Below are 113123 nucleotides of genomic sequence, written 5' to 3'. Positions count from 1 at the left end.
GCTGCGGGGATGCTGGGGGATCACCCGCCGTCGGCGGCCGGACACACAGGGCCCGGGGGACGACCCCTTTCCGGCACACCGGCAGGACCAGGACCCCAGGAGTCTTTTACAGGGCCCTAGTTTGCGAAAAAAGATCGGAGAGTCGGCGTGGTGAAAACTTTCTTACCGCAGACAAGACATTTTAATTTAGGGACAGAGGAGGGGGCAAGGAAGTGGGGAGCAATAAAACTAATATTAGGGGCTTGTAATTTCAATTCTAAAGGAGATTAATTATATTTAGATAATCATTTTAAATGAGCAGACATCTGTCCTAATGATAACGATGTTCTTTGAGCCAAAGTAACACATTACTCTCCAGCCTTCTGACTTTCCTCTACGTTCGCCATCTCCCAATTCACTGCAGCGTCCGGGACAGGGAGAACGCCCACCCCAAGGTGGCCACTTAACTGCTTATGCAAAGTTAGCCTTGCGCAAGGATGTTTGATCTCTCTGTTGGGGTGGTTTTTTATTTTGTTTAGTTTTAGTATAATGTGTGAATGTTAGCACAAAGCACAATGCTGTTATTTTTTTAAACACGGAATCTTTGTTGTCCCACTGTAAAAGCTCTCCTTTCAATTTCTGTAAACATATGTTTTGGTTACTTTGAGATCTTTTTTTGTCTTGCTCTTAAACAGCTTAGTGATTCTTAAAAGGTTATTTTTTAAACAAACGTTAATGTCAGCGTTGGAGTGATATCGTTACAGTAGGTTCTGCAAAGACAAGTTGAAGATTTCCAAACGTTATCTGTTCAGTGATTGGCAGACACAAGTTTTACCCTCCATTTGCCCTCTGTGTTTAATCTTCTTTAATCCCATCTAAATCCCTTTTAGCTGGCAGAAGCTACTGAGAATACAGCTTAAGTTTACAGTAATTGTGCACTTAGATAAAAAGAAAACTATAATAGGAGAGAAATTATAAGGGTATTTGTTTAATGCAGGTCTATAATTGAGTCTCTAAATCTCTTTCTTTAAATCAAAAGATAAGGTTTGTTTAGCCGTAGGAAAGTCACTAAATATTGTAACTTAATTGTAGAAAATTCCAAGTTCCTAATAGTTCTGCTAAATTAAGGATCATAGTTGTATTACATTTACTTGTGTTCTGCCTTGTTGCATGTATATACATATATATGGAAATATATATACAGTTGACCCTTGAACAATGCAGGGATTAGGGGTTGAACCTCCTCACGGTCAAAAATTCTAGTATAATTTTTGACTCACCAAAAACCTAATAGCCCGCTTCCCCCAGAAATCTTACTGATGACATAAACAGTTAATTAACACACATTTTGTATATGTATTATGTACTGTATTCTTCCAATAAAGTAAGCTAGACAAAAGAACATGTTATTAAGAAAATCAGAAAGAAAATACATTCACAGTACTGTATGGTATTGATCAGAAAAAAATCTGCATATAAGTGGACCTGTACAGTTCAAACCCATGTTGTTCAAGAGTCAACTGTAGAGATGGAAATATTCACATACATAAGAAGTCATGTTAATACATCTCTATTCGGCAGAATTTGTTTTCTGTAGATCAACAGAGAAGAATGAATGTAACCTGTAGAGACATATTATTGTGTGTGAACTGGGGACCCGTAGGCAGCCTATGTCTTCTTAACTTACATCTATTGCTTTTGACTAGTAATTAGGAGCTTGCTGTGGTACATCAGTTAAAGTAGTTGTTTATGTGCCATCAGTGAGTAGAAACATGGGAATAATGATTTAAATAAATAAATAAATAAACAAACAAACAAATAAAAAACTCTTCACCTTGATATCTGTGCCTCTTTACATGAGGCCATTGTCTTTATATTTTCAAGGAGGATTTCAAGGAAATGGTTGGCTTCTAACCCTGGAAAACGATCTGTTTTGTAATTAGTATGTCTCAAAAGAGGCCTCTCTAAGGTTTTTGTTTGGGAGCATAGTATAAACTTGTTTTTACTTAAAGGTTAGGTAGGGCTTAAACTGGACAGATTCTCTGAGAACCACAAATCAGACTTTTTAAAATCTATGTCATGTCCATTATCTTCATCACTCCACCCCTTAAATGATAGAAGCTGAGAAACGGCTGTGTCCCCTGTTCATTCTTCCCTGAATGTAAGTAGACCCTATGCTGTAGCCACCCTCACGTGATACAAATTGTGTTTCCAGCGTTTATTCGGAAAGTGGTTGGTTAGGCTTGGCAAAAAGTTTCTACAATTTCCACTCCAAAAATTGTTGGGTTTCCAGGCCAATGCAGAAAGTCATCAATGAGTGAAGATCTGTAGTGCTAATAATACTGGTGATGGTGGTGGTTGATGGTCTTAATAGTGGAAGATAAAGAGGCAATTAATTCCACTTTTCGAGGTTAAGTCACTGCAAGGAAAATTTTGACTATTGTTTCTTGGACCCTGTCACCTCTGCATTTCTTTTCGCACCTGGGCAGCCTCCCTCTTTCATTCCCTTCTCAAGCAATATGTCCTTTTCCAGAATTGCCTACATTACTTCCTGCCTATCAGGCCCTCAGCACTTGTCCTCAATTAGTATTAACATGAAAGAAAAGATGATGTTATTATCCCATTGAATTTCTGAATTAAGAAATTAGTTTTCATAAGGGGAGCTCTACTTAGACTCCCTTCCTCCTGTACTCCTACTTTCTTTCCCTCCACTGTTTCTGGCCTATTATTTTTCTAGTGTCCTTCTGGGTATAGAGCCAGATGCAGCTTCAGGGTCTAGTAGGGGTAAGGAGCACCATTTGCAATTTCCATTTGGTCAGTAGCATTTTGGTATTTTAGGGTAAGGAAATGGGTTAGGAATCTTAAAGTGGAGGTGAGGGTGGGCAGTTTTCATTGTGGGGCAGACTCTGCATGGTTTTGAAGGAAAAACGGGGGGGGGGTAGTTCCTTTAGCTGCATCAGTGATTGTAAAAGCCAGTAAGAATGAGTTCTTTAGAAGTTGGGGACTACCCTACAAAAAACAAGCAGCCTCAAACCTAATGCAAGTACTAGACTGACTCCATCATTGATTCTCTGATTGATTATAGATACATTATATTATAGATTACAATCCTACTGATACGACGAACACCGTGGCCTTGTGGACAAATATATTCTCTATATTGTTACTTAACCAGAAGGGATCAGTAAACCTATAGAGAGCACTTTTCCTTAAAAGGCCGGTGTATGTCACCTCAAGTAAGATAAGCTAGAAAAGATGTCAAACAATTTAACATGTTGATAACAAACTGCAAAATACTGATTTAATAAAATTCTAAATGATAAGAATAAATACATTTTAGTCTGTGTTTTGTTTAATCATAACACATAGTACAAAACAAACAACCCAGAGGTGCCCAGCTGGCTCAGTTGGAAGAGCATGCGACTCAAGAGTCATGGGGTTATGAGTTCAAGCCCCATGTTGGATGCAGAGATGACTTAAAAATAAAATCTTAAAAAAAAACAAACCCAAAAGATCTTTCAAAAATATTTCCTTATGCAGATAAAGGAAAAAAGTAAGAAAAGCAAATACATGTATGGGTCAGGAACCATGCAGAAGGGGTGATGACTTTCTTTCTATAAATGCCTTAATATATCGATTCCATGTACATGTATAATGTAAATACCACTTACAAAAAATTCTATTTCCAGGCAAATGGGGAATCATTTGCTGGCATCCGTTAAGACCATTTGTTCAGACTTAAGCTGAAAAAGAATACCTAAATAGATAAGGAATCTACTATTGTGATCTCTTTTTTAAGATCCTGGCCACAGTTAGCACAGCCTAAATTAATTCATACATGACTTTCAAGGGGGTATTATCTATATGAAGTAAAATAAATGATACCCTAATGCACCCCCACCCTGTTACTTAAAAGTCCCACAGGGCTCTTCCCACCTTTCCTATGGACAAATACATTCCCGTAATAGGAATAAACATAGTTTTATTGTCCTTCCCTGCACTTTTGTTTCTTCCTCCTGAAAGCCTGCTTTTGGAAGTCTTAGGTACTTTGATGACCACGTCATAACCTGTGGGTCCTAAATTTCTGCATAGAAGAGAAAAACAATTTCTATGATTTTATTTTGTGGAAATGAAACAGTACTACAGTGAAAGAAATCTTTGAATGAAGCATCAAATTATAAAAGGCATTTTAAAATAAACTATTTTAATGGTGCCAAGCATTTTGTTACCATCTGCAACTCAGCATAAAGCCTTGTAACAGAATGACAGAGATTTTTAAAAGCTATCTAAGAATGAAATGAGAAGCAGTTCCTTGAAACAGAACTAAGACGGAAGTGAGGAAACTACTGAATGTCCTAATGGGGTACACAGTAAAGCCAGCACTTTGTTCTGTTTTTCTTTAACTGCAGTAATAAAATCAGAACCTGCTGAAATCTGTACCCTTCTAATATATACAGATCCACAGTCCCTCATCTGTAGTTTCAAAATTCACAAAACTCTGAAAAATGAACATTTTAAAATAAATTTATACAACATTGCAATGTAACACGACCTGAATGATGTGATGCCAGTGTAGCCTTCATCTCTTTTACTTAGTGGACTTCTGTACAGTTTTCTGCAGCTATGTTAAGATGCTGCTTGGGAGAAACGGGCAGAAGACATGAACAGACATCTTTCCAAAGAAGACATCCAAATGGCCAACAGACACATGAAAAAGTGCTCAACATCGCTCGGCATCAGGGAAATCCAAATCAAAACCTCAATGAGATACCACCTCACACCAGTCACAATGGCTAAAATTAACAAGTCAGGAAACAACAGATGTTGGCGGGGATGCGGAGAAAGGGGAACCCTTCTACACTGTTGGTGGGAATGCAAGCTGGTGCAACCACTCTGGAAAACAGTATGGAGGTTCCTCAGAAAGTTGAAAATAGAGCTACCATATGACCCAGCAATTGCACTACTGGGTATTTACCCCAAAGATACAAATGTAGTGATCCAAAGGTGTATGTGTACCCCGATCTTTATAGCAGCAATGTCCAGAATATCCAAACTGTGGAAAGAGCCAAGATGTCCATCGACAGATGAATGGATAAAGAAGATGTGGTATATATACACAATGGAATGTTATGCAGCCATCAAAAGGAATGAGATCTTGCCATTTGCAACGACGTGGATGGAACTGGAGGGTATTATGCTGAGCAAAATAAGTCAATCAGAGAAAGATGTGTCATATGATCTCACTGACATGAGGAATTCTTAATCTCAGGAAACAAACTAAGGGTTGCTGGAGTGGTGGGGGGGTGGGAGGGATGGGGTGGCTGGGTGATAGACATTGGGGAGGGTATGTGCTATGGTGAGCGCTGTGAATCGTGCAAGACTGTTGAATCACAGATCTGTACCTCTGAAACAAGTAATACATTATATGTTAAAAAAAAAAAAAAGAAGATAGCAGGAAGGGAAAAATGAAGGGGGGGAAATCGGAGGGGCAGATGAACCATGAGAGACTATAGACTCTGAGAAACAAACTGAGGGTTCTAGAGGGGAGGGGGGTAGGGGGATGGGTTAGCCGGGTGATGGGTATTAAAGAGGGCACGTTCTACATGGAGCACTGGGTGTTATACGCAAACAAGGAATCATGGAACACTACATCAAAAACTAATGATGTAATGTATGGTGATTAACGTAACAAAATAAAATTTTTAAAAAATCTTTAAAATAAAAAAAAGATGCTGCTTGGGAGGTGTTACATAATGTATGCTATATCCACCATATTACTTTTCTAAAATGTACAGATTCCTGGATTCCAAACACATCTGGCCCAGGAGTTTCACATAAGGGATCATGGGCCAAATTAAATGTAATGCAAAAAGTGATTCAAAGAATGGATATAGTATAGTTGTCTGATTTTCCAATGTCTGATTTGGAATAATGCAGATTATATTCAGTATAAAAGGAATCCTACAAATCATTAAGCCAGTATTTACTGAATATAATGGGATAAATAGCACAGCCCCATGTAAATGAAGCAGTCATAAATGAATATTATCAGTCTGTTATATGTGAACCCCATTCCACATAGCACAAAGGACTTACTGACAAATGTTTAGCCCACCAGTATTTATAATTCTTCCCCGTGCTTAGGTTACCAGTAAATTTTTTGAAGAGATTCTTCAATGAGAATTTTTTATTCTTGTTGTTTGTTTGTTTGTTTGTTTATAGGGTGTTCATAGGAATGGAAGCACTGTTTCCTTGCCAGATTCCTTATCGCTATATCTCATGAACCTACCTAATCCTGGGGAAGAGCCTGCGTCTAATGATGGCAAACCTGTCACCGGTGTAGCAACAACAGTCTGAGGGGAAAAAAACAAAAATAAAGAAGCATTTAAGTTTATATTCAAAAAAGAAGTCATTTCAACCAGCAACTTCTGTTGCACTATTTTTCCAAGATGAACCGATACACAACCATGAAACAGTTGGGGGACGGCACTTACGGGAGTGTGCTGATGGGCAAGAGTAACGAATCTGGGGAGCTGGTGGCCATCAAAAGGTACGGTGTGCGACACTGCAAGGTTTGAAGCTCTGATCTTTCTTTTCCCTTTCTTTAGAAAGACGTTGAGTGTAGATTCTGCGCTTGTTTGGCTCATGGGGAATGCCATTCTGGAGAAACACTGCCAGAAAGGAGGTCTGCTTATCCCCACATACATTGTTTCCGTGTTTTCTGGCTTGTCCAGCTACATTGATACATCAAAAAATATAAGTGCTCTACTTTTTATGCATAACAAATTGGAGCCGAAACTGAAGGCCATGTTTGAAAATGTTTTAGAATTTAAAGTTGAGTGCAGAGTAGAATTTATTATTTCCTTAAAACAACGGACCTCAGAATCAGATGGTGCTCCTAATATCAAATTGAGTTCCAAATGGTATGTGCTATTCTCCTAAGCTTACCAGTGAAATAGAATTATTATTAACTTAATTATTTCTTCTGAATCTGCAGTGTTTGTTATCTATTACACATAAACAAATTACCCCAATGCTTAGTGATTTAAAACAAGAACAAAGATTTACGAATTCACCGTTTCCGGAGGTCAGGGATTTAGGAGTAACTCAGCTGGATAGCTCTGGCTGCAGGTGTCTCCGGAGGGGGCGGTCAGCAGAAGGCTGGCCCGGGACAGCAGCATCCCCCTTCGAAGGTGGCTCACTGGGTGGTGGGCTAGGGCTGCCGTAACAAAATACCACAGACTGGGTGGCCTAAACAGAGATTGCTTTCCTCACAGTTCTGGCAGGTGCGTCGTCAGAGATTAAGCTTTCAGCAGGGGTGGTTTCTTCTGCGGCCTCGCTCCATGGCTTGTAGACGGCTCTGTTCTCCTGGTGTCCTCACAGGATCTTCCCTCTGTGCACGTCTCCATCCTAATCTCTTCTTATAAGGACACTAGTAATATCGTATTAGGGACCACCCTAAAGACCTCATTGAACCTTAATTAATTCTTTAAAGTCTATCTCTAAATACAGTCACACTCAGATATTTACGATGTCAACATATGGATTGGGTGGGGGAAATTTAGCCGAGACTAGGATGCTATAACAAAGTGTAAGCCACAGACTGTGTGTGGCTTCAACAAGGGAAACTTACAGATTTACAATTCTGGAGGCTAGAAGTCCAAAATCAAGGTGTCAGCGGGGTGGGTTCCTTCTGAGGATCTATTCTAGGTCTGTCTCCTTGGCTTATGGACGCCATTTTTCTCCCCCTGTCTCTTCCACATGGTCTTCCCTCTGTGCCTATCTCTGTGTCCAAATTTCCCCTTTTTATAAGAACATCAGTTATATTGGATTAAGGATCACCCTAATGATTTCATTTTAACTTCACTGCCTCTGTAAAGACCCTACCTCCAAATAGGGTCACATCCTGAGGTACTGGGGGTTAAGACTTCAGCATATGAATTTGTGGGGGGGGGGCACAGTTTAGCCCACAACACAACACTCACGCACGTGGTTGACAAGTGGCCTGTTCACATGGGCCTCTACAGCGGGTTTCATGAGTCCTCTCATGACACGCAGTCGGCTTCCTCCAGAATGAGTCCTGGAGACCTATTACCACATCAACCAAATGATGACAATCTAAAATTTAAAATGCTTTAACAAATGCTCATCAAATGTTAAAAACTTTGAAAAGCATGATCCAAAGCATTACATGTATAAGGAAATAACTTTATAAAATATTGTCAACAGCCATTATTGTCAAATAAATGTACAATGTGCAATAACTGAAATGAAGTATTTACCGAATGGGCTTAGTAAAATTCAATATCACTCGTGACTGGAAGAAAAAAGCTCTTAGCAAATAGGAATAAAAAGAAACTTCCCTAACCTGATGAGACTTATATAATTCATCATCTTTATGCTGAAACATGAGAAGTACTGCTAGTAAAGCTGGTTTTCAGGCCAGACTGCCTGCTGTATCCCTACTAATTAAGGTTGCTTTGGTGATCCTAATTAATGCAATTAGAGGGAAAAAATGACGTATCAGTATTAGCCAAAATGAGATGAAATCATCCTTATTTAGAGATTAAATCATTTTATCACCTCATGCAATATTTCATTACACATAAATAAATTTATACATGTAACTATTTTTAGTATATGTGCTGCTGAAGCAAGCACTATATATATATATATATATATATATATATATATATACACATGTTTTTAAAGAACTGGAAAGATACACGTACAATTCATGAAAGCTATGGCTTCTGGGGAAGAGTAAAAAAATGAGAATGAGGTTAGGTCTGGTGGAATCATGTAAGGTTATTACCGTTGTTCTGTTTTATTTAACAAAATGCTCATTATTCCTTGTGGGTGGCAAAATCATGTGTTTGTTTTACTGTTCTATTTCATAAAATAAGGAATCAAGCCTCACCTGCATACATCTAAATAAAGCCTTCAAAGCATTGAAGGGTCCAAAACTATAAGAAGTCAAATAGATTGAAGGCTGAGAAGAGGCCATAAGTATATAATTTAGGAACGCTTTGGTGTATGAAATAAAAAAACCTAACCAAAAGTAATTTAAATAGGGGTTTCCTTTTCTCACATAATAAAAAGTCTTGAGGTAGGCAGCCCAAGGCCAATACCTTGTCCATGATGTTAACACAGACCTAAGTTCTTTCTTCAAAACATAGCTCCCTCACCCCTCTCCAGAAGACTTCTGGTTACTTCTCATTGGCCAGAAGTGTGTCACCTAGCACACCTGGCTATAAGGGAGGCCGGGAAAGTGAGTACTTAGCTGGGCGTTCGTATCCCTGTAGAAAAGCTGTGATAGTAAAGATGAAGAGAAGAGTGGCTTTGGACAGTCAACTCACAGTGTCTGCCACACTCAGTATCTACTGTGTGCTAGATAGTGTTCCTAAGTAAGGACACAGCAAAAATGAATGAGAGGGGGAGGAGTCATGGGGAAGGCTTGAAAAAAATGTAAATATTCATTCAGCGCATAATTGTGATGTTCCCACACTGGTGCTCAGGACAAAATGGGAATGAGACAGAGGAGTTACAATGTAGTGAGGAAGACCGACAAATTAGACAAGTTACAGTATAAAATATGGTAAGTCCTATGATGGGGGGATTAATGAGTCATAGGGGAGCACAGAGAAGTGATGCTGAAGAAGTATGCTGGAAGACTTCCCATAGAAAGCGAGATCTCAAGAATGAAAAGAGTATCAAGAAAAAGAGGAGGTGGGCACCTGGGTGGTTCAGTTGGTTGAGTGTCCAACTCTTGGTTTCAGCTCAGGTCATGATCTCAGGGTTGTGGGATTGAGCCCCAAGTCAGGCTCCATGCTCAGTGTGGAGTCTGCTTGAGATTCTCTCTCTCCCTCTGCCCCTACCCCTCAAATAAATAAATAAGATTTTTTTAAAATTAAAAAAATAAAAGGAAGGAGAAGAATGTTGTAAGCAGTAAGGATAATATGTATGAAGGCCTGGAGGTGAGAGAATGTGAAGGCTTTCCCAGGGCTGAGTAACTGAAAGAAGTGTAGGTGGCTGGAGTGTAGATTCTGCGTGGGGCAGAGGAGGGACATGAAGGTAACGGGTAAAGTCGTAGAGCCAGGGTAAAGAGTTTGTCTATCTTGACTAGAAGGTGATGAAGGATTTGAAGCATGGAGTTGTTGATGTGATCAAATATTGCTTCAGAATGGTCCCTTTAGCAAAAGAGTGGATACTTGATCAAAGGTGACCAGTCAGGAGACTGGGGCAGTCAGCTTGGTTAGAGGAGGTGGTGACCCGATCTCGAAAAATAGCATTGCATATGGACAAAAGTAGAAGGACTCAAGGGACATTTAAGAGATAGGCTCTACAGGAACTGGTGACTAGGCTTGGGGGGAAAGGAGTAAAGCATGTGCAAGAGTCCAGGCTAATTCCTGGGATTCTTAAATGCACAGTGGTGGTGCCATTGCCCATGACAGGGGAAATCTATTGTTAGTCTACAGATGCCAATTGAAGCTATATAGAAGGAAAAGAAAAGAGGTCTTCATAGGGAGCACTAAGGAATCCCAGCATATAAAGCATGGGCCCTGGAAGAGGTAGGTGTTCCTAGAGAAGCCTGAAAAAGAGCCACCAGAGAAGTAGGGAGAAAACCAGGAGAGGGTAGAAAATATCTGGGCCCCAGGGAAAAATAAAAAGAAGTGCTCAACTAGAAGACCACTAATAACTAATGACCGAAAAGCATCTAGGTTAGTTAGGAATGTTTCTTGCTGTAAGTGACAAATATGTAAATTAATAGCAAGTGATAGAACCAATGGCTTAAATAAGTAGATTATTTTTCTTCCCAATCAGGACATCTGGATTTTGATGATTCCAGTGAACTAATCTAGGCCTTTTCTATCTTCTTCATACTGAGCTGTTAGCATTTGTTTGCCCTCCAATGTGTCACTTAATGGCCACATTATGACTACTTCATTTCTAGGCATTACGTCTATGGTTCAGGGTGGGAAGAAGGGAGAATAATACCAGCAAACTCTTCTCTCAAATTCTAAGTAACATTGTTTGCCAGAAGCCCCCAAATGACTTCCCCTTACATCTTATTGGCTAGAAATGGATCACACGGTCTCCCTTATGTACAAGAGAGGCTGAGAGGGAAGAATCTACTCTTCCAGCTTCTATACTAGGAGGCAAAGGGGGGGAAGCTAGAAATGGCTTTCTGGTATCCAAACAGATATTGGTGTTCTTTGGATTCGGAGAACATGGCATAATTAGTGGCTGTGGTGAGAGGTGTTCTAGTGAAATAGAAGAGGAGATAAGCCAAATTGCAGTAGGGCAAGGAGTAGTAAAAAAGTGGGGTAGTGGAGGCATTGAACTTTGAATAGTCATGGAGTACATGTCACTTAGTTGCTAAAAAAGTCATAGAAGGCTTTCTTAGTACTCTCAGAATCTGCTCTCAGAATCCCAGAGTACATGGGATGAATACTAAAGTGGAGCTTCTGGCGGTGTGTACATGACTTTGTACAGAGTCTTCACGGATTCGTACAGAGAGCAGAGACTGAAGGATGGCAGGGCAGCAGTGGTAGAAGGTTGGGAGAGGGGGACATCAGAATATATAGGTGCTCTTGAGGGGGACAGTGGTTGGAAGGCTGACCATGGGATCCAAGCTGGAGGAGGCAGGCAAAGCCAAGTGTTGAATAAGTGGACGTATACAGTACATCCAATGGTAATGATGGTAAAAAAGAGAGGAAGATGTGGTTAGAGTGCGAAGTGTTAAAGGCTGAGATCTTAGAGGGTAGAACGACTCCTCATGAGAGCAAGGTGCTTATGAGTGACCATGGCATCATAGAAGGGAGCAGCTCTTTGGAGTGAAGAACTGTGTAGCCAGGCTACTGGCAGGATTATCAATATGAATGTTCACTCATCATTCCTAAAATTCTGGACAAGACATAATCCTAGGATGGTTTTTGACCTGCAAGAGTCATACAGAAGGCTATGCCATTTCTCTCAAGCCTGATGCAAAGCAATAAACTTGGCTTGAGGTATTAGACCCCTTATTCTCCATTCTCAGTGTATCCCCATTTGTTACCAGAACAACCTACATTCCATAATATCCAATCAGGACCATCATCTTATGCTTCGTGGCGTAAAACTTTAGGCACTGCAAATTCAGGCCACAAATATTGTAGGCATAACACTTTAAATCCATCTATGCTGGATTAAAAATTCTAAATAAATTCCATGTTGAATAATTCTCTGTAGCAGATGAAGAGCTGGCTATCTTTAATCTTCAAAGTGGGCAATAAGCATGTCCTCTTGAAGGGAATCAGATTATCTGGAAGAAGGTATTTTTCATTCTGAAAGCCTTTTAAGCAGAAGAACCAGGAGTCAGCCGTTGGGGATGGCTATTAGATTAGACAATTAAGAGTGATGTTTGAGGAGTGACGTGGAGAAGAGTCTGAGCACTAGCACAGTACGGAGATGGCCAGGAGAAACCAGGGTGTGGACGGAGATGGCCAGGAGAAACCAGGGTGTGGACGGAGATGGCCAGGAGAAACCAGGGTGTGGACGGAGATGGCCAGGAGAAACCAGGGTGTGGACGGAGATGGCCAGGAGAAACCAGGGTGTGGACGGAGATGGCCAGGAGAAACCAGGGTGTGGACGGAGATGGCCAGGAGAAACCAGGGTGTGGACGGAGATGGCCAGGAGAAACCAGGGTGTGGCATGGCAGCTGGTAGATGTCAGACAGAGTGGTATAATTTGAGATGTGAACATGGGAAGGAAGTCTGTACTTGGTTCAGTAAGCAAGAGGCAAGGCTTTTGAGCAGTCTTGAAATGCCATCGAACTGGCTAGGATGAGTTGGTGGATGAGTGGTTAGAAGCTGGGAGAACACTATAATGAACAAGATAAAAGGTACTTTTTTGAAAATTTCCTTTGGGAAATTTTAATTTAGATCAGTGGCAAGAAACCTGCCGTTAAAAAAAAAAAAAAAGCTGTAACACAATTCATTCTAGTGGATGGTAGTAAGATCCCCTTAACTCATTAAATTTAAAATATTTATTAAGCTTTCTGCTCTTTAAGAACTTGGAAGGCAATTCTATTTTGGAGGGTCTCCTGTTTGTGGGATAGTTCCTCATGAGCCCATCTGTGAGTACAGGAATTCATCTAGCTATTTACCGGGCGCCTGGGTGGCTCAGTCGTTATGCGTTTGCCTTCGGCTCAGGTCATGATCCCGGGGTCCTGGGATCGAGTCCCGCATCGGGCTTCCCGCTCCTCTCTCTCCCACCCCCCCTGCTTGTGTTCCCTCTCTCCCTGACAGTCTCTCTCTGTCAAATAAATAAATAAAATGTCAAAAAAAGAAAGAAAGAAATTCATCTAGTCATTTAGTAAATATTTACTGAGCACTTAGTGTATGCCAACAACTGATCTAGGCATGTGGGGGTGTCCTCAAGGAGCTTACATTTGAGGAGGGGGAGGACTGTATAGTATGTTAAAGGTGGTAAGTGCTATGGAGAAAAAGCAGAGCAAAAACAGTTACCTAGTAATAGTACTATCTTTTTCTTTAGATGACTAGCTGGGAATAGATAGGAAAATTAGCTCAGGGCACATTAATAATAAGGATCGGCCTGAAATGGTCTTTTATTTCCTTTGACCAGCCAGTTCTTTCTAGCTCTGTCTGGCTGGTTGGAACTTCTGTTTTTTCAGTCTTGCGGTTTTTCACCTGCTGGTACCTTCTGTCTTTCAGGTCTCAGCTGACATACGGCCTTATCGAAAAGGCCGGGCCATTAAATTTTTTAAGAGTCCCTTATCTAATCATGGTCCTTGTAACTAATTTTTCTGTTCCGTGTTCACTAGTCTAAAGCCTATTTCATGTTAGATGGGAGGCACCGTGGTAACCGTCGCTGCTTCTCATTCGTGCATTGCCCTGGCACATAGTAGGTGTTGAATAAATAAATAAATGAAAGAGAAAAAGGCAGGGAATCTAAAAGGAGGTGACTTTTCTTATCATTCCAACAAATTGGCTTAATTTCTTAAAATTAAATTAAGTTCTTCACATTGGTTGAAGAAAACAAGAATATCCAGTATTTACTGAGCACTGAACTAAGCAGTTTGCAATAGGGTTTTCATATGCAGTAATTTCTACTTTGTAACTACGGAATTTGAGGCACAGAATGGTCAATGGGGAACCTGTGCAAGGTCACACATCAGTGAGTCACTGAGTAAGGATTTGAATCCAGAAGGGCAGTTCCACAGCCCATATTCTTAACTACCATGGCATGCTGCCAGTTCTTTGCGCTGCCATTCCTTTACCCATTTCCTTACCCTTGTGTATTACACTCTTGTAGGGACTCTGAATAATTCCTCTAGGAATTAGTTTAATCAATAAAGATAACTTTAAGCTTCCTGAGAATCTTCTAAAACATCTCAATAGATTATACTACTAAATGAAAACAGTAGGGCATATACAGTCTTCATTTAAAAAAAAAAAAGATTTATTTACTCATTTGAGAGAGAGAGAGAGAGTGCGTGTACAGGAGTGGGGGAAAGGGGAAGAAGGAGAGGGAGAGAATTTCGAGCAGACTCCCGCTGAGCATGCAGCCTGAGGCGGGGCTAGATCCCACCATCCTGAGATCATGACCTGAGCAGAAATCACGAGTCAGACGCTTTACTGACTGAGCCACCCAGGTGCTCAAAGGGCCCTTATTTTCATAATTCAGCTTTGTAATTTCTATACTTGAAGAAGTATTTTTTAGAACATAAATCCTCTTTTTTCTTGACTCTCATTTTGCATGGTGACTAAAAATCTGTTCATAAAAAAATACAACCTGTATCTGTGGTGTTTATGGTGGAATTATTTTGTTACCTTTGTTACTTTTGGCATATTTATCTCTAATGGTAACATTGGGATGGAAAAGGAAAATAGAGAACAAAATGCAAGAAAGCAACCTTCTAAATGGGAGAAGATGTTTGCAAATAATATATCTGATGAGGGATTAATATCCAAAATATATAAAGAACTTACACAACTCAACACCAAAAAACCCCCCAAAATAACCCAAATAAAAAATGGATGAGGACCTGAATAGACATTTTTCCAAAGAAGAAATACAGATGGCCAACAGACACATGAAAAGATGTTCAGAGTCACTAATCATCAGGGAAATGCAAATCAAATACACAATGAGATATCACCTCACATTTGTCAGAATGACTAAAATCAAAAGCACAAGAAATAACGTGTTGGTGAAGATGTGGAGAAAAGGAAACCCTCGTGTACTGTTGGTGGGGATGTAAACTGGTACAACCATTATGGAAGACAGTATGGAGGTTCCTCAAAAAATAAAAACAGAACTGCCATATAATCTAGGAATTCCATTACTGGGTATTTACCCCCCCAAAACAAAAAAGCACTAATTTGATTAATTCAACAAGATATATACACCCCATGTTTACTGCAGCATTATTTACAATAACCAAGATATGAAAGTAACCTAAGTATCCACTGATAGATGAATGGATGAAGAAGATGTGGTGTGTGTATCTATATAAAGGAATATTACTCAGCTATAAAAAAAATGAAATCATGCCATTTGCAATGACATGTGTGGAGCTAGAGAGTATTATGCTAAGTGAAGTAAGTCAGAGAAAGAGAAATACCATATGATTTCACTCATGTGTGGAATTTAAGAAACAGAACAAACAGCAACAGGAAAAGGAGAGAGAGGCAAACCAAGAAACAGACTTAACTATAGAGAGCAAACTAATGGTCACCAGAGGGGAGGTGGGGGGGGATGGGTGAAACAAGTGACGGGGGATTAAGGAGTGCACTTTTTGTGATGAGCACCGGGTAATGTATGGAAATATCGAGCCACCGTATTGTACACCTGAAACTAATATTACACTCTATGTTAACTAACTGTAGTTTAAATAAAAACTAAAAAAAAAATAAAGAAGATTTGGTATATATACATAATGGAATATTACTCAGCTATAGAAAAAGAATGAAATCTTGCTATTTATGATAACATGCATGGGCCCAGAGAGTACTATGTTAAGTGAAACAAGTCAGAGAAGAACAAATACCATATGCTTTCATGTATATGTGGAATCGAAAAGAAAATGAAACAAATGAACAAAAAAACAGACTCACAAATATAGGGAACAAACTAGTGGTTGTGGGGTGGGAATGAGAGAAATAGGTGAAGGGGATTAAGAGGTGCAAACTTCCAGTTATAAAATAAATAAGTTACAGAGATGAAAAGTAGAGCAAAGGGAATATAGTTAACAATACTGTAATAATGTCAGATGGTGACTACAATTATCATGGTGAGCATTTCACAGTGTACACAATTGTTGAATCACTACCTTATATACCTAAAACTAATGTAACATTGTATGACAACAAACTTCAAAAATAAAAATTAAGAAAAAAATTTTTAAAAGAAAGCTATTTCTAAAGTTTGGTTGCTTCTGAATTTTTGTTAACCTGAATCACTTAACTTTATGTGCTTCTTGTTTAAAGCAGAGGTAATGATATAGAAGTTGTCAGATCGAATTATATCACTACGGTTGCTACAAAATTTGTGATTTTCTTCTCCTCTCCACCTTAGTGTTTCATATTTATCTGTTTAGTTCTAGAAAGAGGAAATTTGGAAGGGCACCCTTTTAGAAAAGCACAATTAAACTGATCAGGGAAATAAGAGAAGACACCCAGAAAGGAAGATTAATGATAACCCTTTCACCATTGCGTTTAAAGCAGAATTTCAGATATAACATAATCGTGAACCTGTACCAAACAGCCTTGAGATATACAGAAGGGAGGTGACTTCCTTTTAAGGAGGAGGGAGAGGTCACAGCTTACCCAAAGGGAATACTAGAGTAAGAAAGCCAACAGCTTAATTTGTGTTTCAAATCCTCTGTCCCTGTACACTAAACTTTTCTTGTTTGATTTCAGAATGAAGAGAAAGTTCTATTCCTGGGATGAATGTATGAACTTGAGAGAAGTTAAGGTAAAATCCTACATATGAAAACTCAAGGAGGCTTTCACTCTGCCTCACCCTCTCTCATTCCTGAGGACAGTAGCTAAAGGATTGTTCTTTCTTTGTGGGAAGCATTCCAAAGATAATTATATTTCTTTTTTTTTTTCTTTATCTTCCTAAGTAATTTCTCATTTCTCATCTGAATGTCAGTGGAGAACAGAAAAAAAACAATACCCTCATATGTGAATGTATACTCTCACTTTTAAAAGAACATTTTAATTCATGTTATCAAAGGAAAGGCAACTTTTAATTACTATTTCTTTCCATTTTATGCTATATGACTTGTATAAATTTTTGCATACCTTTGTATGGAATTTCACATAGTTAAGTCAGAAAAAACCTAGGCCTTCTGAATAGAATGAGGAAAAAAAGTAACAGATTGAAATGTTTGGTAGGTATTACTGACTTGGTTTATTTTTGTACTCACATTCATTACTTAAAACAATTACCGCTTATTTTAAATTGTGTTCTAAGATGTTCTTAGTCATGTAAAATATTATAGACATTAAGACTTAATTCATTCATGAATTCAGAAGAAATAGATTATTTAAGGTAATTATCATAGAGATTGATGAGATTTTGCCAACTTCTATAACCTTGCCTTAAGAATTTTAATGCTTATTTGTTGTTACAGTCTCTGAAGAAACTTAATCATGCCAATGTGATTAAACTAAAAGAAGTTATCAGAGAAAATGACCATCTCTATTTTATATTTGAATATATGAAAGAAAACCTCTATCAATTAATGAAAGACAGGTATGTCTTTATTTTATAAAAACTATAATGTTTTCCCTGTTATCTCCTCTATGAGTTCTTTGGATCCCTTTAATATGTCACACTTTTTGGTGAACAGATTTTTCACTCCAAGAGGTGGATCTAAATTAATTAGCTGTTACCTTTATAACCTTGAAGAAGAGCCAGCTATGACATAGTCACTATTTTTATGATGTAAACACACACACTATCTACCTATACTTTTTGAAACAAAATCTGTCTATAGTTTGGCTTATTCATTTGTTTTTTAAGTAGGCTCCACGCCCAGCACGGAGCCCAACATGGGGCTTGAAATCACGACCCTGAGACCAAGACCTGAGCTGAGATCAAGAGTCGGACCCTTAACCGACTGGGTTACCCAGGTGCCCCCAAAATCTTTCTAGAGTTTTAATACTAATAAAGCTGGCTTGAACAAATTTGGGATTACCTTCATTGCTCTCGCAAGCATTTTGTGAAAGGCTAATGGAAAAAGGGAGGAGGGACTGAAGCAGTTTTCATGAAAGAATCTAATAAATTTATTCATTAGAATGTTTAAGTGAATGATAAAACATAATGTGTTACCAAACCCAAAGAAATTCTCATTTTCATTTTTAAACCCATGAACAGAATCTCTAAAGAGGGAGAGCTTCAGTCATCTGCCTTGAGCTTGGGGAGGTTAATATTTTGGTGGTAGCTGTCAGTCACACGTGGGAGATTAATGTCCATTTTACCTGTTTTTAAAGTCAGAGCCGTTCAACAAAAGATTCTAAAGTACTTTAGAAATAGATTTCCCAGTGGAATGATGACTGCTCTCTCTGTATTTCTTTCATACACGTCCATGTACACACTCAAGGTAATCCTTAGGGATGGTGAGTGAATTTTTCTTTAATCGTATTTTTCCTTCTTTCAAAAAGTACTTATTGAATGCCTGTTAGGTTCCACAGGCTGATATCATTATAACATTAATAGCAGTTAAAATAAAAGTAAAGAAAATTACTGCCCCTCAAATCAGTGTTTATTTTTCCTAGAGTTCTTTCTAGCCCTTGGATCCAGCCCTGCCTGTTTTTATATAGTTGCAATTTTAATGGCGATCATTTTTTTTATTGATTCACTTACAAGCATTTTGTCATGCTGATATATAATCTTCACAGTTACTATAGTTAGTATGTTCTGTTAAATGACTACAGCATGCTTCACTTATCTCTTTAAACTACTTAAAAGAAATAACTATCAAGACAATTTTTGGTAATGATAGTTTATAATATTGATGGGATTATTTTGTAGCCATTAAAAGTGATAATTATGAAGATTATGAAAATGCCTATGAGTGGATAAAAAACAGAAATCAAAATTGTAATTATGTGACATTGATACCTAATATAAAAGTTATACATGTAAATGGATTAGGACTGGGTTAGAATACTGAAAAATCTGAATAGCTTCTTATTCAGGTGATGGGCAATCTTAAATTTTTGGCTTCTAATAATTGTGCTCTTTAAAATGTATGAAGGGATAAACCTATGCCTGATGTATTAAAATATAGGTGTTGAAGAAAAATTAAGTAAATATAAATATTTGAAATGTTATACTTTTATCTGATGTTATATATATATATATATATATATATGGCACCTGGCTGGCTCAGTCAGTAGAGTGTGTGACTCTTGATCTCAGGGCTGTGAGTTGGAGCCCTACATTGGATATAGAGATTACTTAAAAATAAAATCTTAAGAAAAAAATATATACATATATATAAATCTGTTATTGGAAGTGGTTAATGCAATAGCAAATGAACACTAAAAAGAATCGACTTTGGAATTTCATGATTCAATTCCGGACTTCTAAATTAAGTGGAAATAAAAATGATATTGCTTGAATATTATTCAATGTCAAAGGTTTAAATTTAACAATTAACAATTATACATGGTAAAGAGCTATCTGAGGTTAAGTGGTATTTTTACACTTTGTTTTTGGTAGCTTAACTTCCTGAACATTGTTTTGAGGATGAAGATTAATTTAAAAGTCTCTTTTATTCAAAACTTTTTTTCTATTTTAACTGAAGGCCAATATACATAAACCTTTGCTACAAAGCTATACCTGGACCTTTAATTTATAGCATTCTGTTTATAAAGTTAAATTGTTGGCTAAATATAGGATAAAAATATTTTGTTTCTTTTAAAATTTATTTTATAGTTTATGAAAATGAGTTATAAAAATATTTCAATAATATGTAATCAATACTATTTTCAAATTTGCTATAAGACCAGTGTTTATCTTTCTTCGTCTGTTGTGTGTTCTTAGCCCATTTGGTGGGATATTTTAAAACATTACATAAGCATATGATATAGTTAACAATATTCAAAAATAAGCCATTTTCTACATGTTGAGAACATTTTGAATAAACACCATAACCTAATCAATCATGCTGTAATAAAGATGTTAGAAAATGTTGAAATTATGATGAGCTTTCAAAGTTTAAAATGATTACTTATAAAACAGCATGGTTTCAGGGTCAAAGAATTAATTCAGAATCAAAAAATTAATGTGCTGGTCACATTAATTTGTGGCATGTTAGCAATTAATGTTTGTCTTAATTTAGTCCTTACTAGGATCTTACTTTAGACTTTACATAAATTCCACATAAAGCCGCTCTGTCTAGTAGAGTAGCTACTAGTCACATGTGACTCTTGAAGTCTTAAAAATGTGGCTAGTCTGGATTGAGATGTGCTTTAAATGTAAAATAAAAATACACACCAGACTTTGAAAACTTGGTGCAAAAAAGGAAATTCATTAATAATTTTTATATTGATCACGTGTTGAAATAATATCTGGTATATATTAAATAAAATATATTGTTAAAAATTAACTTCATGTGTTTCATTTGCTTCTTTAATGTGGCTACTAGAAAAAATTTAAATACATAAGTGGTACTCATTTGTGGCTCTTCCCATATTTCCATTGGACAATACCAGCAGACAATATAGAACTGAAGCAGTTATGCCCCTGAAACTCTTAAAGCCTACATGATACAGATTTGCACACTTGGCTTATCTGATGGTTATCAGTTTTCCAATTTACTTTGCTCCTCTCGGGACAGCTTAAAATTTAGCTGTTTGAATATTTGTGCAATATGTTCATTATTGGATTTGAGTTTTTACCAAATATCAAAACAGACAAAAATTCTAATTGTCACGTTTTCAATTTATAACCTTTAACAACTATAAAGCTATAAATCACAACTTCAGCCATTATCATGAAGCCAACAGGGGCTCCAAGGGAGGAGGAATATCTGCTGTCTTGTTTTGATTGGTTGGTTAACAGAATTACATGACTGTTTATTTGTTCCTGTCTTCACAGAAACAAGCTGTTCCCTGAGTCAGTCATCAGAAATATTATGTATCAAATATTGCAGGGGCTGGCATTTATCCATAAACATGGTAGGTTTAAATTTCCTTTCCCTGCCTCTTTAGGTTACTGTCAAGGTCATGGACAGGAATTATATATAAGCGGTTAGATAATGTTATATTGAATAACTACAAATTTGGAGTATGGGGCTACATACCCTGACATTTTCATTTTAAAAAACTTAGAATTTCTATAATTCTCTATAATGCAATTTCTGTAATCTATAACTGTCTTCCTCTATAGCAGAATTGACCATCAGCCTTTACTCTCAGTTATCATAAACCCATCCTACAACCTCATTCCCCGATTTTACCATGGAAATGAAAACAAAACAAACAAAATGCCCTTCTTTTGGAAAAGATCAGAATGCTTTGATCACATGACCATTTATTAACATTTAAATAGTTTAAAGCACCACTGCTATGGTATTTTATAGTTTTCTTAGTATTTACATTTAGTTTTTCTATTCTCTGAGTGAAATTAAATAAAGTGCTTATTCCTATTTTTATGAATTTCTTATTTATGTGATCTACACTTATAGTTTTTTATGTATCTATCCAAAATAACTTGTCCAAAAAGTTAACGTGATTATTATGAAAATTTTTGGCAAACATTTGTCTAGAATCCCCAGATGTTTAGATACTAAATTGGAAGAGTTTGTGCCAGACCACTGCTGCATTATGAACAGAGGCAGTTGGAAATCACCATCATTAGAGTCCCTTCATGTTTCATCCCATATTTTATATTTTCTCCTTTTCCCTTTAACTGTCATGGGAAATCATTTATTTTCTAAAAATGCTATTTATCGTTTATTCCATATAAGCATTGTCAGAACATTCCTGAGTCCCACTTTTTTTGTCCTTTAAAAGTCTAAAGGCTAATTAAGGAGGGCACGAGATGTGATGAGCACTGGGTGTTATATGCAACTGATGAATTACTGAACTCTACATCTGAAACTAATGATGTACTAGATGTTGGCTAACTGAATTTAAATTAAACAAAAAAGAAAAAGAAAGATGTTAAAAATAAAAAGTCTAAAGCCTATGATGATATAGTACAATGCATTGATGAAAGTCAGTCATTTATTAATTACATGGAAACAAAGGATATATGCTATTTTAATTGTTCATAATGGATTTCTGATCTTCAACCTGTTTTTAAACACTGGCCAGCATGGTAACTCATGATATTTGCCTGAGTTAATTTATGCTAGCAGAAACAAGTGTGGTGTGGAAAAATCAAAAGCATTATGAATTATTTGACTTTTGGAAACAGCTTTGTGATTTATTGATATTTTTTAGGCTAGTAATAAAACTGGTTTCGATTCCTTGGATATAGATGAACTACCAGCAACTTCAGAGCATAAGTGGTTGAAGGAAGAAGTTAGTTAAAAATTGCTGTTAAAAGTAAATAATACGAATAATGTACAGTTGGTTATACAACTGATGACAGTGATTTGGGACACCAGACTCCAAAAACAAGAGACATTTTTACAAAGGCTACACTATTCTTGCTATAGTGGATAAGATCTCAGATGGAATACTTTGCGTAAATATTTTTAAAATAGTAGCTGTCAAAAAAACAGGACTAATATTTTAGTTAAGATAGGACCAAGTTACCGATATATTTATATTAGTGAGAATGGGGAAAATCTCAACTGTACAAATATGCAATTGGTTTCATTCTGTACGATTTTATGGATTATGTCGCTTTACTCACCACCACATGTGCTCCTGTTCCTGTCTTCATGTTACGGAAGTGCAGTGTATTTCCCTTGAAAGTTCATGAAATGGATCTCAACAACTAGTCTGAGTATGAAGTGCCAGAGAAAGGGCGCCTGGGTGGCTCAGGTGGTTAAGCAACTGCCTTCCACTCAGGTCATGATCCTGGAGTCCCTGGATCAAGTCCCTGGATCAAGTCCCGCATCGGGGTCCCGGCTCAGCGGGGAGTCTGCTTCTCCCTCTGACCCTCCTCCCTCTCATGCTCTCTGTCTCTCATTCTCGATCTCTCTCTCTCAAATAAATAAATAAAATCTTAAAAAAAAATCAAAAGAAGTGCCAGATAAACTGAGTACAAAACTGTTGTAGATGTCGCAAACGTAGAGCCCACGCTGGTTAGAAGGAATCAAAAAGCTCAGGCTTAAAATTTGGCTTAAAAAGTTTAGGCTACAGCTACATGAAAATCCCCTCACAATGATCACCTACAACGGATGACCAGGCCCCTTCTGGATTCTCCCACCTTGCAAGGTCATTAGAACACAGGCCATCTGTCTACCAGCCAGTGAGTTTTAGATCCCCCTTGGAAATGTACGAAGAGGGCTTTCATGTTCTTCTTCTTGCTGGGTTTTCTGCCTCATTTTCATGGACCTGCCTCTCAGCTTCAGTAAACACTTATTTTACATACTGAATTGGTAAGTAACCATGATAATTATTGGGTTTTTCAATAAAGCAGCCACCAGGGGAGAACTGAGCTGTTAAATAAAATAATTGTAAATGAAAGAATTGGCTAAAATGTGTGGAGTTCCATTTTTGTTTAATGGACTTTTCAAATAAGTGACAAAAGCCTGATTATGCAGCTTTCCTCAAGCTTTCAGTAGGCTCCTCTTCGGCCCTCTACCTCCTCATTTACTACACAATAGTGACCATAATATCGCCTTAAAGTTGTGCAAATTCCTGGAGATAATCCTAATGCAGCAGTATCTAGCCCAAGTGCTTGAACTTCCTGGATGCACAAATAGAAATGTGTTAAGTGGGTATTTTTAATGACCTCATATACTGGGTGAACTTTCTTACCAATTATTTTGAAAGCAGGGTCCCTACCTGCATCACTTTTTAGACAAGAAATACAGATTTTTTTCCCCCTAAGTTCACATCCCTAATTACAACAGAGAGGATTGGTTATATTTTGTTGAGAAGTCAAATGTGTTTAAACATAACGCTCAATTACTGTTTTTCCTCTCTATGTTACCAAGGTTTTTTTCATAGGGATATGAAACCAGAAAACTTGCTTTGTATGGGTCCAGAACTTATAAAAATCGCTGATTTTGGACTTGCCAGAGAATTAAGATCACAGCCACCATATACTGATTATGTATCTACCAGATGGTGAGTAGTTTTATGCAACTCTGTAGAGGCACAAGTAGGTCTGTGTTGAAGTTTTACTACAGTGGGTCGTTACATAGCTTTCTGGAGTTTCCATTTTGAGTATTTAAAACAAAATATAGAACTGAATTTTGCATTCTGTGGAGAGAGAAGGATTGGGTCATGACTATTCTGAAGGAAAGGTGATTTCATTCATTCATTCATTCACTCATTAAACAAACATTTGTGGAAACCTACCATGTGCCAGATACTATTTCAGGCATGGGGAACACAGAAGTGAACGAAACAGAAAAACAATCTGTCTCCTGCCACTTACATGACATCCAAAATACAAATGAGCAAGATGTTTTTAACTGTTTTTACTAACAGAAAGACATACATGTGTTCATCAAAAGTCATGTAATAGTCCCAAACTGCAAACTACCCAAATGTCCATCACATGCAGCATAATATAGTCACCCAGTGGGATGCTTTACAGCAATGAGAACAAAAGTCTACAACTACACGCAACAGTATGATTGAGTCTCACAGACACAATGATGAGAGCAAAAGGCCAAACAGAAAAAAAGTACATATGGTATGATTCCATTTCTACAAAGTGCAAAGATAGAGAAAACTAATCTCTGCTGTTAGAAGTCAGGGTAGCCGTTACTTGAGTAGTGACTGCAAGAGTGCAGGAGAGGGGCCTCCTGGGATGCTGATAACACCCAGTTTCTTGATCTTGGCACTGGGTCAATGGGTGTATTCTATCTGTGACAATTCATCAAGCTGTCCTCTTACAATATGTGCATTTTTCTGCATGTGTATTACATTCCAATAAAAACAAGAATATTTGTATATCAGGTGATGATACATCATTATGGAGAAGAATAAAATATGGAAAGGGACAGGGAGTGGGGGGTGCTGGGGGAGGGAAAGGGCATGCTGCTATTTTAAATAGAGGGTCTCGCTGAGAAGGAGATGCCAAGGCAAGAAGGAGCTTTCAGGCAGAGAAAATGCTGAGTGTAGAGGCCTTGAGACAGGAAAGCCATGTGTGAATTCTGCAGAGAGCAGAATGAATCAGGAGGGCTGTAGTAGGATATGGGGCTGGAGAGTTAATGGAGGGCAAGATCTCAGGTCCTTACAGGTCATCATAAGGACTGTGGTGAACTGGGGAGCCCCTTATAGGTACTTGTAAGGACTGAGTGTGAACTGGGGAGCCCCTAGAGGATGTTGATTAGAGGTGCAATGTGATCTGCCAGATCTTAAAAGTATCACTCTCACTGCTATGTTAAAAATAGGTTTTAGAAAAGCAAGGGAAGAAGCAGGGAGACCAGGTAGGAGATTGTTACACAATAATTCTGGCAGGAAATGACAGTGACTTGGATCTGGCGGCCGTGGAGGTGGTATTTTTAAAGTAGAGCAACCATGATTTCCTGATGAATCAGATGTGGGGTATAAGATAAAGGAGTCAAAGATTCTAAGGGGGGTTTTGTTTTTTGTTTTGTTTTGTTTCTTGAGGAACTGGAAGGATGGTGTCAGCACTGAGATGGGGAATACTGGGGAGCTTTTGGGGGGAAGAAGCACAGTTCTGTTTTTGGTTGAGTATCTATTTTCAACTGGGTAAATTTAGATGCTATACTGAAATGGAATGCAATTAAGAAGACTTGTTTTCAACATCTAAACTTGGCAAGACATTCGAAACTATTAATTTTATCTCATAAAAATATCAAAACATAGTAACAAGTATTGGCAAGGACGCAGAGAAACTGGATCCATCATACATCTCTGGGGTGAATGTAAAATGGCACAAAAGAGTCAACAGTTCCTCTGGTTAAACATATAGTTACCATGGGATCTGGAATTCCATACCTTGGTATATGCGCCCCAGAGAAAGGAAAACACACATCCACACAAAAACTTATACATGAATGTTCAGAACAGCATTACTTACAATAGCCAAAAATTGGAAACAAGCGAAATGCCCATCCACTGATGAATGGATAACTAAAGTGTGCTATAGCCATAAAATGGAATATTATTTCGCAGTAAAAAGAATGAAGTACTGATAGGTGCTACAACTTGGATGAACCTAGAAAACATGTTAAGTGAAAGAAGCCAGTCCACAAGGACTGGACAGAATATGGTTCCACTGGTATGAAGTACACACAATAGGCAAATCTCTAGGGACAGAAAGTAGACTAGCACTGGGGATACAGGGATATTGGAGAGGTGTGAGGTTTCTTTTGGGGGCAATGAAAATGTTCAAAATTGATTGTGATAATGGATTACACACTCCACGAATATATTTAAAGCCCCTGAGTCATACACTTTTAAATGGATGAGTTGTATGTTATTTGAATTATATCTCAATAAACTTGTCAAAGAAAGGTACTCAGAAGCAAAAAGACAATACCGTGAAATAGTTGGGCTGATAAATCTACACATTTCAATGTGAAAAAAAAGTTAGAATTGAGAATATTTTCCACCAGGTACCTTTGCTCTCATAAATAGGGTATTTTGGGGGCGCCTGGGTGGCTCAGTCGTTAAGCGGCTGCCTTTGGCTCAGGTCATGATTCCAGGGTCCTGGGATCGAGCCCTGCATCGGGCTCCCTGCTCCGCGGGAAGCCTGCTTCTCACTCTCCCACTCCCCCTGCTTGTGTTCCCTCTCACTCTCTCTGTCAAATAAATAAAATCTTTAAAATAAATAAATAAATAGGGTATTTTTCTCCATTAAAGATATTGTCAGTTGGGGGAACTGAGTCCACTGAAGGAATCAGCACTTTCAATCTGATAAGTAAAAAGAAGAAAACCCCACTACTTAGGGATGGTTTGTTAATCTTTTGTTTTCTATCCTTCATATAAATATACCATGGATCTAATGCTTTGTAAAATTTTACAACTGTTCTCCTTCAGAATCTCTCTGCTTCTGTTCAGAGCACCCCCCCAACCCTGTCTTATAGTACTTATTTCCATATTTATTCATTTGAGTTCCTTACTTAGGCCACTTGGACACTTCATTTATATTTGTCTCCAACTCCACCAATCATTTGTCGTCAGGGAAAATGTGTTACATCCGATTGGGCCCCCAACACGCTGTGCAAATGTGGGACACACAGAAGGCACTTAATACTGGTTCCTTGATTGAAATGTATGACCAAACCCCGCTGCCTCTCCATCTTTCCAACTCCAACCAAAATGGCCTGTTTTGTTTTGTTTCTATTTTCATAGGTATCGTGCCCCTGAAGTTTTATTAAGATCTTCAGTTTATAGCTCTCCCATTGATGTGTGGGCTGTTGGGAGCATAATGGCTGAACTATATACATTAAGACCACTTTTCCCAGGGACAAGTGAGGTCGATGAAATCTTTAAGATTTGCCAAGTTTTAGGGACTCCCAAAAAAGTGAGTATTCTTGTCCTTAAGTTGTTATAACTTTTGATTATTTATAACTTTTACCTAGCTATCCGATATTTTTGTTTTCAAATAGGCTTACGCTTTAATGGTTATTTTTCTTATCCTTTTTTTTTTTAATTGGGTGGGATGAGAAGCCAGAATCCCCGCAAGACTGAAGAAAAAAGGGTTCTTGCCTTTAAGAACTTAAGGGAACATTCTCTATATTTAGAATTGTGTATATTTAACTTTGGGTTGACGACCGGCTGATGACCTCATAGCAATCCTTGCTTAGACTCTTTCCCACTTGCTCTGGGAATGTTCATTGGCATCAACTCTTGAATCCCATGTGTCCTGGGCCATTTCCTCTTAACCTTTCCTGTTTCCTTTTACATACCTCTGCCATGGATATTTGATTCCTTGAACTGAGTACTTCTCAATTAACTACCAGCCAGATCTTACTTTCTGATATGTACTTAATAAGTACATATAATTACATCCTAATTATGTTAGTATGTGCCTTGTAGTTAAAATTAGACAAGTAAGCATAGTTATTAAAGCTTCATGTAATTTGTTATTTCCTAGCTATGTGCAGTTTTTAACAGTGGATGCAATGTCTAACACAATGAGGGTCTTTGTAATGATCAGCTGCTTTGTATACACCATTTGTGCTTATTTATTCAAAGTCAGCTGGGTATCATCATCAAGATCCAAAAAACGGACAAGAGTTTAATATTCTTTCTATGCTATTTATAGCACTGAGTTGTATATGTGGTCTGGTATTTCATTCTGCTTATATGAATCAACACTAAAATTTTCACCATCAGTGACTTTTATATTATACCCATGTTTTAAAATTGATTACTAAATTGATTACATTTTCTTCTTGCTCTCCCGTCCCACCCACTTATATATCCCTTAAACAGAGTGACTGGCCAGAAGGGTACCAGCTTGCATCCTCTATGAACTTCCGTTTTCCCCAGTGTGTTCCTATAAACTTAAAAACTCTTATTCCCAATGCCAGTAATGAAGCTATTCAGCTTATGACTGAAATGTTGAATTGGGATCCAAAGAAGCGACCAACAGCAAGTCAGGTAAGATGAATCCCCCTGGTAGAGTGGTTTTCTCTTTTTTCTTTTTCTTTCTTTTTTTTTTCTTTTGAGATTTTACAATACTCCGGGAATACTTTCGTTTACAAAGCAAGTCTGTTCTCAACCAGGGTTTTACCAACCTGTAAGTAAGCCTCAAAGTGTGAGTCATCCAATATGTAATGAATTCATTTCTAGGTCTATAACATCCCTGGGAGGATTCAGAAAACCGCCACTCCAATGATTTTCTGTGTCTCGTGGTTCAAATGAGGTTGAGGCTGCAAGGAATTAATTTCTTTAATGATAAAAATTCAGGCATGTGACAGCTAATTAGGACGAAACTTGTCACTTGTAGTAAAAGGGCATCTCTTCAGTTGTGCAACATAGGAGACTTTCTATGCCTTCCTATGGTTTAGAGGTGGGTTCTTGTTCACTCTACGCAATGGCATCACGCCTCCACAGAACTGGAGTATTGTTCACTCTCCAGCTCCCACAAGAATCCAGCAGGTGGCACCCTCGCTCAGCTGCTTTGTGACCAGCCCTTAGACATCTACAGATACTCAGGTCATGATCCCAGGGTCCTGGGATTGAGCCCCGCATCGGGCTTCCTACTTGGCGGGAAGCCTGCTTCTCCCTTGTGTTCCCTCTCTCGCTGTGTCTCTCTCTCTCTCTGTCAAATAAATAAATAAATAAATAAATAAATAAATAAATAAATAAATAAAATATTTAAAAAAATAAGAGTCAACAGAGAACCCAACTTGCAGGAGCTGTAAGTTAGCCGCAGGTAAACATGGGATCACAAATTGGGGGGAGGGGACTGTCACTGGCACAATTAGTTAATTCTCGGGAAAAAAGTAAATTTAGGTTATTTCTTACCATACTTTTCAAGTAAATCACAGAAGGTTTAAAAAATAAGAAGGACGAACTAAACTATTGAGAACTAAAGAAAAGTACAGGTGAGTAATCTCAAGCTAAGAAATAGATGAGTATAAGGGTGTTATGCTGAGTGAAATAAGTCAATCAGAGAAAGACATGTATCATATGACCTCACTGATATGAGGAATTCTTAATCTCAGGAAACAAACTGAGGGTTGCTGGAGTGGTGGGGGGTGGGAGGGATGGGGTGGCTGGGTGATAGACATTGGGGAGGGTATGAGCTACGGTGAGCGCTGTGAATTGTGCAAGACTGTTGAATCACAGATCGGTACTTCTGAAACAAATAATGCAACATTTGTTAAGAAAAAAGAAAAAGAAGAAGCTAGCAGGAGGGGAAGAATGAAGGGGAGTAAGTCGGAGGGGGAGACGAACCATGAGAGACGATGGACTCTGAAAAACAAACTGAGGGTTCTAGAGGGGAGGGGGTGGGGGGATGGGTTAGCCTGGTGATGGGTATTAAAGAGGGCAAATTCTGCGTGGAGCACTGGGTGTTGTGCACAAACAATGAATCATGGAACACTACATCAAGAACTAATGATGTAATATATGGTGATTAACATAACAATAAAAAATTTAAAAAAAAGAAATAGATGAGTATAAAAGTAACAGAAGAAACCACAAAGGGAAAACTCAGATTTTTTTTTTTCATCATGATAAGTGCACTCCTCAGGCCCCATCACCTATTTCCCCCATATCCCCACCTATCTCACCTCTGGTAACCATCAGTTTGTTCTCTGTAGGGAAAACTCAGATTTGATCACAAAAAATTAAATTTTTTTCTCTTATAAAAATCTTTTTTTAAAGATTTTATTTATTATTTATTTAACAGAGAGACACAGCAAGAGAGGAAACACAAGCAGAGGGAGTGGGAGAGGGAGAAGCACGCTTCCCGCTGAGCAGGGAGCCTGATGTGGGGCTCGATCCCAGGACCCTGGGATCATGACCTGAGCCGAAGGCAGACGCTTAATGACTGAGCCACCCAGGCGCCCCTTCTCTTATAAAAATCTTAAGGTTGGAAGACAAACAGCAAGAATTCTTTTTAACAAATGAGACAGTATATTTTCTAATGTTTCTAAGTATTTAACTTTTGTAATAAAAATATAATAAAAGTCTTACATAAAGAAGAAAGATGGGCATGAGACATTTAAAAAAATCAGAAAAAGAAATTAAAATTACCAAAAAATATTTTTTTAATGTGCAGCCATTGTTCATTACGGTAACTGCAAAAACAACAACAACAACAACAAACCAACAAAAAACAGCTGAAAAGCTATTTCTCTAAGTAATGGAAAATAGTTTTGCAATGTAGTATATCAAGAACGTTGAAAACATTCATAAAGTTGGATAAAGATTTATGCCCACAGATGTTCAAAGCTAATTAAAAACTGCCCATTGGAGGTATAAATCTAATGTTCTAGGGAACATTTAAAGTATATAATCCTTAATATAGACTACTTTGCCCGCATTAAAAATGGAATTTTTAAAATAAAGTAACCATTTTGGAGAATTCTCAAGCCCAAATGCTAAGTTTAAAAGTAGGCTAGAATATTATACACACAATATGATTTTATTTAAATATGTATATATATATTACATGACTAGAAAGAAGTACAAAAAAGCAAAACATCAAAATGTGAGCAATAGTTTTCTCCTGGTGTTGGCACTGGGGATTATTTTGATTTCTTCCTGAGAACTTTCCATACATCCTTATTCTATGCAATGATCAAATATTCCCCGAATAAACACGAAAAAGCAAATTTCTTGTTCTTTTTTTTTTAAGATTTTATTTATTTATCTGAGAGAGCGAGAGAATGAGAGAGAGAGAGAGAGCATGAGAAGGGGGGAGGGTCAGAGGGAGAAGCAGACTCCCTGCCGAGCAGGGAGCCTGATGTGGGACTCGATCCTGGGAGTCCAGGATCATGACCTGAGCTGAAGGCAGTCGCTTAACCAACTGAGCCACCCAGGCGCCCAAAAGCAAATTCCTTCTTAAAGACTCACCTCTTCTTGAAGGATGGTAACTGATATCTTAAAAAGGAAGAATTGTTACAGATGAAGCCTTGAAATTGCAAATCACATTTATAAAGGTTCTACCTCCAAAATATAGTATATTTTTAATTTAGGAGTATTGACATACTAATTAATAGGACTTAATTAAGAAGTTGAGTGCTTTCTGTGCGTCAGGTAGAGATGTATTTAAATTGCCTGTATTTGTAGAGCTCCACTTAGCAATGTCAGTGTAATTAACACATACGTCGGTTGTGGTAGGGGACATCTCAGAATAAAGATTCTTTCTACCTCTGTTGAAATATACCTCCTTGCCCTTAACCTCTTTCTTGTCTCCTATTTCATCGTCCTGCTTTTTAGTGGAAGCTGGGAGACCGAGTTAGGGAGAGGTGAATTTATAGGATACAGGAGCCATGTACAGAGCTACTTCTGTCCCTCCAAAAACTGCCCTTGCGTACCTGAGAAGTTAACTGTGGGTCAGAGCTGTGCTCACACATCAGTGGGTACTGGCTTAGGGCAGGATGTGCAGGGCAATAGGGCTTGGCTACCTTAAGGTGCCCTCCCAACCTTCCCCCGCCATACATACAAACCGCAGAACTAGGAACTTTCCTCCGTAATCCACACATATGATTACTGGTAAAGGGATCAGCATCCACAGCTGAGTTGCACAGAAGGCTTCAGGCATTCTCTAGACCAATTTTCATCAACCTTGACACTTGTGACATTTGGATCAGATCGATCATTCTTTGTTGTGAAGACCATCCTGTTATTGTAGGATGTTTAGCAGCATCCCTGGCAACGTGCCTAGATGCCAGTCACACCTCCCACCCCCAGGTTGTGACAATAAAAATGATGTCTCCAGAGGGGACAGATTGCTCCCAGTGGAGAACCACTACTGTAGACTGTGTCACCCGTCAGTCATCAGGGCCCTCCCCTCTACCCCCCCACCTCCACGCAGCAGCAACTGATATAGTTGATATAGTTAACCAAGTTAACTAGTTAACCAGTTATAGTTAACTGATATAGTTAACCAGTGATAATGATAAAAATGATCAGTGATCATTTTTTATTATTTTTATATTTTCTTCCCATAAATACCTTCTCTTTGCTGGTATATTGCTATAACAAGCTCTAACACATATATATTTGTAATCTCCTTTCTTAGAATTTTTTTTACTGCTAATAGGTATGTAGCTATCCTTGGGCTAAGAGTAGCCCTGAATTTTATATGATGTTCAAGTTAATCATTTAAAATGAACTCCATAGAAGGTTTTCTTAACTCATTTCCTAATGGATGGACTCTAAACCATGATCAGTACCTAGCATTTTAGTTTGAATTAATCACATCAAGTTTAGCCAATGTTTATAAGCTAGGTTTTGTTTCCATACAGAATCTTTAAATACAACAGTTGCTTTGCCTGGACATTACACATGAGTTTTACATTCTTCCTATTATGTTGTACCTATTTTTTAAAAGAAATTTATGTCCTAAATCATTATTTCCTGGTTACCTTTTTGAAGGTACCACATAAGGGGAAAACTGGACGCTTTCTAAGTCTTTGAAGCTGATCTAGGCTAGTGCTGTATGCTGAGCCCACTGCTAGTCAGTCGTTTATGTGCAATAAATTTAGGCGCAACCATTTTAATAAGCATTTCTTATTTCCATGCTTTTGTAGGCATTGAAACACCCGTATTTTCAAGTTGGTCAAGTATTAGGCCCTTCCTCACATCATCTGGAATCGAAACAATCTTTAAATAAGCAGGTGCAACCACTAGAATCAAAGCCACCTTTAGGGGATCTAGAATCTAAGCCTCTGCTGGACATAAACGATCAGACGGTCAGACAGCCCCAGTCGAAAAACCGCCACCAGCCACTGCAGTCCATCCAGCCTCCACAGAACACGAGTGTCCAGCCAGCGCCAAAGCAGCTGCGTCAACAGAAAGAGCCACAAACACTGTTTCCAAGTATCGTCAGAAACATGCCAACCGTAAGTAGCCCATAACGGCACTTTAGATGCAATAGTTTGGCTCAGTTCGGATTTTATTCTCTAAGCGTTCCTAAAAACGTGGGGGAAGACATAAAAGATTATTTATGTTACAGTCCCTGCTTCCTTTGGCAGGAGCTTAGCAAGAGATAACCTAAAATTTTAATATGGGTTATAAAAAGAAAAACAGCCAAAATGAATGCAATAAAGTTTGGACGCTACATACTTTCTTTAACAGTTACTTAAATGCAAAAGAACTCAAAGAATTTAATAGAATCTGGGACTCAAGAGAGCTGATCCTAAATCTTAAGGATTTTAACAGTAATTTAATACTATTTTTAAATACTAATGAACATGAACAGAATGGGTTTTTTAAGTATCGGGCATAGTCTAAGACTTTCTCTTCCTACTTTTGTTCAGTTCGGGGAGCTTGTCAGGGGTCATATTAGCTGTCTCCTCAAGATGTATACTCCCAAATGCATTTGCATTGTGGGCATTTTAAGGACTGAGAGATCTCAACGAATACTGTCTAATTCCTTATCCATTCCTGCCATCCTTATATAAGCAAGCCCTGCTCCCAATAGCACTAATCCTATCATACCATACTATTAATTACCTGGTTCTTATGTGTATTGTTTATTATCTGGCTCTTCCTATAGAATGTAGGCTCCGTGAGGTCAGGGATGTTTGTCTGTTTATCAGTACAGGCCCTGAACCCAGAATGGTGCCTGGCACATGGTTGAATTCTCAGTTTATCTGTTGAACAAATGAATTAATAGTTCATACTATATCTAGGAGTCTATATCATCTAGGGGCATTTCTTTATTTTTTTATAAGATTTATTTATTTGAGAGAGAGAGAGAGAGAGCACATGAGCAGGAAGGGCAGAGGGAGAGAGAATCTCGGGTAGATTCCACGCTGAGTGTGGAGCCCAACACAGGCTCAATCCCACAACTGAGAGATCATTACCTGAACCCATACTGAGAGCTGGACACTTAACCAACTGCACCACCAAGGTGTCCCCTCTTTGGGACGTTTCTGACTATTCAGAAGTTCTTTCTTATACTGAGCTAAAATCTGGTTTTCTGTAGCTTTTTTTTTTTAAGATTTTATTTACTTATTTGAGAGAGAGAACATGCAAGCATGAGGGAGAGGAAGAGGGAGAAGCAGACTCCCCACTGAGCAGGGAGCCCAATGCGGGGCTCGATCCCAGAACCCTGAGATCATGACCTGAGCTGAAGGCAGACGCTTTACCCACTGAGCCACCCAAGTGCTCCTTCTGTAGCTTTTAATAAAAGTTAATCAATCACTCTTCAAGAAAGGCAGCCATTCAGATATTTGAAAAGAGCCCTTGTATTACCTGTCCTCTTCTCTAGGAGGAACACCCCCAGTTCCCTCGCACTCCACACATGACATCATTCACCAATGACTGAGTAATCCTTGGTTCCTGTGTAGGAAGGAGCCTTGAGTCCCCTGCTTCCCATTTAGAATGAGGCTGCCAGAACTAGAGGCAAACCACGGGCAGGGAGTATAAACCACGGTGAGTCACCTCCAACATTCCAGAACCATATGTGTTCTCATGTCACCAAAGATTACATTTTTGTTTTTTTGTTTTTTTCTTGGAAGGCACATCAAATGTTGACTCATACTGAGAGGAAAGAGAAGAAATGAATATTTATTGAGTATCTACTAAGTGCCATGTACTACGCTAAGGCCTTGTATGCATTCACTAAGTTAAAGTACCCAGTATCCTAGCGCTAAATTTTTAGATAGCTAATAGGTTCCAGAGATGGGATTAAACATTCTGTCAACTAAAATTCCTAAGTCTATTTTTTACAAGTGCTTTTGTTAAATCACATATTCTTTACTTCTTTCTTGTGCATTTGATCTCTAGGATTCAAAAAGTTGCAAGACCTTACTTTTACCTCTCCAGTTTCTAAATTATTTTTGTCTTGTCAGTTTAACCATTCTGCCTAGCATGTCACTAACTATGCATTGGTTTAGCTGTTCATTTGCTTTTTTTCTCCTGTACTTCATGATGAGCAGAATGGCAATGAGCCCTTGGGCAGGCCACTAGGACCTTCTTGTAGAATGACACTGATCCACTGAGAGTACTCTTGGTCAGACTATTGAACAATGTACTTCATCTGCTTGGGCTGCTATAACAAAATACCAGGGACTGGGTGGCTTTAAGCCAGAAATTTATACATCCCCTAGATGCTGGGGAGTCCAAGATCAGAGTGTTAGCCAATTTGATTCCTAGTGAGGGCCTTCTTCCTGGTTTGTAGAAAGTGCCTCCTCGCTTTGTCCTCACATGGCAGAGAGAGAAAGCAAGCTCTTTGGAGTCTCTTTCATGAGGGCACTAAGCCCATCATGAGGGTCTCATCCTCATGACCTCGTCTAATCTCTAGTTACCTCCCAAAGGCCCCTTGTCCAAATACCATCACATTAGACACAGGGTATAAATTTGGGAGGAGGGGCGTACAAATTTCAACATATAAATTTTGGGGGGAAATAAACATTGAGTCCATAACAGTATGGACCCACGTTTATTGTCCTTTCATCACTTCACTTCACTGATAGCATCAAAGACTCTGCCCCCTACTTTGTTGAAGGCCACAGAGACCACATGTATTCATTGTTTGTTTTTATAAAAAATGGTGGCCTATACGATCTACCCACATTTTTTTCCCTCGGTGCTCAAACTTTCCCTTTAATAACTGTTTCTAGAATCTTTGCCTTCATCCTATACCAACGTATTAAAGTGGAGTTTGCAAAAATCCACCTTCTACTTTATACACATTATTTATATTTGCCCTTTTCCCATCTTCTCAGACATAGAAGACTACTTGATATTACTGACATTGCTCAGCAGCATAGAGCATCAGCACCCTAAAAAAAAATTCAGCTGAAACTCAGCTAAATATAACCCTTGGTTAGCTCTACTTATCTGGGATCTTAGATTGTTTTATTCTCCTTGGTCTAGAGTTATTTGTCCCTGGCGAAGAAAACAGCAGTCTGACAGAGGTTGGCAAACACCATTTCTGCCATCAGCTGCCACGAAGGCCCCACGGGCTCCAAGCAATAGTATATCCATTCTTTAAACATCTTCTTGCCCCAAACATAGCTGCGTTTGCTTCCAAATTCCCTGGTTTTCAATTGCCTTTGGATTTTTCAGTTTATGTACCCCCAAACCGCCCCAGATCAATTTGAATAAAACCTCGGTCTGGTCCAGGCCAGGTCTTCTTCCTCATTCCTTATTTTTATCAACAGAGCCACCATCCTGACACAAGCAGGCTGAAACTTTCAAAGTCATCCCTGCCCTTCCTTGTCTGCATCCATTAGGATTACATTCTGTGACTTATGACGGAGACCTGACCACTGAGGTTCAAACAATAACAGGTTATTTTCTGACGTAACAAGAAGTCAGGTGGTGGGCCAAACCAGGGCTGGTACAGATTGTAGAAGGAACCAGACCGCTTCTGTCTTCCTGTCCTGCCATGCTTAGTGGGCGACTTTCATTCCTGTGGCCACAAGATGGCTGCCACGCCTCTGGGGTGGCTTCTGCGTTCTAGAAGAGGAAAGAGTGAAAGCCACTGGCATGCCAGGGGAGCCCAAAAATAGCTCTCCTGGAAGTCCCTCCAGTAAACTTACACCGACAACTCATTGGCTAGATCGTGTCACACGGCTCCATACAGCTGTGAAGGAGGCTGAGATTTCAGGTGTTTTAAGTAGGCATATTGCTGCACGGCACCAAGTCTATTAGTAAGGAAGACAGGAAGAATGGCTACTGAGTGGACACCTCGCAGTGTGTGCCACACTGTCCTCTGACCTCTGTTCAGGGAGATGCGAAGTCCAGGCCTTCTATTCCTTGTTAAGAGCAAATGTATTCTTTCGTGGGCATTTCAGTATAACTGCAAAGGCCTCCTATATGACGAGCCTGGCCTTCTAGAATGCTACCTTTATCTTCCCACTTTTTAGCTCAAAGACATCCGGTGTTCTTCACTGCCCACGGGAGAGCTGCAACTCGTTAGACAGACACTGAAGGCCTTCAAACTCCGGCACCAGTCTGTCTTTGCAACCCTGTCCTCCACTACTTCTAGTACCAACCATCTGCTTTGATAAGCTAGGTCTACCCTTTCTTGCTGGAACAAACTCTGGCACTCTTCTTTTTTTCTCTTTTCTTTTTTTTTTTTTTAAGTAGGCTCCATGCCCGGTGTGGAGCCCAACATGAGGCTCGAACTCACAACCCTGAGATCAAGACCTGAGCTGAGCTGAGAGTCAGACATTAACTGACTGAGCCATCCAGGCTCTTTTCTATTAAAAGTCATACTCTGTATATTTCCTCTTCCAAACTCTGGAACAACAACAATAATAGTAATAACAACTGTACCACCTAACCTTAGTAACTCCTGTTACATGTTAGGCCTTATCCTAAGGACTTTCAAGGTATTTTACTATTAAATTCAGAAACACTAATTAGAGAAATACTGCTTATCTCCATTTAAGGAAGAGGAAACCAAGGCTTTGAGAAGTTAATTCACTTGCCCAAAGAGACACAGTCACACATGACAGTTTTCCAAATTATATATCAGTGAGGTGTCAGTTCTGATCCTCACCCCAACCCAAATCCAGAGATCTTTCCTTCCTCTGAACTCCTATCATATTTTTAACATGTGCTACCTGTTTTTGATAGTACTTTTCAATGTGTATATATGTATCTTCTTAACTATATGGAAGGCTCCTTGAGAATGGGTACTGTTAGTATCCAACAGAATAGCTTGTGCATAAAAGGCATTCAGCAAACGATTAAGATGATGATGACAACTGATCTTCCACCACAGAAGCCAAATGGCACACTGGGTCATAAAAGTTCAAGGAGGCGTTGGGGTCAGACTGTGTTCAAGTCTGGAGATAGCTCGGAAGAGTTTGAGGACTGTGATCTTGGAGCCTCCCATTCCAAGAAGCCAAGCATGAGTGTATTCAAAGAAAAGAGGAAAAAAGATTCTCCATTTCGGTAAGACTTCACATTCCAGGAAAATATATTTTTATCATGCATGAACTTTATATTACTCATTATACATAAATGACTGAAGGTGTTAAAAGACAATAAGTAGCTTACTATTGTTTTCTTCCACACACCCCAGATCTCTACGCATACCTCTGGGAAGGTAAGGTTCTTGACTTCTCGCAGTAATGATTCTCAGTATTAATGGCTGAGTGTTGTGTGTGTGGGGGGGCGGTTCTTGTGAAGTTTTCAGTGTGCCCCACTGAATTATGATCACCATCATTCCCATTTGAAATCCACATGCCTATTTGAAGAAAAGCAAAGCACAATCTACAGAGGTAATGGTTTCCTCTGATGGTGTTCAGATTCACTAATTTGTTTGCTATTCTAAACTTTTTTGATCATTTCCTAAACTTTTTCTGGAAGTTTCGTATCTCCAGCAGTCCCTTTTCTTTCATAAGTTAAGTCATCATTAGTGCACTATTCAACTTTGAAGTGAGGGTGGGTTAAATCTTATGAACAAAAGCTTGCAAAAATATTGTCTTCCTTTTTTCTCTTTGGAACAAAAGAAGAGGGAGAAAAATATTGGCAGGAGGCAGGGAATTTTATCTAATAGCTGTCTGGCATTTACTTTGGGACACACATGTCTCTGAAGGTACATGGAAGATTCTGTTAGGAGGACTTAGGCTTGGATAATTCTTAGTCAATAGGTTTCCAGATCCTCAAGTTCCATAGGTACTCTTCCCTAAAGTACACAAACTTGAGAATAAACATGCTTAATCCCCCTCCCACTGTATGCCAGAAAGTCACACTCTCAGCATTTTCAAATCCGGAGTGGCATAAAGGCCTAACAACTTTTGAGATGCCAAACAAAGGGAGAAGTCAGAAGACTGCCACCTTCAGCTCAGAAGGCTTTGCTGTCCTATACATATTTCTCTTAGGGGAAAAAAAAAAAAAAACCCACATTAGAAATAGGGTATTTTAGCCTGTGCTGGAAAGCACAGGGATTCCGAACCACTAAAGCACCAGAGCCTAATGATGCTTATTCTTTTAAATGTACTAGAATGTTCTGTGAAACTGTGATTTTTTTTCAAAACCTATGGATATATGTTGTACATAATTTTTTGAAGATTCAGTGTTTATGGAATAAAGTGGTTAAAACTTTATCAAGTCATACCATGAAATACTCCAATTATTGTTAATCCTCATATTTCATCTTATCAATTATTTACTGTTTTCTATCTACTATTAAGAAACAAGAAATAAAATGATTTAATTTATGATAAAAAAATTATAGATGTTAACTTAAAGATATGTAGAGAGCTATGTAGTTGCTTTTTAAAAAAATAATTCTTTGTATCTGCATTGGTGTACTATGTAGATGACTTGAAACCTTTTTTTTTTAAACCCATTTCATCCTAATTCCAGCTGAATTTTATCATGTGTTTTTAGGTGGAAGAGATTTAAATCAAAGTCTATAGTTAAAATCAAGTTTGTAGTCCATATACTTAAATTCTGGCAAGGGAACAACTGGTAAATGTCTTTAATATCATTTATTCCTTTTCTCCTGAAATTCTTTAGAAAAACTGTATGACAATGAATTCTTAATGTTTATTTCTTCCATTTTTATTTTTTAGTATCTTTAAATGGCTTTATACAATGTAGACATATAATAATTATTATTATTAATATACTCCCATATATTAAGCACCTACCTAAATTTTAATTTATAATCTTCATACTTCAGTAAAAATAGCGTAGCAAAGAATACTGAGAGTCAGATAGGTTGGATAAACACGTTGCCTCAAGTCAGGTGAGGCCTAATTCAAAACCATCTAGATCTCTGCCTCTCTTCTGTACCACACTGTTTCTTAAGCAATAGGAGCCCAAATACTTGGTGAACTGAATGCACTCTGCTATTCTCTGCTCAGTTTTGCGGGCAGCCTAGGCTGCCTCGTAAAGAATACAACAGACCAAATACTAAAGTGTAAAACTTTCACTTGGATTGTCTTTTTTTTTTTTAGCAAGCAAAACAAAAGCAAGATATTTATACTTATACTTGTATGCATGACCGGTAGACAGTTACCAAATACCTAGATGGTATCAAGCAAAGGTATGAACAGGATGTAGTCTGTCTTCATCCCATCAAACGTACAGCAGTGGAAATAAGACCTTCAAGTCAGTATAACACAAGATCGGAGAGTATTAGGTTCTGCTAATAAAGGAGCTCTAAGGAGCTCAGAGTTCTGCTTATGGGCAGATCACTTTGAGGAGGAGAGCAAAGTCTTTTTGGAATGAGCCATTTTGAAAAGCGGTAGGATTTCGGCAGTTGGTAGGACTACAGTGGGCTGAGGGAGAGGGAAAGAAGCCAGAAATGGGTGGGGCTCTTTCTAACGAAAGGGTCCCACCTGTGTCGAGGACTACCCCAGAGCAGGTGGGGGTGGCAAGAAGTTCAAAGGGCCAACCAAGTCAGTGTTGGTCCCTGAGGGGGTCCCAGACAACCTTACTGGTCAGACATTACTTTCATAGGTGAATGTGGCTATGATCATCTTCCCTTTCACCGTGTCACCCTCCACTCTTACAAATCCACAACTGTAGCTGTGGCCGGAAAGCTAGAAACATTATACACAGGCAATTTGCTGCTCAGTTATAAAGCTTTCTGTCACATAATGTCTAGTATTAAAAATGATTGTGTGGATGGCCCAATATCTGTTGGGGGAGAAGCTGTCATTTAGCATCCCTATCAGCAAAAGGACTCTGATGGAAACCATTTAAGTGAGCTGACCCTGCCCTTGAAAAGATGAGCAGGGTTGGGTGAGAAAACAGTAGCTGTCATCTTCACATTTTTTCACATTGTAATGCCACCTTCTGTTGACTTTTAAGGCTTCCAGAATCCGTACCCTCAGGCTCCAACCACTCGGCAGCAGGGGAAAACAAGAGCTTACCTGCTGCTTTTTCCCTAAAATCTGATTCTGAACTGTCAACTGCCTCAACAGCCAAACAGTACTACTTGAAGCAATCAAGATACCTTCCAGGTAAGCAGAGAAAATAAAATGTTTGCTGCCAACTAGAGTAGAGGTCAGGCTCAAGTGCCTTGGCATCTTTGCAGGAAGGGCACCCTAAGACAAAAAGCATAATCACGGTGTTCTTTGCTGGCTCAGCCTGGTCAGTACTTGTTCCCAAGGACTTTTCTGAGTCTCCTGCTTCTGTGAAGTCTGCTCAAGAAATGCCTTGTCAAAAATCAAGATCAGAATAGGCTTCCAAAAAATACCACTCTCGCCCACCAAAGCTATGCCTGTAAGTAAGTACGAAATTTTGTTAAAATAATTCTGCACCCCCATTACACCGTTTCATAAAGCGTGAGATTTTACACTGTGTCCTAAATGATCTGGATTATGGTTTTGAAAGATCATGGTGGGTAGAGCATACCAGGCGCTCAAGAGGGGCACGGAGGCTGGTCGAGAGCCCACTGCCTATGTCTGGATAGAGAGGGTAATGGCTTGCTCCATCCAGAGTGGCGAATGTGGAGATAGAAATGGGTAAAATCTCAGTGTATTTCAATAGTGGGAAGATAGGACTTGCTGACAGATCAGCACGGATGATGGTAAAGAACAGAGGAATTAGTGTTGGCTTCTGGGTTTTTGACTTGGCGACGACTGGGGGGGATGGTGGTAATTTTAGCTGAGAAAGGGAAGATTAGGAGAGGGCAGGAGGTGTGGAAGTGGAGAAACGGGAGGTGAGGTTGGGATGCCTAGCAAACATCTGAGTTGATCCATCTAAGACGACTGATGGTAGGGAGTTTATGTTGTGCCTGTAGGCAGCATTTTCTCCTCAAAATCCACTTTAAAAAGTTTAAATTCAATGGGGTCTAAAAGGAAATCAATTTTTAAGTGACTGTGTATCTACACAGATATATGATTAGTCCAAAAAGAGGGAGAGATGAAGTTTTTCTTTTGTGGGCATGGTGGCCGTTTACAGCTTTCTGAACACAGTAAACAGGCCCCTGGGTTCACATGAGGAAGTATCCAGAAGCAGGCCGTGGTTTTTATCTCCCAGGAGCTTGTGTGGGAAGGAGGAATAAGGAAAACAAGAGGCAAGGTTGGAACTGGACTGTTAGCAAGAGATTGCTGCACAGCATTTTTCTGTATACCTTTTAGGCAACCATTTAAATTTCAGTTCTAGGTAATCCAGTAGAGACCCACTCCTACTGTCAATAATTGAAAGGAAAAAATGAAATTACTGAAGGGCTTTAGAAATGAACAGGAGAGAAAACAGGAAGCACAGCGGCTGTACAGGTTTAGCCACACATGTTGAAGAAGTTGAAATAACAGGGAGAAGGGAGAACAAAGCCAGGCTTTTGGACTGCACTTCTCTGCTGAGTAGTAAGAAGGAAGATACCGTCCTATCCAAGGTAGACTGACGAGATTGGCATGAAGTTATCCAGGAAGGAGCTAAAACTATAACCCTGAATATTTGGAGATCTGTGGATTCAGTGTTTGTTTTGTTTTAGCCTTTATAGAGGAGGAGACCCAGCTGGTCCTTAGTGGATGAGCAGCATGTCTCCGTGCAGATGGAAGGGCAAGACATTGTGGGCCCCGTGGACAGCATACACATTCATTTGTGGAGGCTGTTGATTCCTTTGTTTTATTCATTCACTCAGTAATACATTTAAGCACTTAATACGTGCCAGGTACTTAATGATCTAGGTATTGAGATACCTATGTAGCACTGAACAAGACACACAAGGTCCCTGCTCTCCAGGAGCTTCCGTTCTAGTGGAGAGAGAAAAGGCAAATTCACAGGTGGTGATGAGTGTTGTGGAAGCAGAGGGACGACCTGGAGTGTGGATGCGGGGGGTGGGGCACTCCCCGAAGCCCTCACCTCTGACCTGATACCAGAAGGACGAGGAGGAGGCAGTCAAGTGGAGAGCTGAGAGAAGAGGTTTTAGGCAGAGGGAATGACACTGGCTTGAGAAGTAGATCAACAGGCTGCAGATTTGGAGCTTAAAGGGTTTAGGGGAGAGAAACGAGAGGGGAGGAGGGGGGAAAGCCCGCAGGGTTCAGATGAGGCAGCACCTTGAGGGCAGGGGAAGGAATCTGGGGTTCTTTCCAGGTCTGACGGACGCCTTTGAAGGAAACTCAGAAGGTAAGTGACACATGACACATGCGTGAAAAAGACTCTGTAAAGGATGGATTGCAGCAGGGCAAGGCTAGACGCAGGGAGGCCAGCTGGAAGCGACTGGAGTCCTCCAGGGGAAAGATGATGACCTAGAGGGAGCTGGGCTCTTGAGAGACTTTGGAAGTGGACCTGCTGATATATGTTGGTAGAAGATAAGGGAAAAGCGAGTTGGGAGCTTGAATCCGAGCTGGATGGTGGTGCCGTGCTCTGAGATGAGGAAGACTGAGGAGGAACAGGATTGGGTGGGAAAGAGGTGGCAGTCCTGTGCGTGGGCTGTTGTATTTGAGATGCTTGTGAAACATGTCAGTGTGGAGAGGCCACGCGGGCGGAAGGAGGGAAGAGCCAGGAACGCTGAGGAGGAACCAGGGCCAAGGAGAGCAGATGTAGGAGTCCTCAGCGACTCCCAGACGGTATTTAAGTCCATGGATTGAATATGATCACTTCCAGAGAGATTGTGAGTGGGAACCATGGTAGCGGTAGATGAGGAGAAGCTAGAAAGAGGAAAGGAAGGAGCCAGGCAGATGAGGGGGAGACCAGGCACAGGTGGTTTCCAGAGGCCAAGAAGGGAGAGTTTACCTGAAAGAGTTTACTGCTGAGCAGTTATAAGAAGGGAGAGAAATGCCTGATAAAATTTGTCAGTGGAGAAGTCCCTGATGACCCTGGGAGTTCAGTTTCAGTCTGGAATGGTGAGGGCGAACTAGGCTGGAGTGGGTTGAAAAGTTAGCGACTGAACAGGCAGACTACTCTTAGGAGACGTGCTGTGAAGAGGAGCTCAGAAACAGAGCCATACTGGAGCTGGCTCAGGGAGCACGTCAGTGGTGGGAATTCTGGGTCTTTGGAGCTCATCCACATGTGGACAGGAATGATCGCTTACAGAGGGAGGGATTAGTCATGCAAGAGGGGAGGGGGATGCCTGAGGGACTGAAGTCCTTAGGAAGGTGAGGAGAGTTGGAATTAAAACGGTAAGAGATGGCGGCACTTTTGAGGAAAGCAGCAAAGACACTTCCCTTGTAATCTCGATCTAGATACCTGTAGGTTTGTAAATATTTGTGTTCATACTATGAGGGAGTTCTGATCTGACTGCAAAAGCAGGGATGTAGCAAAGTTCCCAGAACACAGATTCATGGGGGATACTTTTCCCTGTTAAAAAAAAAAAAAGGCAGCAAATTGATATTTTTTAATCTGTACAAGGGAGCCCTCTGGTGGTGGGAGAGGCAACTGTAAATTTTTGTTAGGCTAAATGGATCCAAGGTACCCTGTTTTCATATTTCTGCTCCCCAATGTGGTTTTCGGGGACATATTTTAGGGTATCTGAGACTGACGTGGTCATTTCCCTTTTAAGAGAGATCTAACAGATTCTGCAAATTACTCTGGGTCAGAAGCATGGCTATAATTGAAACTTAATAAACAGACTTGAAATTAGAATTGCATGAAATCTAAACTTGAGCCTTACTGTTCCCCTGTTGGCATTTTTTGTCTTGAGGATGCCCCTCTAGAGCTGGATGAGATTTGAAACTAGAATTGAGCTCAGTTCAGTCACCTGGACAAATATTTATTGAGCACCTATCATGAGCCGGCAACTACAGAGGGTAGAAACCATAGTAAGAAGTGATCCTTGACGTTTGTGACCCAAAGTTATTTTTATAATTGAGTATCTTTAGGAAGAAAAAAAAGAGAATAGTATCTTTGGGGGGCCCTCTTTTTTTTTTTTTACCATAAATCCAAGCATAGACGGTCTTATTAAACATCAACCTTTAGGATCATGGGAGCTCTAGAAATGTACCATACACTTTCAGGGCAGCATGACATTATACTACAAGAATTGGCAGATCTGTGACACTGGCCTTCAGGCAGAGAGACACAAGAGTCATAGTTATTGACCTGCTACTGACCGGCTGTATACCGGAGCAAGACTTTGAGATTCTGTTTTCTGTTACTTACAATGGGACTGCAGTCCTCTCCCAGCGCACCCTGTAAGCCTTAGGTACTTAAGTATTGCAAGGTAGTTGCAAGTACAGCGTGTGATGCAAGCACAAAGCATCTCTCGGAGGTGCCCTCTGGTCTCACACCCTGCTCCCGGCACCCCGACCCCAGAACGCACGGAGAGCGGCTCCCTCCACAGCACTTTTGAAACCCTGCTCCTTCTCGAGTCCCCTTTAATCACTTCTGTCCTTCCTTCCCCCACCCTGTGTCCTCAATGCCCCATGTCATTTCTACACTTGCCTTTCCTACCATGTTTTCTTTTTTTTTCTGTTTTGTTTTTTAAGATTTTATTTATTTGACAGAGAGAGAGAGACAGCGAGAGAGGGAACACAAGCAGGGGGAGTGGGCGAGGGAGAAGCAGGCTTCCCGCGGAGCAGGGAGCCCGATGCGGGGCTCGATCCCAGGACCCTGGGATCATGACCTGAGCTGAAGGCAGACACTTAACGACTGAGCCACCCAGGCGCCCCTCCTACTGTGTTTTAAATTTCTTCACAGGACACACACATCCCTACGTGATTGGACCCCTACTCCCCTCTCCAGCCTCCTTTTGTGCCAGTCCCTGTTCTTTCTCTGTCCGTGGACTGTCTCCCCGGGGCAGCCCTATCCCGGGGCCCTGGCCTACATGTGGCCTCTTCCAGGAACACACCTTCCACCCCCTCCCGACCCCTAATCAGATTCACAGTTCAGCTTAAAATTACTATTTTTTTAAAGAAAGAGTGGTGGAACTTTAAAAAAAAAAAAAACTTGCCTCTGTTATTTGCCTGCCCCTCAGCACCAGATTCTTTAAAACAGTTTACACAGCACTCATTACCTATTTATAATTTTTAATGTCTCCCTTCCCATTAGAGATTATAAGAGCCAAAAGAGTAGAAACTAGTCTGCTGTGGTCACCACTTTTTTGTCCAATGCCACCCACACTACCTGGCACGTGATAGGTGCTCAGTAAATATTTGCTAACTGATTTAATCTCCTCTGAGGCAAGGGATGATGGTATAGTCATTTCTACCTCTATCTATCACAGTGTTTGCTATATAGAAGGTGCCCAGTAAACACTTGTAAACTAACATGTAAATGACTTAACAGTCTAGATTGTGTCTATTTCCAAGAAATCTGGAATCTTTAAAAAGACAGAATTAAAGCAATATTTACTTTAAAAAAACTGTTTAGGGATATCACAAGGCTAACTGTATTAACAAAATAATTTAGGTACTCGAGAGCCCATTCTTTGTTGAACTACACTTATGAAAACAGTTCATTTAAGGTGATTTTTAGTTTGTCCCCCTACCTTGCCCTTTCTTTTGGGGGTAAGGGATTTTTTTTTTTTTTTTTTGGTGAAGATTTTTTCATATGAGTTATTCTTTAGTAAGTGCATCTTCTTTATTGTCAGGTAAATTGCCTACTATAGTTCAATTTGTAAATGTTTTATCAGAAACCAAAATCCACAAGGAGCTATATGGCATAAGAAAGGCAAATTATTTACCTGGAGGAGTGTTTCACTAGAGAACTGGTGACCAGTAACCTTGAGGTACAGAACAACCTGGCTTTTGTCTGGCTTCAAAACAAGGGATATTATTATATGTCTCATAAATGGGAAACTTTGCTAAGGAGTTCACTTTGTGAAAAGCAAGAGCTCATCCCACCTGGAAAGAATTACTAACTTCCTACATTAATGGTAGTCCTCAGTGAGGATTTTCCTTGTATTAGCTTAAGAAAGCACTCCATGTACAACGCAGAGGCTTCGGCTGTGTGATGTCTTTACTGTCCCGTATGTTGCATCCAATTTATTGTCAGTTAAAAGAAAGCAAGTTCAGGAAGTTTTCAAATCTCTTTAAAAATAAGTTAAAACACCACCTTTTGACCACTAGTACCAAAGTTCAAAGTGGACTCCATGTGTCACAGATTTCAGAAAATCATACTTTGTTTAGATTTTCCTGTCTTACATACAAATAAGCTTCACAGATAGATCTTGACATAGGGCATCTACTTCCAAACTCTCAGTTCCCCTGGGTTCTTGGTCACACGTCTGTTTTCCTGGCCACACTAAGTGTTCCTCCAGGGTCTGCCCCAGAGTTCATACTGAAAACAAGTAAATGACAAGGAAATAACTTTTTGAAGAAAATTTGGGTACCACCTCCATTTTTACAAGACATTTAGCAAGAAATGCCCAGTGTTTAACTATTACTTGTATGATAGAAACAACTTATGTTTATAAAATACACTGTGAGGATTCCAGGTTACTGGAAGTATTCCAGGTGAAAGCAATTATCTGCTACACTGCAACATAAATTTATTTCCATTCTCCTCCTCCATGTTATTTCTGATCCTCATTTGAATGTATTATATATTTTTCCTTCAAGTTAATGACCACACGCTAACCTCTGAAATGACTGTTTTGCTCTTCTAAGGTGTAAATCCCAAGACTGTGTCCTTGGTAGCCAGTGGAAAGGATATAAACCCATATACATGGAGTAATCAGTTATTTCCTAAGTCATTGGGACCCATGGGGGCAGAACTTGCTTTCAAAAGGAGTAACGCAGGTAAAGCAAAAATACATTTAAAGTATAAATTTACATTGTTTTCCTTCTGCAGATTTTTACTTTTAACTACATTGCAGCTGCCTTCTTCCAACTGAGATAACTTTGGGGGTACACAAAAGTTTTCTAACTGGTACTTGAGCACAGATAATTTTAAGGCAATCAATTTGTCAGATCTCAACTTCCGTATGGATTCTGTCCTAATAAATGCATCTCCCCCCCCCCGAGCAATGGGTCTCTGTTCTCCTACTTTACAAAAGAAAAGACAAATTCTGTTTATTGGGTGTGTTTCCTGTTTCCCCAAAATATAAAATTCTCTGGGGTGCCAAAAAGACAGTTTCATATGTTGGGATCAATGTCAAGAAAGTAACTCTGATAATGGGGAACAGATCCTGTTTAAGTCACGTGGTTTCCAGTTCTTAGCCTTCAAAAAATTGAAGGAGAGCCTAATTGAAGTATTAGTTTCATTATCTGAAAACTCATTTTCAAAATCACTGTATGATTTTTGGTCTAGAACTCTGAAAACAGTTCAAAGACTGTTGTGACAAAGCTGTAACAGAACACCTTTTGTTAACCAAGGTTTCTCAGGGCTTCCAGCTCCAAAAAGGAACAAGAGAAAAAGAAATAGAATTGGTGCTGAAATCTGATTTTAGCAATAAGCAGTACTCATTTGTGGATACATGGGCAGCTTGAAAAGGTGCCATCTTTCTCAGTGAGATGAATTTCTCCAAAAAACAATGCCTCTTAATGTTCAGTAATCAAAATTTATAGTACTCATCTGTTTTAATTATATACAATGAATTGTTGTAATTATAACTAACCTAATCTAGAAAAAAAAGTATTTTAACATACTTATGGTTATAAGAAATTTTTTAAAGGTTTCAACTTATACATACTTTTCAGTGGTCAACTTAAAGACTTTTAAGCCTAAAATTATATTTGGATAAAATTTGGGAGTAGACACGAATGAAAATAAAATTTTAGAGAGAAATGATATTAATGTGAAATTTCCAACTGTTAAAAAGGAATATATTCATGTATTTTGTAAGTCAGTATCGGTAGGCATAAAACCACCATGGTATTTAGATTCCACTGCTTATAGTTAAAGCAGAGATGTAATAGTTTTACTTTTAAATGTCTATAATTACAATATATCACAAATGACAACTTTACAAAGTATAAAACTTACAATGAAAAATTTTACATATCAGTTTAAAGTGTGTGAAGAAGAGTTCTTTTAAAAATATAGATAGATAGATAGATAGATAGATAGATAGATAGATAGATAGATAGATAGATATAGATGGTCTTGGTCCACAAAAAAATCTGAGATCACAGATGTAGCAACTGAGTAGTCTACTGGGGTATTCTGATGTGACACTAACACACTCTGGACATTTTAAGTTTTCCAGATGCTCTGAGGATTCGATTTATCTATTTAATAGTGCTGAGGTATCAAACACTGCAGCACTGTAATTTACTTATTTTTTTCCACTATTTTAAAATAATATTCACTGAACCAGCTGGTTAAGTACAAATGAGTTTAAATGATCACACTACAACTTTGCATCTCGGGGGAATATATAATTGGCTGGCATCAAATGAAAGCTGTGACCACACGTGAGAACAGTTTCTCATGTTAAGGGTTCTTACTGATTTTTTCATGAATCATCTAACCATTGTTTCTCTGCTTTTCCTAAAACATTCTTCTTATTCATTCTTTCTTTCCACTTGCCTTCTCTTCAGAGGAAAGCATAATTAAACCAATTGAAAAACTATCATGCAATGAAAGTTTTCCTGAAAAATTAGAGGACCCACAAGGTAATTTCTGGGCATTCTAGATGAGTACAACTTGTTCTTTGAATATCTTGTCCAATTTTCTTTTCCACATTTGCCCTCAATCCTGTCATACAAGGCCACTATGAAGGCCAACCAAGGTCACCTGCTTTTAGAAGTCAGACCAGGGCTGGGAGATAGAGAAGCATTCCACGATATCAAGAACACCTTTCTTCAGTAGTTGGGATTCTAAGACAAACTTGCTCTCAAAAAGCTCTAGGCTCGTCTTCTTAAGTCAGTATTGACAATTTATATAAATGAAGCAAATCTACTGAGAATAAGAATTAAAAGAATATTTTCTAATTTTGTAATCAGTATTCCTGGAAAACCGTTTTTAAAGTTCTGAAACTCATTTCTTATGTATTAACAATCATTTAAAATTTAACCAGGTTAACAGAGATGATGGATTTCCTAGCGTTTCACTGTTGCTGGTTTAAACAGTACTAACTATTGGTTCCAGCCTAAAAATTCACAGCTCACAAAGCACTTCAAAAATAATAAGCCAAAATAATGCATTTTCTGTGCATTTATCCTTAGCAACTTTCTCCCTGCAGCCTATTAACTGCTCAGCACATGGCTTTTAGAATCTGACATCTCTCCATTCCCCATTCTGTCACTCAGTAACCTTGTGATTGTGGACAAGTCGGTTAGGCTCCCTAAGTCAAGTTTCCCCATCTACAAAACGGAGGACATGATATTTACCAAGGTATTGTTATATAATCATCCCTAGGACTTCTGTCACAGTAAGCACGTAGCGTCTGCTCTGAGGAGGAGAGCTAGAGCAATGTTCTGACGCTGCCATTGAATGTGATCACTGCATGAACTTCCTTTCAAAAATCTTTTGACGTAAAGGGCTGATTAGTGATTTAGAAATGGGTACTCGGAGCTAAAAGAAAAGGTCAAATTAGGCAGCTGTGCTTATGCAGAATTCGATAGTGTTAAAAACTGTACCAACTGATGTGTTCACTGTATAAAGTCTCACTTCTGTGATGACACTGCTGTTTGACATTTGTTGGTTCAAGAGCACACACTTACTGGGAGCCTTTTGTGCACAGCGCTGTGACAGACATCAGGGACAAGAAGTTCAGAGGCCAGACTTGTGAACCAGTAACACTGTAAGAACTGCTTCAGTCACAGCTGCCAAACAAGCAGTTCTTCGAAACCACCCTCATGATCAGAGCCCTGTTCCAACTCCTTGCTGACTAACGTGTCTCCTTTCCTCCACAGCGAGGCTCCTTGAAAGAAATTATATTCCTTTTCCTATTTCCAGTTTGCTCCTCAATGCACTGTGCTCTGTCCTCAGCTGGCCTCAGGCCACAGAAACCGCTCCTGCCAGGTCCTGCCAGGATCTCGTGGCTAGATCCCACAGCCATGCTAATCCCATCAGATCTCTGCCTCCTTTGGTTTTCCTTCTTTCTTCACACACTGTGTTCTCCTGGATGTTCAGACCCTGCTCCTGTCATCTACCCTCTCTATTCCCTCTCCTCCATGGGGTCCTTTTTTTCCTTCCCTGAATGCTGGTGTTCCCTGGGCCTCTGTTCTGGATCTTTGCGCACCCCACCATCTCTCTGAGCTGGCTCCTCCAAGCCCCTAGCCCCATAACCGCCATACCTTGCTAATTCCCTGTCTCCAGGCCGGCTCTACCACTACAACTCCAATATCCCACAGGTACCATGTCTTTCCAACAAACCAGTTGCTGTTCTTAGTCACCTAAGATACAAACTGAGGAGTTTATATTCCTCTTTCCCTACCACTCCTACCCCATACACCCACTCAGTTCTCTTCTCCATTACCTCCGTGACTCCCTTAGTTCAGACTCTCATACTCTCTTTTCAGCTCTAGCAATGACCTCCCGTCTTCTGCCTTTAGATTTTCCCCCTTTAGCCCATCACTCTAGTGCCCGCAGGTTGATCATTCACTAACAGTGAATGAGGATGAGGATGATGAGAGCTGACATTTACTGAACACCAGAGTCTATGCTAAGTACTTGCATGCATTCCATTAAATCTCTACAGCAACCCCATGAGAACAGGTGCAGTTACTATAGTGATTTTACAGAATGAAGAAAAGCACACAGAGCACTGCAGGGATGGGGGCTTCCTGGCAGGGAACACACTTAGGTTAAGAGTGGGAGTCATAAAGAAAACCTGGCATGTTCAGGGCAAACAGCTTTAGGTTCACGTTCTAGCTTGGTCACTTACCGTTTCTAAGAGCCACAAGGTGTGGATAAAACAGGCATCTAAAAGGGTTGTTATATGGCCTGAACAGGATTATCCGTAAAGCTATAATACAGCACTTGAAATAGAGTCGATACTCGAAAAACAGAATCTAGAATTAGGAGGGGTGTAGTACTTGTTACTCTGTGGTGCTTTAAAATATTCACCTTCTGACTATGCAACTTTATGATACCTCACTAGGAAATCTTGGAAGTTATGCTACTTACAACCAGTCAGGATATATTCCTTCCTTTCTCAAAAAAGAAGTGGGGTCAGCTGGCCAGAGGATACACTTCGCGCCGCTCGGTGCAACCACCTCAGGTAAGGACTATAGTTTTTGAGATTTCTGATCGGAAAGGAGCTCTTTCTAAGTTACACCATCACTTTCCCCAAGTGAAGACTTTTAAATTAGTCTCACCTTATTAACACAGTTCTAATCATTTTTGGCAAAATGTCCTTTCTTCTTCTGAAGATATGGTTTGAGGGTCTGTCGTAAGAGCTACCTCCAGTTAAGTGGTTCCTCTCTGCCAGGCACGTGTTACGCCATTTAATCTTCACAGGACTGGATAAGGTAGCCCTTCTACGGAGGAGGAAACGGACATGAAGTGGTTTAGTTAGGGTCACACAGCTGGTAAATGGTGCGGCTGGGAGAGCAACCGTGTCTGTGTAATTCCAAGGACCATGCCGTGCTAGCCAGCAAGATGGAAGATGGCATTCTTCAGAGCTTCCCACCTAGCACAGAGGGCAAGGTTAATAAATGCTGAGACACTGTCCATGTGCCATTTCACAGGCAGTCCCTCTGCAGTTCCCTTGCATTGAACTGAATGGTGGTGGGACTTCCAAACACCCTGCGCTTGCTTTGCAACAGTAGTAGGTGTGAAGGGCTGATTCCTCCGCCCTCCAGCGATGACCAGTCAGGGTGCTTCCTCTGCGGTTGGTGGCATGACAGCCATGTTCAGGGATGTGCTCTTGAAAATCAGGGTCATGATTCTGTACTTGAGCTTGACTAGATCTGGCTATGAACGTTCTAGAAATTATTCTAATCTAAAATAGAGGTCCTCATGAAAGCACCTAAAATTAAAGGCTAAGGCAGCTAGAAGTTTGGTAAGATACAAAGCTGTAGTGTAATATCAAAGTTCATTCGAAAAGTAATCTTGCAACATGTCCTAGCCAGGAGGCCAACTTAAAACTCCTGATCTGAGCTGCCAGTTTTTAAAGTTCACACTGTTGGAGCTAAAACTGTAAAAAGCACTGGACTTCTATAATTTACGATCTCTTACCACAGAGTAGAACTGGTAAGTAGTACTCAGTTACCTTATCTGTGAAAAGAATTGCTTCCTTATTCCTCTGCTGAAACAAAATATGTAAGTGAACACTTGATATACAGCAATGATTTTTTTTTTTTTAAGCCTTGGGTATTTTAATCCAGCCTTACAGTAAGTCACCAGCCATGGCTCAGGAGCAATTTTTAAAATAAAAGTGGAAAATCATAATGTTTCAAATTATTTTGTTATCTGAGTACCTGCTCTGACAAAGTTAAAGTGGGTATTTTTAAAACTATTTTTGTAAGATATTGAAGACCTTTACATATTAAGTATTCTGTCAGATTAGCATGCATAGTCCTGTTTACATTTTTTTGGTAAATGCTTTCTCATAACTTTTCATCTCTTCATTTACCCTGCTCATCAGATTTTCCAACAGATGGTGATAGGAGGAAAGGTAAAAAAAAGAAGTAAATATTAATCATTCTCAAGTCAATGCAAATCCTTAGGAAAACACTGTTCTGTAAGAGATGTGTCTTCCAGGACTCCCACTTGTGTGGCAGTTTCCCACAAGAAAATAAAACCAGGTCACTACCGTATTTACTCAACTATCTCCCCTTCTCTTGTAGCCTGCCTCCCTCTCTGCCCCTCCTTGTCCTTACCCTTAAATTTTGAGAAAAAAATCAAATTTATTTCTTCCAGCTTTCCCATGTAATCTCTCATCCCAGACTTCCTAACACCTCCTTCTCCCCTTGCTCTGATGGTAACAAGGACTTTGAGGAGGGACTTCTCTCCTAGACAGCCACCCTTTACAAGGGCAGGGAGGGCCCTGATCTCAGCGCGCTACATTCATGAGCTCGACTACAGAAGGTACTATTATCATCTCTGTTTTACAGAGGTTTTATTTCTTGCTAAAAGTGACACAGTGGTGGCACTGATTAAATTCTTAACCAAAGGCAAACATCTTTCCTTTAGCAAACATTTTCTACAAGAAGTTAAATGCCCCCGATAGGACACATGTGGCTCTTAAAATAAATGCACAGCAAATCTTAGAGGGCTATCCGCCCCATGGTCAGGAAGTCGGGGGCCTGGTCTGGCTTGGACACAAAAGCATTTCTTGCCCTGCCACAAGATCTCAGCTCCTTTGTCGGCTACTAAGTTCTTCACCAACGGTGCTTGAAACCAAAAACTATCATCTCTCAGACAGGAATCCTAAATGTCAGCACTATACCCTTCTTGGCAAAATGATTCCCTCTTCAAAGAAGGTTTTAAAAGTATTTGCCTGGACAAGGTTTCCCTCAAATGCATTTAGGACTTGACGGATCTATGTCATGACCTGGAGAAAAGCTATTACTCCCCAAATCCCTCATTTTGTACCCCAAGGGCCTCACCCTATTAGCTGAAGGGGTTCTCTGCATCCCCAGGGCTTATGGCCTCTCCCACCTCCCCCCCTCTCACCCTCCCATATGAGCTCTCCTCCGCCAGGTACCATTCTGGCCTGCAGACCTCAGGTGCGGGTTCACAAATTTTTTTTTTTTTAAACTTGTTTTTTTTTTTTTTAAGATTTTATTTATTTATTCATGAGAGACAGAGAGAGAGAGAGAGAGAGAGAGAAGCAGAGGGAGAAGCAGGCTCCCAAGGAGCCCGATGCGGGATTCGATCCCAGGACCCTGGGATCATGACCTGAGCCGAAGGCAGACGCTTAACCATCTGAGCCACCCAGGCGCCCCGCGGGTTCACAAATTTAACACGCTGGTGCTTTTCTACACTCCCATGGGTTAGAACTAAAGGGCCATTCCTGGAAAACTTGGTTAGTGGTTTAACCAGTTTTTCCTTAACAGTTAAGGGCTGACTGGCTCTTCTGAACACTCTGTCCCTGCCTCATTAGGTAGCTTTTTATTGGCTTTAACCTGGAGAATTGTAAACCTGGTAAAAGTGAAAGCACAGGACAGGGTGACTGTCCCCAGGGCAGTTCCTCACTTAATGCTATGTTCCCATTAAGCTGAGGTCAGCAGCACACTGGACCCACACTGCTCCTATAATTTCCCCTCCGCTCCCAGTTTTACAGAGAAATTATATATATAAAAAACAACAAAAAAAAAAACCCAGGGAAACCACACAAGTGAATACAGTATAGTGCTAGGTGTACAAAATGGTTAGACTCATTTCAAAATTGAAACTTTAGAGTTTAATCCAAGAGTGACAGCCACCAGTGTGAAAGGATACTTAAATCTCAAATGGAAAGATCAAACATCCCTCTTGAGAGAGAATACCTGATAATCAGCTGTAAACGTGAAGTGAGGGCAAGTGAGGGAAGGAATGGAGAAGAGATTGAAGTTCTCTGTAAAATGATTTACTGCTTTGTCATTTGAGATGTTTAAGCAAGTTTGGCTTGTAAATTGTTCAGATAACAAAAATTTTTAACAAATTAAAATTTCACAAATATTTAATCAGCCAAATGTATGAATAAAACAAACCTTATGATGAAAAGTTTGGGATCTTAGGAATGGCTCACCTTTTAAAGGAATTGTTTTCACCCATCATTTTCCCAATTAAAATAATGAAGTTTCCTGCCTCGAGAAACCCCATTTTCATGTAAGAAATCTATGATGGGATCCCATCCGTGCAGCTCCATAAAGCCGAAGACTTTTAATATGATTCATAATTACAAATAAATTTTCTGTAGTGGGTTGAATATTAGTCAGATGTAACCACTGTGTGATTTTACAGTCACTGACACTGTGGGAATTGCCTGTTGAACCTGAACCAAGAATTTTCTTGGTCACCCTGGTCGATGTTGCCTACCTAAATGTGTTAAAGGCATTTGAGTGAGTCCAAAAAAGAAACAGTAGCAGTATCAGAACTGTAAACCAGAAATATTGGCTCTTAAGCTACTGAGAATTCTGTATCAACATGAATTTTTAGTTTTAATATTTAAAAAAAAATCTTGGAAACCACTGATCTTTTAAAGATAAACTCTAGACTTCCCCATAAAATAAAAAGATAAATTGCTTGATTTTAAATGATAATCAAATGAATAAAATTCTAACTTCCAATTCTCATTTCTTCCAGAGTATACCTGGAACACAAAACCTGGTCGGGGTCAGTTTTCAGGACCTACTTACAAACCTACAACCAAGAATCTAAATATCATGAACCGTGCACAGCCAGTTCATTCGGTGCATGGAAGGACAGACTGGGTGGCCAAGTACGGCGGCCACCGGTAGGAGTCTCATGTGAAGCCCCACAGCATTGCTCCATGGAATCCATGCAAGTCCCCTGACCCTGGAAAATGTCTACAGATGTCTATTTCTACTGAGTTCTGGAAGAAATATGCAGTAGTAGGTACTCTGAAGAGCAAAAACCATCCCCTATTTTCTTTTCTAGAAATGAAATGCATTTTCTTAGCATCAATTGCCCACAGTGCTGATATATGGGTAGGACTTTACAAAGTATTGAATAAATTATTTGCCAAAGTATCAAGTATTTGATCTACAAATTAAGTTACTAAGTATGATAAGAATCTTTTTTTAAAAAGGCCTTCAGAAAGTGTTTTAAGAGTGTTTTAGTTTTCATCTGTTATTTGCAAAATTAATTTAACATTTCATCAGTTGGCCTCAAAGGTTTGTTTTTTATAGCAATTAGGCAGACTTCTGTCAGCTGTCAGTTACAGTTCTTATTTGGCTAAGGCTCTACCCTACCAGTTTGGCAATGGCAAAAGAGGCTCATGTGTCATATGCTTTTCTACTTTGAAATTATGGAAGCGACGGTAATTCCATCTTAAGCAGGATATCTTTCTTAGGAATAAATTTAACATAAAGATCTCAATATTATGTCACCCAATTTTAGTGGAGAGTCTGTTGTTTGATTTTGACCAACATAACTCCCGTGAATTCATGGTGACTGTCAAACCCAATGGCCTGAAGACTCCTAAATCAACCAAGTCAAGGTTCTCTCATCTTCACATCATTAAGAAAGATCTTGAAACTGTGACATGTGTTCATCAGACTTCCAGAATACTTTGCTTCCATGTTCCTACTAGACACAAAAATGAGGCATGCCAGCTTGTCCCCCAAAGCAAACTCTTGCTGCTGCAGATCACTGACCTGGCTCTGACCTTGACATTTACTCTGAAGAGCAAATGCATTCAGTTGCTATAGCAGTGATTTCACTTAGTACAATTTCTTTTGTTTTAATTTCTAAACTGGTACTTAAAATATTTTGACATTTTGAACTTGGGACTACTCTATTTAAACCTGCCACTTTATGGACTGGACATTAGTACCATATATTCTTTTTCAAAGAATAATAATGTTATCAACTGCTATTTTTATGTATTTTCTGACTTTGTAACAAATGCTAACGTAATTGGTGGACATCTTGTATCTTGTGGACATTATCCAAAGACACCATAAAATGATAGTAATATGGTATTTTTGTATAGAAAATTCAGCTCACCTTGTTGAAAAATTTTAAAATCTGAAGTTATTTATGTTGATGGTAATAGTTATATATATTTGTACAGTTTTCATTAATGTCTTAAAGCTAAAAAATTATTTTGTGTTGCTAGGAAGCTTTTATACTTCTCAACAGATATTAAAATAAATATGGTTAATTGGTGTGTTTTCTTTATACTTTTAAACTTTATATTTATACTCTGAGGGCTATTTGTCGTTTTCATTATAGACTTTTGTTTTTCTAGCAGTTTTAGGTTTATGGGAAAATTCACTGGAAAAGTACAGAGTTTCCATATACCCCCCTTCAGACCCCTTCCCCAATTTTCCCTATTATTAACATCTTGCACTAGAGTAGGATACTTGCTGTAACTGATGAGCCAGTATCAATACAACTTTAGTCCATAGTTTACACATTAGGGTTCATGCTTTGTGTTGTTTATTCTGTGGGTTTAACAAAATACATAAGGGCATGTATCCACCATTACAGTATCCTAGAGATTAGTTTCACTGCCCTAAAACTCCTGTATTCTACCCATTTATCCTTCTCTCCCGCCCCCAAACCTCTGGCAACCGCCAATCTTTTCATCATCACCACCGTGCTCAGGTTCCAGAATGTCATGTAGCTGGAATCACATACCAGCTTCTTTCACTTACCAAGATGCATTTTAAGTTTCTTCCATGTCTTTTCTTAGCACAATAGCTCATGTCTGTTTATTGCTAATATTTCATTGTATATATGCAACACAGTTCATTTATCCATTCACCTACTAAAGAATATCTTGTTTTCAAGTCTGGGCAATTATGAATAAAGCTGCTCACCCCAGTAGCAATAAGCATATCTAGCATCCAGATCTTGATTTCTAATACCATTGTCCAGTAAAAGAAACCAGGGCTTTCCGGAGAGATGGCTGATTCTAGGACTGAGCATGAAATACACAAGCTGATACTGGAGCTCTTAGAGTGCTAGAAAGTAACAAAGTATAAAAAAAAAAAAAACCCAAAGCAAAAGCCAACAAGCAAAAGCAGCCCACATTGATGGGCTAGGTCAAAGAGACACAGGAGCTAAATGAAAGAGCTCCTAATGGCCAAAACTGCAACAATTTGAGAAAGAAAATTAATAAAGAAGTAATTGTATTATAGCCCAAAGTGGGTAATACATATCCTGGAGTCCATACTGATATACGTAAGTGAATGAGTAAGTAGGGGAAAAGAGACAAATCTCCCATGCAGAATCCCAAATAATTTATGTAGATATACTCTGCCCTCAAGGAGGAAGAACACAGCTCCCCAGTCCTTAAATACAGAATGTGCACAGTGACTTCCTTTCAAAGAATACACTATGGGAAGGGGGAAAAAGGAATAACTTCATAGTGGAGAAGCCTGACTGAATACTACCTCAAGCCAGATGATTAAGGTCAACATCAACAATAATACCACGTTCATATATGTGACCTTAATATTATGTGATGAAAACAGCACTTTACCTCTGTGGTCTTCCTCCTAAAATTTCATAACTCCATTCTAACCATAAGGAAAACACAAGACAAATTCTAACAGAAAAGCATTCTACAAAACACTTGGTCAATACTCCTCAAAATCATCACAGTCATTGAAAACAAGGCAAATCGGAGAAACAGTCATAGCCAAGAGGAGCTTAAAGAGACATGACAACTAAATGTAATGTGGGATCCTAGATCTTGGAATAGAAAAATATTAGTTTTTAAAAACTTAGAAAATCTGAATAAAATATGGACTTTAATTAACCAATATTGACTCATAAGTTCTAAGAAATATTTCATGCTAACCTAAGATATTAATAATAGGGAAAACTAGGTGTGGGGTATGTGGCAACTCTGTACTGTCTTCTCAAAACGGTCCTAAAAAGTCAAGTGTATTTTTTAATAAGTAGATTTGATCAATCTATAAATTCAGCAAATATTTATTAAGTGCCTACACTAAGTACTAAGTATAGTATATATGGCAGTGACAAAACAGTCGTTTTCCCTGACCTCATAGAACATATATTCTGGAGGCAGACATTAAATAAACACACATGAAATTGTACACTGGCAAACTATGATGGGGCTAAGAAAAAGAACAGGACATTAGGGAGATTAAAGAAGAAATCTAAATGTTGAGAGACAACGGAATGGTTTTAAGTGTAGGGAGTCAAAATATACTTGAAGTATGCCTCTACCTGCTGGGTAGAGAAAGAATTGTTGAGCCAAATGATGAATACAAGGAGTCCTATTAGAAGATTAAAAGATGGTGAGGCTTAGACTTGGGTACTGGCAACAGTATGGAAGAGAATTAAGTATGACTGTTAATAGAAAGCTACTGGATTTTAGTAATATTCTTTCTTGCTGCTTTATAGAACTTTCTCATTAGTTCAGTATGGTTTTGGTTACTTGTCTTGGATTTTCGAGATAGACAAATATATTAACTGTTTAAAATGTTTAATTTTTTTTTCTTTTTCCAGTATTTATACCTTATTTATTTCTCATGTTTTATTGTTTTGTCTGCTGTCTCTAGAACAATGTTGGTCTTGTCAGTAACAGCAAATATATTAGTATTTCTAACTTTAACATAAAGTCACAGGACTAAATAAATGGTAGCTAATAAAAACCTAAGGTACATAATATGCTCGAGTGAGTCAAAAAGCACTTATATTAGTGTCAATTCATTTTGTTCAGATTGCCACCTAATTTAAAAATACATATGAAAAAGTTCCCATTCATCATAACAAAAGTATAAAATATTCTACACAACAATCTTAATAGAAATACAAGTAACTAAATGACTAAGATATTAAAATATTAAAAACAAAACTAAACAACCAGAAAACAATGTACAAAATGGTAGTAAGTATGTATCAATAATTATTTTCAGTTACTTTAATTGGCCTTAATGCTCCAATCAAAACACACAGGGTGGCTGAATGGATAAAAAAACAAGATCCGGGGCACCTGGGTGGCTCAGTTGGTTAAGCGACTGCCTTCGGCTCAGGTCGATCCTGGAGTCCCAGGATTGAGTCCCACATCGGGCTCCCTGCTCGGCGGGGAGTCTGCTTCTCCCTCTGACCCTCTTCCCTCTCGTGCTCTCTATCTCTCATTCTCTCTCTCTCAAATAAATAAATAAAATCTTTGAAAAAAAAAAACAAAACAAAAAACAAGATCCGTCTATATGCTGTCTACAAGAGACTCACTTCAGATCTAAAAGACACATGCAGACTGAAAGTGTGAAGAGATGGAAAAAGATATTCCATGCAAATGGAAACAAAAAGCTAGAGTAGCAATACTCATCAGACAAAACTTTTAAAATGAAGACTGCAACAGAAGACAAAGGCATTATTACATAATGATAAAAGGGTCAATCCAAGAAGAGGATAGAACATTTGCAAATATTTACATTCCTAACAGAGGAGTACCTAAATACATAAAGCAAATATTAACAGACATAAAGATGGAAATTGACAATACAGTAATAATGGGAGACTTTAATACCCCACTTACATTAATGGACAGATTAGCAAGACAAAAAAGTCAATAAGGAAACACTGTCCTTAAATGACAGATCAAACCAGATAGACTTATTAGATATACACAGAACATTTAATCTCTAAACTGCAGAATACACATTCTTTTCAAGTACACATTAAACATTCTCCAGGATCACAATAGGATCACATTAGGCCACAAAACAAGTCTCAATAAATTTAAGAAGACTTAAATCATATAAAACATCTTTTCCAAGCACAACAGTATGAAGCTAGAAATCAATTACAAAAGTAAAACTGAAAAAAACCCCACAACACATGGAGACTAAATATTATATGCTACTAAGCAACCAACTGGTCAACAAAAAAAGAGAAAAATAAAAAAATACCTTAAGACAAATGAAAATTGAAACAAGACTTTTCAAAATCTATGGGACACAGTAAAAGCAGTTTTAAGAGAAAAGTTTATAGCAATAAGCAAGAAACAAGAAAAATCTCAATCTAACTTTACACCTAAAGAAACTAGAAAAAGAACAACAAAAAAGCCCAAAGTTAGTAGAAGGAGGGAAATAATAAAGGTCAGAATAGAAATAAATGATCTAGGGAGGGAGGAAGGGAGGGAAGAAAGGAAGGGGAGGGGAGGGGAGGGGGAAGAAAAAAGAATTATGAAACTAAAAGCTGGTTCTCTGAAAAGACAAACAAAATTGATAAACCTCCAGATTCATCAAGAAAAGATGAGAGAGAGACCAAATAAATAAAATCAGAACTGGAAGAGAAGTTAAACTGACACTACAGAAATATAAAGGATCATAAGAGAGTGCTACAATTATACACTAACAAACTGGAAAGCCTAGAAGAAATGGATAAATTCCCAGAAACACACAACCTCCCAAGACCGATAATGAAGAAACAGAAAATATGAATAGACCAATTACAAATAATGAAATCAAAACATTTAAAAAACCACCCAAAACAAAAGTCCAGGACCAGACACCTTCACAGATAAATCCTACCAAACATTTAAAGAAGAGTCAGTAAGTATCCTTCTCAAATTATTCCAAAACATTTAAGAGGAAGGAACATTTCCAAACTCATTTTATGAGGCCAGCATTACCCTATTACTTAAATCAAAGACATTACAAAAAAAGAAAATTGTAGGCTAACAGCCCTGATGAACAAGGATGAAAAAAATCCTCAAAAAAATATCAGCAAACTGAATTCAGTAATACAAAGGATCATACACAATGATCAAATACAATTTGTGCCAGGGATGCAAGAATGGTTTCAACATCTTCAATCAACATGATACACATTAACAAAACAAAGGATAAAAATCATATAATCATCTCAATAGATGCAGAAAAACCATCTGACAAAATTCAACATCCACTCATGATAAAAACTCTCAACAAAGTGGGTACAGAAGGAACACACCTCAACATAATAAAGTCCATATATGACAACCCACAGCTAACACCATGTTCAACAGCAAAAAGCTAAAAGCTTTTCCTCTAAGACGAGAAATAAGACAAGAAGACCCACTCTCACCATTTTTTTTTCCTTTAATCACCATTTTTATTCAACATAGTACTGCAAGTCCTAGCCACAGCCATTAGGCAAAAAGAAATAAAAGGCATCCAAATTGGAAAGGAAGAAGTAAAACTATCACTAGTTGCAGATAACATGGTAATATACATTGAAAACCCTGAAGACTCCACCAAAAAACTATCAGAACTAACAAATGAATTTCAGTTAAGTTGCTGGATACTAAATTAACACACAAAAATCAGCTGTGCTTTTTACACACTAAAAACAAGTTATCAGGAAGAAACTTAAAAAAAATCCCATTTACAACTGCATCAAAAAGAATAAAATATCTACAAATAAAACCAAGGAAGCTAAAGACCTGTAGTCTGAAAACTACGAGACACTGATGAAAGAAATTGAAAATGACACAAACAAATAAAAACATACTGGGCTCATAGATTGGAAGAATTATACTGTTAAAATGTCCTCACTACCCAAAGCAATCTTAGAGATTCAATGCAATCCCCATCATAATATCAAATGCATTTTTCACAGAACTAGAACAAAGAATCCTAAAATTTGTATGGAACTACAAAAGAGCCCAAACAGCCGAGGCAATCTTGAGAATGAAGAACAAAGCTAGAGGTATGTTCCCCGATTTCAAAGTATACCACAAAGCTACAGTAACCCAAACAGTATGGTACTGGCACAAAAACAAATACATAAATCAACGGAATAGAGAGCCCAGAAACAAACCCACACATATGTGTTCAATCTAGGACAAACGAGGCAAGAATACACAACGGGTGGACAGTCTCTTCAAAAAACTGTGCTGGGAAAACTGGATAGCTACATGTGAGACAAAACTGGACTACTATCTTATACCATATACAAAAGTGAATTCAAGATAGATTAAAGGCAAACATAAGACCTGAAACCACAAGACTCCTAGAAGAAAACCTAGGCAGTAAGCTCTTTGACATCAGTCTTAGCAATATTTTTTGGACCAGTTTCCTATTCAAGGACAACAAAAGCTAACATAAATAAATGGGATTACATCAAACTAAAAAGCTTTTTGCACAGAGGAAACCAACAAAATGAAAAGGCAATCTAATGGACGAAGATATTTGCAGCAAATCATATATCTGATTACCGTGTTGATATCTAAAATATATAAAAAACTTACACAGCTTAATATCAAAACAACAAATAACCTGATTAAAAAACAGGCAGAACTCGAACAGACATTTTTCAAAGACATACAGATGACCAACAGACACATGAAAAGATGCTCAATGTCAATAATCATCAGGGCAATGCAAATCGAAATCACAATGAAATATCGTACCGGTCAGGATAGCTAGTATCAAAAAGAAAAAAAATAGTAAGTGTTGGCAAGGATGGAGAAAAAGAGAACTCTTGAACACTGATGGTCAGAATGTAAATTCGTGCAGCCACTATGAAAAACAGTATGGAGGTCCCTCAAAAAATTAAAAATAGAACTACCATATAATCCTGCAATTCCACTTCTGGGTACTTACACAAAAAACCCCAGTCTAAAAAGATATGTGTACCCCCATGTTCACTGCACCCTTACTTATAATAGCCAAGATATGGAAGCAACCTAAGTGTCAAGATGATCACAGAAAGGCTAGCTTAGAACCCAAGATGTATCTGATCAATTAATATACGAGTATTGCTTTTTTGTTTAATCCTTTTCTTTGCCTCTGCTCTTATAGTTCATATGATTGAAACACCTGGGGAACAAGAAGTCAGAACTAATGTTCACTTTTTTTTTTTAAATACATATTTTTTAACATTTTATTTATTTGACAGAGAGAGATATAGCAAGAGAGGGAACACAAGCAGGGGGAGTGGGAGAGGGAGAAGCAGGCTTCCCGTGGAGCAGGGAGCCCGATGCGGACCTCGATCCCAGGACCCTGGGATCATGACCTGAGCTGAAGGCAGACGCTTAACAACTGAGCCACCCAGGCGCCCCTAATGTTCACTTCTACCTGGCCCTCACATAGCAGGGTTTGGGGAAAAAAGCAAAAAGGTTAGCTCTGTGAACAAAGATAATACAGACTGCTCTTCACTGCTCAAGAGAACACCCAGGCCACCTGTGGCATTCTGACCTTTGTAACACTAACTATAACCAGTTGTTTTTTTCCCAAACACGTTTCCATAAAAATCAGTTTTTAAAATATCAAAAAGACAATGCAGTGCTCTGCCTACTTGACTTTCTTTGTCCATTTTCCTTTGGACTGTACAGGACTAACGTTTGAGAAGTTCACAATAATGTGATTCACCAGAGCATGAAGTCATACCACAGACCAATGAGCTATTTGTAAATGGATTTGTCCTTATAATTTAAACCATGAATTTGGTGCAACTACATGATAAAAGGCAATTACTGACTATGCCAGGAACTATGGAACATTTTTAATTTAATCAAGTATTTGTAAGTGTGTGACATCAAGTACCAACCCTTTCCTATTTAGGAGTAGTCATTATTAATAATGTGTACAAGAGAAAGACATGAAGTCTCAGTAGGCCAAAAGTTTAATGAGTCATTGCTGTGATAAGACTATCCAAAAATCTGATTTTGATCCCAGCTGTATTAACAGAAATGCATGGTCTAGAATACACTACCCTGGTCACACCCAACTTGTGCAGAGCTCTGGGCATTACCGTTTTTTTGTTTTGTTTTTTTTAAGATTTTATTTATTTGACAGAGAGAGACAGTGAGAGCAGGAACACAAGCAGGGGGAGTGGCAGAAGGAGAGCAGGCTTCCCGCCAAGCAGGGAGCCCGATGCAGGGCTCGATCCCAGGACTCTGGGATCATGACCTGAGCCGAAGGCAGACGCTTAATGACTGAGCCACTCAGGCACCCCTGGGCATTACCGTTTAAGAATGGGCCCTGGCAGACATGTCAAAACCACATCACATAAAACAAGGATGAGAAAACCAGGACTCCTTTCAAAGAGTTTAAGAAAACATATAAATTTGATTAATAAGTGCTTGAATTATACTATAAATCCAACCGATACCAGTTAGGGAGGAGTAAGTAGCAAACATCCTTTTTCTTCTGAAATAGGAGAAAACTAAAGTAAGGACTACCATAATGAGTTAATGCTCAGTGCTGAAAACAAAAGAAAGTGAGGTGGAAATGTGTCAGTGTCCAGTTAAGGTGTCCAGAGACCAAACCTGGTAATTCAAGTTTCAGACAGGTCTTTTAGTTTCACATTTATAGATTAGCTAGTTAACCCACTTTCTTTTTTCCTTTCTTTTTTTTTGTTACACAGTCCTAATTTTAGAAATCCTCACTAAGGGATCATTTCTAAAACAAGCTTCAGTGCAATATATAATCAAATCATAAGTAACTTTCCTTGGTCCTTATTCAAAATAGGTGATTATTAAGTATTAACAGAACACTTTTCACATTCCTATAGCTTCCTGCTATTCACATCTCATTCTACATTCTAGACAGCTCTGGCAACAAAGACACCATAGAAAATATTACTTACAGTAAACTTTATTTTCATTGGCATTTCATTTGACATAATTTCAAAGTAGGTCTGTGCGCTAGGATGAGCCAAAGAACAGAAATCCTAAAGTTCCTAAGAGACTTTTTTCACACTGTTCTGAGTAGGGCATGGGGTTTCAAGGCCCTCAATGTTGATACCTAACATTTTACCCCTTGAGACTTTACCCATAGATACAGAAAGAAGAGAGAACATCGAGTACAAGAATCAAACTGTATGAGAATATATAAGAAGCTCTTGGGTTACATACCACCCACCTCTTTAAGGCTGTAATGATAATGACTGATTTCTTCTGGAAAGTTCAATGTTATTTTTGTTCTGTTTTGTTAAGTAAAATGTCAGAATATGTGAAATGCTGCACTCGTTTCTCTTAATACACTAAAAATAGTGGAAGTTTTTAAATTCTTCATGAGTCCAAGCTGGACATGACTACTATTGATGGGGTCTATTCAACACACTAATTCCAAGTTTGGCGACCATCAGCAAACTGTTCAAAAGAAACACATAAACAAAAAACATCAGGTAAAGGACAGAACAGGCACTCGACTATTTTTTCAAAGAAACTAAAACTGCAGGTCCCTCACAACTACATGGTGAGGAGATGCCAAAGCAGAGCAGGCACAGGTGAACCCCCATCCCTGGAAGTACCAAAGGAATAACATGCCAAGGGGCAGTTTTGTACCCCACTTGCCTTAAAATAGTACATATGAATCGGAAGTTCCTAATCTAACAGCCAATAATTCAAAGAGATGAGCAAACTGAAGGCTGGGAAGAGCAAGGTCTCTCCAGGGTCACAGAGCTAGTTAATGGTACATTTCCAGCCTCCCAGTTCACTGCTCTTGACCTTGGTCTACGCTGACTCTAAAGCATTATGCTTGACAGCATTAAAACTATGATCAAAGTCAGGTAAGGGATCTTCTTCCAGATGTTTAAAAATTCTGTCCTCAGAATACGTTTTTAAAATAATCTGGTTTGAGTTTTATAACCAAAGTTCATTAGACAGCAGGATTTAATCAAAATTCCCTTTTAGGAAAATGTTCAATAATAAAGGGTGCCCACACAACTCAGAAATATGGAACTCATGCTGAAAGTCACAGAAAGAGCCACAGGCATGGCTTTGCATGAAGCTCCTTCCACTGTAGGCAGGAGCAGGGACAGACCAGACCACAAATGTGAGGGCAAAATCATGAATGCACTTACTTCATTTTGTAGCCTTTCCTATTTGTGTGTAAATTACATCACTTCAGTTGATGTCCAGCATCAGGCATACCAAAACAAGTAAATTTTTGAATGTCCAAAGTCTTGGGGGACATGAAACTAAACTCCATACTGGTGAAGAACAGCAAGAGAAAAGAAAATACCTGGCACCAGCGATTAAGCCCGCAGGCATAAATTTTCCAGAGTGGTAGAATCTCATTCCCATAATGCCAGCTAAGGTTCCAGATGTAGCTGATGGGAAAAAGAAAAAGAATCAAAGATCACTGCATCTTATATGTGGGAGGACCAAAGTCCCACCCATCTTTCACGGGCCAGACCCCATCTCATATTATCATTTCCTTCCCCATGGCCACCCACGCTCTATGGGGCTAAGAACAAATACTGGACTATAAGGCCCTCATAGTCTGGGCCAAATGGCCTTCCTGGCCTCACCTCCTACCACTCTTCAGCCACAGTTTTCTCCAAATTTGCCGCAAGTCTTTTTTTCCTATTCCTTGCTGATATATTTACACTGTATGCTCTTCTATTCAACATCTGTTAAAATACCTATTATAGGGGCGCCTGAGTGGCTCAGTAGTTAAGCGTCTGCCTTCGGCTCCGGTCATGATCCCAGGGTCCTGGGATCAAGCCCTGCATCGGGCTCCCTGCTCCATGGGGAGCCTGCTTCTCCCTCTCCCATTCCCCCTGCTTGTGTTCCCTCTCTCGCTGTGTCTCTCTCTCTGTTAAATAAATAAAATCTTAAAAAAAAACCAAAAACCTATTATATGCCATGCACTGCATTAGGGGCTGGAGGACAAAACTATCACCAAAAAACGTCTTTAAACAGGGGCACCTGGGTGGCTTAGGTCATGATCCCGGAGTCCCAGGATCGAGCCCCCCATCAGGCTGCCTGCTCAGCAGGAGTCTGCTTCTCCCTCTCCTGCTCCCCCTGCTTGTGTTCCTGCTCTCGCTCTCTGTCAAATAAATAAATAAAATCTTTAAAAAAAAAAAAATTCTAGCTGCTCTATGAAAAACAAACTGCAGCGAAACCAGAGCATGTAGGGATACCAATTAAGAGACTTCCTCAGGAATGCAGGCAAAATACAGGGATAACTGCGATAAGAATGGTGGCCTTGGAGATAGAGGAGACACTCTAGGACATGTGCCGGAGGTAGTGTCAATAGGTCTTACTGGTGAAAGAGATATAAAGATGGAGGGGAGGAGACCAAGACCCAAATGGATGGAGAACACCAGAAGACCAATGTTGTGCAGATAAGAGGTCAGGTCTGGGCAGATGCCTTGAGACAACTAATAAAAGATTTCAAGCACGCAACTGTATACAGAAGAGTAAAGCTTGGAGGAGAAATCCGTTTGTCAATCAGTGACCTGTTTCAATGGTAATTTAAGGGCTGGGCTCCAATGAGCCAAGCAAGAGGGTAAAAAGAATATAAAAAGAGCCAGGTCTTTGGGCATCTGGGTGACTCAGTCAATTAAGCAGCCAACTCTTGATTTCAGCTCAGGTCATGATCTCAGGGTCGTGAGACTGAGCCCCACATCAAGCTCCATGCTCGGTGGGAAGTCTGCTTGGAATTCTCTCCCTCTCCTTCTGCCCCTCCCCCTGCTCACCCGAGCTCTCTAATAAATAAGTCTTTTAAAAAAAAAAAAAAAAGGCAGGTCTTAAGAACGTCAACATTTAATGGCCAAAAAGGAAGATGGGTCAACAAAAGAGAACAAGAAAATAAAAAAGAAAACAGGAAAGTGGAAAATGGATTGGTCCGCCATGCTGAGAAAGCTATTAGGCCACTAGAATGAGGATTAAAAAATGTACACTGCAAGGGCGCTTGGGTAATTCAGTCAGTTAAGCATCCAAATCGATTTCGACTCAGGTCATGATCTCAGGGTCCTGGGATTGAGCCCCACATCAGGCTCCTCCGTGCTTAGCGGGGAGTGTGCTTGAGATTCTCTCTCCCTCTCCCCCTCCCCCTGTGCGTGCGCATGCGGCCACTCTCAAATAAACAAACAGATCTTCAAAAAAAAAAAACACACACACACTGGATTCTGAAAAATCCAGGTCACTGGCACAATCAGGGAAAGCTATTTCCGTGAACAAAGGAGAGAAAAACAGAGACTGAAGTGGGTGGAGAATGTGAAAGGGGAGGAAATAAAAACAAGCAGTATAACAGATTGTTGTAGAGAAGATTCCGAAGGGGAAGAAGGACAGCAGCTGGAGAAGGAAGTGGGGTAACAAGAGGTCCTTTTTTCTTTACTGGGTGAGAGAGGACACGTGAACATGAGCAGGAGGGATCCATCTGCACGGTGGAATCCAAGTTAAGAGATGGCATCTTTGGCAGAATAACACTCCAGAAGGTCAGGGACACAAGAGACCCAAAGCCTGGATGGAGGGACCAGCCTGGAAAGGAGAGAAACAGCACAGCAGAAGGCACGGATGCACACGGCATGGTGGAGCCCCTATGTGATGACTGTTGCTCTTCTTTAAGTAGGCACCGAGGTCATTTGCTGAGAGTGGAGGAGTGGAATCAGAAATGGGAAAAAAGAACTCTGAAAGTCTTTTGGGAACTTGAGTGAGGGAGCTGTGAAGCAGAGCTGAGAGCTGGGTAACTCCTCCTTCCACAGCACACCCCACATCAGCCATTGCTGCCCTCTCCCACCCAGCCCGCGGCAACTCGTGCAAACCACTGTTAACATGCTTGTTCTCCCCACCACACTTGTAAAGACCAGAACTATAGGTTTTCCAACTCTGGGGGTTCATGGAGACAGTGAGATGCCCACCCTCCTAGCGCAGCGTCTGATACATGGGTGGAGCTCAATAAATATGCACCCAAAGCCATTCTGATAAGTAGTAATCTTCCCTTCCCGGCGCTCCTCACTGTCTGTGCAGCTCCCAGGACACTTCGGCAGCCCTGCAGACTCATGTTTCATGTCAGTCAAGGTAAAGGTTAGTGCTGAAGGGGTAATAAATGATTTTCAAATGTGAAAAATGCAAACCTAAGCCTGACATGTGATCCTATGCTCAAGCATACGGTCTTCAGTGGGCAATCATAATGATTAAGAGACATATACTTGCCTTACACAGGCTTATTATTAATTTCATCGGCTAAATCTAAACTCATGAGGCATGAAAACCTTTCCATATTCTGTACACAGAAAATAAATAGAAGCCAGCACGACTCCCCCCACCCCCCATTTTAAAACTTCCCTAGCACTTGACAGAAGTAGTAAAACTGTCTTCATGTGAAGAACCTGCCACATTCCACCAATCCAGAGCCTTTTGGTAGAGCATTCTCGATACCTAACTGTAGGAGAGAGACAGTGACGTTGACATACCTAGAAATACCCAAATGTTCCTCGGATCCTGAGACAGCTGATAAGCACCCAGGCCTGCTAAACTACCAAAAAGCAGCCCAGCAGCCAGTGACGGGACACTACCTGTAGGGAAGCAAACAGAATTCTGCATTATAATGGCAGACACTCATTTTATTAACAGAATTCACAAGATTTCCTTTTCTCACAGAGGAAAACCGCAAAGAAAATTTCTCTCAACACAGCTCTTAACCAAGGAGCTCTCAAGTAGGGAAATGTTTTGGGGAGGTTGCTATTTTACAGAGAAGGCAAGGTAATATCACATTAATCCTCTCCTTTTTAATAGACAGATACTTCTATCTGGGGTGAAAAGAAGGGCTCCTAACCAGGCCTGACTAACCTGTCAAGGGCTGGAACTGTATATAGGCAGGAACTCAGGCAAACCCCCAAAGGAGAGGGAAATAAGGGCAGTGAGTTAAAAAAAAAAAAAAATGGAGAATAAGAATCCTGGGGGGTGTGTGTGTATGTTGGGGTGGGGATGTAGGCTAGAAAGGAGGTAGAAACAGCACATTTACTGATAGATCTATGTCTAAAGAGGAGACTTCAAAAAATGAGCATGGAAAGAAAAGAGGTTTCTTCCTACTTAGAAAGCAGAAAGATGACACTCTGGGGTCAAGGCTAATGTGTGGTAGTCAGTGATAGTAACAATCTACTACCACCCCTGCCCCGCAGCTTTAGATAAAGAAGCCAAGAACAAGTGAGTAGACAAAAAGCCTGACTTTTAGGTCAACCAGATAACGGAAAAGCAAGTGCAAGAGCAGCTACGGGACTGAAATAAGCCTGCACTCAAGCTAGAGGGCTTAAAGCAAACTTGACTCAACCAAGATTGCACTCTGGGGAACCTGGGGACTCACTTACCAGCAACAATGTGAAAATCTTAGGAGATTAAGTCACTACAAACCATACCTGCTTTTGCATAGCCAATGATCCCACCAGAAGCAACCAGTGCTGCATAGCCAAAGCCAATCCAATGTAAAGGTACTCTGAAAATTAAAGAGCAAGAAATTAGTGCCAACCATGGCTAAAAAATTTAAAAAAACAATCACATGATGGGACTAAAACATCATCATTCCAGAACAGTCTTATCACGGTACAAATGAACATAAATCCCAGAGGTTAGATGACTTGCCCTAGTCGGTGATGGAGCTGGGACTCAAACCCAGGTCCCTGGCCTACATGTCCATCCTCCCATACCCTGTGCTGTCCAGCAGTCTACTCTCAGAGCCCTTTCCAGGTAAGGAAAGAAGCTCTGGTTTTGAGAAGTTGCTGGCAATTCCTCTCCCATTCACTGTACTTACAGTGGGCCAGAGTCCCTCTGCATTGTTTTTCACTCTGACCAGACAGAAGAGTACACCAGGCCTGCACCTGCGGAGGAGGGGCTGGATCAGAGATGATTAATTGCACCGCTCTCTAGCAGTCAGAAGGAAATGGACCCAAGTTCTATCTCCACCTCTTAGTAGCTAAGAAGTAACAAGCAAGCTACCAACCTCTATTAGCCTAAGTTTCCTTCACTGTACTATGAGGATAAGAATGGTACAAATTTCCTAGGGCTCCTGTGAGAATTAAAAGGGGTAATAAGTAAAAGTGCTTAGCACCTAGTAAACGCTGAGCAGATACCAACCGTTTTGGTAATAACCTCCATTCTAGTAACACAGGCCTACAGGAAACTGAATGCACTTCACTGAGGAGCTCTGTACGGTAATGAGTTTACCTTTTCATCAGCTAACCAACTTACTACTAAATTGGAAACTTTAAGTATCCCCTGGGCCCTTTATTCAACTATTTTAATTGCCCCTTTCTGCCCTTGCCCAAAGAATTCAATTATTGCAATACTCAACATCTGCAAAACTTTTCAATGGCATTTACTTTTGCATCCAAATAGCTCGTTAGACTGAGGTCGGTGAGGGGGTAAAATATTGGAAAGCCCAAGTCATAATTAACGTGAAACACTTCGCTCTTGGCGAAGTAGGGTATAACTCCTACTTTCTCAAATAAATGCATTTGGTATCCAATTAGGTTTAAAGCTTGAAAGCAATTCATACCTGTTTCGGGCGGGGGGGGGGCGGGTGCTTGGAATTGTGCCTGTTATTAATTCCAAGTCGCACCGAGTTACTGGGACTTTCAAGAAGCTGGAGCAATAAAAACCACAGGAAACTAATCACCACTACGCTACATCTGTAAGCCTTTGTCTCAAAAGTACAGGGATTCTGCAAGATTCACAGTCTATTTTAAGGAAAGCCCAAAATGCGCGAGTAGAACGGCAACTAACTATGACGCAGCCTAACGCTCCTGTCTGGATCCGAGGGACGAAGAGTGGGCGGCAGCAAAGCCTCTTATGTAACCCCCAAAAGTCAAAAAGGTATAGAATAATAACAAGCCCCAAGTACCGAACCGCTTTGCCGTAGGTCTGCACCGGTCGACAAGGGCGCGCAACCGTGAGGCGGGTAGTCCGGGTCCCGCCGGAAACGTCGCCGCGTGCTGTGCGTCCCGAGGGCAAGGCGGAACGTGGTGCGGGGCGAAGCCCGAAGCCGGACTTCACGGTAGAGTCGCGCCGCGCGCAGGCGTCTCGAAATCAGGAGACGCATGGGGCGGGGCTTGAGGGGAAGAGTCACGGCGCGCACAAGCGACCCGGGGAAGGGAGACGCATGGGGCGGGGCTTGAGGGAGGAGTAAGGGCGCGCGCATGCGTCCCGGGAAAGGGAGACGCATGGGGCGGGGCTTGAGGGTAGGAGTCGAGGCGCGCGCACTGGGTCGCGGAGACCGGGGGGGGGGCGGGACATGGGGCGGGGAGTCCAGCTACGGACCCTGAGTCCCCATGTAGGTGCTCCCCGGCAGGGCTGTTGACCTTCGAAGCTCGGCTTTCCAAAAAGGTTGCCTGAAACCCAGAATTTGCGTCGGGTCCTGCAAGAGGCATCGGGAGGTGGTCCCGGCCTGAGGTGGGGGCCACGGATACGAGAGAAGGGCTTCTGAGGATGGACTCCGAAAGACCCTATTAATGGAGGGACTTGTGGTTTACCTGGTGTAAACCGGAGGCATGCCTACCGGGAGGATTGTCACTCTAACCAGATCACGTTTTTTGTCTACAATGGTGACAACTCCTTTCTTCCTGCAGAGATGGTGACCGCAAGCCAGGGTGTTTACTTTAGGGTGTTTACTTGAGCAGTATCTTAAAGGAGGAGAGAGGGTAAGTTAAATATAATTTCCTGCTACCTCTGTATACCCCAGTGTCCACAAAACATTATCTCCATTCCCTCTACAGATTGCTTCTCTTCCTTGCGTTTCCTGCAGGACCACTCAATTGCTGTACACCAAAATTTGTGTTTATCCTTGAAGTCTTTCTCTTCTTAATCTCCTACAAGAATCAACACAGATAAATCTTATAAATACAGCCTTGAGTGAAAGAAGGAAATTGCAGCTCATACATACTCCCAAACAAAAACTTCCCAGTTGCAGCAGCTCCTGCCTTTGAGACACCAAAAGTGAAGCCTGTGTTTACCATAACTGATTCTAACCAGGGAAAGCAGATAAGGACTAAGAAGAACTTGAGTAATGCCAGTATGCCAGACCCTCACTGAATTACTGGAAGATGCTGAACAACTAACAATGGGACTTAACTTAAATCCAGCTCGGAATGAATTTAGGGATGTGTTCCTCCCTATTCGGGTGTAAACTTAAACCTTAGTTATAACCACCGTGACCTGACCCCTGTCCTTTAGACTTAAAGAAATTGAACCACAGAGAATTAAGTAAATTACCTACGATCCTAGTCTTTGCTGGAGCTGTTATTTGAAGTAAGGTCTATCTTTCAAAACCTGTGCCCCTAACTTCACATTATGTTGCCTCTGTGTCATTCCTCAACCAAAACACACAGCATTTCTGTGTGTTCAGTTCCAGTTACTGTAAAATAAGTTGGTCTCTGTCCTGTTTCGGTTACAGAGTAAACCAAATCAGTGATTTGTGTTCAGTAATGTTTCTAGTTGTTATTAATGTATTTTAGGAAATAGCTCAGCTCCAAACTAGGAGCCCACTGGATTAATTACTGGAACCCTGAACCACAAATGCGTCAGTGGAGTGTGACCAAGATTGTGTAAGGGGCAAGATTTTAGTCTCTGGCTTATCAGTAGGTTGTTTTGTTTGTTTTTGGGTTTTTGTTTGTTTCACAGAGGCCTAGAGTCAGGATTATGTTTGGTAGACACAAATGTATACACACTGATAACCAGAGCAGGAAAGACCATCTGCCACAACAGCTTGTGAAAAAGGAATAGTGCTTCAGTTTCAGCATTATTCTATCATTTTTTGGAACCTTGTTTGTGTGACTTTACACATTAAGAAACCCCCAAACAAAAATGTCAACCAAATTCCTGGTTGCAGTGTTTCACCTAATGTCTACTGAGTACCCACAATACCAATTTCTAGGTCTTTAGGATAGATTTTACAGCTTTGAAGAGCAACATCATCTATTCAATAAATCTTTCTCCAAGCTCCATTAATAAATTTCTCCAGCTCAATTAATACATGAGATGAAAAACTACTGCCTGTGTTCTCAACCAACCCTATCTGCCACATCTTCTGGGACTTCATATGTTAGAGCCATAACAATAGCAGAGAAAACACGAAGTGTACTAATTATATGCCAAACACTGTATGAAGTGCTTTACATAGATGAACTCATTTAATCTTCATACTAACCCTAAGCACTAGAGACTATTATTATCTCTTGCTTTTACACACAGAGGAAATGAAGGGAGAAAGAGGTTATCTAACAGGGATCAGACCACACAGTTAATACACGACAGAGCGGCCCTTTAGTCTGTTCTCAATACAGTAACCAGAACACTTCCGTTACAAGTCAATGGTGTCATTTCTATGCTCAAAACTCTCCAGTGGCCCCCTTTCTCATGCAATGGCCTATAAAGTCCTACACATCTACCTCCCAGCCTTCAGCTCACTTTCAACTCCGCTTTGCTCATGCTGCTTCAGCCTCTTTGTTCCCACCTCTGAGCACTTGCACCTGTTGCTTCATCGGCCCAGAACTTGCCAGATAATCTCCAAGGTCACTACCTCATCTCCTTTATGTCTTTATTCAAATGTCACTTTCTCAGTGAGGCCTTCCTGGATCATCTTGTTTAAAATTGCAACACAGGGGTGCCTGGGTGGCTCGGTTGGTGAAGCGTCTGACTTTGGCTCAGGTTGTAATCTCAGGGTGCTGGGATCGAGCCCTGCATTGGGCTCCCTCCTCAGCGGGGAGTCTGCTTGTCCCTCTCCCTCTGCCTCCTGTTTGTGCTCTCTCTCAAATAAACAAATAAAATCTTCAAAAATAAAATAAAATTGCAACGCATATGCACTTCACAGCTTATTTTTCTCCATGGCACTTACCTCCATATTTAGTGCTGTATAACTTACTAATTGTAAAATCATCTTCCCAACCTAGCATGTAAGTTCCTAGAGAATGAGGTTGTTTATGCAGCACTTAGAACAGTGCTTGGCACACAGTGGATGCTCAATAAGCATGTGTTGAAGAATGAGCAGATGTGGAATAAGAGAGGCTGGTCTGCAGAAAGAAAATGAAGACAATATGCAGAGAGGAGACAAAAGGGAGAGATTGCCCTGACTGCACCCTGTCCCTGTCTGAGCTCTGGTTCTCTTCCTACCCCAGCTTCTGTCAGACGCACCTGTGTCTGTTATAAAACCATCCCCATGCCCTCTGTTGAAGTTTGGAATAACCAGAGTTGCTTTTTGTTTCTTGCAATTAAAAGTCTCTCTTAGCTGAGATAGCACCCCATTTCTTCTTCCAGAAATGCCTTTTTATCCTTGTCTAAAAACTCAATCTCATTTTTTATTAAAGTCATCAGTCATGCTGCCCCTGACTGTCCCAGGCCATTATATGTGTTCTGTGAAAGGGATGTGTATGCAAAAGGACCACCAAAGGCCAAAGGAGTCATAAGACCAAAGAGAAAGGCTGACAAGTCTAGCTTGACAAGAAATGGCTTATTAGGGGGACAGAGTGTTTCTTTGGCTGACACAATACAAGTAGACTTGCATATGTCTCCTACCTCCGGGCAGATCAAGGATGATATACCCCAAGGGTATACTTAAGGAAAGAATGGGGGGACCGGTGCTCAAGAAGGTTCAGGTCACAGAACAGTCGTCATGGCAGACTCGTCCAAGACAGAATTAGTCTGGTTCATGAAACATGTAATTATTTACCAAAACATTTGTCCTTTGGGTGGGGATCACACTTTTCCTTTCAGTCCCCAGAATCTAAGGTAGTGCCTGGCACATGGTGAACACTGAATACACGGCTACTGAATAAACAAAGGAGTGGGGAGATCTAGGTAACATGGCACAGTCTAAATTGGGAAAGAGTGAATTTGTCGTGAGAATCTGCTCAGACACAAGTATCGAAGTAGATAATTCAACATTTAGATGGTGAAGACTATATGCAGACTACACATTTCTATGTGGAAAAAAGAAACAACATGAACACGAATTCCCCCAAATAAATTATTTGGTTTTATATGACCTATTGTCAATGGCAATGGCTTCCAAGGATAGTACCAGGTAAGTTCTGCCAGAGGTCACTGAGCAGAGAGGCTCATAGACTCACCTAAAATGCTTGAATCACATGGTTTATTAAATCAATTTAAAAGATGAGGAGAGAGGTGGTTCAAGATGGTGGCATAGGAAGACCCTGCACTCACCTTCTCCCATGGACACCCTGAATCTACACCTACATACAGAGAATTACTTTGGAAGAACTAATGTTGATTGAATAGCTTCTGGACAACAAATAGAGGGACCACATAGAGAAGGGTAGAAGAGACAGAGACATGGTAACGATGGGACCCCACCACCAAAGCAACAACCTGCAGCAGGGAGTAATATCACTGAGGAACCCACATGTGGATTTCCTCATCCCTGGGGCACAGCAAAAAACCCAGCAGTTTGGGCGCTTGGGTGGCTCAGTTGGTTAAGTGTCTGCCTTTGGCTCAAGTCATGATCCCAGGGTCCCAGGATCAAGCCCCACATCAGGCTCCCCACTCTCTCCCTCTTCCTCTGCCCTTCCCCTCCTCCCTGTGCCTGTACTCGCACTCTCTCCCACACTCTCTCTCTCAAATAAATAAAATCTAAAAAAAGAACCAGCAGTTTAAAGGCAACTAAACTATTAAGGAAATCCATTTATTAACCCTAGAGTGTCTACCAAATGGTGGAAGAACTACTGGAACTCCCTGGGGTTGGAGGTGCCAGTGAGAGCCATGGTTTACGTTCCCCCTCCACCTGGGTAGCACAGAAGGGAGCAGAGTCCGGGTGCTCTAGCCAGCCTGCTTGGGCTCTCCAGTGAGCCCTGGACTCCTAACACACCAACTCCAGCTGTCCACCAAGGTGGTCCCAGCACAGGGTGCTCTGGGACCCCACAGGCCTGCACCTGACTCTGCATTTCACCAGGAATGCCCTGATATCTCATGCACTGGGACTCTCCCAACCAGCACCCACCCCAGCTCAGCCATCCACTACAGCAACCCCAGCACAGGGAGGGGGTGGCACAGAGCATCCCAGGATTCCCAACCCTTGCCAGATCCAGCTCCAGCCATCCACCACAGCAACCCCAGCACAGAACACTTTGGGATCCTCTGTTGCATACCTGTTCCAGGTCCAGCAATCCTGCCAGTGCAGTCTGCACTCACTATAGCTCCAGCTGTCCTGCCAGGGTAGCAGTGACACAGAGTGCCCCAGGATCCCCTGGCCTGCACCTGCTCCAGCCAAAGCCACCAGGCACATGCAGCCTACAGAGGGGACACTGCTACACACGAAGCCACTCCTTCAAGACCAAGATAAGGAGCTGTTTTGCCTAATTCATAGAAACACAGAAAGTCAAACAAAATGAGACAGAAGAAAATGTTCCAATAAAAGAGGATAAAACCCCCAAAGGGGAAAACCCTCATGAAATGGAGATAATTTACCTAATAAAGAGTTCAAAGTAATGGTCATAAAGATGCTCACTGAACTTGGGAGAAGAATGGAGGAACACAGTGAAAATGTCAACAAAGATAAAATATGGGAAAGAACCAAAGAGAAGTCACAGAACTGAAGGTTACAATAACAGAAATGAAAAATACACTATAGGGAATCAACAGCAAATTAGAAGATGCAGATCAGCAATCCGGAAGACAGAATAATGGAAATCACCCAATCAGAACTGCAAAAAGAAAAGAATTTTTAAAAATGAGAATAAGGGACCTCTGGGACAACATCACATGGACTAACATTCACATTATAGTGGTCCCAGAAAAAGGAGAGAGGAGTAGAAACTAATTTGAAGAAATAATGGTTGAAAATTTCCCTAACACTTGGGGAACTAACACCAAGGTAGAGGAATCTCAGAGAGTCCCAAACAAGATGAACCCAAAAGAGATCCATGCCAGGATATATTATAATTAAAATGGCAAAACGCTAAAGAGAAAATCTTAAAAGCAACAAGAGAAAAACAAAGAGTCACATACAAAGAAAACCTATATGAGGCTATCAGCTGCTTTTTCAGCAGAAACTTTGCAGGCCAGAAGAATGTGACATGATATATTCAAAGTGTTAAAAGGAAAAAAACAAACAAACAAACAAAAACCCTACAACCAAGAATACTCTATCCCGCAAGATTATCATTCGGAACTGAAGGAGAGATAGAGTTTCCCAGACAAGCAAAAGCTAAAGGAGTTCATCACCACTAAACTGGTGTTACAAGAAATGTTAAAGGGTCTTCTTTAAGTGGAAAAGTAGTGGTCGTAACTAGAAGTAAGAAAATATATGAGTGAAAACAATCTCACTGATAATGGTAAATATATAGTAAAGGCAGTAAATCAGCCACTTAAAAAGTAAGAAGGTTAAAAGAAAAAAATAGTAAAATCAACTATAACCACAAGAGTTAAGGGATACACAAAATAAAAAGATGTAAAATAAGGCATCAAAAACATAAAACGGGTGAGGGGAGTAAAAATTTAGTGCTTTTAGAATGTGTTAGAACTTATCAGCTTAAAATAGACATCTATATATATATCAGTATCTATATTTTTATATATGTATATATCAATATATAAGAATTTCATAGTAACCACAAACCAAAAACCTGATACACAAAAAATAAAGAGAAAGGAACCCAAACATAACACTAAAGAAAACCATCAAACCACAAAAGCAGTAAGATAACAAAGGAACAGAGAACATGGGGAAAAAAACAATTAACAAAGTAGCACTTGTATCAATATTTATTTTCATTAATTACTTTAAATGTAAATGGTCTAAATACTAAATATTGAAGAACAAAATTGGAGAACTGATGCTACACAACCTCAAGACTTACTTTCCTACTGTAATTAGGACACTAAGGTGTTTGCAAAACAAAACAAAACAACAAACCCACAAGAGATAATTGGAACAGAATAGAGAGCCCAGAAAAAGACCACCATAGATAGATGACTCTTAAACAGCGCATTAGGGATGCCGACCCTCCACGCAGTCAAAAATCTGTGTATTAAGACATTTTATTTATTTATTCATGAAAGACAGAGAGAGAGAGAGAGAGGCAGAGGGAGAAGCAGGCTCCCAAGGAGCAGGGAGCCCGACGCGGGACTCAATCCCAGGACCCTGGGATCATGACCTGAGCCGAAGGCAGACGCTTAACCATCTGAGCCACCCAGGCGCCCTGCGTACTAATGACTCCCCTCAAAGTTAGCTAAAAGTCTACTACTGACCAGAAGCCTTATTGATAACAGTTGATTACACATATTTTGTAATGTGTGTTGTATACTGTGTTCTTACAATAAAGTAAGCTAGAGAAAACGTTAAGAAAATCATGAGAAAATATTTACAATACTGTACTGTATTAATATAGAAAAAATCTGTTAAGTGGACCCATACAGTTCAAACCCATGTTGTCCAAGGGTCAACTGTACAGTCAACTGATCTTTGACGAAGGAACAGAGGCAATAAAACAAAGCAAAGATACTCTCTTCAACAAATGGTGCTGGAACAACTGAATATCCACATGCAAAAAAAAAAAAAAAAGTATCTGGACACAGAGCTATAACACCTATCACAAAAATTAACTCAGAATGGATCATAGACCTAAATGTAAAATGCAAAACTAGAAAACTCCTGCAAAGAAACCTAAGAGAAAACTGAGATATTTGGATATAATGAAGCCTTTCAAGATAGATCAATCACATGACCCATGAAAGAAATAATTGACAAGCTAGACTTCATTAAAATTAAAAACTTCTGCAAAAGATATTATCAAGAGAATGAGAAGACAAGCCACAGACAGGAAAAAAAAATATTTGTAAAAGACATCTGATAAAGGACTGCTATCGAAAATACAAAGAGGGCGCCTGGGTGGCTCAGTTGGTTGAGGGACTGCCTTCGGCTCGGGTCATGATCCTGGAGTCCTGGGATCAAGTCCCGCATTGGGCTCCCTGCTCAGCAGGGGTCTGCTTCGCCCTCTGGACCTCCCCCGTCTCGTGCTCTCTCTCTCAAATAAATAACTTAAAAAAAAAAAAAATACAAAGAACTCTTAAAGCTCAATAGTAAGAAAACAATTTTATTAAAAAACAAGCCAGATACCTTGACACCTCACCAAAGATAGACAGATGGCACATAAGCATATGAAAAGATGTCCTCCAGTAGGTGAAGGGTAAAAACTGTGGTACATATAGACAATGGAATACTGTTGAGCATTAAAAAGAAAACAAGCCATTGAGCCATGAAGACACAGAAGAAACTTAAATGCAGGTTACGAGGGAAAGAAGCCACAACACTGAAACGGCTACAATACTCTGATTCTAACATGTACATTCTGGAAAAGGTGAAACTATGGAGGCAATAAAAAGATCAGTGATTATGGGAAGTTGGGTAGGGGAGATATGAATAGGCAGAACACAAGAGTTGTTTCAGGGCAGTGGAAATATTCTGTGGATTGTATTAATATGTCATTACACATTTGTCCCCTACAGTGTACAACACCAAGAGTGATCCCTAAGGTAAATTATGAACTTTGGGTGATTATGATACATTGATGTAGGTTCATCCTTCGTAAAAAGTGTACCATTCTTAGGAGTGATGTTGATCATGGGGGAGGCTATGCATGTGTAGAGGCAGGGGATATATGGGACATCTCTGTGCATTCCTCTCAGTTTTGTTATAAACCTCAAACTGCTCTAAAAAATATTAAACAAAAACGTAACAAAAAACCCCAAACCATGTGCATCTTTGCTTGTAGGCCTTAAGTTAACAAAGAGGTGGACTGACATGTCGGGACACAGTATTTGACTCATTTCCTAGATGATTTCCTTCCTGTGAAGAGGGAGTGGCAATTCCAGCGTCCAAATGTTAGAGGTCTCAATTTGCCTGAACAGGAGGGATTCCCTGTTGGCCTCAGGTATTTGACATCCAGTCAGCTAATTCAAATCTACGAATCCTCTATTAAGGTGTCTTTTCAAAACACCCAGGAAATCTACTGAGGAATAAAATGAGATGACAAGATTATAATCAACAGGCTGAATTTAAGGCTATCTTTGTTAGATTAACTAAGTGAATTTTTGTTGGCCTGAAACAGATGAAAAAAACCTTGGAGGGCACCTGGGTAGCTCAGTCGTTAAGCATCTGCCTTCAGCTCAGGTGATGATCCCAGGGTCCTGGGATCGAGCCCTGCATTGGGCTCCTTGCTCCGCAGGAAGCCTTCTTCTCCTTCTCCCACTCCCCCACTTGTGTTCCCTCTCTTTGCTGTGTCTCTGTCAAATAAATAAATAAAATCTTTAAAAAAAACAAAAACAAGACAAAAAAAACCGTGTATATTTTAGGGGTACCTGGGTGGCTCAGTCGTTAAGCATCTGCCTTCGGCTCAGGTCATGATCTCAGGGTCCTGGGATAGAGCCCCACACCAGCCTCCCTGCTCAGTGGGAAGCCTGCTTCTCCCTCCCCCTACTCGTGCTTGCTTGCTAAGTGAATAAATAAAATCTTTAAACAAAAAACAAAACTGTGTATATTTTAAACTACAATATTTTGAAAAGATCTTTATTTGCTTTATACAATAGTAAAAATCAATATTACACATTAACATAGTATGTATCACCATGATATATAATTAATAAAATGTTGACTACCAAAAATAGTTTCACCACTGTTAAAAAAAAATAAACACATAAAAGTGTTGTTTTTTTTAAGCTGTACATTTTCTCCAAAAGAAGAAATTTCTAGCTTTTACTTGGGGGGGGAGGGGAAGGGTACATCTGAAATGATTCCATCTAAGAAGTTCTCATAAGAGAAATGTGGGATTCACTGTGTCATTCATATTTTCTTCTTTTTTCTCTTTTTTTCCAACATTTCTACCATTTTCCTCTTCTTGGTTGACACCGGGGTATTTCCTTTCGTTGGCTTATTACTATCACCAGTTAAATCACATTTCTTTGCGTTAGGTATGGACTGCCTTTCTTCTTCCTGCACTACATTGCCAGCTTCCTTTTTGTTGATTTTGGACTGTTCTTTACTCACTAAAACACAAGAGACAGTACATTTAAAGACCGCCTTTCCCCTCTTGAAATAAACACGGCTGACAATAAAGTGAAGTTACCCGAATCTCCTCCATTTCAACAATTCAAGAGCTAACAAATTTTCTAAAAATGATGACTTTCACTTACCAGGAGAAGGCTCTGCAGCTGAAGGCAGGCTTTCTTGTGTGTCTGTCACTCTGTCTAGCCACACTCCAAGACATGTCAGTCTGGCATTAGTTTTTACTTCACAGAGTAAAGATGGGGGAACTTTCTAAAACAGAAGAAAAATTGATGATAACATAGGGGAATTTTCAATAATTTCTTTTTCCTTAATCAAGTGAACTTATTATTTTTTTAAGATTTTTTTTTTTTTAAAGATTTTATTTATTTATTTGACAGAGACACAGCGAGAGAAGGAACACAAGCAGCAGGGGTGGGAGAGGGAGAAGCAGGCTTCCCGCTGAGCAGGAAGCCCGATGCGGGGCTGGATCCCAGGACCCTGGGATCATGACCTGAGCCAAAGGCAGACGCTTAACGACTGAGCCACCCAGGCGCCCCAAGATTTTATTTTTTTAAGTAACCTCTACACCCAACGTGGGGCTTGAGCTTACAACCCCAAGATCAAAAGTTGCATACTTTTCTGACTGAGTCAGGCAGTTGGAATTTTAAGTTTTTGATTTAAAAGTTATATTATTTTCCTGAGAATAAAACATGCTGCTTAGAAGACATCTATTATCTTGATTCATGTTTGGTTTGACTATGTCCTTCACAGAACTTGTTTCTAAGTATTCAGAAACTGTAAATTCACTAAGGAAAAGGACCATGTCTTGTTCATTTCTAGGTTTTAACAGAGAACCTTGCACAGACACTCAACAAACCACATTCACAGAATTGTCTATAAAGAGACAATCAAGAATAATAAACCAAGAGGGTCTGTAAGAGTGAGACTACTGAAGGGAATTTAATTTTCCAATTATCTGGTTCAAAACTATTGTTAGTGCCATTATCAATCAGTAATTTTCTCAAATTTTTAGTAATGGCAGTAACATTACTAAATGTAACAAAATCTTACAGAGAACATCGATACAAACAAGAGAGAAGAAAGCAGCACTTTTCTGATTGAAAAAGCAGGAGTTCTGGGACCCTGCCAGCTCAGACTCACCAATACCAACCCCCAAGGTAGCTCTTGGAAGCCTAACTTTAAAACTACGAATATCAACCACGCATGGAAGAGACTTTAAGTTTATTTAGATTTCTGCCTTGAAAAACAGTCCACCTTCCTTAACTCAAAGCAATACTGGTAGTAAGACTTGCATTAAAGTACATTTATATTGTGTTAAGACACTGACCTTATCCTGCTTAAGCTTCCACATTTTGATGAAACCATCACTCGATGCTGTAATAACAACATGATGCTCTGGAACTTCAAAACTGAACATGTCTTTTATCCTAGAATAGAAATATGAACACCATAAAGGCTCCTTTTTCCCAGATAGTTTGATATTGTCATAAAGCTTCTATGCACATAGTCTCTTGATTTTTCGATGTTCCAAGTGCTTCCAAACTGCTTAAGGAGCAGTGCTAAAATCTAACTATGCTTCACATTCCCATGAGTGAGTCCTTTTCAGGGTCCAAATTCCAAGATAAAAATGGACTATCAACCGTTACTATCACCACTGTTGTTCAACATAGTACTAGAAGTCCTAGCCTCAGCAATCAGACAACAAAAAGAAAAAAAAGGCATCTGAATCGGCAAAGAAGTCAAATTCTCGCTCTTAGCAGATGACGTGATACTCTATGTGGAAAATCCAAAAGACTCCACCTCAAAATTGCTAGAACTCATATAGGAATTCAGCAAAGGGGAAGGATATAAAATCAATGCACAGAAATCAGTTGCATTCCTACACATTAACAATGAAACAGAAGAAAAAGAAATTAAGGAGCTGGTCCCATTTACAACTACACCCAAAACCATTAAGATACCTAGGAATAAACCTAACCAAAGAGGCAAAGGATCTGTATTCAGAAAACTATAGAACACTCATGAAAGAAATTGAGAAAGACACAAAGAAATGGAAAAACGTTCCATGCTCATGGATTGGTAGAACAAAATATTGCTAAAATGTCTATGCTACCTAAAGGCGTCTGGGTGGCTCAGTTGATTAAGCGTCTGCCTTCAGCTCAGGTCATGAGGATCGAGCCCCACATTGGGAGCCTATTTCTCCCTCTCACTCTGCCTGCCACTCCCCACTTGTGCTCACACTCTCTCTCTGTCAAATAAATAAATAAAATCTTAAACAAACAAAAACCCCTATGCTACCCAGAGCAATCTACACATTCAATGCAATCCCTATCAAAATAACCTTCTTCACAGAGTTGGAACAAATAATCCTAAAATTTGTATGGAATCAGAAGAGACCCCAAATAGCCAAAGGAATGTTGAAAAAGAAAACCAAAGCTGGTGGCATCAATCACAATTCCAGACTTCAAGCTCTATTACAAAGCTGTAATCATCAAGACAGTATGGTACTGGCATAAAAACAGACACAAAGATCAATGGAACAGAATAGAAAATCAAGAAATGGACCCTGAACTCTACGGTCAACTAATCTTTGACAAAGCAGGAAAGAATATCAGTGGAAAAAAGACAGTCTCTTCAACAAATGGTGTTGGGAAAATTGGACAGCCACACGTAGAAGAATGAACCTGGACCATTCTTATAGCATACACAAAAATAGACTCAAAATGGATAAAAGACCTAAAAATGTGAGATAGGAATCTATCAAAATCCTAGAGGAGAACACAGGCAGCAACCTCTTCAACCTTGGCCACAGCAGCTTCTTGCTAGACACGTCTCCAAAGGCAAGGGAAACAAGGGCAAAAATGAACTATTGGGACTTTATCAATATAAAAAGCTTTTGCACAGCAAAGGAAATAGTCAACAAAGCCCAAAGACAACCGACAGAATGGAAGAAGATATTTGCAAATGACAAATCGGATAAAGGGCTAATATTCAAAATCTATAAAGAACTTATCAAACTCAACACCCAAGGAACAAATAATCCAATCAAGAAATGGGCAGAAGACTTGAACAGACATTGCTCCAAAGATATCCAAATGGCCAAGAGACACATGAAAAAATGCTCCACATCACCTGTCATCAGGGAAATACAAATCAAAACCACAATGCGATACCACCTCACACCAGTCAGAATTGCTAAAATTAACAAGTCAGGAAATGACAGATGTTGGTGAGGACATAGAGAAAGGGGAACCCTCCTACCCTCCTGTTGGTGGGAATGCAAGCTGGCACAGCCACTCTGGAAAACAGTATGGAGGTTCCTGAAAAAGTTGAAAACTGAGCTACCCTACGACCCAGCAATTGCACTACTGGGTGTTTACCCCAAAGATACAAAAGTAGTGATCTGAGGGGGCACCTACACCCCAACGTTTATAGCAGCAATGTCCACAATAGCCAAGCTATGGAAAGAGCCCAGATGTCCATCCACAGATGAATGGATAAAGAAGATGTGGTATATATAATATACAATGGAATATTACACAGCCATCAAAAAACTGAAATCTTGCCGTTTGCAACGACATGGATGGAACTAGAGAGTATTATGGTAAGCGAAATAAGTCAATCAGAGAAAGACAATTATCATATGCTCTGATATGTGGAATTTAAGAAATAAGGCAGAGGATCATAGGGGAAGAGAGGAAAAAACGAAACAAGATGAAACGAGAGAGGGAGATAAACCATAAGAAACTCTTAAGCATAGGAAACAAACTGAGGGTTGCTGCAGGGGAGGGGGGTAACTGGGTGATGCCCATTAAGGAGGGCACGTGATGTAATGAGCACTGTTATATAAGACTGATGAATCACAGGCCTGTACCTCTGAAACCAGTAATACATTAGATGTTAATTAACAGAATTTAAATTAAAAAAAAGTCAAAAAGATGATCATGATAACTATAATTAAGTTATCATAAAGGAAATGAAGATACTTAAGTCCCTAATCTCAAGAGACTCCAAGTTCAGGATGAAGAGACAAATAGAACAACAGAGATGAACCATGGCTTCCGCCTACACACCTATCTCTCTCACCTCCAGTGCCACCACCCTCGTCCAAGCTACTGCCGTTGTTCTTCTAGACTACCAAGTAGCCTAAGTGGCTAAAATTATGAATCAAATCATGTTACTCCCAGGCTTAAAATCCTACAAAACAGGATCCTTCTAAAAATAACACAGGACAGGAGGAAGGGGCTGGGGACGTATATAAAGCAAGTCTGGCTATAAACGGACAACTGCTGAAGCTGGGTGGTGGGTCTATGGGGGTTGCTTCCTTAAACTGGTCTGTATGCCTTTAAATTTTTCCATAGTAAGAAATAAACAAAACAAAATCTACAAAGGCCCTCGGTATAAAATCTAAACTCCTTACCAGTTTACAAGGCCATGCACCGTTTGGCTCACTCTGCACAAAGCTCTTTCATCTGTTGCTAAAATACACCCAGCTCCTTCCTCCCTCAGGTGCACTATGCCTGCCGTTCTCTCCTCTCTTTAGAAACAGCTGTCTTCATCTGTGAAGTCCCACCCTCCCCCTTCCCCGATCATACTAAGTCACCACTGTCATTCTCAAGGCACCCCTTTCTGTTTCCTTCCTGTTATAATTATCTGCTTACATGTTTATCATCTGTCTGTTATTCCACTAACAAGAAACACAAATGCAAGCCCTTGTCTTTTTTGTTCATCATTTAAAAACTTAGTGCAGTTCTTAATGGATTCTCAAGAATACCTGTTAAATGAATGGATGAACGGCAAAATATAGGAAGTGTTATCTTAAGTGTTCCAGTTTTACTAGTACATTTGAAATGGTCTTCAATGAACACTTCTCAATGCAGGAAATAAACAGGGCCTGTACACTGGTAATACTCAGACTATGCAGAGAGAATTATTTAGAAAATAAAAACTAGGACTTATGGAAGACATAGAACATGCAAATGAGGCATATTAAAGTATAACTGTACATTATCACCTTTTCCAAACTAGTAGAGAAAGCAGAGGCAGATAGAACTGGATTTGGGTCCCAGTTCCCTCACCCAACAGTGGGGTAATCTTGGCCAAGTCACTTGGCCGTTTACTCTGAGAATCAGTGTCTACCCCTAGAAGTACAGCGAGCAGTAACAGGTTAAGAAAGACTGGCACAAAACAGAAGTCAATACTGTCACATATTTCTCCTGTAGGAAAAACAACTAGTGTACAAAGAGGGAAGAAGTGGACAAGGGGCATAGAGTGAAAGGACAAGAGAGGTCCTGGCAAAGCTCGACTGTTTAATTTCTTTGTTCCTCGTCAAATTTGGTTGATTTCAGGCCCCAAGTTTAATAGTATTACTGGACAAATATCTTGTGCAATCACTAGCCCTGATGCCAACTTCCCCACTTTAAGGCCAAGAAGACATTTCCACCATCCTCGCACACTCCAGAAATCATATATATGTGGAAATGTCTATCTCTGCAGTTGTTCATGAGAAAACATGTACCCTGCTTTATGAAACTACTGCATACGTAACATTTATTGAAGACTCTACACATACATACACACAGAGACTGGCATAAAAAAAAAAAAGTACCTGTTTTCATGAGCTTTAAATTCACAGAGGCATGTTAGTGAATCACAGTCAAAAAACCTTACAACTTCTTCATCTCCAGCCACTGCAAGGACAGACTCCTAGCAGAGAGAAAAAGAATACCCAGAATGTCATCAACAAATCCAACCATCACCATAGGCACTAAGATTCCACCACTGATTTCTGGCCACTTACTGAAAGAAAAGTAACAGAAGATATTCTCTTTTCATTTGTGATGGTGCCACTAACAGATGCAGTGTCAAGTTGATAGACATCTATTTTATTCAGTATGACAACTATGTATTTCTCTCCTCTTGGGGACCATTCCACTATGTGAGCATCTGTAAGTTAAAAACACAAAGCTTTATTTCATAAATAAGAAATGAAATGATTAGAGTAGTAATAAAAAGAACAAATAGTTGCACCATGCATTTTCACATCCAAGACCCTATTTAACCTTCACAACGAACTTTTGGTACATATTTTGCAAGTTAAGTTTTAGAAAACAAACTGGATTCAAAAGCATCATTAAGTCATAGACCTGGTAGGTGACACAGTCATGGTAAGAATTCCAATCTAAAATGGGAAAGGAAAGGGGGCACCTGGGTGGCTCAGTCAGTTAAGTGTCTGCCTTCGACTAAGGTTATGATCCCTGAGTCCTGGGATCAAGCCCCACATCAGGCTCCCTGCTGAGCAGGGAGCCTGCTTCTCCTTCTCCCTCTGCCAGCCACTCCCCCGGCTTGTGCTCTCTCAAATAAATGATCTTTAAAATTAAATAAATAAAATAAAAATGGGAAAATAACCTAAATCATTGCCCTAGGAGGTAACCACCATCATGCAGAGAAATAAAGGTGTATATGTATGTATATATATTCATATTCCATCAAGTTATAAAAAACATTTCAAATAAAAGTACTCACTTTGTTTTATATTTTTTATGAATGCTGATCTTCCTTCTACAAGATTCCACGTTCTGCAAAACACAGGAAGCTCACTTATGGCATGATCACTAACTTTTACTAGGTGTAAAGGGAAGCATAATGAAGACCTACTCAAAGAACAATTTACTACAACAGACAGCTAGTTAGAATGATCATGTTTCTTACAGCAACACTGGAAATATTTACTATCAAGCAAGATCAACTCATCCATTCCTAGACCCCTTTCACATACTTAAAATGTTTAATATATTCTCCAAATATTTCACTTCCTAAAACATTTGCTTTTAGGACCACCATCCTCTTCACTTCACAGTTTATAATGACTAGGATGTACGGTGTACATGTGAACGCAAAGCTTGTCATTTTTTCTCTACCACTGTGAAAGGTTCACTAGCTTTCCATCTTTCTTGTACTGCAATACCTTTAAATAGCTGACAGCCATGAGATGAGACAGAAAATGAATCTAATTATTATACTAAAATATACCCTGATGGTAGCTTCCTGTTGTCCCTGGAGAACAAAGACCACAACTTAGAAAAGATGCTCTCAGCATTAACGACTTACCTTAACGTCTTATCCGTACCCACGGACAGGGCCAACTTGCCGGACGGGTGAATGGAAAGGAAGGTGACATGTCCTCTAAAAGGAAACCAACAGTTAGCCCCCAACTTGACTAACACCTAGAGACCGCCAACAGGAAAGGGCTACACTCACTTGTGAGCTTTAATGGACTTCAGGCACTCCCATTTCTTTGCATCCCACACACAAATGAGTCCATCTTCTGCCCCACTGATTAAGTGCCTGTTGCCGTAGAATTTTAGGCAAGTTATTGTGCCTGTGGAAAAACCAAGATAGGCAAACTTAATATTCATTTTGAATGCAAACTCCATTTCTGGTTTGAAGGTTATGCTGTGGCAAGTAAACATCTAAGGTCTTAGTATTACTGAAATATACCTTAAAGTCTTAGGTGAAGAGATTCATTTTTTTCACATTAGAACACATTAGAACATACAGTTTCAGGGCTATGCAAATATTTTCAGCAGAATTTCTCTAGTTGTAGACACAGAGCTAATCAGTTCACTTTCTGGCTCTGTATCTCCATAATCATAAATTTAGGAGATGGCTGGCTAGGATTGTTTGAGTAGAAGTCAAACAAAACCAACCAGAAAACCAGCTAATCTGGGGAACAAACCAAGATGTACAGCCATATGACTTCTACTTTCGAAACTGAGTTAGTGACCCAATCACCCACAATCCAATTATTATCACTCCAGACCTGCTTTTGATTTGTACACAGTTCTCATTCACTGTCATAAGAATTTATTAGAGGGGCACCTGGCTGGCTCGGTTAGTAGAGCATATGACTCTTGATCTCGGGGTTGCGAGTTCAAGCCCCACACTGGGTGTAGAGATTACTTAAAAATAAAATTTAAAAAAACTTAATTTAAAAAAATTTAAAATCTTTAAAAATTTATTAGAACAATTTTATAATTTGTTCCACTATTCAACTATGCCCTCTGTAATCTCCCTTCCATGGTTCACAAATTTTCCTGTATCTTTTCAACTTCACAAAACGCTCCATGAGGAACCCTCTTACACTGTTGGTGGGAATGCAAGCTGGTGCAACCACTCTGGAAAACAGTATGGAGGTTCCTCAAAAAGTTGAAAATAGAGCTACCATACAATCCAGCAATTGCACCACTGGGTATTTACCACAGATACAAATGTAGGGATCCGAAGGGGTACGTGCACCCCAGTGTTTATAGCAGCAATGTCCACAATAGCCAAACTGTGGAAAGAGCCAAGATGTCCATCGACAGATGAATGGATAAAGAAGATGTGGTATATATACACAATGGAATATTATGCAGCCATCAAAAGGAATGAGATCTTGCCATTTGCAACGACGTGGATGGAACTGGAGGGTGTTATGCTGAGTGAAATAAGTCAATCAGAGAAAGACAAGTATCATAATACCTCACTGATATGAGCAACTCTTAATCTCAGGAAACAAACTGAGGGTTGCTGGAGTGGTGGGGGGTGGGAGGGATGGGGTGGCTAGGTGATAGACATTGGGGAGGGTATATGCTATGGTGAGAGCTGTGAATTGTGCAAGACTGTTGAATTACAGATCTGTACTTCTGAAACAAATAATGCAACATTTGTTAAGAAAAAAGAAAAAGAAGAAAATAGCAGGAGGGGAAGAATGAAAGGGAGTAAGTCGGAGGGGGAGACGAACCATGAGAGACTATGGACTCTGAGAAACAAACTGGGGGTTCTAGAGGGGAGGAGGGTGGGGGGATGGGTTAGCCTGGTGATGGGTATTAAAGAGGGCACATTCTGCGTTGAGCACTGGGTGTTATGCACAAACAATGAATCATGGAACACTACATCAAGAACTAATGATGTATGGTGATTAACATAACAATAAAAAAATTAAAAAAAAAAAAAAACCATTCCACTCCCCTCTGCCCAAACTAAAGCCTGAATCTCCCATGAATTTCTCCCACAGCTCCTGGGATTGGGAGACATACATATTCACTGTCCTCAAATATAAACCTCGCTGTAAGGAGGTAAGGTGATAGAAGAACCCAGCATTCTTTTAATTCCCAAAAGCAATGCACATCATTATACATTTACCCTCAAGTAAAATTCCCTATCCTTTGAAGTCTGTCACCCAACTTAACTGCCCTATAGCTCAGTGATCAAAAGACTACTGCCTGTAAGCCACACCTGGCTGGTGGCCTGTTTTCATAAATGCAGTTTTACTAGAACACAGACTCCCTTGTTCAGTTCCAAAATGTCTATGGCTGTTTTTACACCACAAAAGCAGAGCTGAGTAATCAAAACCGAAAACATACAGACATAAAGCCTAAATGTTTACTATTTTGTCCTTTTCAGAATAAGGGTATAAACCCTGGGGTCACTGCTGTTCACCTGCCACGTCCTACTCAACCCTTTACATTGTCCTTTATATTGAAAGAGTCAAAGATCTTTGATGAATAACTTTGTCCCAAAAAGCACTAATAATATATGGGGTTACATACGACTTTATCAAAGTGGGAGTCTTTAGCCGTCTTTACCCATTTTCCTCTTTTCTATTATCCTATTTCCTACTCTGGAAAAGAGCTTATTTTTACCAACTGTTAGAAAAACAGGAGTTAGGGGCACCTGGGTGGCTTAGTCAGTTAAGCATCTGCCTTCAGCTCAGGTCATGGTATCAGGGTCTGGGACTGAGGCCCACATCGGGCTCCCCGCTTGGGGCGGGGCGGGGGGGAGTCTGCTTCTCCCTTTCCCTCTGCCCCCCCACCTCACGTGCTAATAAATAAAAAAAAATCTTGAAAAAACCCAAACAAACAGGAGTTAAACAAGGAATAAAGGAAATTAGGAACCATACTTCATCCCCATCCAAACTCCTTCTCAGTCAGTCCTTTTCCTGTTGGGGAACACCTGAACCAGTGGCTCTAGGCAGACCATATTTGTTTAACTTATTTCTTCCATGCCCAAGGGAAAGAGAAGACTTTCTTGCATGAACTGGGATCAGGAGACAGAATGGAAAAGGAATATATGCTGAATTCACTCAAAGCCTAGCTTCTGTTGAAAAGGAAAATGCTTGTCAAAGTAGCTAAGGACCTAAAAAAGACACTGACCACTCCAAATTTACTGCTAGAACAAATGCATAGTGGTCTCATCTGCCTTTAACTGCAGGAAACCAACATCCTTAGCAGAGTGTCCCTGGGAAAATACAATAAAAACACCGTAATGTTCAATACTGGAAAAAAAACTCACCTATTTAGTCTCCCTACTTGTTGATCCTACCACTATCCTGGACAACTCACTATCACTGTAGAAAACCCAGTCATGACTTGAGAATCACCAGCCCCGACCTCAACTCTAGTGGCCTTTGCCTCTCTGGTTTAGTCCCTCATACCTAACACCCCAGACACAGTTACCACCTAGAGCTGCTCCACATTACAACTCTTGAACTCTTAAGGGCCACACCTCTGCCCACAACCTCACCACTCACCAGCCCATTCATGCCCCCTTCATTCACAGTCCATCTGCTCTTTTATTTCAGAGATCTGTAGACTCTTCACACCCCATTTTCTCTAGACCAACAACCTCTTCTTTCACCAAAATCTTGAATTCCTTTATATATCAATCCACCTATTGCACATACCAAGTAGCTTTCTGCTCCCCATAAAAATGCCAGTAGCTTACTGCAAACGCATGTTAACTCAATCCAGAGCCTCCAACTTCAATCAGGCAGACTCTCATCAGTCTTTTGCTTGTTCTTGGTCAGCATCTCTCTCATATCCCGGATGCCAGCACTTTCCTCAAGCCCGCACAGCCCCTCCCTCCCATTCAATCCCTAACCTCTTCTTCTCAAGGACCACCCAGGACCCAGCCCATCTACTTCTCCAGTCACCCAACCTCTGTTTTAACCTTCTCATAATACCGACTTGGTTAGTTCTCTATGCACACAGCAGTTAAAAAGATGGGCTCTAGACCTAGGTTTGAGTCTAGTTCCATTGTTTTGTAACTGTGGGTATGTCAACTTAACATCATTGAATCTCAGTTTTCTCTTCTATGAACTGAAGGTACAAGTGTAGTTTCTTGGCACACTGCTGGGCACGTGGTACTCCCTCAATAAAGTTAGCTATCAACATGAGGCTGTTCCTGTGCTCCTCATGCTTCTTGCTCTGCCTGGAATGCCCTTTCTCCTGCCTAGCTAACAAGTGGTACTCCTCTTTTAAGACAATTCAGTCAGATGTCATTTTGGGGAAGTTGTCAGTGAAAAGTCACTTCCTCCCACTGCCCCCAGAGTGAGTGAAGTGCCTCCCTTCTGTCTCCCAATATGGACTATGAAGAACATAATGATAAAAAAAAAAAAAAAAAACACACTTTTCTCATTTCTGTATTCCCTAGCACAGAACCTGCTACATAATAGACACCTAATAAATTGTTCAACTGAAGTCAAATTGTAAAGTAATGATACTTCAACGTTATCTTAAAGGATATAATGTTCTCACCATTGTGATGCACTAGAGCCCCATGGTCTATCTTCTTTTTCATGTCATATATGTGAATTGTTTCATCTTTGCTCCCAGTGACTACAAAACGACTATTTACAGCCACCGCTGACAAGGAGGCAGTGTGGGCATGGTGAGTGAAGTCAGCCACAGGAGTCCATTTTTGCTGAAGAGTAAAACACACAATCAATGTCACAATCGTATCACAGTTTTCTAGAAACACATAAGCGGTTCCACAACTCATGAAAACTACCAGTAGATACTTACGAACGGAGAGAAAAAATTATGCAATGATAGCAGATTAAGAAAAACAAAGAACCTGAGAAAGAAGGCAGGCAGCAAGGAAATCGGAAGGCAATGCTGGGTATCATGACTCCAAAACAATTATGGAGACAGACTACTTTAAGGTCCTATCCAAATCCTTAACTGCTTAATATTTACTTTTATGTGAGACTTGCATACCTAATTCATTCATTCAAATGTTCAGATTTTGAATTGAATTTTATTCATTCAAATACTAAGTGACTACTATGTGCTTGGCACCGTTTTAGACAGTTGATACATAGCAGTGAAGAAAAGAAAGTCCTTATTCTAATAGAACTGCCATCCCTGTGGGAGAGACAAACAGTAAACAAATACGTCACAGATGAGTACAATGACAAGTCTTTTTTTTAAGATTTTATTTATTTATTTGTCAGAGAAAGAGTGAGCACAAGGGGGGGAGCGGCAGGCAGATCCTGGGATCATGACCTGAGCCAAAGGGAGACGCTTAATGACCGAGCCACCCAGGTGCCCCTAATGACAAGTCTCATAAAGAAAAATAAAGAGAATGAAGAGTATGCTTCCTTCCATTAGTGCCAATATAAGCCCTAGAGAATGACCAATGATGAGGTCTCTAGAACTCTATGGTTATTGATAATGCAACTTTTGATTGAATAAGTGAGATTGGTTGAGTGCAAAGAATGACTGACAGCTGAATACATATACACACCTCAAATTGAAGGAGATGCATCAAGACGTATTAGCAAAACAAACACACCAAAGAAGAAGGAAAAAAAACCCATCACACCTCTCTGAACACACTTAAGATGTGTTACTGCAAAATAATTTTTTTTTTTTTTAAAGATTTTATTTATTTATTTGACAGAGAGAGACACAGCGAGAGAGGGAATACAAGCAGGGAGAGTGGGAGAGGGAGAAGCAGGCTTCCCACCGAACAGGGAGCCTGATGCAGGGCTCGATCCCAGGACCCTGGGATCATGACCTGAGCCAAAGGGAGACGCTTAACTACTGAGCCACCCAGGCGCCCCTGCAAAGATACTTCTAAATAACTACACCAACAGACACTACTTCCATCAACCAGGATCAAGAGAGCCTCTTCTGAGTAAAGGCACATATTCCTTAGCGGCTGCTATGGCCATAAATCAAAAATAACCTTCGCTTGTGCATATTACAGAAGGAATGTTGATTATCTGAGCTACTGTCTGTCTAGGTTTAGCAGTAGTAGTGGACAGTTTAAGAGCTTTGTGTTTCAGAGACAGCTAGGAACTTGAGTCCCAGGTCTCCCGATTATTAGCTGTGTGACCTTGAGCAAGTCACTTAAGGGATCTCAATTTCAGGCTCATCTGTAAAACACGGATAACTGTATCTGCCTCAGGGGGTTGCTGTGAGGACTACTATGTGTCTGGAACAATGAGCAACTTTTTTAGAATGAGTAACACAATCAATAACATCATCTTTAAGCATACAAGAGATGTCACCTTTCAGCCAAAAGCAGATTAATAGCCAGGTAGAAACAAAATAAATAAAACTAGTCAAGTTACATACTTCCAGTTTCCTGGTTCATTCAAGACTGACACCTCGACTTGATAAAGTACTGATAAAAATAGGTTTCTAAGAGATTCGTAGATTTGCTTAGGGAAAAATTTACTGGGTTAAAAGTTAAGAGATCTTATTTCTAGTCCTGGATATGTCCTAACTACCTGTTTCACTAACGGCAATTTACTTAAGCTTTTTGCTCACACATCTAGAAAAATATTTTATTTTGTTATAATTTTCTCCATGCATTTGTCTCCTCTACTCTCCTCCTTGTGTTGGCAAGCTGTCTAGCACTGGATCCATTCCTTTGGCTTCTCTGTAACTCCACTGCCAATAAACGGCCCCATGGTAAAGGGTCCAAAAATACTGAATGAATCGGGACACTTTTTTTTTTCTCTTTTTATCAATGAGGAGTTTATCCTGATCCAGCTCTAATATTTGTAAAATTCCAAGACAAAACTCAGTAAGAGGGCGAACTGTTCTTTCATTAAATCCTGAACACGGAAAACTGGCTGTCAATTTACAGGAGCGAGGCTTAAATCCATAACCTATGACTCATTTGCCTGTTGGCAGGAATGCCAGCTTCCTTCCTGTAAAGTGGTCAGGATGTCGACTAAAACCAACAGACATGATCTCGTTTTATGAAATGCCTACTCTATGTTTTAAAAAAACAAAACTGTAAGTTTGATTCATCAATTAATCCCTAAGAGACCAATGTGTTTACTTACCTCTGATGATGTGCCTACCTCCGCCGTGTGGGAACCCGACCAGACTTACCCGCGCACCCTCTTACCTCTTCGTGGTCGCCGCCTGCATCCGGCTCCGGGTGTATAGCGAACCCAAAAAGGACCTGTTCGTAGCAACCAGCCACCAGCTCCATTCAGCAGCGCACGTGCCTCTTCAACGAGCCCCGCTCAGCTGAGAATGACGAAAGCGGATGCCAGAGGAAGTAGGGTCCTTCCTGCGTCGGCGCTCAAATTTACGTCACGAGCGCAGGCTGCCTTTTGGGCGCCTGCCTTCGTGAAAACGGTTTCAGAGCTCGAAGATCACGCGGAGCTTCCAAGAGGAGAATAAAGAACGCCACATGAGGAAGTGCTCCTGACGAGGAGAAAAAAGTTAGGGGCAAGCAAGCATATCCTAGGTGGCTGCGAGCCAGGCACGTCTAAGGGGAGTAAGGCGGGACATCCTCTGAGGAAGCCCCTCGTTTATGTGACGTCACGGAGAGGCGGGACCTCTTTCAGGCTGGGCGGGGCTTCTCGCGGTGTTGTGGGGTTAGTGTGGAGGCCGCTCGTCTGTGGGTTGTGAGACGGGGGACAGGAATTGGGTTTCCTTTTTGTGCAGGAAGCACAAACGAGCCTCTCTCACGTTCTCTCCTAATAGGGCAAAGGGGGTGGCGTTCGAGGTTAGCGGTTTCTAGAGCCGACCGCGAAGGGGCCCTGGAGCTCCGTTTCCCGCGCTTCTCTGCCCGCCAGGATAATCCCGCCTCGCGCACCTTTCCTTCCAGCTGGATTCGCTTGTCTGATTTTGGGGTCGCATTGGCCAACGTTGCCGCACACCCCGGGGAGGGAGGAGGACGCTTTACTTGAAAGGGGTAAAGACGGACTGTTGGAAGAAGAAGGACGCAGTCATCCTACGTGAACGTTGTTGCAGAAGGAAATCTGAACCTCCCGGTTCAGGTGCAAAATAAAACATTCATGAAAGCAAAGATTGCCTTGGTTGACATTTTAGATTTTCATAAGGTGTGGAGATTCAGAAATGGCATCTTTGTACAAACCTAATGGAATACATTCTGGAGCGTCATAAATGCCACGGCAGGTGGATTTGACAAGCAGGAGGTAGATGGCACCCGTCGGTGTAAATTCTTCAACCCCCGTTTACTGCTGATCATGTAGCACTTTGACCCCTTTGTTTTCAAGAATATTTGTTCTCTGGGATTGTGAATTGTCACCACGTATCACATTTACGCTGGTTTGAGTCTTGTAGGAAGGATTTTGCTTGCTTTAGTTGTCATTGCAACGCAAGGAAGGCCTTGTCTTCTGTGCACTTCGGCGACTCCACCTGAAAGCCCTTCTCAGGCACTGAAAATGCTGTTGTCAAACTAACTCTTGGTGTTGGAAACGCGTGTAGTCGTTCAGTTTTATCCTAATTCCTTCACTTTGTGCTAATTACCTACAAAAAAGTTATTTTACTATTTATTTTCTGTTGACTGCTTCTTGACTGTTTCCAGTGGAGAACCACTCAAGTAAGAAAAGTGTGAATTGCTGCAGTGGGTGTCCCCTGGGCATGGGACAAAGAATAAGTAAGCAAGACATTTCTTTGAAGTCTCATATTTTATCTTGGAAAATATGACTTACTGCATTTTACTTAATGATACATCCATTTATTTTAATGTAAAAGTGATATTCTCTCATCCAAAAAGAAAAAAATCTTCGAACAAACCTGTTTAAAGGGTCGCCTGCGTGGCTTAGTTAAGTGTCTCCTTCGGCTCAGGTCATGATCTTGGGGTCCTGGGATGGAGCCCACATGGGGCTCCCTGCTCAGCGGGGAGTCTGCTTCTCCTTCTGCCTGCCCCTCCCCCTGCTTGTGCTCTCTTTCTCTGATAAATAAATAAAAAATATATATATATATTTTTAAATCTTTTCCCTGTACTTTTGTCTCTGGAAAGCCCCTGGTGCTCTTCTTCTTTATCGCCAGGGAAATCTCAACTACTGTTTGATAAGAATTAGTACTCATTCAGTATGTTTTTTGAAATTAATTTTAGCACTGTAACAGGATAATTACTATATTCAGCATCTATTACCAGCTTGTCACATTTTAAAGAAGAACACTACGGCTTGAAAAAGTCTTGCTCCAACCAGGAATCTTTTAGAATATAGCTGGTTCTAGAATGAAAGCCATAGTGTAAACAACATAAACATAAAGTGGTGTACTTTTATAACTGTTAGAAATTACTGGAACCAATTAGAGCTCGAAAGACCTTAAAGAGCATTTATCCAGGTAATCCCAATCTAAGGGAGTTTATGGGTAAGTTTTGGAGGCTTTGAATCCCCTGAAATTATATGCAAAATTGTGTATGTACATTTTTGGAGGAGAGCACTGATAAAAAGTTCATTACATTTTCAGAAGGATTAGTGCCTCTACAGTTAAAATGCACTCATCCAGTATGAGGTTATAAATGTGAAATTGGTCTAGAAAAGTAACTTTCAAAACCACACAGATAAGTAACAGGCCCAGTGCTGCTGCTTTTTATATTTCCTTGGGCTTAAACTTTCTTTTTAACGAAGAAAACAGTTTTTTACTCTAAAGAAAAACAATACAAAATTACATACTTGTTCAACTGGATTCAAACTGAGCATACTTCCTGCAAACCTCCTGTTCTTTTAACGCAGGATGCAAAAAACCATTTAATCTCATTCTTGTGAAAACTACAGTTGCCAAGAAACAACCAACTGTTAAAAGTTCATTAACGCTAAAGCACAACAGGATTTTTGTTGTTGTTTTGCTTTTAAATTATTGATTGAGAAGCTTTCTACACTGAGCCATGCATTGATTTATTCATTCATTCAGCAAATATTTATTGAGTGCCTGGCTTTGGTTGGCTAAAGAAAAAACAGCTAGTTTGTTTTGGGAGTGGAGGGAGGCAGCAGTTGGTAAGATGGATATACTGGGCTAAAAGCAGGGGAGAGCAGAGAAAAATCAGGCTTGTTTAGAAATATGAGAGTCTAATATTCCTCCTCAGTTACCCTCCTTTCTCACTGTGGCAGGTAGCAAGTCTCAACTTTTAGGAAGACAGAGGTGCATGTGGATATTCCCAGAGGATTTTGGTCTCTTTTGCACATAGAGCTAAGGGAAGCTAAGAGTGGGTTACTGCCCCTGGACACTGGCCAATTGTCTGCCTTGGGATAAATTTGCTTCACCTGCTTCATGGGAATAATGCAGGTGAAATATGATAAGTTGGCATTTAGGGCTTTTAAGAGAACAAAACATTTAAGAACCCCTCCTTGTCACTGTCATCAACAAAGCCCCTGAATGTCCTTCTCTGGAGCTTTGCTCAGGGTCCTCTGTACCCAGCTCCCACCATCATGCTGGGTGATTTCAACATGCAACATTGACATCCCTTCCTCAGCCTCCTTACCACATTCTTAACGTCTAGCCTCTGCTTTCCTTTCTAACTACAGCTTGATCTCTCACCCATTCAGAGCAAAAATTGTGATTTTCCTTTTATAAAATACAGCCCTAAAATGAGAGAAGGAACAAAAAACTATTAAAGTTTGACAAAAAGAATCCTTAACTGGTATGTTTTATTTGATGGCCAAGCTGCTATAGTAGTTAGGAATTGTGTTTAACTTCATACAGTAACCTAAAATAGCTGTGGCTTAACCAAGACATTGATCTCTTAAGAGAAATCTAGAGGTAGCCAGGCTAGTGCTGGTACAAGGAGTCCACAGTCACCAGAGACCCAGACCCGTTTTCTCTTTCAGATCCTATGTTCTTGTGCATGACTTCCTCCATGATGTCACCTCATAGGCCAAAATATGTGCAGAGTTTGGGTTCCAGCCAACATATCTGATCTCAGCACTCTGGGGAAAGGGTGGAGGACAACAGGCCTCCTTCCAGCTAAACAAACTCCCTTATAATAGTTCTATTTACATCTTACTAGCCAGACTTTGGCCAGTTGAGCGCATCTACCTGTGCAGGGAGAGCTAGGAAATGTCTTTTAGTGAAGCCTATCTCTGCCCCCCAAATAAAATCAGGGTTCTGTTATTAAGGAAGAAAAAGAAACTGAATAGTGGGTGGTGCCTAACAACGTGTTCCACAGCTGTTCATCAATACCATCTCCCAGGAAGCATGGGGAGATCTAGAGACTCCACCGTGCTTTGTGTAAGGAGGCGTTCAGTAAATAATGGGTGAATGAATGATTTTAATTCATGCTGATTATTTTTTACATTCCAGGTAAATATAGACTACACCAAGCACTTTTTTTTTTAAGATTTTATTTATTTATTTGACAAAGAGCAAGAGAGGGAACACAAGCAGTCTCCCCGCTGAACAGGGAGCCTGATGCAGGGCTCGATCCCAGGACCCTGAGATCATGACCTGAGCCAAAGGCAGACACTTAACGACTGAGCCACTCAGGCACCCCATAGAGCAAGCACTTATTAATAAGCTTCAGGGAAATGGCCAGAACTGAAGTGCCCCTATTTGGACTCAAAAGTTACCTTCTTACATTTTGACACTTTGTGTAGGCTTGCTACTTAGAAAAACAGAATCTGAGTGAGGTCTAATCCAAATCTACTGAATCTGGACCCACCTTTTAAATAACATGCCGAAGTAATTCTTATGCACGTTGAAATTTGGGAAGGCATGCTTTATTGTGTTTTTAAAACTGATACTGAACCACAGAAAAATTTCCTTAAAACATCTTCTTGTACCAGCTTTAAGGGGGTGGGTGGGACGTTTGTGTGTGGGGGGGGGGGACGGGGTGTGTGTGTGTGTGTGTGTGTGTGTGTGTGTGTGTGTGTGTGTTTTCCTTCAACTTCTTTCCCCCAGCTGGTCAGCGTAATGATTTCAACCTGTAGAGGCTATAAAAAAAAGTCCACTAATTGCTGGTTCGAATAGTTAGCAGATAACTGAACTGAGGAAGGAAACAGCAGTTTGTGGTCTCTGTCGTAAGGTTTTAGTTATTTCAAGTGACTCAGTTATTATAGGGGGTGGGATGGAAACTTCAGTCAGTCCCTCAAACACATACTCCTCTCTGTCCCCACTGGCTTCCGGCTACCTTCCCTGGGGCCAGCATTTGGTAGAGGGGGGCTAGCAGGCTTAAAGCCAGCCCCTTAGTTTGCAGAAGTCCCCCCAGGTGACCCCTATGGACTCCTGCTCCAACCACACCTTAACCCCATTGTAATGAAAGTCAAGCAATTCATTGCCTAGCAGGAATTGTCACTAAGTGTAATTACTATTCTTAGGCAGTTGTGAGACGTATTTGCTGGCGTGAGAGGTGTTAGCCCCCTGACCTGGAATTTCTGATAACCAGAATAAAAACTGTAGAGACCTGTTCTCATTCTGCCAAGTTTCTGGATAAATGGCGGGGCAGGAGAGTTTTGCAGGTTTTGGCATAGCTCAACAAAATCATTATTACTGGTACTGGCAAAGGTAAGCTGTTTTTTTCCTACTCCGAATGAAAATGAAGGCCATCCGTGCTCTATTTCTTACCTGATTTTTGGCAACTTACCAACTATTGCTTTGGAAATAGGTGTTTTTAAACAGTTAATGCAGAAATCATCCTTACCCTTACCCCTTAGCCTCCCCGGGAAAGAAGAAAGAGTCCTGGGGTTCTGAATGATTCTGCCTTAGTTGGTGAGGTCATTCCTGTTGTGCCCTCTCCACTACTAGGGGGAAGCCAGTGTTCCAACCCTGCCAAGCTTACCACTCCGGCAACTGGTTTGAACAACAGCACAGCGGTTACTCCCTTTCTGTCTCCACCTGTGGCTGTGCAGCAGCTGGAAATGGACTCGACCTTTCTGTGTGGGAGACCTCTGGACCCCCAGCTGAAACTCTGGTCCCTCCTAAGGTATCCTTCCCTGAAATGATTCCTAGATCATCTGCGTGCCCAACATAGAAGCATCTTTTTCCTGTCTTCACGCCTCCAGATGCTCTCATTCCAATTCCCACAGCCGTGGCTTTTGCTCCCCATTTTAATACCAGAGAGTAAAAGCTGATGACTGAAGAAATTCGGCGAACAATTTAAGTCATTACTATCTTCCAAAAACAAAATCCTAGGCTGATGACGTCTGTGCCTAAATTCTTACTACTAAATTTTAGATGACCATTCACTTGATTTTACTCTTAAAATAGGACTGGAGGTAGTTTTGTTTTGCAGGAGCAGAAAACATTAACACGCTTTTCAAAGATATTCTAATATTTTGGTTACTAAAGTAAGCTATTTCTGAAATCACACAGAGGGACTAGAGTAAGGCAAAGCTTTCCCCCATCCCTTCCCTCTTCCGCATCTCCTCCCCATTTAGGAGAAAGTCCTGTTCAAGTGCATCTACGTCCTCTAGATTTTTCCCTTCTCTTCCTAAATCAGCGTGATTGGGCTTTATTTTTGTTTAGGGAGTTGGGGGAGACTTGAGCAAGAACAGACTGAGTAGTACTGGTTTACTCTTTGCTTCTGCTTATAGGTTGCATTAGATGTCCCGCGCCCACCCCCCACCCACCCAGTTCACCCTTTTAATAAAGAGCATTCTTTAAAAGTTGCCCGTTTGGTTGTGCTGTGCTATTAGCTCATCCCTTATTGACTAACTCAGTGCTTTAACGAACTTTTACCTATCTCCAAGTATTTGAGTGATTTTTGGCTAAGAATAAATTTCTAGATGGGCGCGTGGTGGCTTAGTCCGTTAAGCGTCCTGACTCTTGATTTCGGCTCAGGTCATGATCTCAGGGTGGTGAGATGGAGCCCCGTGTTGGGCTCTGGGCTTAGCGAGGAGTCTGCTGGAAATGTCCTCTCCCTCTCCCCTCCCCCTGCTTGCACACTCATTCATGCACACACACACTCTCTCAAATAAATCTTAAATTTTGGAAGTGGAAGGTCTGGATCAAAGGATATAACATTTAAAATTTCAGACAGCAAAGTATTCACTAAAAAGCTTGCCTAAATTTACACTTTTCATGGCTGCTGTGGGTATGCTTGCCTCTCTATGTTTCTGTGTGTGATTAACCAATGTGACAGGTGAGGAAGCCATATGTCTCTTATTGAGGGCAAATACCTTTTAAACTGTTTCTTGGTATCTGTGTTCTGTGACCTCATCGATATCCTTTGTCCACCTTTTTTTCTGTTGGTTGTGCCCCTTCTGTGTACTTACATATTATGGAAATTAGCACTTAGTCAAAGTGTTAGTTTTTTCTCCAATCTGTTTGGTAATGTCCTCCTTGTGGGATGGCCTGTGCCTTAAACCCAGAATTAGATTTAATAATTAAGCCCTCAGTTTTTAAAACTTGCATTTGTTTTTTGGGGTTTTTTTTTGCCCAAACTTTTCATTTTCAGTTTTTCAAGTCTGTTTTAGGTGTGCCTTCTTCTATATAAAATATCTTGTTAGATTTCTTGGCTTTTTCTTTTTAAACCCAAATCAGCTTTTTAGCAGATGTTTGATATTAGCATCACTTACAAAAAAATAAAAATCTTTTGCTACATTGCCTGAGGTTTTAGCACATTTTTTTCTTCTACCTCTTCCCTTTTTTGACCTTTTGGAAAACAGGCTATGTGTCTTCTGGTGGTTACTTCTATCTTAAATAGAGAAGTGTAGGTTTGAGTTTATTAGCAGCTTTGGAAAGGAAAGCGTTTCCTGATTTCTGTGTACTAGTGAGAAAATGAAGAAATTAACACTGGACAAAGAAATAAGACAGGCACAACAACAAAAGAACAAAGAAACATAAGTAACATTTTAAAAAGAAATTAACACCCCTTTTTCTTTTCTTGTCCCCCCCTTTCTTTTCTCCATTTTTGTTGACACCTGGGATTTTCATCCCACTCTCCAGGCAAATTATTACTATAACATACAGTTTCAAGAATTATAAACATATTCTTGTGCCACCTGCCTGCTTTCCTGGCAGGAGTTTTGGTTATGAAGGTGATCATCAAAATTCCAGATGGTAAGGCTGTGCTGTGGGCATCTTTTGCTCACATGCCCTTGCTTTAATCTTGCCTAAGGAAGTGACCTCTGCCAGGTGTCACAGTTTAATGCCCGTTTCCCTACCATAGCACGCCTGTGTTCTTAGCTCTTATTTCTCCGAGAGCTTAGCCTCCCGAGAGCCCTCTGCATTTTGACATTGTGTCTTAAGATCAGAGGATGTGAATATCTTCAAAGTGATTCTCAGGTCTTTGGGCTCCATCAGCGCATCTGTCCCAAACTCCCACTAGCAGAGGAAAACAGTTACTAGATGTGCCCTTCTTCAAGGACACCAGCACTGCCCAGGTGTCCCTCACACAAAGAGAAACCTCCGTCTCCAGAGCATCTGCTCCCTGCACCCTGGTAATGTAGGATCCACATTTACCAGAACACGTGTTGAAAAGGAGGAAATGTGAAGTTACTTGGACACTGTATTAAAGAAATGCCTCATTCAAGCACAGACTCTGGCTGTCTTAGCCCTTTCTAAATAGGAAAAACATGCCAATGGTGAGATTAAATTTATGGTAACCATATAATTTATTTTCGAAACCAGGATCTATTTCTGACAGAAAGGGAGGCATACTTTCGGATAGATTGAAAAGAGCTAGGGGGTCTTTGGCTTTCAATATAATCTCAACCCTCTTAGCAAGGGAGGCTTAATTGAGTTCATTGGTGCCAGGAGCTACCAGGGCTCTTCCTGGATTGGTTGGCTCCTTGGAACAGCTGTACATCCTTAACAAAGACAGTTCCCAACAGGTACCTATGGAGAGGAGTCATAGAAACTTACACTGTCCCGGGAGAGCCAACAGGGTCTGGGTTAACCAGCCGAGATTCATTTGGGGAGTACTTCTGGAATTTACTTCTTTGATTGACTGGTTTGCTTTTCTATAGTCTCTGCATCTGCTTAAGCACCTATTGTCCTGGTCCTTATCTGAGCCATGGGCTTGGGGTATGATTAGAAGGCTACAGGGAGAATGTACTCATGAAGATTTTGCAAGTTGTCATCTGGAAGGAAGGGCAGACCACCAGGTAGAGAGTTGGGCATTTATTTAATGCAGGGACTGTGGAGTCTGGATACCCGGGTCCCTGGTGTCTAGTTCATATTCGAGGCCCTGGGAGGCCAGTTAGTTCCCAGAAGCTTCAGAGAGCCCTGAGGTCTTTGTCAGGCATGTTCCTCCTTTATGATTTTTTTATTCTGTTGACTTCATCCACATATTTTATAATTATAGTCCATCATTTTGACAGCTAATGTTTTCTTTAAAAGCATGTGTTGATAATAAACCTTTAGGAAAAAAATGTTTTTTCTTAACATCCTGATTTCCTTGTAGGAAAGCAGAGCTCTGGCAGAGAAGCAAGATGAAGACTCACTGGAAGGTAACAGAAACCCTATGTGGCCATGGTCGAAAACAAAACTAACCCATTCCAGGTTACTCATTACTCAGCTGGCTAGAAGCTGAGAGATTCTACTGAAAAATTCCTACGTAGGTCACATAAGCCATTTTCTTCAGCAGTTTGGTCTTGGGAAACTGCTTCTGTGGGAAGCTTGAGTAAAGCCACCTGTCTGGGTCTTTCTGAAGGACTAGGAAGTGGGGATGTTCCCAAACACAACAGTAACTTGTTTTTAAGATCTGTTTCCTCCATAAATGTAAACTTTGGGATTAATTCTGCTTTATTTTTTTAAGATTTTATTTTATTTATTGATTTATCTTATTTATTTATTTATTTATTTGATACAGAGAGAGAGTGAGAGAGCAAGCGAGCACACAAGCAGGGGGAGGGGCAGAGGAAGAGGGACAAGCAGGCTCCACACTGAGCAGGGAGTCTGACATGGGGCTCAATCCCAGAATCCCGAGCTGAAGGCAGACGCTTAACTGACTGAGTCACCCAGGTGCCCCTTAATTTTGCTTTAATTTTGATTGTTAAGGGGGAAAGTATCAGGTGATCACTGTGGCCTGGCCTCCTAGCTTCCGTCGGGGTTATTGGTTCCTGGAGGACCTCACAGGCCCTGTCTGTGGTGTCAAGCAGTGCTCCTTGGAGTTCTTGATCTGTTTTGGGTGAAAAGAACAAAGTGCATCTGCCCAGAGCAGGACCTGTTTCTGACTGTATCTTCTTCGAGGAAGGGAAGAAAGTGGCCTGTTTTACTTAAGTTATGGGAACGAGAAGTGGAAGAGACAGGCAGAGATAAGACCATTGCCTACTTCTTATCACTTCCCTCACCTCCAGGGCACCCCCACCAGACCAAACCCACCCACTGCCTTGTGACTTTGTAGCCCCAGTGACTAAGTCAGCAGGTTAACAGGTGCTCAATGTTCAAATGAAATCTTTAAATGCTGTGGGGTAGTTCTAGTTTTATTGAAATATATTTGGCTGACACATAAATAAAAGGTGCCTATTCCAGCTCTCGGGGATTTCATTCTGGTTAAAGCATGAGTCAAATCTCCCTGCTTTCATCAGTCCTGCAGACATTATAAAGATATAGAGGAAAACCTACAAAGAGTGTGCTTTCTGGATGCAGACTGCCAGAGTTCTAGTCTCACTTATGAGTTCTGTAATTCCAGACAAATTCATCTCCAGGGCATCAGCATCCCCATCTGTAAAATGGGATGTTAAAACCGACCTTGTAGAATGTGTGAGGACAATAGCTCTAAAGTGCTTTTAAGTGTTTTAACAGCATCTGGCAGGTAATAGCCACTTCAGCGGTTAGTGTAAGCTCTTTGTAGAGCTGGAGCAGCTCTGTCCAGGAGAAACGTGATTTGAAACACAAATCCACCCACGTAGACAGTTTTAAATTTTCTAGTAGCCATATTAAAAAAAACTAAAACTAAAGAGATAAACAGATGAAAGTAATTTCAATATTTGTAACCTAATATACCCAAAATATTTCATTTAAACATATAATGAATATGAAAATGAGATTTTTAAAAATCTTAATAGCAAGTGTTCAAAATGCAGTGTGTATTTATGTCACATCTCCATGAGGACTAGCCTCATTTCAAGTGCTCAGTAACCACATGTGGTGAGTGCCTACTGTGGTGGACAGCTTGGTCTCGAGGGCCCACAGGTTTAGGGAAGATGTAATTAGTTTGTCTTTTGTAGGTTTCTTTACCACTAGGGCCAACATCACTGGAAGGGCCTAGATCATTAATCTGGGGTTCATAGCTGACCACACTGTCTGTTTTCTAGGCCATAGATGACAGGACAGACAGTGGTCTGCTCATAAGCATGGTGGTGCTGACACCTTTCCTGCCACCAGGAACCTGCAGAGCCAGGAGCCTTTTAGCAAACAACTGCCCATAGCAGTGAAGGAAAGGACCCTGGGGCTTGACCTTAAGAAAGAATTTCACGGGACGCCTGGGTGGCTCAGTCAGTTAAGCATTGGACTCTTGATTTGGCTCAGGTCATGATCTCAGGGTTGTCCGATGGAGTCTTGCCTTCAGCTCCATGCTCAGTGGGGAGTCTGCTTCCCCCCTCCCTCTACTGCTCCCCCTGCTTGAGCACTCTGTCTCTCTCTCAAAATAAATAATCTCAAAAAAAATTTTTTTAGAAAGTCCAGGAAAAAAAAATAGAAGCATCTAATTTTATGACCAGAAGCTCTCAAAGGAAATGTAGTTCAAAAGGGATGGGAAGCTCTAAAGAATAAGAACGGACAGCATAGGGGCGCCTGGGTGGCTCAGTTGGTTAAGCGACTGCCTTCGGCTCAGGTCATGATCCTGGAGTCCCGGGATCGAGTCCCACATCGGGCTCCCTGCTCAGCAGGGAGTCTGCTTCTCCCTCTGACCCTGTTCCCTCTCGTGCTCTCTACCTCTCATTCTCTCTCTCAAATAAATAAATAAAATCTTTAAAAAAAAAAAAAAAGAATTGGACAGCATAGTCATGAATGACTTCAGAGAAGAAAGTAGGAAGTAGCTCATGAAACATATATGATGCATTAGGCCTACTTGATGATCTTGGTTCTAAAATAAGTATAGAGGGACATTAGTCAGCTCAAGCTCAATAACAAAATGCCACGGACTGGGTGGCTTGAATAACAAAGTTATTTCTCATAGCTCTGGATACTGAGAAGTCCAAAATCAAGGTGCTAGCTGATTCAGTGCCTGGTGAGAGGTCTCTGCCTGGCTTGAAGATGGCCACCTTCTCATTATATCCTCACTGGGCAGGGGGAGAGAATGCACCAGCACTGGTATCCTTTTTTGTAAGGGCACTAATCCCATCAGACTAGGGCCCAACCCTCATGAGCTCAACCAACCCTAATTATCTCCCAAAGTCCCCATCTCCAAATACCATCACATTGGAAGTAAGTGTTTCAACCTATGAATTTGGGGGGAACACAAACATTTAGCCCATAATAGGCATACAAATACAAAGGAGTAGCATGATCCCATGTATTAGGAAGTAAAAAAAATTACAATCCTGAATGAGCTAAGGCTTGCAAAAATTACAAAGGAAGAGAGGGCTTCTTTGGTTGCATTCAGTACAGGGAGAGAAAACAAGGGATGGCATTAAAAACCTTGGAAACCCAGCAACTTGGAAGTAATATCTAGGTCTGATGCTTTCATGATAACACCACCTCATCATAGGGTTCCAGGTTTTAAAGAAGAAAGACCAGGCCTCCCTCTGTTTCTGAATTAGTTGCTCTATATAGTTTGCATCATTTACATCAATCTGTTAATTAAGCAAATAAAGCAACATGTTTATTTCAAAGCCCCATCCTATGGGTTTGGTCTGGGCTCCATTGTACTGTGTCCACCCAGGTGTTCATGCTAGAAACTCTGGGCTCATCCTTGACCCTCCCTTTCTCTTTAGCCCCAAAGTGAGTCCATTTCCAAAAGAGTCAACTCCCAAACCTCTTTTGAGTTCATCCATCTCCTCCATCTCTTCCACCACAGAGATGCTCGTTGAGTCTGGTAGTGGTGATTTTCCAGCTTTAATTTCTATTTTCAAATCTTATTGAAAGGAAACATGCAATTTAAAAATTCTAACATGAAATGTCTGCAATATTTTCCTGCTCATTTTTTTTGAAACTCTGATTTTAAGCCATTGCCAATATGTGTCCTATAAAACATATTTTTGTATGCATTAATTTGCTCCTGCAGATCCAAACCTTCATGTGAACATTGAGGAATTAAACAAAGAGTTTATGGTGAAAAGTGAGGAACTCTACGACTCTCTCATGAGTTGCCACTGGCAGCCTTTGGATACGGTTCACTCTGAAATCCCAGATGAGCCCCCAGAAAAGCATGATGTTCATTAAGCTACCCCACTGTTCTATTGATTGCCTCCTGTTTTGTTTTTGTTTTTGAAAAAAAAAAAAAATTCTCCCAGGAATGTACTGGATGCTATATGCAAATGCAGATCTCCAGGTCTTGATTGTGACTGACATGATAAAATGTGATGTAAATAAACTTTACCAGCACACCCATTTCTGGAAGTGTGTTATATTAAATAGATGCCAGAAGAGATCACATAACTATCATGGTGGACCAAGCTGAACTATAAGACATTTGAAAATAGGTCTAATAGGAAAATGGGCCTGATGTGAACTGGTTGGGGCATTAATGGATAGGTGTAAATATATAGAGTATGGTAGCACATAATCTGTCTTGATGGGAATTAATAGCCAGAAGTTGGCAGGTGAACGATGATCCTTTAAAGTTTGGGGCATCTTTGTAATGAAACTCAGCTTGGTGGGGCAATATATATCCTAACCTGCAGAAATTGAGAATATTTGATTAAGAAGGCCTAGATTTAGAATGAGAGAAGAATTGAGTGAAAGATAAAATGAAACTATCAACATAAATGTATATGTTGGAAAGGCTCCTGCCCTGTTGCTGGAATAGTCCACACTGCCTCTGATCTCCTGCTTATCACTATTAATCCTATGAAAGGATAAACATCCGGCTTAAACAGGATGTCTTTACATCCTCTATTACCAAATGGGACAAGGGTACAATGGGAGGTAGCAAATGCTGGGTTGTGGGGCAGAGAAGGCAAGAATGACCACATATCTCTATTGGAGATCACTGATTCTTCAGAATTTTCAGGTTAGTGATGATGGGGACAAATTCGAATGTGAGCAGAGGACTCCTCGTGATAGAAACCAGATAGTGGCAAATGCAGTATGAAAAGCAATGATTACTGCGAATTGGAACGAATGATAGCTGCAAAAAGGCCAGGAGCTCTCCAATCTAAACAAGAGAGAAATGGACAAAAACACAGGTGTTTACACTGTTGACATTGGTATAGTTGGATGCCTCTAGTAAATTTCTGGGTAACAGAGGCCATCTGTCACTGGTTGGTGTGGCCCTGTGAAGTCCTCAGACCTATTCAAGTCCTTCTGTTGAGAGTTAACAGGGATCTAATTGGTTGTGATAACCCCCATGAAGCCTATGTTGTGGATCATTGTGGGTCATAGATAATCAACAGTGACTTTGCAGTTCTGTTTGTGGTTCTTGGATCCATGCAAATGAGCACCCGAGAGCAAGGGCAGGAATTATTTCTGTGCTGCAAGCAGAGAGCTAAGAAAACCAAAGATGCAACCTTGTGCTCACCACTTACTGATGACAACTACTTGGAAAAATGTTTTAATTTCTGGTACTACGATGTTTTGCTGAAGAACAAGAAAACCAATGGGCCAATGAGATGGATCCCCAGTGTCTGATGAGGCAACTTTAGGATTGTGTGGACCTATGGAGCCTTGCTTCTGATCGAGTAGCCTTCCTGGAGATGAGGACTGGGAGGATTAGGCTCTTCCTTGTGATGGAAGTGCTGTGAGCTGACCGCAGGGTGGGCCCGTGGTAGTGTACATTGATTGTTGTAGGGTGCTTTGAGACCTAATGGTGTGCTTCAGTTTTCCTTGAGTGAACTCCATTGGTGTTTCAGCAGGAATCCGTAGGCCAGCAGGAGTCCTAGAGTCACTGAGATGTGACCTGTCTTAAAAACAAGAGGGAGAGGGGATGTGGCTGGCATCACTACCTTTATCTGCTGTGCCTTCGGTAAACAGGCTTCTGCCTCAACAGTCTGCATGTTGTATAGTTGGCACTTGGTTTTGTCTGTCAGCCTATCTTTTCTAGGAAATGCTTTTCTGACTCAAATCTTGGGATTCTTCTTTTTTTTTTTTAGATTTATTTATTTATTTGAGAGAGAGCAAAAGAGAGAGAGAGAGCATGCATTAGCGGGAGGGGCAGAGGGAGAAGAAGAAAGAATCTCAAGCAGACTCCATACTGAGCACAGAGCCCAATACAGAGCTCAGTC

The 113123-nt window shown here is 40.2% G+C and overlaps 4 protein-coding genes across 9 annotated transcripts; 2 read left to right on the top strand and 2 right to left on the bottom strand.

The window, feature by feature from the left end:
* Window positions 1-6428: 6428 nt before the first annotated feature.
* On the top strand, window positions 6429-56875 carry MAK (male germ cell associated kinase). Of its 4 annotated transcripts, XM_088024123.1 has the most exons (15): window positions 6429-6529; window positions 16905-16959; window positions 17624-17745; window positions 21100-21179; window positions 24119-24251; window positions 27459-27630; window positions 28545-28712; window positions 33323-33634; window positions 38476-38648; window positions 41523-41674; window positions 48206-48337; window positions 50081-50155; window positions 52588-52707; window positions 54076-54105; window positions 56721-56875. In XM_088024123.1, the coding sequence occupies exons 1-15, from the start codon at window positions 6429-6431 to the stop codon at window positions 56873-56875; spliced, it is 1980 nt and encodes a 659-aa protein (XP_087880249.1). The 4 variants fall into 4 exon arrangements, with proteins under 4 accessions (XP_087880249.1, XP_027963367.1, XP_027963368.1 ...); XM_028107566.1 differs by lacking the exon at window positions 54076-54105; XM_028107567.1 differs by lacking the exons at window positions 50081-50155; window positions 54076-54105.
* A 9773-nt stretch (window positions 56876-66648) lies between these two features.
* On the bottom strand, window positions 66649-73828 carry LOC114212583 (transmembrane protein 14C). 3 transcript variants are annotated; one of them, XM_028107508.2, is made up of 6 exons: window positions 73640-73828; window positions 72551-72631; window positions 72159-72235; window positions 71217-71318; window positions 68036-68123; window positions 66649-67161 (listed from the first exon to the last, which is right to left on the bottom strand). In XM_028107508.2, exons 2-6 carry the CDS (start codon window positions 72571-72573, stop codon window positions 67107-67109), a joined length of 345 nt encoding a protein of 114 aa, XP_027963309.1. In that variant the 5' UTR covers window positions 72574-72631; window positions 73640-73828; the 3' UTR covers window positions 66649-67106. The 3 variants fall into 3 exon arrangements, with proteins under 3 accessions (XP_027963309.1, XP_027963308.1, XP_027963310.1); XM_028107507.2 differs by having other exon boundaries at window positions 72551-72617; XM_028107509.2 differs by having other exon boundaries at window positions 72551-72617; window positions 73645-73828.
* Window positions 73829-83338: 9510 nt separating this feature from the next.
* On the bottom strand, window positions 83339-98133 carry PAK1IP1 (PAK1 interacting protein 1). The gene is made up of 10 exons (XM_028107444.2): window positions 98000-98133; window positions 95389-95554; window positions 91070-91190; window positions 90920-90994; window positions 90335-90387; window positions 89610-89755; window positions 89418-89515; window positions 85137-85236; window positions 83935-84058; window positions 83339-83787 (listed from the first exon to the last, which is right to left on the bottom strand). The coding sequence occupies exons 1-10, from the start codon at window positions 98084-98086 to the stop codon at window positions 83585-83587; spliced, it is 1173 nt and encodes a 390-aa protein (XP_027963245.1). The 5' UTR covers window positions 98087-98133; the 3' UTR covers window positions 83339-83584.
* Window positions 98134-103288: 5155 nt separating this feature from the next.
* Window positions 103289-111123, top strand: CUNH6orf52 (chromosome unknown C6orf52 homolog). Its single transcript, XM_028107390.1, has 4 exons — window positions 103289-103359; window positions 103600-103777; window positions 107201-107246; window positions 110966-111123. Exons 1-4 carry the CDS (start codon window positions 103289-103291, stop codon window positions 111121-111123), a joined length of 453 nt encoding a protein of 150 aa, XP_027963191.1.
* Window positions 111124-113123: the final 2000 nt, after the last annotated feature.

This window comes from Eumetopias jubatus, unplaced genomic scaffold, assembly GCF_037043125.1.
Source record: "Eumetopias jubatus isolate StellerSeaLion01/CBP00866 unplaced genomic scaffold, mEumJub1_p1.0 scaffold_6, whole genome shotgun sequence".
Taxonomy (NCBI): domain Eukaryota; kingdom Metazoa; phylum Chordata; class Mammalia; order Carnivora; family Otariidae; genus Eumetopias; species Eumetopias jubatus.
Note: the sequence above shows the minus strand (reverse complement) of the source record. Positions and strands in the feature narration are given on the sequence as shown.

Excerpts from the sequence above, each read along its gene's own strand:
- PAK1IP1 (XM_028107444.2), bottom strand. The coding sequence starts at position 98,086 with ATGGAGCTGGTGGCTGGTTGCTACGAACAGGTCCTTTTTGGGTTCGCT. Across the intron at positions 90,995-91,069 it reads AAGTCCATTAAAGCTCACAA|AGGACATGTCACCTTCCTTT; the intron begins GTGAGTGTAGCC and ends GTTTCCTTTTAG. Across the intron at positions 90,388-90,919 it reads GGTACGGATAAGACGTTAAG|AACGTGGAATCTTGTAGAAG; the intron begins GTAAGTCGTTAA and ends TGTGTTTTGCAG.
- MAK (XM_088024123.1), top strand. The coding sequence starts at position 6,429 with ATGAACCGATACACAACCATGAAACAGTTGGGGGACGGCACTTACGGG. Across the intron at positions 21,180-24,118 it reads GGCATTTATCCATAAACATG|GTTTTTTTCATAGGGATATG; the intron begins GTAGGTTTAAAT and ends TATGTTACCAAG. Across the intron at positions 54,106-56,720 it reads AGATGGTGATAGGAGGAAAG|AGTATACCTGGAACACAAAA; the intron begins GTAAAAAAAAGA and ends CATTTCTTCCAG.
- LOC114212583 (XM_028107508.2), bottom strand. The coding sequence starts at position 72,573 with ATGCAGAGGGACTCTGGCCCACT. Across the intron at positions 72,236-72,550 it reads CAGAGGGACTCTGGCCCACT|AGTACCTTTACATTGGATTG; the intron begins GTAAGTACAGTG and ends TTTAATTTTCAG. Across the intron at positions 67,162-68,035 it reads GGCTTAATCGCTGGTGCCAG|TTTGCTGATGGTCGCCAAAC; the intron begins GTATTTTCTTTT and ends TCTTTTGAACAG.
- CUNH6orf52 (XM_028107390.1), top strand. The coding sequence starts at position 103,289 with ATGGCGGGGCAGGAGAGTTTTGCAGGTTTTGGCATAGCTCAACAAAAT. Across the intron at positions 103,778-107,200 it reads AAACTCTGGTCCCTCCTAAG|GAAAGCAGAGCTCTGGCAGA; the intron begins GTATCCTTCCCT and ends ATTTCCTTGTAG. Across the intron at positions 107,247-110,965 it reads AGATGAAGACTCACTGGAAG|ATCCAAACCTTCATGTGAAC; the intron begins GTAACAGAAACC and ends TTGCTCCTGCAG.